Source organism: Phacochoerus africanus, chromosome 6, assembly GCF_016906955.1.
Source record: "Phacochoerus africanus isolate WHEZ1 chromosome 6, ROS_Pafr_v1, whole genome shotgun sequence".
Classification (NCBI taxonomy): domain Eukaryota; kingdom Metazoa; phylum Chordata; class Mammalia; order Artiodactyla; family Suidae; genus Phacochoerus; species Phacochoerus africanus.
In genome coordinates, this window is record NC_062549.1 from 84,434,202 (window position 1) to 84,543,928 (window position 109,727).

Sequence of the window (109,727 nt, forward strand, 5' to 3'; positions counted from 1 at the left end):
GCACACGTTCCTGTGCTCATTTGCATGAACCGATGCTTTGCACTTGCTTGGACGAGCACTTGGCAGTCTAGCCATGCTTCAGGCAGTTCATTAGGAAGAGTAGACCAGCAAAGGGGTGGTGGGGGTTGAGGACGGGTCTGGGATCTTTCAGGAAGCGTGCTCATATTCTAGCAGGCATGTTAGAACTTTGTACCTAATATACATATTAAAAGAACTTCCTGATTTTTGTAATTGTTGCCTGTTCAATCCCAAGTATGCTATATCTTGGAGGAAATAACTATGTAGAAGAATCTCAGAATATTCAGAGGATTCCTTTGCTTGCAGTTCTGGACAGTACAACAAAAGTGAGCAGAGAAGCCCTGAAGCCCTACTTATTCCGGAAAATGATCCTGGGTTTGGGTTTTGGCTAGGAACTCTTTAAAGACGTTATTCTGATGCTTGTTGAAAAAGTAACTTTATTGGAGATTATTGGGATAGTTGGCAAGATAACGCATTGGAGGAGAGCCATCCTGCTCAACTCTGAATACAGTAAAGGAGTTGGGAATTATAGCCCATAGCAGTTAGGGGGTCAGGGGATAGAAATTTATCAAGAGGAGACATCAAGGATAGAGGGATTCTTGCTGCTGGCGGGAGCCAAGTTGATGGGATGTCCAGGATGGGGGAGATTCTCTCAAAACTGACTTTGCAGGATTCTTGCTAAAACTGGGCCAGGAGGGCTGAGGACAGGAGGAGGTGTGTATATGTCCTAGGGAAGAAGAGGGCTAGAGGAGCCTGACTAAAATTTGGTCAGAGAGTTTTGACAAACTTTTCAGACTGTCCCTGAGACCTGAGTGTCTGCAGGGAATGATTTCTCTGAGGTTTTGTGGCCATTCCCACATTTATTTATATGTGATTTTGACTTATCTCTGCCATGGAGAGACTACTGTGGAGCTCTCAACATATAGACTATTGAATGACAATCACATCTTTGAAGTGTAATTATGGTGGACAATCCAGGACCAAAGCGGTCTATTTGATCGAGAACTTTCAACTCAAAAATTGGGAGAGAAGAGGATACTAGATTTTTTTGTTTGTTTTTATGAACCTATTCTTTTTGTGTATGAAGTTAGCATTTTTAGAGGGGGAGTAACATCTTGGGTCAAATTGATTTACATTCCCATCTTAAGTTATCTGAGAAAATGGCTGGTTCAAATGGAATGATGAAGAGGAAGTTGGGAAGAAGAAGGATTCTATGGGCACTTTTGGGGACTCACCTTCCTACAAGAAAGTATTAATGCAGATTATGAGATAACCAAAGAGGAGGGTTTTAGTCTCTGAGAGCCCAACTGTTCTCACGCAGCTTTTATTAGGTTTTCCCTGGGAAGAGGCCAACCAACAGTGACCCACCTGAATTCTTGACTTTGAACCCACAGCCCCATGATCTGAATTACTGTCATGAGACCTACCTGTGTACAAGTCCACAGTTGCTAAACAAGACTTACTCTTAGGAACAGAGTGTTGGAGTCAGCATAGTGCATTGCAGGTGTTCATGTTCAATTAGCTAAGTCACATCTTTTGTCTCTGCCTGGGTTTCCTCATATTCAGAAAGAGGGAGCTGAGCTAGTTATTGTCTGATCTTCCTCTCAGTTCTATCATTCAGTGATTCCTTTCTCCGTAAGACTTTGCCTTAGTCTAAATGTGGAGTGACTGAAGCTAGTCTTTGAGATGGTGGATGGCTTCGGTTCCTCCACTGGATGGATTTCTATTAGTAGGTGGTTAATAAATATGAGCAGAACACCTATGCAATCAAGACGATAGTTCTTTAATGATGTGATTGCTCTGATTTCATCTTTTCCTTGTTAAGTGTTTGCAATACATGAACCTTTGGGATTCCAAAGAGCCCACGTCCCAATGCTTACTAAACTGTAGTGTCTCCTGGTGAATACACATTTCTGAACTTTAGCAATGGCTGTGGCCCTCAGACAGCATAGCTACTGGCCCCCATTGCTCCATCCCTTAAGGACTGTGCTAAATTGAATGAAAGGTTTTGATTCTTTGTGGTAGTAGACTCTGCTGTTATGTACAGCACACCCTGCTGTGATCTCAATTGTGCAAAATGTACTTCAATGCCCTTCATTTGGCATGGCCACGTAACATACACTGGCCAATAGAATGTGGGTGGAAGTGACTACATGTGAGTCCTGAACATAGATCATAAAAGGTCTCACATGTTTCCATTTGTACCTCTGAGAGCTTTTGTCCTCTGCTGTGACCAAAACAGGCCTAGTTAGTCACTGTCCCTGCAGTCTGGGCTCTAGAATGAGACCTGTGCTACACAGCCATTCAGTAACCTGAGAAGAGATCAATGTTTTGTTTTAAGCTATTGAGTCCTGGGGTGGCTGGTTAGGTAGCATTTTTGTGGCAATAGCTATTTGAGACAGTGACAAGAGGCAACCTTGGACTTAGAGCTCCCATTGCTGGCTTCATGGGGATGCTCCAAGGTAGGGGAACAGAGAATTGCCATTTCAAGGTGGAAACCCTCAGATATGTGGACAGGGGAATCCTAGATTGAGAGTGTAGGAAGAGAACCAAAGTGGGGGAGGGCAGGTCACTGCTGACTGTATCTTTTGCTTCCCTTGGATTCTTGCACTTGGAGGAAGATCAAGATATGACCTCAGAATCCATATTTCCCAGTAAAGCCTCAAAATATTCCTGGGAGCTCTTGCTCGAACGGTAAGGGAAAACTTGCTCTAGACAGTTCTTAGAAGGCTTAGAAGGTTTCTGGAGAGGTGGTGTATTGTTAGAACAACTCAGACAGTTAAGGAACAGGTAGAAGTTTCTCCAGAAAAAGAGGAAAGAGAATTATAATACTGAGGATAGTACAGAAGTTCCCGCCTCCACCCCATTCTCAGGGGACATGACCCAAGACTCCCAGTGGATCATTGAAACCACTGCATTATAATACCAAACCGTTTTCTGTTCATGTCTTCCACCCACAAATTTAATACCTTTTCTATCTTAACTAAGGACTTATCCCACACTGGCTGTAGCTTTCGAGGTGCAACAGCAAAACCAACATGAGTTTCTTTTTCCTTTTTCACAGTTTCATGGATAGAAGATTCATTCTTACCATATCTTAGAGAAGTCAGCATTTAATTTTTTTTTCTTTCCTTTTTAAGTCAAGAACTTTCACCTTTTCACTCAATGGAAGCACTATGATTTTCTCTTTGGCATCTCCAAATTACCAGCATCACTGCTCTTGCACTTTGGAGCTGTTATTAAGTAAAATAAATATCACTTGAACACAAGCACTGCCAATACTGAAATGATCGTTCTGATCATTGAAGGCTACTAAGCGACCAATGGGAAGGATATGTTGGAAAAAGGGATGATTCCTGTCCCAGGTAAGACAGAAGGGGATGGTGCGAGAATTCATCATGCTTCTCGGAACAGGGCACAATTTAAAACTTCTGAGTTGTTTATTTCTGGAATTTTCCTTTTAATATTTTCAGACCGTGGCTGACTATGAGTAGCTGAAACTGTGGAAAGGGAAACTGCGGATAAGGGGGGACTACTGTACTAGGTACTGTAACAAATAGCTGCCTAATGTATAGAGAAATTTACCTTTCATTTATGTAACCGTCCTTTGTAGGTGTTCCACAGGTGACTCTCCTCCATGCTGTGATTTAGGGACCTAGGTTCCTTCCATTTTGTGGCTCTGCCACACTCTTGGGCCTTGTGATTTTCTATATCCATCAGAGTGAAGAGGAAAGTGAAGAATGTACCCGTGCCCCCCTTTTTGGATCTAAAGTGACACACCTCTCCTTTGCTTACATTCCATTGGTTAGGATCAGTTTCAAGGTGACATTTATATGAGAAGGGGTGGGAAGTGTAGAGTGTATCTAGGCAGTCACTTTCCGCTGACAACTCCACACATTGAAAAGGTGGACCTAGATTTTTGTCTCTGCCACAGGGATGCTTTTTCTTTCAACCCTTTTAATATTTCACTCCACTCTCTTCTTGCTTTTAAGGTTTCTAAAGAGAAATCCAATGTAGTTCTTTTTTTTTTTTTTGTCTTTTTGCCATTTCTTGGGCCACTCCCGCGGCATATGGAGGTTCCCAGGCTAGGGGTCGAATCGGAGCTGTAGCCGCCGGCCTACACCAGAGCCACAGCAACGCGGGATCCGAGCCGCGTCTGCGAACTACACCACAGCTCACGGCAACACCGGACCCTTAACCCACTGAGCAAGGGCAGGGACCGAACCCGCAACCTCATGGTTCCTAGTCGGATTCGTTAACCACTGCGCCACGACGGGAACTCCCAATGTAATTCTTATCCTTGTTTCTCTTTAGGAAAGATGCCCCCCCTTTGGCTTTTTTCAAGATTTTCTTTTTGTTTTTCTGCAGTTTGACTATATTTAGGTTTAGTTTGTGTGTGTGTGTGTGTGTGTGTGTGTGTGTGTGTGTGTGTGTGTGTGTTTCTTTTTACAGCCACACCTATGGCATATGGAAAGTCCCAGGCTAGGGGTGGAATCAGAGATGCAGCTGCCAGTCTATACCACAGCCACAGCAAAGCGGCATCTAAACTGCATCTGTGACCTTCACTGAGGCTTGTGGCAATGCCGGATCCTTAACTCACTGAGGGAGGCCAGGGATTGAACCCACATCCACACAGAGACAACGTCAGGTCCTTAACCGGCTGAGCCACAATAGGAACACCTAGGTTTAGTTTTTCTGCTTACTATTCTCTGAGCTTCTTTGATGTGATCCAGGACCTGTCTCCAGTGAGTCAATTGCCCTTTACGTGTTCCTACAGGCTCCAGCTGCAGCTTCTGTTCTTCATAAACTATGATTCTCTGTATTTGCCTGTCTCTCCAGTTTTGGGGGGTTGTAGTTTGTCCTGTAACCTCAATATTAAAACTCATTGATTTTCAGTTTGCTTAGCTTTTTTTCTTTTTTTGTGAGGATGGCAGTGATAACTTCCAAACTCTTTACATGGCAGACTGGACAAAGGTGCTTTAAACACAGAAAATACTTAACAAGTGTTAGGGATAAGGCCATGGCAAATCTGCTTCACCTTTCTGCTCAGAGGTGGCTCAACTCAAGAGCCAGTTTTTCCTTCACACTGGAGAGGTGGTGTATTGTTAGAACAACTCAGACAGTTAAGGAACAGGTAGAAGTTTGGAGTTGAGATTAGGACAGCCCATTCATACTGACTCCTCTTCTCTCAGTTTATGTGTTCTGCCTGCAACTCTCTCCCATTCTCTTGTATAATATGCATTTGTTCCTCTTAGTCTCAGTCTCTGAGGTGACACAAAACAAATCTAACATAACAGCCTGTCAATATGTAAAAACTTCTGTTCTGTTCCTTCAGATCTCCTCCAGATGTTTGTGTTTTCTTCAATAGTTCCTCATAGGGCATGGTTTCTAGTTTCCTGTCCTTTGTGATTACTTATGATCTATTGTAGTTTGGGATTTTCCTGAGATCCTAGTAATACCATAATCCTCAAAGGATTTTTCCCACATATATTTCTGTATGGATTTATTTCTTCTTTCTACAGACAGAGGAGTCTTTTTATGAGAAAGGAAAAAGCAAACGAGTTCTTCAGCAGAAAACAAAATCTTCCCTAGAAGACAGTGCCAGATTGATTTTTCATGTGTCTTGTATGAGGAACACTGAATGATATAATGCTGTCCTCAACAAAAAATGTAGTCTCAAAATTCAAATAACTTAGTTGTCAGCTTTTGCTGCACAACATCAGGATGTTAGTAGGTATAACGCGAGCAGAGAACTGACGTGTGCTTGCACCATGGGGCTGGCCTCTGATGCTCCAATGATTGGCAATGAAGCATTTCCCCTGGGTAGCTGATCCCTTGAGCCTGGTCTCCAGACAACATGTGGAGCTGACCTTAACTCACCTCACATTCTGGAACCAAGCCCAACTAGTCCACTGCCTGAAGCGAAGCTGCCGGTGGAGCCTAGCCTAGATCATCTGATCAGAGATTACCTAAAGACCAGTGGGCATGAAAATAAATGCTTTTTATGTAAAACACTGAGTTTAGGGGCATGAGACCTGACTGAAGAATCAATTCCCCAGAGGAAGATCTTCACTGTAGATCACTTGAGCATAAGAAGCAAGCCCTGCTGTCAATCTTTTGTTTGTATTATAACAAGCATGAGAGCTGTCCTCAGGGTGGACAGCGAGTATGTCTCTGGCTCTTGACCTTGGGCCTGGCCATGGCCGGAGACATACTCGCTGTCCACCCTGAGGCCATGGTAAAAATGTTGTCTCAGGCTGCTTAGGATACCTTCACAAAATACCATACCCTGGGTGGCTTAAACAATAGAAATACACTCATACCCATTCCAAGATCCGCCCCACCCAAGTCTCCCTGAATCACAACATCAGCTCAAAGTGGGATTCTCATGACTTAACATCAGTCTGCTTGATCAGGAGACCTATCAACTAAGAAGGCACATACTCTATATAGAATGATGGAACAGGGAGCCATTAGCAACAATGAACACTTTGATTTGAAAGGGGTAAGAATGAGAAAATGAGCAGGCATTTTCATAGCAATCCTTAATATCTAGTAGGCAAGTCAGGTCCCCCTGCCCTAGGGATAGGGAATGTCCCTTGGTTAGGGCTGGGGTTTGCACCTGGGAGTGACTCCAAAGCTCATGTTCTTCACCACCATGGCCCCACACTCTGGGAGGTCCTTCACTTTCCGCCTTCCTCCTTAGCCTCTTGTGAAGAGACTATAGGGAAACATGCCCTTCTTGGTGGCAGAGCAGCCTTCTCAATCTGTTCCCTGCCTTTAAAATATAGAAGCCCACAGAGCCTTCTACATCTTGAACAGACTCAGAGTTTTTTTCTTTTTAATGGTCTGGGTTTGTGAGGCACCTTTTGTTAGCACAGCTCTCCTAAAAACTTTGCAAGTTTTCTAAGTATTGGATTACAATCTGCCTCATGTGTCCAGAGGTACGTCTATGACTCTTTCAAGAATATGGCTCTCTCTCTAGAAATCTGGGGGGACTTCAGGCTTCTGGGCCAAGCTTTTTAATATTTCTAGTAGTCCTTTTGTGCAGCTGAAAGGATCTGCTTTCTGTTACCTTAGTCCTTTCCAAGGTCTTAAAAAGAGTCATACTTTTGAATTGGTCTTTTTCTTGACGCTGTGTTTTAATAGCCAGTCCTGTGATTTGATGAGAATTAGTTTCATTTCCCAACGCTTCACTTTCTGTGATCTCTATATTCCCTCTAAACACTGCTTGAAGTCTGGCCAGTTTTTGCCTCAGTTCATTTCTAAGCTCCCTTTGCTTTAGTGCTTTATCAAATGTAGGTAGTAGCAACTAGTCCACAGCCAACAGGCTATCTTAAAACTTTGTCCTCATCTCATTAGATACATTATCTGTCTTTTAAGTAACTATAGGTGAGAGCTTTTTTTTTTTTTTTAATCTTTTTGTCATTTCTAGGGCCGCATATGGAGGTTCCCAGGCTAGGGGTCTAATCGGAGCTACAGCTACTGGTCTACGCCACAGCCACAGCCACACGGGATCCAAGCCGCGTCTGCGACCTACACCACAGCTCACGGCAATGCCGGGTCCTTAACCCACTGAGCAAGGCCAGGGATCGAACCTGCAACCTTATGGTTCCTAGTCGGATTCATTAACCACTGAGCCACGACGGGAACTCCTAGGTGAAAGTTTTATCAAATATTTTACCATTACAGAACACAGGTCATCATTTTCCAGCTTATAACAGGGCCACCTGCTTCCCAGTCCCTAATCTATTTGTGTGATTTTATTATAGCAGCAACCCACCTCTAGTTACAAACTTCTGTATTAGTTAGCTTTTCCTGTATTACATATACTCCCCAACTCAGGGTCTTACAAACACACACACACACATATATACAATACATATATATGAATAAAATTAATATAAATATTAACACATGTATATTAAACATTAATATTAATATATGATTAATATTATTAATGTGTAATAAAATGTATATTTTTATTGAAGAATAGTTGATTTACAATGTTGCATTAGTTTCAAGTATGCAACAAAGTGGTTCAGTTATACATATACATGTATATATTCTTTTTCAGATTCTTTTCCCATATATGTTATTACAAAATATTGAGTATAGTCTCCTGTGCTATACAATAGGTTCTTGTTTTTTTATCTATTTTATATATAGTAGCATTATTCTCAAATTCCTAATTTATCTCTCTCCCCCATCTTTCCCTTTTGGTAACCATACGTTTTTTATGTTTGTGAAGCTGTTTCTGGTTTTTTTTTTTTTTTTTTTGGCTGTGCTCACAGCATATGGAAATTCCTGGGCCAGGGATCTAACCTATGCTACAGCAGCAACCTGAGCCGCTGCAGTGACAATGCTGGATCCTTAACCTGCTGCGCCACAGGGGAACTCCAGTTTCAATTTTGTAAATAACTTTGTATCACTTCATTAGATTCCACATACAAGGGATATCATATGATGTTTGTCTTTGATATTTTACTTCACTTAGTATGATAATCTCTAGGTCCATCCAGTTCTGCAAATGGCATTATTTCATTCCTTATTGTGACTGAATAATATTCCTTTATATATATATATATATATATATATATATATATATATATATATATATGCCACATCATCTTTATCCATTCATCTGTTGATGAATGGGTTGCTTTTATGTCTTGGCTATTATAAATAGCACAAGCATTTATTATTATTATGCTTATGGGCCTGCATGTCAATTATGGTTTAGTTGATCTCAGATGGGCTTACCTGGGTAGTAGCTGTGCTTCAGGCAGTGGGTTGGTTGCACGTGGGTCCAGCTTGTGGGCTGGGCTCAGATGTGCTCATGTGTTTGCTTTGGGTTCCAGACTGAAGGGGCAGCAGCTACTTGAAGAGGACTCTTCTCTTGGTGGATTACTGGGAAACAAGAGGTCAAGACCCTCCATATGAGAGCACACTTCAAGTCTTCACTTATTTACTAGTATCTTTTTGGCAAAATCAAGTCATGTGGCCAAGCTCAAAGTCAAGGGGCAGAGAAACATACACTCTGCTTATCTTGAGGACAGAGTAAAGGTATGGGATAACATACCACAGGAACATAAAGAATTGGGACCAATAACTCATAATGTTATCATAAATAGTTATTTTTTATTTGCTTTTCTGCTGACACCCTGTTATTAGGAGCCTGAATGATGAGGTGTAAAGATGTGGGAGGAGAAGAATTCTATAATCCTACGATTAGTCTCAGTCTCTTCATGAGCCTGTTGTTCCTGCTCTGACCTTCTTGGGTGCTTCTCGCTCAGCTTCCCTTCCCCCTTAAGTGATACAGGAAGAGGGAAGTGGAGTTGGCTATTACCCTTTGCTTGCATCACTTGGGCTCTGGTAAAACCCGAGTTGATTAGGCTCTGACAAAATAGTTTCCCTTAAGGGCAGGATTTTGTTAAAAAGAACAGAATGCTATGGACTTATTTCAAAATGCCTGCTTGTCCTCTCCTCTTGCCAGCAACATGAGGGGAATTTTTTTTTTTTTTTTTTGACCTATGCTCTGAGGACCTGATGGGGCTCCTGAAGGTAAAACATAAATGTTAAGGGCTCTACTAAAGACTTGATTCCTGGAATTTTAACTTGTAGCTGGTGTACACTTAGCCTCTAGTAAGTGTTTCCATTCAAACTGCTCTGCCAGTGGGCTTCTGCTCTCGGGAAGCTGTGATTCTCTGTATTATACCTGTCTCTCGAATTTTCAGTGTGACGACTTGCTTTGTGACCTCAGTTTTCTCAGCGATCTTACAAGAGTTGTTGATTTTCAGATTGTTCAGTTTTCTTTCTTGGGAGGATGGGAATAACCACTTCCAAGCCTGTTACATGTCAGGTAGAAACTGCTTTTCTTATTAGGAAAAAAGACAACTTTACTCATGGAAAAGAAAAAAAAAATCACTGAAATTCTCATGACACACATGTAACTGCTGAATATGATTATTTCTTAGGAAAAGTTGAGGGAATAACATCAAAATATAACTCAGTAAAGATGATCCGGTCAAGTGATAATTGGATGACATGTACACTTATCCCGTAGGTGTCCAAATCTTTTTTTTTTTTTTTTTTGTCTTTCTAGGGCCACACCTAGCTAGTGGTCAAATCAGAGCTGTAGCTGCTGGCCTATGCCAGAGCCACAACAATGCCAGATTCGAGCCACATCTTTGACCTACACCACAGCTCACGGCAATGCCAGATCCTTAACCCACTGAGAGAGGACAAGGATCGAACCTGCATCCTCATGGATGCTAGTCAGATTCGTTTCCATTGAGCCACGATGGGAATTCCCTGTCTAAATCTTAATATAAGGAGTGAATTTAGAACTTTTAGAGGGGGAGATGAAGGCTAATTTGTTGGTCAGTCTTCTCTGAACATCACGGCTACCAGCCCAGCTTTTGCTGGGAGCTTGAAAGAAGACAGTTTGCTAAGGAGAGACAGGAAAGCTGGTGTTTTATATTGTCCACAGAAAGAGTCCATATGCTTTGGAATCCACTCAGTGGGGGGAGAGTTGACATCAACTGACAAAATTACAAAAAAAAAGTGGCTTAGATAAAGGGCACCTGCAGGAAAACCAGACTTTTTTTTTAATGAAGTAATTTGAGATCCATTTCAGCTCATATTGGTGGAATCCTTAAAGTTCTAAACTTCAAGTATGGTGAAGTAGTTTAGCCTTGAACATTTTTTTTTAAAGTCTTTTTGGAGCCGTACTTGGGGCATATGGAGGTTCCCAGGCTAGGGGTCACATTGGAGCTGTAGCCGCCAGCCTATGCTACGACCACAGCGACAGGGTACCCGAGACGTCTGTGACCTACACCACAGCTCATGGCAAGGCCGGATCCTCAGCCCACTGAGCGAGGCCAGGGATTGAACCCGCATCTTCATAGATTCTAGTCATGTTCATTAACCACTGAGCCATGATGAGAACTCCTAGCCTTGAACAGAGGTTAATAGTTGTCCTGCAGAGGTTATAGAAAAACAATGATCTCATGAATCATCTCTTGATCTTTTCTATCACCATAAAAGCATGTTACAATATTTCTCATTAAAAGAAAACACCCTCTCTTTACCCCTTGTCTTTCTCCATGTAGCTTTTTCTTTCTTTCTTTCTTTTTTTTTTTGGCTCTCTTTTACCACAAACCCCTTTTAGTTGTCTACTCATACTAGCATCTTCATCTGTCTCCCATATTCCTCTCGAACACTCCCCAATCCTTTTTTCTCTCCTCCCCAGTACTCTCTTACAATAGAACTTGTCAAGGTCATCAGTAAAGGCTATGCTGCTATGATTAAATCAGTCTTCTAATGAGCTTGTGTTCCTGGGCTCTGACCTTCACAAGTGATTTTCAGTTTACCCCTCTTTTCCCTCTTAAGTAAGACAGGAAGACAGGGCTGGAGCTGGTTACTTCCATCCCCAGTGCTTATTCTTACTTGGCTATGGTAATTGTTACAATACTGGCACCCATAGAGTCATGCCTCTTAGGATCCACTCCATGTGCCTCCTTCCTCATCACTTCTGGACTTGGCGATGGGGCTTGTGTTGACCGATGGGACATTAGCAAGTCTGAAGTAAGCAGAGTCTCAGGAAGCATATGTGCATTGATACTGGCTCTCTTAGAGCCCAGATGCCAAGAAAACAATTCTGTGCTACCTGCTGGAGAGGTGATGTGGAGGCAAATCAAGATGTGGCAGCCCAAACTGACCACCGGATCTGCAAATGAGGCCATAGGGAAAGAGATAGCTCCTAGGCAACCTGTGGTCTGACTGTAGCTGCTTAAGTGCCCCTAAAGAAGACCATCAGCAGCACTGCCTAGGACTGGCATCAGAATCATGATGGTGTAAGACATTTTTTCTTTTTATCCCCTTTTAAACAATGAAATAGATATCTGACCAACAACAAAAACACCTTTGAGGGTGTTCTGGGATCTAGCACCATATTCCAAGGAAGCCAGGAGGAATCTTGCCCACCTGTGCATCTAGTAATAGGCAGACAGACCTTGGCATGAGCTGTGGAACCAGGAGAGCCAGCAAACCCTCCCAGACCTCTCTCAGCACAGGAGAAAACCAAGAGACTGCTGCCCTGGTTAGTTACCTGTGCATGAAAGAGAATTTGCAGAAGTTCAACTTTCCTGAGGAGAGATTCCAGCACACCATTCTGGGGGGTGGGGGGAGAGTTTGCTTGCAGTGGAGGTGGTGGTTGAGAGAAACTTTCCCATTCCCTCCCACTGTGGAGGGGTGAGGGGCAGTATGGTGACTTCTTCCTTGGGGAAAAGGATAGCAGCAAGTGTGAGTGCCTGGTTATTCCAGCTGTGCAGGGAGTGACTGGAGAAATCCATTTCTCTCCAGCAGCAACCAGTTTACTGAAGTGGGACCTCCACGACTGGGGAGAGGGAGGAGATTGGGGAAGAGGCAGAGAAGGGACTTCATTCTTGCTGAATGCACTCAGCAGGAAGTTCACTCAGAAGCCTCAGAGACTACTGCACCAGGAATCTCTCTATCAGTTCCCTGGGTGCCTTCAAAGCCCCAAGGGCTACCGCCCCCCCCTCCCGCCTTGGTTCCTAGTGTGTACTTCCACAAAAAGCAGGTATAGAGAGCTCCAGTAGACAGGGAGGTTTCAGAACACAGGCCGCTATCTGTGGGCAAACAAACTTGACTTATAGCGCCATCTTCTGGAAAACAAAAGAGGACATTCCAGTAGCCAACCTAGCAACTGGTATTAATCACAGAACACGTAAAAGCTTAAGAATCCTGCCACAAGAGGAAGCAAGAAGAGTGCCCCAGGTGTACCAAGACAGATTAAACCCTAGATAATAACCCTCAAATAAAATCAGAAATGAAGGAGGAGACATTACAACTAATAATACATCAATACAAAGTATCATAAGAGACTTTTATGGACAACTATATGCAAACAAACTGGATAACCTAGAAGAAATGGATAAATTCCTAGAAACACAGAACCTATCAGAACTGAATGAGGAAGAAATACAATTTTTTTTTTTTTCTGCGCCTACATCATGTGGACGTTCCTGGGGCAGGAACTGAGCTACTGCAGTGACAACGCTGGATCCTTAACCTGCTGCACCACAAGGGAACTCCAAGAAGTACAAAATCTTAATAGAACAATGATGAGTAAGGAAATTGAATAAGTAATCAAAGCCTTCCCAGCACAGAAAATCCCAGTACCAGTTGGATTAACTGGTGCATTCTACCAAACATTTAAAGAAGAATTAATACCAAGACTTCTCAAACTCTTCCAAAAAAATGAACAGGAGGGAACACTTCCTAACCTACTTTATGGTACCAGAATTACCTTGATACCAAAACCAGATAAGGACTCTATAAGAAAAGAAAACTATAGGAGTTCCCGTCGTGGCGCAGTGGTTAACGAATCCGACTAGGAACCATGAGGTTGCGGGTTCGGTCCCGGCCCTTGCTCAGTGGGTTAACGATTCGGCGTTGCCATGAGCTGTGGTGTAGGTTGCAGACATGGCTCGGATCCCGCGTTGCTGTGGCTCTGGCGTAGGCCGGTGGCTGCGGCTCCGATTTGACCCCTAGCCTGGTAACCTCCATATGCCGAGGGAACGGCCCAAGAAATAGCAACAACAACAACAACAACAACAACAACAACAACAACAAAAAGACAAAAAAAAAGAAAAGAAAAGAAAACTATAGATCAATACCCCTGATGTAAAAATTCTCATCAAAATATTAGCAAACTGAAAATTAAAGGGTTCATGCATAATTACGAAGTAGGATTTATCCCTGGAATGCAAGGGCATTTCAACATAGGCAAATTTAGAAATATGATACACCATGTTAATAGAATGAAAGATAGAAATATTATGATTATCTTAATAGACGAGGAAAATCATTTGACAAAATACAACATGATTTTATGATTAAAACATTCAAAAAATTGGGTATAGCGGGAACATACTTCAATATAATAAAGGGTATATATGACAAAACCACAGCTAACATTATACTCAATTGAAAGCTTTCCCTTTGAGACCGGGAACAAGATAAGGGTGCTTATTCTCACCACTCTTATTCACCATAGTACTGGAAGTCTTAGCTAGAGCAATTAGGCAAGACAAAGAAAAATACACAAATAAGAAAGGAAGAAATAAAACTGTCTTTGTTTACAAATGATAGGATTTTATATGTAGAAAATCCTAAAAACTCAACCAAAAAACTCTTGGAACTGGTGAATGAATTCAGGAAAGTTGCAGGATATGAAACTAACATTCAGAAGTCAGTTGCGTTTCTATACACTAACTATGAAACACTTGAAAAAGAAATGAAGTAAACTATCTCATTCATAATTGCACCAAAAATAAAATACTTAGAAATAAATTTAGCCAAGAAGCTGAAAGATCTGTACAATGAACACTACAAGGTGTAATGAAAGAAATTGAAGAAGACACAAACAAATGGAAAGATATCCCATATTCATGAATTGGAAGAACAAATATTGTTAAAATGTCCATACACCTAAAGTTATCTGTAGATTCAATGCAATTCCTATCAAAATTCCAATGGCATTTTTCACAGCAATAAAAAAAAAACCCCTCAAATGTATATGGAGCTACAAAGAACAAAAGGAATCATGAGAAAGAACAAAGCCAGAGGCATCACACTCCCTGATTTCAAATGATACTACAAAGCTATAGTAGTTTTTTTTCCTTAGAAGTGAGGCAAATAAGTGTTTATTGAGAGATATAACAGAGAGAAGATAGGTGCGGAGAAAGCGCAGGAAAACTGAGGGCAGGGAGGGATTTAAAAAGTATTGTACATGGAGTTTCTGTTGTGGCTCAGCAGTAACGAGCCCCACTGGTATCCATGAGAATGTGGCTTTGATCCCTGGCTTCACTCAGTGGGTTAAGGATCTGACTTTGCCATGAGCTGTGGTGTAGGTCGCAGATACGTCTTGGATTCCTGAGTTGCTGTGGCTGTGGTGTGGGCTGGCAGCTGTAGCTCTGATTGTACCCCTAGCCTGGGAACTTCCATATGCTTTGGGTGAAAACCTAAAAAGACACACACAAAAGTATGGTACTGGCATAAAAATAGACATGTAGACCAATGGAACACAATACAGAGTACAGAAATAAACCCTCATATATGCGGTCAACTAATGTTTGGCAAGGGAGCCAAGAACTCTTAATGAGGAAAGGATAGTCTCTTCAATAAATGATGTTTGAAAAACCAGATAACCATATGCAGGGCAATGGGATTGGATCCTGATCTTATACCACTCACAAAAATTAACTCAAAATGGATTAAAGACTTGAACATAAAACTCTGAGAAGAAAACATAGGGAAGAAACTCCTGGCCATTGATTTGGGCCATGATTTTTTTGGATATGACACCAAAAGCACAAGTAGGAAAGGAAAAAAAAAATCAACAAGCAGGACTACATCAAACTGAAAAAGCTTATGCACAGCAAAAGAAACAAGGAAAATAAAAAGGCAACCTTCAGAACAGGGGGAAATATGTGCAAATCATACATCAAAGAAGGTGTTAATACTATCCTTAAGTTACTTTGCTGTACAGCATAAATTGAAGAAACACTGTAAATCAACTATACTTTAATAAAAAATAGGTGTTAATATCGAAGATATATTAAAAAACAGCCATAACTCATAAGAACAACAACAACAACAAAACCCTCAAACACCCTGATTAAAGGTAAGCAGAGGAACTGAATAGACATTTTTTCTAAGGAATACATACAAATAGCCAACAGGTACCTGGAAGGGTGCTTAATTTAACATCACTAATCATCAGCGAAATGTAAATCAAAACTAGTCTGAGATATCACCTCACATCTATTAGAACGCCTATCATTAAAAAGACGAAAAATAACAAGTGCTGCTGGGTAGGTGGACAAAAGGGAATTTTTGTTCACTGTTGGTAGAAATGTAAGTTAGTTTGGCCTCTATGGAAAACAGTATGGAGGTTCCTTTAAAAAATTAAAATAGAACTCTCATAGGATCCAGCAATCCCCTTTGGGGTATATACTCAAAAGAAATGAAGACAGAAGTTTGAAGAGATATACGCACACTTGTGTTTATTATAGCATCACTCATAGAAGCCAAGATAAGGAAAAAACCTAACTGTCCATCAGTGGATGAATGGACATATAAACAAAGACATCTTATACAACCATGAAAAAGAAGGAAATCCTGCCATTTGCATGCACACACACAGACACACACAATAGATGGATAAGTCAGACAAAGACATATACTTCATAATATCACTTATGTGGAATTTTTAAAAGCCCAGCTTATAGAAACAGAGATGAAACTGATGGTGTGAAGGTTACTAGGGATATAGAGTGAGGGGGGGAAAGGGGAGCTATTGATCAAAGTACAAACTTCCAAAACCATAAAAAACTTAAAAAAAAAATACAACTACCAGTTCTAAGATGAATACATTCTGGGAATCTAATGTACAACATGATGATTATAGTTAATAATACTGTATTATATGCTTGAAAGTTGCTAAAAGAGTAGATCTTAATTGTTCTCACTACAGAAAAGAGATCGTCATTATGTGATGTGATGGAGATGTTAGCTAAGAGTATAGTGGGAATCATTCTGCAAGATAAAAGTGTATCAGATCAACACATTGTATGCCTTAAACTTGCACAGTATTATATGTTAATTATTTCTTGATGAACCTGAGGGGGAAAAAATCCAAAATAATACCCACCTAGCCTAGTCCAAATCACTGACTCACAGAATCATAAGTAGAAAATGATTCAATCACTAAGTTTTGGGGTTTTTAAATGCACAATAGACAGCTGATATACTCAATGAATTAGCAGCATTTAACAAAGATGATCATGCATATTATATGTATATGCACATATATGTATTTTAAATTATGGTAAAGCAAATGTAACAAAATTTGCCATTTGAACCATTTAAAGTGCATAATTCAGTTATTAAAAACACTCACATGTTGTAAAACCATCACCACTATTCAATTCCAGAACTTTTTCACCATCCCAAACAAAAATTCTGTACCCATTAAAAAGAATTTTCCATTTCCCCCTCCTCTGTCCCCTGACAACCACCATTTTACTTTCTGTCTGTATGAATTTGCCTATTTTAGGTCTTCATATAAGTAGAGTCATATAATATATATTTTCCTTTTGCTCCTGGCTTATTTCACTTAGCATAAAGTCTTTCAAATTTCATCCATATTTTAGCATGTATCAGAGCTTCCTTGCTTTTTAAGGCTGAATAGTAGTCCACTCTATTAATAGATGAGGAAAATCATTTGACAAAATACATGATTTTATAATTAAAACATTCAAAACACTCTATGTATATATCAAATTTTGTTATGTTTTGTCCTCAGGTAATGAAGATTTGAGTTGCATTTACATTTTGGCTATTATAAAAATGCTGGTATGAAGCCTGGTAAACAGGTATTTCTTTGGGTCCCTATACGTCTTTTTTTAATAAACTCCTTCTTCCAAGATATTGTTTTTCTTTTATTTCACTAACTGTTTCTTCTCAGCTTTCTTTATTGTTCTTATCTTCCACACCTTTGAACATTTGGATGTCTCAGAGCTCATTTCTTAGACTTCTCTGTCTAAACTCATATCCTTATTCAATATGGTCCCCTGGCTTTATATCCACATTTGAGATGAGACCCACATTTATGTTCCAGCTTGGAACATAACTGCAGATTCACATTCAACTCTCTACCAAAAATCCTTATTTTTATATCTGTTAGGTATCTTAAATTAAATTAGTCCAAACCTAAAATCCTGATATTACTTTCAAATTATTCTTCTATAGTCTTCCCATCTTGTTAAATAACAGTTCCATTCTTTCATCTTCTCTGGCCAAGTTATTCTTGACTCCTGTCTTTTTCTTTTAATCCATCTGGTAATCCTGTAGACTCTACATTCAAAATACATACAGAATTGGTCCTTCTCCACTATTATATTCCTGGAATAAACCACCAGCCTCTGTTACCTGGGTTACTGCTGATAACCTCATAGCTGATCGCCATGGTTCCACCTTTCTCCCCTGCAGTCTGTTCTCAATACAGCATCTAGAGGCAAGGCTCCTCTTCTGCTCAAACTCCTCCAATCAGCTTTGTAATATCCAAAGTCATTGCTGTGTCTTTTAAGGCTCATGCCATACTTTAAAAAATCTTATCTCTTAATACTCTCCCCCTGTTCATGCCACTTTGGTCTCTTTGCCATTCCTCAAACACACTGCACACATTCCTTCTTCAGAGTCTTAGCACTTCTTGCTCTTTTCCCTGGAAAATTCTTTTTTACTTCCTCAGGTGTCTATTCAAATATCAGCATCTAAACACAGCCCTCCTTGACAATCATTTATGAAATAGCCACTTCCCCATGTCCTACATCCCCTATCTCTTGTATTCTGCTTTATCTTCTTCATCATACTAATCTAACATCCTTTACAGTAACTTATTTATCATCTGCCTTCCCCTCTGAAATGTAGGTTCTGTGTGTGCATGGACTTAGTCTATTTTGTTAATAGCTGCTTCACAGGCAGCCAGTCCTTGGCAAGTAGTATGCACTCAACCAACTAACATTGAATGGACAGAGACAGCATGAGCAAATCTGCCTCGTAGTATATACACTGTAGCACTGCAGAATATACCCTCAGCTGGCAGAAGGAGCTGACCTTGAGAAAGCAGTTATTTGTTGTACTTCTATTATATTGTGGTAATTGTTTGCTCCAAAAATATAGCATTCATTTCAGTATAGGACAGTTATTTTTTCCTGGCAGTGGTTAGTAAGACCATTTGTATTTTGCAGCCACTTCTGGCTTGTTGTATACAATTAAGAATTGTACTAACTTACCTTTCACTGATGCAGTAGAAGAGAATAGGGAAGGGAGAGGGGTGTCAAAGAATATGTAAAAATTCAAAGATATATTTCTATACAAATATAGAATGAACATGTATCAGAGATTTATTAAACCCATTAAAAGAATTAGGAGTTCCTGCAGTGGCTTAGCAGGTTAAGAACCTGACTAGTATCCATGAGGATGCGAGTTCAATCCCTGGCCTTGTTCAGTGGGTTAAGGATCTGGTGTTGCTGTGAGCTGTGGTGTAGGTCGCAGACGCGGCTCGGATCTGCCGTTGCTGTGGCTGTGGTGTAGGCTGGTGGCTGTAGCTCCGATTGGACCCCTAGCCTGGGAACTTCCATGTGTGGCCCTAAAATTAAAAAAAAAAAATCAATAAATAAATAAAGAGGGAAAGAATCAGTAGTAAACCTGGTGTCAAGAGCAATTGAAGAAATTTAGGCACTTCATGACTTTTAGAGTATCGAATGCCAGGTTAGATGCAAACCTGGTTAGTATCATACTGGCCAATAAAATCATAGCTTTGTGGTTAACTATCTTTTAGTAGAGAAAATGTTTACAACTTTACCTGTTGAAAATCTGCAAGTTATCTTCTAACCTCAAAGAGGCTTGGACCCAATCACAAATAAACAGCAAGTCAAACAAAGGTATATCTGCCAAAGAATTAGATACTTTTTGAGTAGGCCCAGGAGACAAAGCCCCAATATGACATTGAAAGGGCCCAGAGTTCTCCTTTTGCCTTATTTCCAAGTTTTGGTTAATTTTTTCTTAACAGCAACATAGACCCAATTAATCTGAAAGTGATTTCTACATATTAATTTAGAATTTTTTAAAGGTAGGGATTTCCAATTATAAAATATTAGTGTGATCTTATTTTTCAGTCTCCAAATCAGAACTCCAACATGACAAGTGGGGAGATGAAGATGGACAAATGATAAGGCAGCTTATTTTAAATCGAGACATTCAGGCAATTGCGAATGATGCTTACTGTAAGAATATAGATTGTTTTTCTTTTTTAGGGCCACACTTACAGTATATTGATGTTCCCAGGTTAGGAGTTGAATTGGAGTTGCACTTGCCAGCCTGCATATGCCACAGCCGGATCCAAGCCGCATCTGTGATCTGTGCTGCAGCTGCAACGCCAGATCCTTACCCCACTGAGTGAGGCCAGGGATTGAACCAGGTTAAGAACCCCAGTAGTTAAGAACTAGTGGGGTTCTTAAACTGCTGAGCCACAGTGGGAACTCCAGAATATAGACTTTTTGAATCTAATCTTTAGTTTTTCTTTTAAAACAATTTCTTGGTTAAGAAGTTTTTGTTTTGGGGTGTGTATAATACTTGGGGATTCATATAAACAGGGACATGAATGTGGTGATGAGCTAGTTCTACGTGTTAGACCCCACAGGGGGTTGTGGACCAGTGGTTGTGAACCACCCCCGTGGTTCCTCCCAGGGTGGGCTTGTAGGGCTTGAAGCTGCACTTTAGAGACTGGAGCTGTGTTCTTCCCCTGCCCTGCCCCCACCCCTTTTTGGCACTCCCATGGCATATAGAGTTCCCAGGGCCAGGGATCAGATCCAAGAGGCAATTGCAACCTACGACATAGCTGTAGAACTGCCAGATCCTTTAACCCACTGTGCCAGGCTGGGGGTGGAACCTGTGCCCCAGCGCTCCAGAGGCATAGCCGATCCGGATCCCATTGCGCCACATCAGGAACTCTATGGAGCTGGGCTCTTAGTTCCATCAATGTGTGTCTAAGAACTTACTGGAGCCAAAAGAAGATGAGGGAAATGAGGAAGGAATTAGATTATCTCTCATAGTCTGTGAATCACAGTAGGTATTGTTATTCCCATTTTACTGAAAGGAAAATGAGACTTAGAGATATGAAGGAACATTCATGCAGTTAAGGGCAGGACCGAGTTTACTCATCTCCACAGATGGTTATTTTTACTTTTTCTCTTTTATTAAAAATGGTACCTCCCTCCTTTCATCTGGGGTGACTCAGCGCAGCAGGTGGTGGCAAATCCTCCCTGTCTCTGGCCTTTGTGTTATCATCTTAGGTGTGTTCCTACATGTAAAGCTCTTACCTAGCTCAGGCTAAGCACTTGGTGTACATTGAATATTACCTTAATTACCTCTCCTGCATGCCTTTTGCACACCGCCCCCCACTCCTTAAAATCTTATTTAATCTATCTTATTTAATCTTTGTAACAATCCTATGAAATTGGCAGGGCAGATATTATTGCTGTCTTTTTGGGTTTTTTTTTTAGGGCGCATCCGAGGCGTATGGAAGTTCCCAGGCTATGGGTCGAATCAGAGCTATAGCTGCCAGCCTACTCCACAGCTGCAGCAACACCTGATTTACACTGTCTTCAACCCACACTACAGCTCATGGCAACGCCAGATCCTTAACCCACTGAGTGAGGCCAGGGATTGATTCCCAGTCCTTATGGACACTAGTCGGATTCATTTCTGCTGCATCACAATGGGAATGCCCTATTATTGCTGTCTTAACAGATGAGAAAATGGAGGTTCCATAGATTAAGCTTCTTTCCCATGAAAACTCAGGCAGTAAGAGGCAGATGTGGTTAAAATAGGCATCATGATTGGAGACTGCAGACACTGTTGTTTTTCCACATGCTTCTTCCCTGCTTCCCACACCAAGGCCAGTGACCACGGCACTTTCCTCTCTGGAGCATCCACTTAGTCTCTTCCTCTACCCCCTCCCTCCCTGTCTCCTCAAATATTCTGTATTTGAGGAAGTTGCTTTCGAAATTGAACAGAAGGATAGCATGCAACTCACAGCCACCTGCCTTGCAGTGAGCGAGGGCTGACGGCTCCCTCTGCTGTCCATTCCAGTAGGGCATGCTCTGGACATAAACTGGGTGTCCTAGTGAAGGGACACAGTCCCTAAATTACTCCCAGAAATAGATACTGTGGTAAAATTCCAACAATAAGCTAGGAAGCAAGGTCTGAAAGAATTTATACTCATTTATTTGTTGCGTCATTAGAAAAAATATATGGAGATCTTGGAAATTCACATGGAATTATGAGAAGTATAAACAGTCTTATTTGTTAAAATATATATTATTCATATCAACACCAAGAGTCTAATCCTAACTCTGCTATTTTTTATTTTTTGGCAGCTCCCGAGGCATGTGGATGTTCCCAGGCCAGGGATTGAACCAGTGCCACAGCAGTGATCTGAGCCACTGCAGTGACAATGCCAGATCCTTAACTCACTGTGCCACAAAGGAACTCCCTAACTCTGCTTTTGATCAGTTTTTTGATCATAGGGAAATTACTCGTCGCTTCTCTAACCACACTTTCTTCTTTATTGGAAAGTAAATGAGCCAGTGTTGCCAAGTGCCTCCCATAATGGCCATTCAGTGGAAAAATAAAAAAGGAAATAGGGGAGTTCCCTTTGTGGCTCAGTGGTTAATGAACCCTACTATGATCCATGAGGATGCAGGTTCGATCCCTGGCCTCGATCAGTGGGTTAAGGATCCGGTATTGCCATGAACTGTGGTGTAGGTGGCAGACGAGGCTCAGATCCTGCGTTGCTGTGGCTGTGCTGTAGGCCGGCAGCTGTAGCTCCAGTTTGACCCCTAGCCTGGGAACTTCCATATGTCGTGGGTACAGCCCTTAAAAAAGGAAATAGGGTAGAGACAAAGACATGTGGGCATTAAAAATGCCTAAGTGGTAGACTGCCTTAATGGAAAGATGTAGTCAGTTTACAACATTTTAGTTTTATCAACTATTTTATATACATATTCTAGAATTGTGCTATTTTCATCTTTTTAGGTACATGTCAGTTATGGAAATGAATGAATTTGTCCTTAAAATTAGTTGCCCACTTAATACGATAGCCACCAAGAGTAAAGGCACCTTTGCTACACAAAGGGAAATCTTTCTGTTCCTGGGATATGAACCCAAACCCAACCAACCAAAGACCAAAACCCTTATTTAAACTCTTTATCACCTGTTTTCCACAGAGAGCTTAAGGCAAGATGGGTGATGAATATACCCCAGCCATCCTTCGAAGGCCTGGAACTTTACAAAAGGGATTGAAGCCTCGTGGTGCCAAAAGGGAAACTAATATAGAAGAGACTGAAAGGATATTTCAAAAGAAGCCTAGAGAAAGAGGCCGTTTGGTATGATAATTACATTTATAATTCATGGAAAACGTCAGAGCATCTACAATTTGATGAAAACTTAATGACCCTTTCATTCACCAGTAAAAATATCTAAGCAATGATATCACAGATCTGTGGTCCATTATTGTATCTATTAGAATGACTGAATTGGTGAAAGAAACAAGTGGAAGTTGGGGAGATGGTACTGGAGCTCAATCTCAGTGCAGAGAACAGCTGATGGATGAACAGTTTCCATCCACAAGAGGAGTCCAGCAGATTCTTACAGGCTGCATAACACTGCTGATATCTTTGGATGTGGAAATTAAAAATGAGGCCAGGAGTTTCCATCGTGGCTCAGAAGTTAACGAACCCAGCTAGTATCCATGAGGACACGGGTTCGATCCCTGGCCTTGCTCAGTGGGTTAAGGATCCAGTGTTGCCGTGAGCTATGGTGTAGGTTGTAGATGCGGCTTGGATCTGGCATTATTGTGGCTGTGGTGTAGGCCAGCAGCTGCAGCTCTGATTTGAACCCTAGCCTGAGAACTTCCATATGCTTCATGTGGGGCCCTAAAAAAAAAGTAAGAAAGAAAAGAAAAAATGAAGCCCAAACTATGGAACAGAAATGCGTTTTTGTGGGGGTTCTGAGCCTCTTGTGACTGAGTTTCCTTGGGTCATTGTGCACATGATCTTTTGAGGTGAACTTTTAGAGGGGTGCTAACTGCTAACACCCAATGTGTAACCTAAACAATACAGTGGGGTTTTTTTTGGCCATGCCCACAGCTTGTGGATATCCCAGGACCAGGGATTGAACCCCCACCACAGGAGCACCCTGAGCCACTGCAGAGAAAATGCCAGATCCTAACCCACTGGGCTACCAGGGAACTCTAGCGATAAACTATTTTTTTTTTTTTGGTCTTTTTGCTATTTCGTGGGCCACTCTCACGGCATATGGAGGTTCCCAGGCTAGGGGTCGAATCAGAGCTATAGCAGCCAGCCTATGCCAGAGCCACAGCAACGCTGGATCCGAGCCATGTCTGTGACCTACACCACAGCTCACAGCAACGCCGGATCGCCAACCCACTGAGCAAGGGCAGGGACCGAACCCGCAACCTCATGGTTCCTAGTCGGATTTGTTAACCACTGCGCCACGACGGGAACTCCTGATAAACTATTTTTAAATTAAGGTATGCACATTTTTTTTTTTGTCTTTATAGGGCGGCACCCTCAGCATATGGAGGTTCCCAGGTTAGGGATCAAATTGGAGCTACAGCTGCCAGCCTATGCCACAACCACAGCAACACCAGATCTGCGACCTACACCACAGCTCATGGCAATGCAGGATCCTTAGCCCACTGATCCAGGCCAGGAATCGAACCTGCAACCTCATGGTTCCTAGTCAGATTCGCTTCCACTGCCCCACGAGGGGAACTCCAAGGTATGCACATATTTTAAGACATAAGCCTATTGCACATTTAATATATTAGTGTAAACATAACTTTTACGTGTACTTGGAAACCAAAAAAATTGTGTGACTTGCTTTATTGTGATACTCTTTCCTGCAATGCTCTGGAACTGGACTGCAGTATCTTGGGTGTACATCATAGCAGTGTGAACGAAGCGCCTCCCTTCTTTCTATTTCTTGCGATTCTTCTGACTCTTTCACAGGATTGTTTTATTCTAACAGGAATAATCTTAAGAGCATAGAAAATAAAAGTAGTAAAACAATTAGTAGGGGATGAGTTTGGAGTATTTATCACTTGTTTTTAACATACTTTATGTAATTTCAAGTTTTATGATTTAATTGTTTTGTATTTATGTCTGTTTTGAGATATAATTCACATAGCATAAAAGTTAGTCCTTTAAAGTTACATTGCAGTATTTTTAGTGTATTGGAAAAATTAAGCAACAATGAATGTTCGTGCATAAAATGTCTCTGCATTTACCACTTATGGACATTTTACATAAAAGGAATCATAAAATATGTGGGCTTTTATGATTGGCTTCTTTATCTTCGCATATTGTCTTCAAGATTCATAGCAAGGAATGAAATACTAATATAATCTACAGCATAAGCTAATTTTGAAAACATGGCATAGTTTAATTTTTCATAGCTGTGTTTAGCAACTGCTTACCAAAATTCCCTAAAATTTAACACTTGCCTCTTATGAGCTGGTTTGAGCCAGCTCCAGCCCATCACTGGGAGACAACTCAAAACAGGTACTGGATACTTATGAAAAATGGGTTTTGGAGCTGTCCAATGTGAAAAGGTTTCCTAGGAAAGGAAGAAAATATGACTATTATTTAGTAGTTCAAAACTGAAGTGAGAAGTGTAAATTGTATGATTTAATTCCATTAAAATTGCTAATTTAATGGTAATCTAGAGATATTTCTTACGATCTGCCATTGTCTTCCTTTTCCCCTCCTGCTACCCCCTCTAACAAGACTTTCTGAATAGGTTTTTTGAAAAACAGCTTTATGGAGGTATCATTTATATATCATAAAATCCACCCATGATCAGTGTACAACTAAATGGATTTTCATAGCTGCTTTCACTGGCAGGCCTCAGAAGATTCCCTCATCTTTTTCTCTCCACAGTGAGAAAACTAAGCAGAGTGCTGTGCTGATTTCCTATATGTTTTCTTCTCTTTTCTTTTTTGGCTGCACCCATGGCATTTAGAAGTTCCCTGGCCAGGGATCAAATCTGAGCCACCGCTGTGACCTATGCCACAGCTGTGGCAATACACTGGATTCTGAACCCACTGGACCAGGCCAGGGGTCAAACCAGTGCTGCCACAGAGAAAACACCACAGCAGGAACTCCTGATTTCCTGTCTTAAAGGTACAACTTTGAATTTTGTCGAATGGTTTTTCTGCCTCTATTAAGATGATCATGTGATTTTTATCCTTCCTTTGGTTAATGTGGTATATCATATTGATTGATTTGGGAAGAGTGAGCCATACTTGCATCTCAGGAACAAACCCTACTTGATCATGGTGTGCAATCTTTTTATATATCCTTGAATTTGTTTTGCTCATATTTTGTTAAGGATTTTTGTACCTACTTTTATCAGAGTTATTGGCCTTTAATTTTCTTTCTTTCTTTCTTTTTTTTTTTTTTTTTGTCTATTTAGGGCTGCACCCACGGGCATATGGAGGTTCCCAGGCTAGGGATCCAATCGGAGCTGAAGCTGCTGGCCTACGCCACAGCCACAGTAATGTGGCATGTGAGCCGCATCTGTGACCTACACAGGAGCTCACGGCAACACTGGACCCTTAACTCACTGAGCAAAGCAGGAACGTGCATCCTCCTGGATCCTAGTTGAGTTTGTTAACCACTGGGCCATGACAAGAACTCCTAATTTTCTTTTATTTTGTGGTGTCTTTGTCCGGTTTTGGTATTAGTGTAATGATGGCCTTGTAGAATGAATTTTGGAGTGTTCCCTCTTCTTTCATTTTTTGGAATAGTTTGAGAAGGATAGACATTTCTTCCAGGCTGTCCATTTTGTTGGTATATAATTGTTTGTAGTATTCTCTTGTGATTTTTAAAAAATCTCAGTGGTATTGATTGTAATTTTGTTTCTTTCATTGCTTATTTTGTTTATTTGAGTCCTTTCTCTTTTTTCTTTCTGTGTCCCACTGAAGGCTTATCAGTTGTGTTTATCTTTTCAAAAAGACAGCTCTTGGTTTCACTGATCTTTTCAATTGTATTTTTGGGTCTCCATTTTATGCATTTTTCTCTCAAATCAAAGTTTACAACACTGAAAGCTATTTTATTTTATTTTCAATTAAAAATTTTAATATAGCATTTTTATTACTCAATTACACGTATAGTTGTGCAGTGATCATCACAACCAAATTTTATAGCATTTCCAACCCAAATCCACAGTGCATTCTCCTACCCCCCAAACTGTCTCATTTGGAAACCATAATTTTTTTCAAAGTCTGTGAGTCAGTATCTGTTCTGCAAAGAAGTTCATTGTGACCTTTTTTTAAATTCCACATGTAAGTGATAGCCTTTGATGTTGGTGTCTCACTGTCTGACTGACTCACTTAGAATGATAATTTCTAGGTCCATCCATGTTGCTGCAAATGCCGTTATTTCTTGCCTTTTAATGGTTGAGTACTATTCCATTGTGTATATGTACCATATCTTTATCCACTCCTCTGTCAATGGACATTTAAGTTGTTTCCATGTCTTGGCTATTGTATATAGTGCTGCAATGAACATTGGAGTACATGTGTCTTTTCGGGTTGTGGTTTTCTCTGGATAGATGCCCAGGAGTGGGATTGCTGGATCAAATGGTAGTTCCATTTTTAGTTTTCTGAGGAATCTCCATACTGTTTTCCACAGTGGTTGCACCAATTTATATTCCACCAACACTGTAATAGGGTTCTTTTTTCTCCACACCCTCTGCAGCACTTATTTTTGTAGACATTTTGATGATGGCCGTTCTGGCCAGTGTAAGGTGATACCTCATAGTGGTTTTGATTTGCATTTCTCTAATAATGAGTGATGTTGAACATCCTTTCGTGTGTGTTTTGGCCATGTGTATGTCTTTTTTGGAGAATTGTCTGTTTAGATCTTCTGCCCATTTTTTGATGGGGTTGTTTGTTTTTTTTTGGTATTGAGCTGCAGAAGGTATATTTTATTACATAATCTTATATGCAACAGTGGCTTTCTTTTGGGGACAAACAATTAAAACAAATATTTTCAGTAAAGTGGATTTCTCCCACATTAGCCTCAAGCTGAAGGAAGAGCATCCTTGATGGTGGAATGCCAGACATCAGTCAGCAGGTGAAGCTGTGTTGGTATTAGTCTTCGTGGAAGTCATACCTTCTAGTGTAACAGCTAACATTTATTGGGTTTCAGGCTCTGCCCTCTACTGCCACCCACAGCTCATGGTGAGCAGAGCAAAGAGAAAACAAAGAGAAGACATAGAACTAAATTTCACTATAGACATATATTAATGCCTTTATGTGCATTATAATCAATATAATCATTATTAAGTCCCTCATCTTCTAGATAGGCCACTGAGACTCAGCTGGTTAGTGGTAATAGATTACCTAGGTCTGCAGTGACACCATGAAAGACTCCATGTTGGTACATCAGGCATCCTTTAAGCCCGTGAGAGGCACTGTGGGCAGAGAAAGCAAATCCCATCCAGAATAGGCTTCAGTTCAGTAAGGACAAAGCGATGTTTCTTTTGTGGTGGAAGAGGTCTGATGCCATCAGCATGCCACCAAGTGGCTGGCCAGCCTCCTCAGGTGCCAGGGAACACTGTTAGGCTCTGCTACTGGCACAATGAACATTCAGCAATGGCAGGAGCCTCAGTGAGAAGGAGCCCATGTTGTTGGTCTCTCCAGGGCGCCCACCCCTGGCACCAGGGCCATCCTGGACCCATGGCATAAGCTCAGAGGTGGCTGAGAAAAGAGCCTGGCCAAGGAGAGAGGACCTCTGCTAGGTTATTGAGGTCTTTCTCTCTCCAGGGTGTCCATATGAGAAGCAGAAATCCACACACTGGTGCTCATGCCCATGGATCTCACCACATGCCTCCATGCCTCTCCAGTCTTTCAATTTTGCTTCTTCTAGGATGCTGCTCAACCAGTGAATCTATTGTCACTGTGCAGGAGTCCAAGTATAACCCATCTCTCACTCCATTCGAGGTAAGTCAGCAGGCACGCTGCTCACTGTTCTGCCTGCTAGGAGGATTTCGCTTCATCGCTGCCTTCCAGATCAACAACATATCTAGGTAATCAGCTACATGCCAAGGCCAGAGATTTTCTTCCTCCATCAGCTGTTTATAGGCCACCACCTTCCCCAGAAGTCAGCTGGAGAAAGGTCCATGCATCAGAAAGAGATGACTTAGGGACCCGAACCCGCTCTTCATGCAACTTATTTATGCTCTCTTTACCTGCTCAGGCTAGATCACAAATGTTTTATTTCCATCATCTGATGATTTGCTTCTGTTCTCTGTTAACCTTATGACTTAGTGGATTTGGTAATTCCTGGCTCATTAAGGGCAGCTTCTGTGGGATATCTAGGACATACACTTCTCCTGGCGGAAGGCAGGGACCCAAGAGGCCAAAAGAGCCCTGTATGAGCATTTGGAATTTCTGGTCTGTCATGGTGTAGACACATGCACTCATACCCCATTGTCACCTAGCCAAGCATGACAACGGGGTGTGGAAATATATTTCACCCATGAGGGTGGCAGGGCAAGAGGGGGACTGTATGATGCTCTTACAGGAGAAAACAGACAACTGGGGATAAAATACCATCTGCCACACTCTTTTTTTTTGTTTTTTGTTTTTTTGATCTTTTATCTTTTTAGGGCTGCACCTGTGGCATTGGAGGTTTCCAGGCTAGGGGTTGAATCAGAGCTACAGCTGCTGGCCACAGCCACAGCCACAGCCACAGCAATGCCAGACCTGAGCTTCGTCTGTGGCCTATACCACAGCTCATGGCAATGTCAGATTTTTAACCCACTGAGCAAGGGCAGGGATTGAACCCACGTCCTCATGGATACTAGTCTGGTTCATTAACCATAATGGGAACTCCCTGACACACTCCTGAATCCTTCTTTGACCACTCCTGCCTGTCAGGTTCCCTTCTGTAGTCTTTCTATAATATCTGTTGTCCATATCACTCACATTTTTCTCCTCAGTTGTGTCGAGTTTTTGTTATTCTTTTGTTTAGGTTTATTTTTCTTCCCAGTAAGCTTGAAAATAGGAACCAGGGATTACATTTTCCTTAAATCTTTTAACACAGTTCTAAGAGCATCTTAGTTTCTCAACATGATATAATGTAATTAATCTACATCATTTTTTTTTAATCTGGTAGCTTGAAGATCCTTGAAGATACACTCAGGAGACATTTGCTGACTATTATTTTATAGGTATGAAAAGCTACTTCTTCTAAAGCCAGTTCAGGAAAGAGCAAGATCAGAGAAGGAAAAGAAGGCTTGACAAATATTTGTTACATGCCTATAGATATACACCTCCTTTGTAGAGCTTACAGTTTAGAAGGTACAAATCCTGGGGTATCTTCTGATCATCACAGAGAAAAGACTGATTTGACCTTCATTTTAAAAAATGATTTGGGGGAGTTCCCTTTGTGGCTCAGCAGTTAACGAACTCAAGTAGGATCCACAAGGATGCAGGTTCGATCCCTGGCCTTGCTCAGTGGGTTAAGGATCCCGTGTTGTTGTGAACTGTGGTGTAGGCTGCAGACTCGGGCTCAGATCCTGTGTTCTGTGGCTGTGGACTAGGCCAGAAGCTGTAGCTCCAATGTGGCCCCAGCCTGGGAACTTCCATATGCCACAGATGCGACCCTAAAAAGAAAAAAAAAAGATTTGTGTATTACATTATTCCCTCATAACATTAATTTAGAATGTCATTTTTTTCTTTTGAGCTCTTTTATAAAGGTACAACTTATATATCATGAAATCACCCACAATATGTGCAGTTAGACAAATTTAGTAGTCAAATTTACCCATGCAACCATCACTGTGGAAAGTCATTATTTATTTATTTATTTTTATACTTTATAATGATTTTTATTTTTTCCATTTTAGCTGATTTACACTGTTCTGTCAATTTTCTTCTGCACAGCAAGGTGACCCAGTCACACATACATGTATATATTCTTTTATCTCATATTATCTTGCTCCATCACAAGTGGCCAGACATAGTTCCCAGTGCTATACAGCAGGATCCCATTGCTTATCCATTCCAAAGGCAATAGTTTGCATCTTTTAACCCCAAATTCCCAGTCCCTCCCACTCCCTTACCCTCCCCCTTGGCAACAACAAGTCTGTTCTCCATGTCCATGATTTTCTTTTCTGTAGAAAGTTTCATTTGTGCCATATATTAGATTTGTCTTTCTCTTTCTGACTTATTTCACTTAGTATGAGAGTCTCTAGCTCCATCCATCCATGTTGCTGCAAATGGCATTATTTTGTTCTTTTTTATGGCTGAGTTGTATTCCATTGTGTATATATACCACATCTTCTTAGTCCAATCATCTGTCGATGGACATTTAGGTTGTTTCCATGTCTTGGCTATTGTGAATAGTGATGCAATGAACATGAGGGTGCATGTTTCTCTTTTAAGTAGAGTTTTGTCTGGATATATGCCCAAGAGTGGGATTGCTGGGTCATGTGGTAGTTCTATGCATAGTTTTCTAAGGTACCTCCATACTGTTTTCCACAGTGATTGCACCAATTTACATTCCCACCAACAGTGCAGGAGGGCTCCCTTTTCTCCACACCCTCTCCAGAATTTGTTATTAGTGGACTTATTAATGATTGTCATTCTGACTGGTGTGAGGTGGTACCTCATAGTAGTTTTGATTTACATGTCTCTAATAACCAATGATGTTGAACATTTTTTCATGTGCTTGTTGGCCATCTGCATTTCTTCTTTGGAGAAATGTCTATTCAAGTCTTTTGTCCATTTGTCAATTGGGTTGTTGGCTTTTTTGCTGTTGAGTTGTATAAGTTGTTTGCGTATTTTAGAGATTAAGCCTTTGTCAGTTGCATGGTTTGAAACTATTTTCTTCCATTCTGTAAGTTGTCTTTTTTTTTTTATGGTTTCCTTTGCTGTGCAAAAACTCGTCAATTTGATTAGTTCCCATTGGTTTATTGTTACTCTTATTTCTGTTCCTTTAGGGGACTGACCTGAGAAAACATTTGTAAGGTTGATATCAGAGAATGTTCGCCTCCAGGATTTTGATGGTGTCTTGTCTTACATTTAAGTCTTTAACCCATTTTGAGTTCATTTTTGTGCATGGTGTGAGGGTGTGTTCCAGTTTCATTGATTTACATGTGGTTGTCTAGTTTTCCCAGCACCACTTGCTGAAAATGCTCTCTTTTTCCCATTTTATGTTTTGCCTCCTCTATCAGAGAATAATTGACCATAGGTGTCTTGGTTTATTTCTGGGTTTTCTATTCTGTTCCATTGGTCTGTGTGTCTTGATGACTGTGGCTCTGTAATATTGCCTAAAGTCTGAGAGAGTTATGCCTCCTGCTTGGTTTTTGTTCCTCAGAATTTCTTTGGCAATTCTGGGTCTTTTGTGGTTCCATATAAATTTTTGGATAGTTTTTTGTAGTTCTGTGAAAAATGTCATGTGTAATTTAATAGGGATTACACTGAATCTGTAGATTGCTTTGGGTAATATGGCCATTTTTATAATATTAATTTTCCAACCCAGGAGCATATAATATCTTTCCATTTCTTTCATTCCTCTTTAATTTCCATGATTAAAGTATTATAGTTCTCAAAATATAAGTCTTTCACTTTCTTGGTCAGGTTTATTCCCAGGTATTTGATTTTTGGGGCATGCAATTTTAAAAGGTATTGTATTTTTGTATTCTTTTTCTAATATTTCATTGTTAGTATACAGAAATGCGACTGATTTCTGAATGTTAGAATTGTATCCTGCTACTTTGCTGAATTTGTTGATCAGTTTGAGTCCTTAGGGTTTTCTATATATACTATATATATAGTATCATGTCATCTGCATAGAGTGACGATTTTACCTCTTCTTTTCCAGTTTGGATAGTTTTTTTTAATTTCTTTTGTTTGTCTGATTGCTGTGGCTAGGACTTCTAATACTATGTTGAGTAACAGTGGTGAGAGTGGGCATCCTTGTCTTGTTCCAGATTTTAGTGGGAAAAAATTGAGTTTTTCTCCCACTCTCCATTTTATATACTCTCCATTGAGTATTATATTTGCTGTGGGTTTGCTGTAAATGGCTTTTATTATATTAAGGTATGTTACCTCTGTACCCACTTTGGTAAGAGTTTTGATCTTGAATGGATGTTGGATATTGTCAAATTCTTTTTCTGCATCTATTGAGATGAACATGTGGTTTTTGACTTTTCTTTTGTTAATACAGTGTATGACGTTGGTTGATTTGTGTACATTAAACCATCCTTGTGCACCTGGGATGAATCCCACTTGGTCATGGTATATGATCTTTTTAATATGTTGTTAGATTCAGTTAGCTAAGATTTTGTTGAGAATTTTTGCATATATATTCTTCAGAGATTTTGGCCTATAATTTTCTTTTTTGTAGTATCTTTGTCTGGTTTTGGTATTAGGGTGATTGTGGCATCCTAAAATGTCTTTGGGGGTGTTCCTTCTTCAACCTTTTGAAAAAGGAGGATGGGTATAATTTCCTCTTTGTATGTTTGGTAGAATTTGCCTGTGAAGCCATCTGGTCCTGGACTTTTATTTGTAGGGAATGTTTTTATGACACATTCAATTTCATTTCTAATGATCGGTCTGTTCAGTTGATATATTTCTTCTTGATTCAGTTTTGGCAGCATCTAAATTTCTAGAAAGTTGTCCATTTCTTCCAGGTTGTCAAATTTGTTGGCATACAATAGTGTCATTTTATATTTAACCACTAGGTGGTAACATTATGTGTAGTTAGACATAATGTATTCAGATTCTTTACTTGCCAACAAATTCTAGTCTGTTATCACCAACAGCTGTTAGGCAAAAGTCACAACTAGTCCATTAAGCCAAATGTTTTTGGTCATCAGATGCTCTGGGTTGTTTTTTTTTCTTCTGTAAAGTGGATTAAGGCAAGAATCTTGTTTTTTCATATAGTTATTAGACTTCAGCTCTTTATTATGTCATCTTACAGTCTTGTGACTAAATGCTAATCCCTGGCTGGCCTCTGTCTTAGCCAAGATATCCAAGGTCAGGAGTTTCTGAGTGGCTCTGTGCATCCTTCTGACCACAAGGAGTGCTTTCTGTGAAATGATGGGCCTCTCTGAGCATCAGAAAGGAGACTGATGATTTGCTTGCTCACTGCTCCAGAGTTATGATGGAGATAAAACTGTAATTTCTAAGGCTCAGGCTGGTCTCGCCTTACATACCTATCTAAGCCTTATGTTACAGGTAATTTTACAGTCAGAAGGACCTGGGTTTGAATCTTAATCCCCTCACCACTTTTTAGCTACATGACTTTAGGCAAGTTATAGTTTCCTACTTGCAAAGTGTGGGCAATACCAATTTTACTATCAATGGCTTCTGAAGGCCTTAGCGTGAATTATAACTTTGTCTCTATCCACATTCATATTTATATCTACATTCATATTTATATCTACTAATAATACTGCCTTACCACTAGACAATTATTATTATCAATAATTAATAATAACTATTTATTATTAATGTACTTCCTGATCCCTTTACTTCTCACATTAATTCTTTTCTAGATGGGGCAGTCTACTCACTGACCCCAAATATGTTTCTCTCATTCTCACCTTCAGATGGTGATGAACTAGGAACAAACAGAAAGATGAATGTCCTTTCCTCAATCATCACTTATCAAAATTCTATCCTTCCTTTGAGATTCACTTAAAACACAGTTCTCTCTCCATCACAATTATCATGTCTTAACATTTTATGGTCTTGTTTTTTCTCCATTTTGGGAATGGGTATTTTGATTTCCTAAGGAGAGGATAAATTCCTTAGGACCAGAGCTATGCCACGGACTTCAGTTGTGTCTCCTAATGAAGGTTGCACAGTGCTGGGCACATGGAAGACTCAAACCACTTAGGTTAGGGACGTGACCTGGAGGAGCTGCTGACTGTTTAAGGTTCACCCAGAAGGAGAATGTGCCCATGGTTTGAGGTATAGAAGCTCACACCAAAATTTCATTTTAGTTATTCAGAATTTGAATTATTCTTTACCCCAGGCTTTGATGAATTTTTTTCAAGGATCTTGAAACATGTATTAATGAAACATATGATATATAATTATATATATGTTTTTTCCTTTTTATGGCCATGCCTATGGCATATAGAAGTTTCCAGGACTAGGGGTCAAATCGGAGCTGCAGCTGTCAGCCTATGCCACAGCCACAGCAGCACTGAATCCGAGCTGCCCTCTGCTCCTGCACTGCAATTTGCAGCAACACCAGATCCTTAACCCACTGGGTGAGGCCAGGGATTGAACTTGCATCCTCACAGAGACAACTTTGGGTCCTTAACCTGATGAGCCACAATGGGAACTCCTTTTAAAAAATATTTTTTTGGGGGTCATTTTTTATTTAGAGTATATACTCTGTCTCTCTCTCTCTCTCTTTTTTTTTTTTTTCTGGCCACACCTGCAACATGTGGAAGTTCCTAGGCCAGGGATCAAACCCACACCACAGCAGGGACGATGCCAGATCCTTAATTGCTAGACCACCAGGGAACTCAACATATAATATTGATAAACATTTTGTAAAAAAAAAATATTTATAAAAATAAATATTTCCATGAAGTGTTTAGCACAGGGCCTGGCACCTCAGTGATTACCAATGCTATTATTGTAACATATCTTTGTCTTTTCTTTCTGATAACATGTTCTACCATTTTGTGATTTTTCCATTTGTCCCATTTGTTCTTTTTAGCTTTTTAAAAAAATTTATTTTATTTTATTTTATTTTGTGGTCTTTTGCCTTTTCTTGAGCCGTTCCCTCGGCATATGGAAGTTCCCAGGCTAGGGATCTAATCCGAGTTGTAGCCACCGGCCTATGCCAGAGCCACAACAAAGCGAGATTCGAGCTGCATCTGCAACCTACACCACATCTCACAGCAATGCCAGATCTTTAACCCACTGAGCGAGGCTAGGGATCGAACCCTCAACCTCATGGTTCCTAAGCGGATTGTTAACCACTGAGCCACAACGGGAACTCCTCATTTGTTCTTTTTTCCTAACTTTTTTCTTTTTTCCTCACTTTCCTGACTATTTTTCATTAAGCAAGTTTTAAAAATTATTTCATTTTATCACCTCTACTATATTTTGGCTAAACAGCTTTGCATTATTATTTTAGTAATTACAGTTCAGATGACAATATACACCCTTGACTTACTACAATCTACCTTAAATTAGTCTTTTTCACTTTCCAAGTAATGCAATAATCCTACAAGAGTTTAAGTCCTTTGTTTCCCTCCCACATTTTGTGCTACTGTTGTCATATATCTTTTTCTGCACGTGTTATAAATACTCTCCTCTATGAGTCCCAGGATTATGTTTTTTGTTGTTGTTGTTTATTTGTTTGTTTTTGCTTCTTAGGGCAGAACCTATGGCATATAGAAGTTCCCAGACTAGGGGTCTAATCAGAGCTACAACTGCCAGCCTATGCCACAGTCACAGCAACTGGAGATCTGACCCGTGTATGTGGCCTACACCACAGCTCATGGCAATGCCAGATCCTTGACCCACTGATCAAGGACAGGGATCAAACCCACATCCTCATGGATACTAGTCAGGTTTGTTACTGCTGAGCCACAACGGGAACTCCAAGTCCTAGGACTATGAAGATTATGGTTTGAAAATCATTACTTTATATATCTCCATTCTAATAATAATTATTTGTAAAATAGTTAAGATCATTAAAATAAAATCATTTTAATTGGCTTGAGAAATTATGTCTATCTTTGCCTTTTGAGAACCCTGAAGATGAAGTCATTCAAGCTTTAAATCTCTACCATTCCTAGTTTCAGGGCCAAGGAGTGAGGTTTTTTATTATTAGCCTCACTCAGATGCCAGCTGGTGTGGTCCAGTATTAATCTTGCTTCTATAGATCTAAAACTTGATATGCTTGCTTGTCTGCCTTTGGAATCTGTTTACTATATGGTTTGTATTTGTTTACCCTCTTCTCTCTTCCAGATCAACCTCTCTCCTCAGTTGGTTCTATCCGTAGTGGTTAGGTATCAGCCTCAGTTTACTTATTAGCATTTTTCATCTACTGCTGGGAATGAATGCTGTATTTGACTTCAACCCACCTGGTCAGAGACTCACTATCCTGCTTAAATCTTGTCAGATGGCATCTCTTGGAGATCCTTCTTAGCTCTATAACCTAGCTAGTAGCTGGGATTCTTTGAAAAACAAACAGACTGATACTTCAAAGGACACTGATGCCTCTCTTACCACCAATCTGACTTTGAATTTCACTTGACACTGGAATTCACTTATTTGAAGGGGTAGTCTTCTATCCAACTGGGTCAATTCTTCTCGTTCCTTTAACCCAGTCAGTTTGGGCTTCTTTTCTCTATCTTTCCTAGACCATGTTGCTGAGGTTTTAGCACTTTTCAAACCTGAACCTCAGAAGTGGAGACTAATGAGCATTATGTAGAGAGTAGTAGTTCTCAAAGTCTAGTCCCTTGACCCTAGTAGGTCCCTGAGATCCTTTAAGAGAGTCTGTAGGGAGAAGATTTTCATAATTATATCGACTATAGAAGTTCCCCTTGTGGCTCAGTAGAAATGAATCTGACTAGCATCCATGAGGACACACAGGTTCGATCCCTGGCCTCAGTCAGTGGGTTAAGGATCTGGTGTTGCCATGAGCTGTGGTGTAGGTCACAGATGAGGCTCAGATCCGGTGCTGAGCTGTAGGCTGTGGCTGTAGGCCAGTGGCTATAGTTCCGATTCAGCCCCTAGCCTGGGAACCTCCATATGCTGCGGGCGAGGCCCTAAAAAGACACACACACAAAAAATTATATCGACTTTGTTTTTTTCACCGTGTTGGCTTTTGCACTGGTGGCATGAAGGCAATGGTGAGTAAAAGGGCTGCTTCCTCAGGACAAATCAAAGCAGTGGCACCAGACCACACTAGCAGTCATTGCATTCTTCCTTGTCATGCATTTACAGTTGCTGTTTTTTTTTTTTTTTTTTAAAGAGCCTGTTTCACTGAACAACATCCTTGGTGAATCATGAATTTTATTAAATCTCAATCCTTGAGCTGTTATAATATCTGTGTAATAGAATGAGATGTGTAAAAAGCACTCCTATTGCATCCTACAATATGACGGTTATCTTTAGGGAAAAAAAGACAAACAAACTTGTGCCTTTGTTTAATCTGTGAACTTTTCTCATGAAACACCAATTTTATTTGAAAGAATGATTGACACATAAACTTGGTTGTTTTGACTTGGGTATTTGGCAGACATTTTCTGAAAAATGGATGAAGTGAGCCCTGTCACTTCAAGGAAAACAATTGACAGCATTGGTGTCAATGATAAAATTAGAGCATGCAAGCAAAGATTCAAACATTGGAAAACTCATATTTTCTATTAAAGCCTTTTATGATGAGAAATGTGATTCTTTGGTATTGTATAATGATATAATGTCAATATTTGGAAAATATGCCAACACAGGGAAACCAATATTTTCTAAATAATCAATAGATGATGCTACAAAATCATGCCTGGTTAAAAAATGTATTCAAGGTGCAAGATAGACCCAAGGATTTTAATGTAATAAGACTACAAACAGTTCATTGAGGCAGTTTCAGATTTAATACTGCAAATAATCTGTAAGAAGCTATCATTTGTAGAGTTTTGTTTTAATATCAAAGAGGAATAGCCTCAGTTATCTGCAAAGTTTATTAAAATATGCTTCCTTTTTCTAACTATATCTGAATTAGACTGTATTTCCTTCATAAACTCCAATGAAAACAACATACTGGAGGAGACTGAATACAGAATCAGATATGAGATCCAGCTGTCTGCTGTCAAGCAGATATTGAAGAGATTTGCAAAATGAAAAAATAATGCCACTTTTTACACTAAACCGTCACACAGATCCCTTTCTACCTACTTACTGGCACCTCAAATTCCGTTAAAATGAAGAGTTGCCATTCAACAAGTGCAAAGAAGTTTACAGTGCTCAAAGTGAAAGACAGGGGGCAGAGAATTTGACTAAAAAAGAGAGGAATTGATTCCCAACACTGTCACCATATGTATTTGGGGAAATTACCTACATTTTTGGCCCCTAAATTCCTTGACTCTAAAATGGGCTAAACTTTCTCTCTGTGAGGCCACTTCAAGCTCTAAGGAACCTGTAATTATAAGAAAATAATGACAAAATAATCCATTATAGCTCAAGGTTTTCAAAATCACAATTACCCTATTTAACAAGAATAATATCTTATGTTATATGTAAATTTAAAACTAAAGTTTATAAAAAGTGGCTGTCAAAAAATTTCAGCAAAATCATAGAAATGGCATGCTAAAACTTTTCCCATTAAAGGCAACAGAAGACATAGATGCCCAATATTCCTTCAATTCAGCATTTTAAAGATCCTAATTAATGTAGTAAACCAGAAAAATAAATGAGATATATATCTTTGAAGAGGTCTGGGTGTGGGGGGCCTACTCTTCTCCAATTGTTATTAGTTGAGGGGACACTGGTGAGACACTGAGACATTGGGAGAGCTATTGGCATTTTTTGTCATTTCTATGGTATCTCATTTTTGAAATTGTATTTGCTTGGTTTCATCATTTTTCTATACATTTATTGGGTGTTGTATTTCCTCTTCTGTCAATTTTTTTTTTTGTTGTTGTCGTTGTTGCTATTTCTTGGGCTGCTCCCACGGCATATGGAGGTTCCCAGGCTAGGGGTTGAATCGGAGCTGTAGCCACCGGCCTATGCCAGAGCCACAGCAACGCGGGATCCAGCCGCGTCTGCAACCTACACCACAGCTCACGGCAACGCCGGATCGTTAACCCACTGAGCAAGGGCAGGGACCGAACCCGCAACCTCATGGTTCCTAGTCGGATTCGTTAACCACTGCGCCATGACGGGAACTCCTGTCAATTTCTAATTCGTATTTTTTGCCCATTTTTTAACATCATCCTTTGCTTTTTCTTACTAATCTCTAGGAGAGTTTACATACTTTGAGCATCGAGTGCTTATTGGTTATATTTACCCAAATATTTTTCAAGTCTACTTTTGACTTAACTTTGCTTATGATTTCTCTGTCATAAAATTAAAAAAGCCTATTTCTTTTTACAACCACACTTATGGCAAATGGAATTTCCTGGGCCAGGGGTCAAATCAGAGCTGCATTTGTGGCCTATGCCATAGCCACAGCAATGCTGGATCCAACCTATGCCACAGCTTATAGCAATGCAGGATCCTTGACCCACTGAGTGAGGCCAGGTATCAAACCCACATCCTCAGCAGACTATGTCAAATTCTTAACCCACTGAGGCACAACAGGAACTCCTAAAATATTTTTATGCTGTCAATTTACTAATTCTTTCTCTTGTGACTTTAATTTTGGTATTTTGTTTAAGAAGGCCACTCTTACTCTCAAAACAAATATATGTTTTTTATATTTATCTTGTATTTTATATTTTCATCTAACTCTCAAAGTTTAATTGTTATAATTATTTTCTGTGGATTGTTTTTGTGTGTGAGGTGCAAATCTCATTGCAGTCTATTTTCCAAATGGATAATAAATACCTTACACTTTTAATGAATAGTTGATATGTTCTTACTGATTTAAAATGCTACTTCTCTGATAATTTAAATTTCCTTACTTTCACAGAATCATTTCTAGGCACTTTACTATTATTAATAGTAAAGTTAATAGTAAAAAATTACTATTAATAATAATAATAATAATAATTTATTATTATTTATTATTCATGCATACTTGTTTAAGAAACACATGTGTACATAATACAAAATACTATGCTATATATTCTAGGTGTTTGAAACACTTGAATGTAAATGTTTATCACAAGATGTGGAAGAATCCACAAAAGGAGGTATCTTTGGGAAAGTTTGGAGATTAGTTCTAGTAAACAATGGCCTCTGCCTCTTCTAATATTTTAGTATTTCACATGGGGAAACTATTCATATATTATATTCTTGCATGAAAATAAATTCAATGATCAATACTATTAAAATTAGAAAAAAATAACGCCATTGTTTACACTAAAATTTGTTTCTTATGAAAAAGATAGTTATTTTCATTAAATATATCTATGTTAACAGGTATTTGGTTTATTATTATCATTATTAAATCAACAGGTAAATATTTTTAAAATATCAGATTTAATCTCTAGTATGATAAATATCAGCAGATGCAACTCACTTGAAGAATTCTTTTGGAGTCTCAATGGGTTTAAGGATGTAAAGGGAGTTAAGAACCACTAATATTACTTAGAATAGGGTGGAAATATTATTATTTACTAGATGGATAAAGGTTTATATTTTTCATATCATTCAAGATAATTTGCATAATTTATATTTTCTTTATGCAAAAAATAGCCAAGGGATAATTTGTTTTGTAAAAAGTATTACTCATTAGGGATAGCCTGTTAAGAATATGTTTAAATGTTAATAGCAAATGACTACACAACAAAAAAAATTAGGGCTAGAAAGAAAAAAGTAATCTCTTAAATTAAAAAAAAAAGTCAAATAGACACAGAACATCCATTACCAAATTCCCAAGGGCAGAAACTTGGATTTAGATGATAATAAAGAAGGAAATTCTAAAATGGAATGTCTTTAGTACAAAAACAAGCCTTTATTCTCATCTAAAAGAAATCTGAGATCATTGACAATACTTTCACTGACTATATTTGTTGCAGATATTTAGAATGAATTAAAGTTTTTTATTGTAAATATTCATCCTGTAGGGTATTGCAATTAGCTTGAATTTGTTAAACTGTTCACCTCTGAAGTGTAGAACTCTGAAGTTCAAGTTGTAGATTTATTGTTATTAAAGTAACAGCTAGAATTGGAGCAAAAAGGGCCCCTTTCCAGTGGTCCAGATACTTTTGCAATTGTCTTTACTTGTCATTGAATTATAGCTATAGATGTCAGGAAGTTTTCATTCTTTCTTCAGTTCTGTGAAACCATAAAATATTAATACATTTATGATGCAAAATTTAAGTTCCATACTTAAAAAGACAAGACATTCCTCATGATATGCAGATGATATGATACTATATTTAGAAAACTCTAAAGATTCCACAGAGAATCTACTAGAATTGATAAACAAATTCAACAAAGTAACAGGATACAAGATAAACTATAGAAATCTGTTGAATTTCCTTAAACTAACCATGAAATATCAGTAAGGGAAAGTTAAAACAAACAAACAAACAAACAATTCCTTTGCAAATTGCATCCAAAAAAAAATACTTAGGAATACACCTGACCAGGAGGTGAAAGACTTATACACTGAGAAGTATAAAAACATTGATAAAGGAAATTGAAGGTGATTTAAAGAAATGGGAAGATATTCCATGCTCTTGGATTGGAAGAATTAATATTGTTAAAATGGCCATACTACCCAAAGCAATCTACAGATATAATGCAAGCTTTATCAAATTACCCATGGCATTTTTCACAGAACAAGAACAAATAATCCTAATATTTGTATAGACTCACAAAAGACCAAGAATTTCCAAAGCAATCCTGGAGAAAAAGAACAAAGCTGGAGGCATAACCCTCTCAGACTTCAGACAATCCTACAAATCTACAGTAATCAAAACAGTGTGGTATTGGCAAAAACAAAAAAAGAGAGAGAGAGAGAGAGACATATGGATCAATGAAACAAAAGAGAGAGCCCAGAAATAAACCCTCACACCTATGATCAATTAGTCTTTGACAAAGGAAGCAAGAATATACAATGGAGAAAAGAGTCTCCAGCAAGGAGTATTGGAGAAGCTGGACAGATGTTTGTAAATGAATGAAGTTAGAATATTTCCTCACACTAAACACAAAAATAGACTCAAAATATCTCAGACACTTATAAGACATGACACCATAAAACTCCTAGAAGAGATCATAGGCAAAACATTCTCAGATGTAAATTGTAGCAATGTTTTCTTAAGTCAGTTTCCCAAAGCAATAGAAATACAAGCCAAAATAAACAAATGGGACCTAATCAAACTTAGAAGACATTTGCAAATGATGTGACAGACAAGGACTTTATTTCCAAAATATAAAAATAGCTCGCCAAACTCAATAACAACAACAAAGACAACAACAAAACCCAATTGAAAAATGGGCAGAAGATCTAAATAGACATTTTTCCAAAGAAGACATCCAGATGGCCAAAATGCACATGAAAAGATGCTCAACATCACTATTAGAGAAATACAAATCAAAACTACTATGAGGTATCACCTCAGACTGGTCAGAATGGCCATCACCAAAAAGTCAGATAAATACTGGAGAGGATGTGGAGAAAAATGAACCTTCCTATATTGTTGGTGGGAATGTAAGTTTGTGTAGCCTCTATGGAAAGCAGTAGGGATGGTCCTTAAAAAACTAAAAATAGAATCACCATGTGATCCAAAAATCCCACTTTTGGGTATATATCTGGACAAAATGCTAATTCAAAAAGATACAAGTACTCCATTGGTCATAGAAGCATTATTTACAGTAGCCAAGACATGTCTATTGATAGATGAATAGATAAAGATGTGGAATATATATAGAACACACACACAGTGGAATATCACTCAGCCATAACAAGTATGAAATAATGCCATCTGTAACAACATGGATGGACCTAAAGATTATCATACTAAATAAAGTCAGACAGAGAAGTATAACTATCATATTATATCATTTATACATATCTAAGAAAAAGATCCAAATGAATTTATTTACAAAACAGAAACAGACTCACAGACATAGAAAACAAACTTATGGTTACTTGAAGGGGAGGGTGGTGGAGAGATAAAATAGGAATTTTGGATTATCAGATATAAACTACTATATACAAAATAGAAAAACAGCAAAGTCCTATTGCATAGCACAGGGAAGTATATTCAGTATCTTGTAATAAATCATAATGAAAATAATCTGAAAAAGAATATATAAAATACATACATATATGTGTATAAAATGAATTACTTTGCTGTACACCAGAAACTAACAGAACATTGTAAAACAACTATACTTCAATGAAAAAATAAAATAAAAAAAACTTAGCCATAGGTTTTTCTCATGTATGTTTAGTTTTTGGTGAAAGATATTTTCTTTTATTTAGGTTGCTAAGTTTTTTTTTTAAAGGGCCACACTCATGGAATATGGAAGGTCTCAGGCTAGGGGTTGAATTGAAGCTGCAGTTGCTGGCCTACACCACAGCTATAGCAACACCAGGTTTGAGCCATGTCTGTGACCTACACTGCAGCTCCTGGCAATGCTGGATCCTTAAACCACTGAGCGAGGCCAGGGTTTGAACCCACATCCTCATGGGTACTATTTGGGTTCATTACCACTGAGCCACAATGGGAACTCCTTAATTTGTTAAGTTTTAAAAAATCATATGTAAACGTTGAATTTTAGCAAATCATTCTTCTGGCATCTGTTGAAATAATCATAAAGTTTTTTAAAGTTTTCCTGTTTCCTTCTGATAACATGATGTATTACATGGATTTAATATTTTTGCTTGGGAGCATGTGGTTTGGCTATAAGAATGCATACCATTTACCAAGACTGAAAGATTCTCAGCCATTTTCTTTTCAAGTATTTTTATTCCCTTTTTCTCAATTTTTCTTCTCTGGGACTCAATTAGGCATATGTTGGACCTTTTCACTCTATCCTTCCTGTCTTTTAATTTCTCTTTTCTGTTTTTCCAAACTTTATCTTTCCATGATACATTCTGAATAATATCCTCAGACATATCTTTTAATTTTCTAATACAGCCTTCATTGTGTCAAAACTTCTATTTGAGGTAATTTCTTAAACAATTTCAATTATCATAATTTTTTGAGGATGTTTCATATCCATAGCCTCTTGTTCTTTTATACATTCATGTTAAAAATACATTAAAAAGATTTATGTCTTCTTTTCTTCTCTTTAATCATTTTAAGTATACTTATTTTAGAGTCTCTATCTGATTGATTTTCCACTTTGTCCATTCTCTATATTGCAACTAGGATGATCGTTGTAAAATGAGAGTCAGGTTATATCGCTCCCATGTTCAAATCTCTTTACAGGTTTTCCGTGATAATTACAAACATCCCTGTGTTCCTTCTGCCTGGTTTATTCTTCTCCCAGGTATTTATGAAGCTCCCTCCCTCCATTCCTTTAAGTCTCTACTCAAATGTCACATACTCAAAGGGCCTCTTTTAGCAGATTCCTCTAGCGGTCCAATTTATATCTTCTCTGCCTCATCTCTATTTCCAGCTATGGCTGTGGTGAATAGTAGGTATGGGCTTCAAGCTAATCCATTAAGTCATTCCACTTATGCCCAGGGAGTCCTTCAGTGCTCAGATCTCTGGTGTTACATCAGTAGGCCCAAGTATGCATCTTGGAAGTAATAGGATTAATATGCCCATGGGCAACCCTCAGTCAGTGATAGATGAGAGCTAATGGATAAATTTTCTTGCCTCCTGCCCTTTGTGCAGATGATTCTGGGAAGAATAAAAACCTTGTTGCCCTTGGCATTAATAATACACACTTACACTGGCATTTTTCTCCTTCCTTGTCTACTTTTTCTGTTTCATCACTCCTCTTCCTCAGAATCAACTCCCAGATAAGTCACCCATATGCAAGTCTCTCAGACTCTGTTTTATGAGTAAACTCAATGTAAGACATCTTCCCTAACCACCCCATTTAAAATTGCATCTCAGAGTTCCCATCTCAGCTCAGTAGAAACGAATCTGACTAGCGTCCATGAGGACGGGGGTTCGATCCCTGGCCTTGCTCAGTGGGTTAAGGATCTGCTATTGCCGTGTGGTGAAGGTGGTGGATGCATCTCATATCCTGTGTTGCTGTGGCTGTGGTGTAGGCCAGCAGCTACACCTCTGATTCAGTCCCTAGCCTGGGAACCTCCATATGCTGCAGGTGCAGCCCTAAGAAGACAAAAAATAAAATAAAAGTACATTTCATTCTGTTTGTTCTTCCATTGCTTTGCCTCTATCCTTAGCATATATTACTGTCTAACATCAGAGTATATATTTACATGTTTATTTATAGACTACCTCATTTGAATGTTTTGTATTGTTTTTTCACTGTAGGGTCCCCAGTGCCTATAACAATGCCTAGCATGTCATACACACTGAGTATACATTTATCAAATGTGAAAGATGGATGAATGGGCAGTTAATCATGCTGCTTGCTCTATCTTCTGACTCTTCCTCTTGATGGAATCTTTTGACATGTGTTTTATAATTTATTGATTGTCAGATCATCTTATGAGAAACTTATAACATTTTAAAAAGGGTCCTATGTATCCCAGACTGTTGATGTTTTCACCATATTGGTTTTATGTTTTATTTTGTCAGACTCTCTAGGGACATTATTACTTGTAGACCATGACATAGTGAACAGCAGCCACTTGTAATGCATGTTAGATTTTCCTTGATTTCTAATATATTTTACCTGATATACTCAAATGAATATCTTGAGCATTAAGGTTCATGACTATTATAAATCCATTTGAATTTTATGACTTAATCAATAGCAACTACTTAATTTTTTGCCCTTAAATCTTTTAAAATATGATTTTAATAAAAGTAAATTCTGCTTGGGGATTAAGATGGTGGAATAGAAGGACTGGAGCTCACCTTATCTCATAAAAACAACACAATTACAAGCAAATGCTGAACAACCTTCAACCAAACAGACTGGAAACTTTCAAAAAAGATATCCTACTTCAGAATACAAAGAAGAGGCCACATCAAGATGGTAAGAGGGGAGATTACACTATATAAGCAACCCTTACCTGCTGAGTGGGCAGTCCACAGACTTGAAAGTAAATGTATCACAGAGACTCACCTACAGGAGTGAGTGTTCTGAGCCCCACATCAGGTCCCCATGCCTGGGGATCTGGTATTGAGAGAAAAAGCCCCCAGAGCATCTGGCATTAAAGGCCAGTTGGGCTTGTGCACAGGAGCTTCACTGGACTGGAGAAAACAGAAACCCCATTCTTGAAAGGCACACACAGACATTTGTATGCAATGGGTCCCACAGCAAAGCAGAGACTCCATAGGAATCTGAGTCAGACCTGACTGCAGTTCTCCTGGGAAAACAGGGGGTGACTATGGCTCATTGTGGGGGAAGGACATTGGAGGCAAAGGTCTCAGGAATATTCATCAGCATGTGTTCTTCTATAGGTGGCCATTTTGGGAAAATCTGGCCCCACCCATCAGCACTGAGAAGCCCTGGGCCAAACAATAATCCAGGTGGGATCACAGCCCCACTCATTGGTTAATAGGCTGCCTAAAGACCCTCCAGGTACACAGATGCCTCTAATCTCCCCTGATACAAAGCCCCACCCACTGGAGGGATAAGAATCAGCCCCACCTACCAATGGCCAGGAACTAGCCCCTCCCATCAGGAAGTCTACAGCAAACCCCCCATACCAACTTCAGCCACAAGGCCAGCAGACATCAGAAGTAAGAGAGGCTATAAATCTACTGTCTGTAAAAAGGAGACCACACCAAAAACCTATAATAATGAAAAGGCAGAGAACTATAACTCAGATAAGGGAGAAAGAAAAAAAACCCAGAAAAACAGTTAAGTGATCTGGAGATAATCAGCCTCCAGGAAAAAGAGTTTAGGCTGAAAATAGTGAAGATGATGAAAGACACTGGAAATAGACTGGCAGCAAAGATTGATAATTTACAGAAAACATTGAGCAAAGAAATACAAAATTTAAAACTTATTCAAGCAGAGATGCAAAGTACATAACTGAAAAAAATTCATTAGAAGCATCCAACAGCAGAATACAGAAGACAGAAGAACGAATAAGTGAGAGAGAGGACAGACTAGTGGAAATCACTGATGCAGAACAGAAAAGAGAAAAAAGATTGAAAAGAAAGAAAGACAATCTAACAGAACTATGGGACAACTTTAAATGCACCAACATCCATGTTATAGGGGTGCCAGAAGGAGAAGAGAAAGAGATAAAGGGACAGTAAAAATATTCAAAGAGATAATAGCCAAAAACTTCCCTACAGTGGGAAAGGAACCACCCACTCAGATCCAGGAAGCACAATGAGTACCATATAAAATAAACCTAAGGAAGAATACCCTGAGACACATATTAATCAAACTGACTGAAATTAAAGACAAAGAGAAAATCTTGAAAGCAGCTAGGGAAAAGGAACAAATAACATACAAGGGAACCCTGATAAGGTTATCAGCAGATTTCTCAGCAGAAACTCTGCAAGCCAGAAGGAAGTGGCATGATATAATTACAGTGATGAAAGGAAAAGAACCTCCAACCAAGATTACTTTACCCAGCAAGGCTCTCATTCATATTTGAAGGAGAAATAAAAAGCTTTTTTTTTTTAAGCAAAAGCTAAGAGAATTTAGCACCACTAAGCCAGATCTACAACAAATACCAAAGAAAATTCTACAGGCAGAAAAGAAAAGGCCACAACTAGAAACAAAAATTCTACAAATGGCAAGGATCACCAGTAAAGGCATATATACAGTAAAGGTAGGAAATCATCCACATACAAATATGCTACTAAATTCAGAAATCATGAGAAGAGGAGGGTACAAATGCAGGACACTGGAGATGCACTTGCAATTAAGAGATCAACAACTTAAAACAATCTCATATATATACATATATATGTGTGTGTGTATATATATATATATATATATATATATATATAGACTCCTACATCAAAACTTCAGAGTAAATGCAAACCAAAAATCTACAATAGATGCACACACAAATGAGAAAAAGCAACTCAAACACAACACTAAAGATAGTCATCAAACCACAAGAGGAGAGAACAAGAGAAGAAGGGAAGAAAAAAGAGTAACAAAACCAAATCCAAAACAGTTAATAAAATGGCAATAAGAACATACATATCAATAATTACCTTAAATGTAAATGGACTAAATGTCCCAACCAAAATACATAGACTGGCTGAATGGATAAAAAAATAAGATCCATATATATGCTGTCTTCAAGAGACCCAATTCACTTCTAGGGTTTTCACATATAAATTGAAAGTGAGAGGATGGAAGAAAATATTCCATGCAAATGGGAATCAAAAGAAAGCTGGAGTAGCAATACCCATATCAGACAAATAGACTTAAAATAAAGAATATTATAAGAGACAAAGGACATTACATAATGATCAAAGGATCAATCAGACAAAAAGATATAACAGTTGTAAATATATATGCACCCAACATAGAATCACCACAATACATAAGAAAACTGATAACAACCTTAAAAGGAGAAATTGATGATAACACAATAATAGTGGAGGACTTTAACACCCCACTTACAGCAATGGACAGAACATCCAGACAGAAAATCAACAAGGAAACACAGGCCCTGAATGGAGCATTAGACCAGATGGACTTAATAGATATTTATAGGACATTCCATCCAAAAGTAGCAGAATACACATTCTTCTCAAGTGCACATGGAACATTCTCTAGGATTACTCACATTCTGGGCCACAAATCAAGCCTCGGTAACTTTAAGAACATTGAAATCACATCTAACATCTTGTCTGACCACAGTGCCATACGACTGGAAATCAACAACAATAAAAAAATGCAAAAAACACAAGCACATGGAGACTAAACAACATGCTACTAAACAACCAATGGATCACTGAAGAAATAAAAGAGGAAATTAAAAAATACCTAGAAGCAAATGACAACAAAGATACAACACTCCAAAACCTATGGGATGCAGCAAGAGCAGTTTTAAGAGGGAAGTTTATAGCAATACAAGCCTACCTCAGGAAACAACAAAAAACTCAAATAAACAACCTGACTTTACATCTATAGCAGCTAGAGAGAGAAGAACAGACAAGACCTAAAGTTAGCAGAAGGAAAGAAACCATAAAAATCAGAGCAGAAATCAATGAAATAGAAACAAAGAGAACCACAGAAAAGATCAATGAAACGAAAAGCTGGTTCTTTGAAAATATCAACAAAATTGATAAACACTTAGCCAGACTTATCAAGAAAAAAAGAGAGAGGACTCAAATCAATAAAAGTAGAAATGAAAAAGGATAAGTTACAATGGACATCTCAGAAATACAAAGGATCATAAGAGACTACTACATGCAACTATAGACCAACAAAATGGACAACCTAGAAGAAATGGACAAACTCTTAGAAAAGTACAATCTTTCAAGACTAAACCAAGATTATACAGAAAAGATGAATGGATCAATCACAAGTACTGAAATTTAAACTGTGATTAAAAAAATTTCCAACAACCAAAGTCCAGGACCAGATGGCTTCACAGGCGAATTTGATCAAACATTTAGAGAAGAGCTAACACCTGCCGTTCTGAAACTATTCCAAAAAATTGCAGAGGAAGGAATATTTTCAAACTCACTCTATGAGGCCACCATGCAAAAATCCTAAACAAAATACTAGAAAATTGCATCCAACAATACATTAAAAAATTGTACATCATGATCAAGTGGGACTTACCCAAGGGATGCAAGGATTCTTTAATATCCTAAAATCAATCAGTGTGATACACCACTTTAACAAACTGAAGAATAAAAACCATATGATCTCATAGATGCAGAAGAAGACTTTGACAAAATCCAACACCCATTTCTGATAAAAACCCTTCAGAAAGTGGGCATAGAAGGAACCTATCTCAACATAACAAAGGCCATATATGACAAACCCAGAGCTAATATCATTCTCAATGGTGAAATGCTGGAAGAATTCCCACTGAGATCAGGAACAAGACAGGGATGTCTGCTCTCGCCACTACTCTTCAACATAGTTTTGGAAGTCTTAGTGACAGCAATCAGAGAAGAAAAATAAATAAAAGGAATCCAAATTGGAAAGGAAGAAGTAAAACTGTCACTATTCGTAGATGACATGATATTATACCTAGAAAACCCTGAAGCTGCTACCAGAAAACTGTTAGAGCTCATCAATGAATTTGGCATAATTGCAGAATACAAAATTAATACACAGAAACCAACTGCATTTCTATATACTAACAATGAAAGAGCAGAAGGAGAAATCAGAGAAACAAATTCCATTCATGGCCACATGAAAAAGAATAAAATACTTAGGAATAAACCTACCTAAAGAGACAAAAGACCTGTACTCTGAAAACTATAAGACACTCATGAAAGAGACTGAAGAGGATGCAAACAGATGGAAAGATATACAATGTTCCTGGATTAGAAGAATCAATATTATCAAAATGACTATACTACCCAAAGCAATCTACAGATTCAATGCAATCCCTATAAAATTACCAAGGACATTTTTCACAGAACTAGAATAAAATATCTTAAAGTTTGTTTGGAAGCACAAAAGTCCCAGAATAGTCAAAGCCATACTGAGAAAGAAAAATAGAGTTGGAGGAATCAGGCTCCCTGACTTCAGACTGTACTACAAAGCTATAATCATCAAATCTGTATGGTACTGGCACAAAGACAGAAATATAGATCAGTGGAACAGGATAGAAAGCCCAGAATTCAACCCACACACCTACAGCCAACTAATCTATGACAAAGGAGGCAAGAATATACAATGGAGAAAAGACAGTCCGTTCAATAAGTGGTGCTGGGAAAACTGGACAGCCACATGTAAAAGAATGAAATTAGAACACTCCCTAACACCATACACAAAAATAAAATCAAAATGGATTAAAGACCTAAATATAAGGCTGGATACTATAAAACTCTTAGAGGAAAACAGAGGACACTCTCCAACTTAAACCACAGCAATATCTTCTCAGATCCACCTCCTAGAGTAATGACAATAAAAACAAAAATAAACAAATAGGACTTAATTGAACTTAAAAGTTTCTGCACAGAACAAAAAGACAACCCACAGAATGGGAGAAAATATTTGCAAATGAAGGAACTGACAAGGGGTTAATCCCCCAAATTTGTAAACACCTTCTGCGTCTCAATACCAAAAAAACAAACAGCCCCATCAAAAAACAGGCAGAAGATCTAAACAGAGTTCTACAAAGAAGACATACAGATGGCCAAAAGACACATGAAATGATGTTCAACATCACTAATTGTTAGAGAAGTGCAAATCAAAACCACTCTGAGGTACCATCTTACACCAGCCAGAATAAGCATCATCAAAAAGTCTACAAACAATAAGTGCTGGACAGAGTGTGGGGAAGAGGGAACCCTATTACACTGTGGGTGGGAATATAAATTGGTGCAACCACTGTGGAAAACAGTATGGAGATTCCTCAGAAAACTAAAAATAGAACTACTATTTGATCCAGCAATCCCACTCCTGGGCACCTATCCAGAGAAAACCATGATTCAAAAAGATACATGTACTCCAATGTTCATTGCAGTACTATATAAAATAGCCAAAACATGGAAACAACCTAAATGTCCATTGACAGAGGAGTGGATAAAGCAGAAGTGGTACATATACACAATGGAACATTATTCAGCCATTAAAAGGCAAGAAATAATGGCATTTACAGCAATATGGATGGACGTAGAAATTATCACGCTAAGTGAAGTCAGTCAGTGAGTGAGACACCAACACCATATGCTATCACTTACATGTGGAATCTAAAAAAAGGTCACAGTGAACTTCTTTGCAGAAGAGATGCGGAGTCACAGATTTTGAAAAACGTATGGTTTTCAAAGGAGACTGGTTGGGCGGTGGGAGGATAGGCTAGGGGTTTGAGACGGAAATGCTATAAAATTGGGTTGTGATGATAGTTGTAAAACCATAAATGTAATAAAATTCATTGAGTAATTTTTAAAAAAGTAAATGCTGCTCTTTTCCAATTTGCTTGATATAATATGGACAATTATGTTCATCTTAATCTTCAGGTAATTTTGTTTTAGATATGTTTCCTTTAAACAACCTAGAGTTGGATTTGCTTTTAAGCCCAATACAAGGGGGTTTAATCTTTTGATGTGGAAGTTTACTTCATTTACCTTAATTTATATAATTTGTACTTGTGTTATCTTGTTATGTTTTCTTTTCCTTGTTCTTGTAAATTTTTCCTTATTTTGCTTTATATGCTTTTTTTCCAGAGGAAGTCATAGATTTTCCATCGAGGGCCACACTGAAGTTATTTGGTTTTTTTTTTTTTTTTTTTTGGCCAATACTCAGGGCATGTGGAAGTTCCCTAGTCAGGGACTGAACCAGTGGCACAGCAGTTGTGGCAATGCTGGATCCTTAACCTGCTGTGTGGGTGTTTAACTACATATTTAAAGTTTCTTAGAGTCAAGTGAAATTGCTGTTTTAAGACTTTACCTCACTTTGTAATCTTCATACTGTCACTTACCTCACAATTACCTCTGTTAGGGAAAGCCAGGACTTGGGAAGAAGAGAAATGCTAGAAACAAAAATGGAAACTCTGTTTCGATAGTGCCATTTTGATTTGCCTGCACATAGTTGCCAAAGACACAGAACTACTCATACCCTGCTGTATTGAGACAAATGCTTGAAATATGAGCCTCTAGCTTTGCACTATTACCAAAATTCTTTTTTGTCTTTTTGGGGAGTATTTTTGCTCTGAGAGTAAGAAAAAAACAACGATGGCCTAAAAATCAACTGTAATCCATTAACGTTTCTTGGAGACTTTCATTAGGCAGTGGGGACACTGTGGTTAGTAGAGAAACTAAGAACTAGTCATTTTTATGTGTCTGTGACATTTAAATATGGCTGTAGACATGAAAAGCCTGCTAAGGAAAATGGACCTCATATTTTAAATCATCCTACTATGATGGAATATGGATAGAGTTCAAAGATCCCCTAGCTTTCTGTGAGCTGTCTGAAAAAAATTTTAAAGGAAATTTGTAATTTGGTTACTAATACATCAGCTTTAAATCATTGACATTAGACTGATGAATTTTTGATCATGTTTACATTCACCATCTACTAGATGTTGCTTTTATTTTATTGACTACTAAAGACACGTGTTAGTAATAATACCAAGTAGACATTTACTGTGGTTTTCACAGCTTTTGCCAAGGGAAACAAATATACACAGACACATAGAATGGTCTAAATGAACTCTGTAAGAGGCTAGGGAATAAACTTCTGGAGGTCTATGATATTCCAAGGTTCTTCAATTTTGAATACTTATTATAAAAAATAGAATCATAAGCTCATTTGTCTTAAATAGTAAGCTTCTTGAAAGCCGAGATCATGTCTTCAATTTTGTATCCCAGTGCCAAAGACAGTGTCTGGAATATTGTAGACCTATAATCATAAACATTGAAAGAATTCAATGCTTCAAAGGTAAACATACTCTAATCTTTTTTTTTTTTTTTTTTTGCTTCTTTAGGGTCGCACCTGTGGCATATGGAAATTTCCAGGCTAGGGGTCGAACTGGTGCTGCCACGGAGACCTACACCACAGCTATAGCAACACAGGATCCGAGTCTCTTCAGTGAGATATACCGTAGCTCAAGGCAATGCTGGATTGCTGACCCCCTGAGCAGGGCCAGGGATTAAACCCGCATCCTCATGGATACTAGTGGGATTTGTTTCCACTCTGCCACTACAGGAACTACCTCCTGATCATATTTTCATGCCAGCTTTTGAAAAATTATGAAAACCTAGAAATAAGGCTACTGAGCTGTAACTGACATTAATTACTTTCAGTGGGTTGAAGCTTAAATTTATTTTTAGCTTATTTTTGAAAGGGCCCAGGAACCAATTATCTCTATTATTTAATCTCTGGATTTAAGTCCTACCTTTGTGGTTAGGAAACCAAGCTAAAGGAAGAATTTTTGTCTGCTTCAGAAAATCCGCTCTCTCTTAATTACTTCTTTGTGAGCTACCCCTTGAGCTATTAAATATTATGTTACTCAGTCAAAACTGTCAAGCTGTCTTTATGTCTGTAGTGGAGAGAAAATGACAACGTACAAGATTAGGTTAACCTCACAGTGGAAAAATGTAAACAGTTGTCAGCAGTGAAAAGAAATATTCTTGCACCGTTATAACATCTACATCACTCAGTTATTTCAAGCAGTTGCATAGCCCTTCTTACCTGTCAGAGAGCACTCAAAATTCACAAATTATGTATGGCTGAGAGTGTATTTTAAAAAAAGTGCCCCAAACATGACCTTACTCAGTGGGGTTTACCTTACTTCATCTGTTTAGTAATTGTAATCCTGCTTCTAATAAAGCCCTTTTGTAGTTGTATTTTTTTTTTCATTCACCAAGTAAATATTTATACACCTGCTACGTGCTGCTTACTTTTCTAGGTGGTGGGGATAAAAAGAGGAAAAGACATGGTCTCGTCTATCTGCACAGCAGAAAATAGCCTGACAAGACATTATGAAATATTATATAACGAGGGGCATAGTGGAGAGGCACCTGTTCTAAGTGGGGGATATTGCACATGTAGTCATTTTATATAAAGCTGACCACTGCTACTTGGACAAAACCAATCTTATCACAATTCAAATTGGAAAATTTGGTAAAATATTCTGAAATGGCTCTCTGTATAAAACATCACACTGCCGCTTTTCTAGTTTTTAAGTTTCCTGCATCTGTGGCATAGAAATAGCCATGTCTGCAACCTACACCACAGCTCACGGCAATGCCAGATCCTTTAACCCACTGATCAAGGCCAGGGATCGAACTCGCATTTTCATGGATACTAGTCGATTCCTTTCTGCTGAGCCATGATGGGAACTCCTCACTGGAAGTTTAGAACAGGAATTGAGAAACACATTCCCCTCATGTGGCTGGGCCTGTTAACTCAACCTGGGAAGCTGTGGACAGTCATATTCCACACTACAGGAAGGGACCCGAGGAAGATGCTCTGGGAATAGAGAAGAGAAGGAATCAGTGGTCAGAGCAGACACCTGGGAAGGGGAGGGTCCTGTCTGAGTTTCAAGCCATTTTCCAGTTTCTTATCTTTTTCCTTTTTTTTTTTTTTGGTTGTTTTGCTTTTTAGGGCCACACTAGCAGCATTGAGGAAGTTCCCAGGCTAGGGGTTAAATCAGAGCTAAAGCAGCTGGCCTACACCACAGCCACACAACACAGGATCTGAGCCGTGTCTGTAACCTACACCACAGCTCACCGCAATGCCAGATCCTCAACCCACTGAGTGATGCCAGGGACAGAACCCGCATTCTCACGGATACTCGTCGGATTCATTTCTACTGCTGCAACGGGAACTCCAGCCAGTTCTCCTTGAAGCCAAACCATGTGTTTGTCTTGTGTTAGGTAGTTTTGCACATTTATCAAAATGTCCTCTCTTTTGCTTAATTTAGCCTCATACTCCAGAGGACTTGAAAAATAGGGCATACATGATTGACTTATCTGTATGACAAACCATGTATTAGTTCTTATTCCAAAGGCTTCAGTAGGAACTTGGTATAAACCACTACAGTTCTTTAGGCATCAGTATGACTTCATCACTACTTGCTGTGCCATGTGACAAGTTAAGTTTCTCTAACTTTACTTGTCTCTTTTTACCTCAGAAACTCTGATTAGCCGTCACTTAGTTTTTTTAATCACTTAAGTGTTACCTTCTCTGCAGTTGCTCTGAGACAATTAAAGCCTCTTCCTTTCAGTACCAGGGCAGCCATGACCACAATCAAATTTGGTCATTGGTCATCCAAATGATCTCAAATACACTTCTATTGATTTTTGAAAGAGTAATTTGTAAATTCTTTTGGAGAAATAGCATCCATCCTTTTAGAGAAGAACTAACTAATGGATTGTGTGGTGAGAGTAAGGGCAGTGCCCGTGTAAGCCCTTTAATATGTTCCTGGGCAAGGACTTTCTTCAGCGTTGCTTTTTTTGGGGGGGGGTCTTTTTAGGGCTACACCCATGGTATATGAAGGTTCCCAGGCTAGGGGTCCAATCAGACCTGTAGCTGCTGGCCTGTGGCACAGCCACAGCAATGCAGGATCTGAGCCGTGTCTGTGACCTATACCACAGCTCACAGCAACACCAGATTCTTAACCCACTGAGTGAGGCCAGGGATTAAATGTGCAACCTCATGGTTACTAGTCGGGCTCGTTAACCACTGAGCCACAACAAGAACTCCAACACTGCTTTTTGATAACAGTTATACCAGATTGTGACAACTGGTAAGGCTAGAGGTGTCAATGCTGTTAGCTTCCAGAAATCCGTGTCTTCCAGGCTGACTTGACCCTTTAGCTACCTTCTATTTGCAGAAGCCCTTTTGTTCTCTGAGGTCCTCCTATAGTTTACCTACTACCTTGAGGTGGGCGAGCCCAATATCGAATACCACACCACCATTTTGGCCTGGCAGGATCTCCAAAAGTTGCTAGTGTTGAGCCAGTAAAATCCGGGCACGGAGTCTTAGCCAAAATCTCATTTGGTCAGTTTGTTCCTACAAAAAAATGAGACTAAGAATAGCTGGTGAATATTAATTGGCATTCCTTGGAAATTATGTAACTTATTTATTTAAGTACAGTCCATGTAATCAGCTGTCTCTAGTAAGGATTTTATTGGAGATACCCAAAGGATTGTTTGCTTTGCCTAACATATTGCTTTAATCCTGATATTAGGTTGGGTCATTCAGGGAGCTTCCTTAGAGGTCTGCCTCTGCATTGAACTGAACACAGTGGAAAAGGCCGATGTTCATAATCCGGAGAATGAGTTTTTAACATTCTTTCGTCTCAGAAAATTCTAAGTCTGCTCTCTCTTGTCTCAGATTTTGCCCATAGGGTTTGTCATTATCATCTGCCCTAGCTTTGTCTTGAAAGATCAAATTAAATGGCATTAATTGTGTTTCATAATTTAATTTTGCAAAAACAGCTACTGAAAGGCACTTTGTAACCTTGTAAAACTGAAACTGCCTTTATGAGTCAGAATCCTGCCAGCAGGTGGAAGTGGTGTGCTCATTTTAGCAATGGAAACAAATTTCCAGAGAGATTCCTACAACAGTGCTTCTTCCATCCACCTGCTGCCTTTCCAATTTGGAACAAATTCTGCAGTTTTACAATCCACAGACATCCCCATTCTGGGAAAAGAAGGAAAAAAATCTTTTATCCAAATTATTTGAATGTGAAAATTCACAGTCAGCGCGCCTACGGAGATAGTTACTTGGATACATTTAAATCAAATATTTATACTCTGGTTTATATTATTTATATGTTTTCGACTTTGAAAAGGTTTGTATTTTTTGTTGAAGTTGCAGATGTCCATCTTTGTCTAAAAAGACTCCAGGTAGTTATATTTTATGAGGCTTCACTTTTTTTTTCGTAGGGGGAGAAGTGAACAAAATAACCTTTGCTAGAAAGCTAAGTTCTGAAATAACTAAGGGAATTCTGAAGGCTGCCCAGATGAAAGGGCACTAAAGGCAACCACAGAGATGGGCTGGGGGCTATAAATAAGGGCCAAGGAATAAGTACAGTAAGTAATAAGGACTGGTGGCTGGGAACAAAAGGGGTGGAGCGATTTGGATGATAGCCAGTGAATTAGAGAGATGGGCAGGAGTTCCCTCTTCCTTAGGCTCTGTGTCACAGGTGCAGCAGAGCCTGGCTTCCTTGATAAGTCCAGATTTATTAAGGGAGGATGCAGTGGCTAAGCTCCTATGACTCTTCTTTCAGCTCATGCCCTCCCATTGTCCTAAGTGACAGAATGGATTGTGTCCCATGGGAATTCAGTATTGCTGGTGAGTCTGGGTCACCTTCTCCAGTTTTCAAGGCTAGGGTCTAGATGAGCAGTACAAGGTATGGCAGAGACTGGATGGATGAGGGGGGAGGTTGAAGTAGAATTTCCAGAGCATTAAGAAGAGTCCAGGTGTATTTTGTTATCAGTAATGGACTTGTGTGTTTAAGGAGGGGGGCAGACAATGTTTCTTGCTCAGATGATCTGTCTTGATTCCCGGTGCCACAGATAGTAGTGAGTTACTTGAAGGTTGAAGTGGCTCATAGTGTCTCCAGGTAGTGATTGATTATAAAGGTAATGGGAGAGCTTACAGGTGTGGGGAAATAGTATTGTAAAGGAGGTTCTGGGTGCAGAGCAGTGATTGGCTAAGGTCAACACGGCAATGATCTTTGGGTGTAAGGTCAACACGTTTTCCAGCCTTTAGGCATTTTAGTTAAAGTCTTCATTATCTACTATTTTATAATTGATACTTAATTTTATAAATTCCAATATGTTGAAAAAAGTAAATTCCAACAATCAGTGGGTTACAGAAATAAAATATGGAAGTTTACAACAAAGGAGGTGTGTTTCAATTTTTTATCTGTTGAGTATCAGTCTCCCTCTAGATTATGTAGCTCTGCACTGCAAAGGGACTTTTTCTTGTTTTCTGCTGTCTCCCTAGTGCTGAGGTCAGTGCCTGGAGCTCAGAAATATTTGTTTTACTGATGAATGAATATAAATGAATGAAACTGCACAAATGGGAGTTCCCATTATGGCTCAGGGGAAACAAATCTGACTAGCATCCACAAGGATGCAGGTTTGATCCCTGGCCTCACTCAGTGGGTTAAGGATCTGGTGTTGCTGTGAGCTGTGGTGTAGGTCACAGACGTGGTTCGGATCCTGTGTTGCTGTGGCTGTGGCGTAGGCCACTGGCTACAGCTCAAATTTGAACCCTAGCCTGGGAATCTCCATATGCTGCAGGTGTGGCCCTAATACGATAAAAAAAAAAAAAAAAGAAAAGAAACTGCATAGATGAAACATACTGCTAACACAGTGTTAGAACAATGGTTCTTTCTTTAGTTTCAGCATAGGATCATGCTTTAATTGGCCTTGTGTTCTAATTAAACAAGATGCTTAAGCCAGCTAAGGGAAGGATTCCCTAGTCATGCTTTGAATTGTATCCAGCTAGGGTACCAAGCTATGAGCCACACACTGTGATACTCACTGAAATCCCAATAAACTAGGAAAACTGGGACCTGTGAGTCCATGTCATTGAGGTATCATTGCAGGAGTATGACATTGTCTTATGCTGTACAAGACAAGGCAGCTGGTGCCCCTACCTCCTGCAGCATAGGGGATTGACTGGAGTTGCTCATTCCCTGATTGGCTAGGATTTCATTCAAGCCTTTGGAAACAGTGACAGCGCAGCTGTATGATTCAAACCACGGGATCCACTTTAGGTGTTCCTGGCTCTTAATCCCTACTCACTATTGTGCCTTAGGGCAGCCAACTGTATGTACTTGTTTCATTATTTCAAACATGAAGGGATATTAATGCTTCCTGGCATCTACAGAACATTATATAAAGTAATTAGTTCATGTTTCATATTGTTTCACATTTATAAGTATCATTATTTTGAAATAGATTCCTTCTAAGAGTCAGGGGAAACTGCATGTCAAAAATACTAAGCTTATAACAGGTCTTCTTACTTATTTGCCTTCCCTCAGGCATGGGCCTGCCCAGTGGGAATCAAAACTGTTTGCTGACGCTTTCACTGGATGGACGCCCTCATTGGGTATTACCCGTGTCATTGCAGTAGGATTCTTAACTCAATCTGACACAGATGGAACTCTGCAAATATTACTTTTTTAGATGAATAAAGAAATTTTAAAAAGACATACACAATATCAGACAAAATAGACTTTAAAACAAAAGACATAAATAAAGACAAAGAAGGACACTACTTAATGATTAAGGGATCCACCCAAAGAGAGGATGTTACTATCGTCAACATATATGCCCCAAATACAGGAGCACCCAGATACATACAGCAAATACTAAGAGACATAAAGGGAGAAATTGATGGGAATACAATCGTAGTAGGAGACTTTAATACCCCACTCACACTAATGGACAGATCCTCTAGACAGAAAACCAATAAAGCAACAGAGATCCTAAAGGAAACAATAGAAAAGTTAGACTTAATTGATATCTTCAGGACACTACATCCAAAAAAATCAGAACACACATTCTTCTCAAATGCACATGGAACATTCTCAAGAATCAACCACATATTGGGACACAAAGAGAATCTCAATAAATTTAGGAGCATAGAAATTATCTCAAGTATCTTCTCTGACCACAATGCCATGAAATTAGAAATCAACCATGGGAAAAGAAATGAGAAAAAACCTACTACATGGAGACTAAACAACATGCTACTAAAAAACCAATGGGTCAATGAGGAAATCAAGAAGGAAATTAAACAATACCTTGAAACAAATGATAATGAAGACACAACCTCTCAAAATCTATGGGATGCTGCAAAAGCAGTGCTCAGAGGGAAATGTATAGCAATACAGGCCTTTCTCAAAAAAGAAGAAAGATCCCAAATTGACAACTTAACCCTCCACCTAAATGAATTAGAAAAAGAAGAACAAAAAAGTCCTAAAGTCAGCAGAAGGAAGGAAATTATAAAGATCAAAGAAGAAATCAATAAAATAGAGACTCAAAAAACAATAGAGAAAATTAATAAAACCAAGAGCTGGTTCTTTGAAAAGGTAAACAAAATTGACAAACCCCTGGCCAGACTCACTAAAAAGAGGAGAGAAAATTAGAAATGAAAAAGGAGAAATCACAACGGATACAGCAGAAATACAAAAAACCATAAGAGAATACTATGAACAACTATATGCCAACAAATTTGACAATCTGGAAAAAATGGAAAGTTTTCTAGAATCTTACTGAATCAAGAAGAAAACTGAATCAAGAAGAAACAGACCAACTGAACAGACCGATCACTAGAAATGAGATTGAAGAGGTCATAAAAACTCTCCCTACAAATAAAAGTCCAGGACCAGATGGCTTCACAGGCGAAGTCTATCAAACATATAAAGAGGAACTGGTGCCCATCCTCCTTAAACTCTTTCAAAAGGTTGAAGAAGAAGGAATACTCCCAAAGACATTCTGTGATGCCACCATCACCCTCATTCCAAAACCAGACAGAGATACCACCAAAAAAGAAAACTATCGCCCAATATCATTGATGAATATAGATGCAAAAATTCTCAACAAAACCTTAGCCAACTGAATCCAACAACATATCAAAAAAATTATACACAATGACCAGGTTGGGTTCATCCCAGGTTCACAAGAATGGTTCAACATACACAAATCAATCAGCATCATACACCACATTAACAAAAAAAAAGTCAAAAATCATATGATCATCTCAATAGACGCAGAAAAAGCATTTGACAAAGTCCACCATCCATTCATGATCAAGACCCTCGCCAAAGTGGGTATAGAGGGAACATTCTTGAACATAATCAAAGCCATTTACGATAAACCCACAGCAAATATAATACTCAATGGGGAAAAACTGAAAGCCTTCTCACTCAAATCTGAAACAAGACAGGGATGCCCACTCTCACCACTGCTCTTCAACATAGTTTTGGAAGTCCTAGCCACAGCAATTAGACAAACAAAAGAAATAAAAGGCATCCATATAGGAAGAGAAGAGATCAAACTGTCATTGTATGCAGATGACATGATACTATACATAGAAAACCCTAAGGACTCAACCCCAAAACTCCTTGAACTGATTCATAAATTCAGCAAAGTAGCAGGATATAAGATTAACATTCAGAAATCAGTTGCATTTCTGTATACCAGCAATGAAATATTAGAAAAGGATTACAAAAATACGATACCTTTTAAAATTGCACCTCACAAAATCAAATACCTCGGAATACACCTGACCAAGGAGGTAAAGGACCTATATGCCGAGAACTATAAAACTATAATCAAAGAACTCAAAGAAGATGTAAAGAAATGGAAAGATATTCCATGTTCCTGGATTGGAAAAATCAACATTGTAAAAATGGCCATACTACTCAAAGCAATCTACAGATTCAATGCAATCTCTATCACGTTACCCATGAAATTTTTCACAGAACTAGAACAAACAATCCAAACATTTATATGGAACCACAAAAGACCCAGAATCGCCAAAGCAATCCTGAGAAACAAAAACCAAGCAGGAGGCATAACTCTCCCAGACTTCAAGAAATACTACAAAGCCACAGTCATCAAAACAGTGTGGTCCTGGTATCAAAACAGACAGACAGACCAATGGAACAGAATAGAGAATCTGGAAATAAACCCTGACACCTATGGTCAATTAATCTTTGACAAGGAAGGCAAGAACATAAAATGGGAAAAAGAAAGTCTATTCAGCAAGCATTGCTGGGAAACCTGGACAGCTGCATGCAAAGCGATGAAACTAGAATACACCCTCACACCATGCACAAAAATAAACTCAAAATGGCTGAAAGACTTAAATATAAGATAAGACACCATCAAACTCCTAGAAGAGAATATAGACAAAACACTCTCTGACATCAACATCATGAATATTTTCTCAGGTCAGTCTCCCAAAGCAATAGAAATTAGAGCAAAAATAAACCCATGGGACCTCATCAAACTGAAAAGCTTTTGCACAGCAAAGGAAACCAAAAAGAAAACAAAAAGACAACTTTCAGAATGGGAGAAAATAGTTTCAAATGATGCAACCGACAAGGGCTTAATCTCTAGAATATATAAGCAACTTATACAGCTCAATAGCAAAAAAGCCAATCACCCAATGGAAAAATGGGCAAAAGACTTGAATAGACTGTTCTCCAAGGAAGATATACAGATGGCCAGCAAACACATGAAAAAATGCTCAACATCACTGATTATAAGAGAAATGCAAATCAAAACTACCATGAGATACCACCTCACACCAGTCAGAATGGCCATCATTAATAAGAAGCCCACAAATAGCAAGTGCTGGAGGGGATGTGGAGAAAAGGGAACCCTCCTACACTGTTGGTGGGAATGTAAACTGGTACAGCCACTATGGAGAACAGTTTGGAGATACCTTAAAAATCTATACATAGAACTTCCATGTGACCCCGCAATCCTACTCTTGGGCATCTATCCGGACAAAACTCTACTTAAAAGAGACACGTGCACCCGCATGTTCATTGCAGCACTATTCACAATAGCCAAGACATGGAAACAACCCAAATGTCCATCAACAGATGACTGGATTCGGAAGAAGTGGTATATATACACAATGGAATACTACTCAGCCATAAAAAGAACGACATAATGCCATTTGTAGCAACATGGATGGAACTAGAGACTCTCATACTGAGTGAAATGATCCAGAAAGACAAAGACAAATACCATATGATATCACTTATAACTGGAATCTAATATCCAGCACAAATGAACATCTCCTCAGAAAAGAAACTCATGGACTTGGAGAAGAGACTTGTGGCTGCTTGATGGGAGGGGGAGGGAGTGGGAGGGATCGGGAGCTTGGGCTTATCAGACACAACTTAGAATAGATTTACAAGGAGATCCCGCTGAGTAGCATTGAGAACTATGTCTAGATACTCACATTGCAACAAAACAAAGGGTGGGTGAAAAATGTATACATGTAAGGATAACTTGATCCGCTTGCTGTACTTCGGGAAAAAAAATAAATTAATAATAAAAAAAGGCATACACAATGGAATGTTACTCATTCATAAAAAGAAGGAAGTCTTGCCATTTGCAACAGTATGAATGGACCTCAAGGACATGACTAATGAAATAAGTCATTGAGAGAAAGACAAATACTGCATGATTTCACTTATAGGCGGAATTTAAAAAGAGGTGAGGGGTAGAACTTCCTCATGGTTTAGCAGATTAAGGATCTACCATTGTTGCTGCTATGGCTCTGGTTACTGCTGTGGCGAGGGTTCAATCCCTGGTCTGGGAACTTCTGCATGCCATGGGCGTGGCCAAAAAAAAGAAAGAGTCTAAGGGTGAAGAGAATAGGTGAAGGTGATCAAAAGGTACAAATCTCCAGCTATAAAATAAATCCTAGGGGTATGTAATGTATAGCAGTGACTTTTTAGTTAATAATACTGTATTGTGTATTTGAAAGTTGCTAAGAGAGTAGATCTTAAAAGTTCTTATCACAAGAAAAAAATTGTAAAAATAACTGATATTTAAAAATTTTTCAAAACCATATCTTTCTGGAACTAATAACCAAAGCCCTTTATAAAATATTCCAAAGGTAGGTATTTTCCTTTCTATCTTTATCAGGTTAAATCTTGCATTTGATTTATTCTCTGCTTGTCTGTTGATCATGAATGTGGGAGAGAATTCTTGGACTGTTACATTATAACAGGTAAAGAGTGTGGTACTGGAGTTCTCACCATGGTGCAATGGGTTAAGAATCCAATGGCAACAGCTAGGGTTGCTGCAGAGGCACAGGTTTCACCCCTGGCCTGGTGCACTGGGTTAAAGAATCTGGTGTTGGCTGCAGCTGCAGTGTAGGTTGAAGCTGAGGCTTGGATTCAGTCCCTGGCCTGGGAACTTCCAAAGGCTGTTGGTGTGGCCATAAAATTAACAAAAAAAAAAAAAAGAAAAGAAAAAAGTGTGGTTTTAGGGGGATTCCCTTTATCCCAATCCAAGTTCCATATCCACGCTCCTTGTCTTATGCTGAGGAAAACCTAGAAGAGAGGAGTTGTTATCAAATAATTTTATTTATCACACTTATGTCAGAGCTTTAGATGTGTTTTTTTTTATAAATTTGTAAGAACATGGGATTAACTTCTCATATCATCTTACCTGCAATGTCTGATCCACTTCCTCTTCTCACATTCTATGCACATTTCTCAGGTCTTGTTGCTTAAAGTTTTTTTTTTTAATTCCCTACTCTTTTTCATGATCTGTTTCTATTCCAACACTTATTATAGCTGTGCTAGATGTCTAGAATCTCTTAGGTTTCAGAATCTGCAAAAAAAAAAAAAAAAGGTTAAAACAAATAGGTTATGTTGGGAGCTTCAAGTTAGTTCCCTCCTAGCTCTGTCATTTTGCAATTCAGGCTGACAGAGAACTATCTGGATGCAGTCTGGGAGAACAACAAAAAGATGAGGTAGAAATTTACATTGGGAAATTTTAAATATTTACAAACGGAAAATTTAAGTACAAAGTCCATGAAAATTTGGATAATTTCTGAATTATAATTCTGAATCATTTAACAGAGAGCACAAAAAGGCTACAGCTTTGACACTATCCCTTGTTCTGACATGTCACCTCATGTCACCTAGCACATTGTAACCTTCTGATTTTAATATATTTCTAGTATTCCTTTTGTCCAAAAATCATCTCTTTTCCATATATACCCAGTTACAGCTCTTCTTTAAGACTCAACTCTGGGAGTTCCCATTGTGGTTCAGTGGTAAGGAACCTGGCCAGTATCCATGAGGATGCAAGTTCAATCCCTGGCCTGGCTCAATGGGTTAAAGATCGAGCATTGTGGTGAGCTGTGGTGCAGGTCACAGACATGGCTTGGATCTGGCATTGCTGTGGCTGTGGCATAGGCCAGCGGCTACAGCTCCAATTAGACCTCTAGGCTGGGAACGTCCATATAGCGTGGCCCTAAAAAAAAGAAAAAAAGAAGAAAAAATAAAAATAAAAAAGAAGACTGAGCTCTATTAGTTGAGAAAAACATGGTTGAAACTAAGATTTTTGTCTCCTTTTTCAAGTCTGTCTTGACTCCTTTAATTCTCTTTGATGTTCTTTTCTATACCTATAGTTTGTAATACGGAATTTAAGACAATTATATAATTTTCTAGTTTTCTCTTATTCATTATTTCATTTGCTTCCTATTCCTCCTCCAATGAGATAGTGAGATTGTTAGGGTAGGGATATGACCATTCTCTTTGAGCCCCAGCACAGGTGCTCAGTAAAGGAAGGAATAGGCTCAGTAGTCTTAGGGCCAAGCCATTTGCATCTCAACTTTGTCTTCTTTTCTGGTCATGCCCATGACATGCAGAAGTTCCTGGGTCCAGGGATCTAACTTGCACCACAGCAGTGACAATGGTGAATCCTTAACCACTAGACTACCAGGGAACTCCTCAGCCTTGTCTCAATGGTGGAATTCCTGGAGGAATTCTCTCCCAGGAAGGGAGCATTTTTTAGGATATTAGTTTTGCTTTTTCCTTCCTCTGTATCCTCACTCACTTCTCTTGGTGGGAGGAGAAATCGCTTTTCCAAAGGGTGAAGTGACAGACGGTCTGTTGAAGGACATGAAGCAGACCCGGAGCCCTGCCTATCTCAAGTAGGTTTTTCTTCTGCCCTTCCAGGGTGGGAAGAAGACTCTGGTCCTCCATGCCTCTGGTTAGAGATGAGCTCTCTGAAGAACTCACTGTCCTAGGCACTTCCCCAAGTCTGGACATGAGGGAAAAGAAATAGGATTGTGGGTTGAGCAAAATTTTCTAATTCATTTTGAACTGGAAGACATTATACTTTGAGTGATAAAAGCAATGCTATATTTTAATCCAAATTTTTTTCTTCTATGTCTTTTTTTCACTTGCTTTAGAACCAGCAAGGTGTATGTGTATGTATGTGTGTGTGTATATATATGCATATGTATATATATATGTATATGTGTGCATATATATATATATATATATCACTTCCAAATTTGTAACAATTATATATGAATTTTCTTCAAGGAAGTTTTCTTTTTTCTTTTCTTTTTTTCTTTTTATGGCTTCACCTGCAGCATATGGAGGTTCCCAGGGGTTGAATGGGAGCTACAGTTGGCTGCCTATAGCACAGCTATAGCAATATGGGATCGGAGCTGCATCCATGACCTACACCATAGCTCACGGAAATGCTGGATTCTTAACCCACTCACTGAGCGAGGTCAGGGATTGAACCGGTATCCTCATGGATTCTAGTCAAGTTCATTAACTGCTGAGCCACGAAGGGAACTCCTAAAGATTCTATATTTACTTCAAAATGTAGTTCATAACTCATTAATCTTAGAATTAAAAAAAAACTCATACTGTCTTAAATTTCATATTCATTTAATATCTAGAACATCACCTACTCGTGTAGAGCTATTATAGTTTATGAACTGTTAAAAAGGGCCTAATATTAATTTTCATTCTTAAGTCATAGAATATACAAACCAAAAAAGAAAAAAATAAAAATTGCTTATGACATCAACCCAGATGTCACTACACATTGTACAAAGTTTTGGACTTCATATTTCTTAATTATATATATACAAAATTTAAGTATACCATTTGTAGTTGTAACCTAATTTATTATTTAACTATTTTGTGAACATATTTCTCTCTCTCTCTCTCTCTCTATATATATATATGGAAACTCAAGAAATGTTTGTTAAATGAATTGATGAATTTTAATGTTTTCAGACTTTTCTATTATGTAATTTATTATCGTACATTTTATTTTTATTTTTATTTTTTTGGTTTTTTTAGAGCTGCACCCACAGCATATGGAGGTTCCCAGGCTAGGGGTCCGATCTGAGCTACAGCTGCCAGCTTACGCCACAGCCACAGCCACAGCAACACCCGATCCAAGCTGCGTCTGTGACCTACACCACAGCTCATGGTAATGCTGATACTTAACCCACTGAGTGAGGCCTGGGATCGAACCTACAGCCTCATAGTTCCTAGTCGGATTTGTTTCCACTGTGCCACAGTGGGAACTCCATGTTATGGTACATTTTAGATTTTTCCAGATTTTCACCATTATCAAGAAAGAAATTTTTTTTTTTTTTACTTTTCAAGAAAGTGGTAGAACCACGGAAGTTGTACCGCTTCATTCCCTTTTCAGTCAGCTGGCTCTTCATCAATTATTCTCATTATTCTTGGGCAATAAGCACACAACCATGTTCACCCAGGAGAAATCATCCAGGTACACTGTGTTCTGGCAGGGCTTGTCCTATTAAAAAATTAATTCAATAATTAGAATTCATCTGAAAACATCTTGTTACAAAATAAATTAGAATTCATGAATCGAGTCATTTGACCACACCTTGTTCTTGAAACATACTATTTATAGAAGTAGTCAATGTTCATGCCTTGCTTTTGTGTAACTTATCTTTAGACACGTGTACTATTGAGTGAGAGTTGCATAAATCCACAGGTTTTGTACAGTAAAGGAAGCAACCACTAAAAAGTAACTATACTACTATGGAAAATGATAATTTTTAAAATAAAACACTCAATCATTTGCATGACAATTTCAGAGCTATTTAGTAGACTGTGGAAGAGCAGACAAATGAAAGTCCTGCACAGAGTACAAAATCCCACCAGTTCAGCGTGGTTGGGAGATTGTGTGATGAACCATTTATAGAGAGACAGGGGTCAGCAGAAAAAGCCCAAGATCCCACCTTTGGCTATGCTTTTTAATTGCCTTTTCCATGCAAATTTGTTTTTCTTTTGTTTATTCAAAAGGTTGACTAACACTAAAAAAACAAACAAAATACCCACCCCATTCTTTATCCACTTACTAATAATGATCAAGCTGGATAAAGTGTTAAAAAATTCTTTGTAATTTGCCGTAGTAAATTTGGCTATCTACTTTTAATTCTGGAGAAAAAGTACTATGCATATTACTTTAACATGAGCTTTACTGATCAGTGAGTTGATTATGAAATTTAGTGGAAAGAAAAAGAGATAAGAAAGGATAAAGGAAAACCCACAACTTGAAGAAATAAGGTTTTTTTATTTTTGAAATTAAGGAACATTCTTCGAGTTCCCATTGTGGCTCAGCAGTAACAAACCTGACTACTATCCATGAAGACTTGGGTTCAATCCCTGGCCCTGCTCAGTGGGTTAAGGATCCCGTGTTGCTGTGAGCTACAGTGTAGGTTACAGACTTGGCTCAGATCTGGCTTTGCTGTGGCTGTGGTGGAGGCTGGCAGCTGCAGCTCCAATTCAACCCCTAGCCTTGAAATTTCAATATGCCATGGGTGCAGCCCTAAAAAAATTTAAAAAATGAAAAATAAATAAAAATAAAATTAAGTCACATTCTTTAGTCATTAAAAGACAATAATTTTAAATGTAACAGATCATTTATTTGTTATATGTATCATTTATATAACATTTGTTTGTTATATATTTTATTTATATAACAAATATATCCACTACCTGAATATATTTTTCTCTTTTTAACTAATGTCTTTAACTAATGTCTTTCTAAGAAGGATAGGGTATTAGTTTCCTATCACTGCTGTAACAAATTAGTACAGATTTAGTTACCTAACTAATACAAATTCATTACTTTGTAGCTCTGGAGGTTAGAAGTCTCTCTGTTTAAAACCAAGGTGTTGACAGTTCTGTATTTCTTCTGGAATTTCTAGGGGAGATCCTTTTCCTTGCTTCTTCCAGCTTCTAGAGGCTGCCTACATTCCTTGACCAGTGGCCCTCTAACCTCTTCGAAGCCAGCAATTGCATCACATGACGTCTGTTGTCTCCTCACAAGTCCTCTGATTCTTATGCCTCCCTCTTTCCCTCATCAGGACTTTTGATTACACTGGGCCCACCTGGGTGATCCAGGACACTCTCCTCAAGAGCTTTATCTTAACCACACCTGCACAGTCCCTTTTTCCATGGGAAGTAATACATTCACAGGCTCCGAGGGTCAATTTTTAAAACAGTGCTCAGTAATTATGAGGTTGGTCCTAGGAGTGGTCTTCGGAGGTGGTCGTGTATATATTGTGGAACACAGCAGCTGCTGTGTTATTTAAGCCACTGTGGGAAATATGGAAAGAGCTTAAATTTTGCTGTAAATAAAATTCAGTGTGTCTTCAAGAGACTTTAGTGAATATTTGCACTGCTTTGCGATGCTTTTAGTATATAAGACTGATGTTCCTTCTTAACTACTACAGCCACACAGGCTTCACCCCGCTCAACTGTCTCCCTCTTATTCCATTGGATTTGAACAGGGAGACAGGTAGAGTGCACTTTAGCTAAGTAACAGAGGCAGAATCTTGGGAGGGTTTCATGTAGTCAATCAGAAGGAGAAGAAGGCACTGGGGGGCAGAGTACTCTTCTGGCACCCCCAAAATGACACCAATAAGGAAGTTACCTATCTAATGTATGGAGAGGGCTGCTCTGAAAGCTGAACCAAAGGACCAGATCAGCCACCTTGTAGTTGTGTTCAGTACTTAGGTATCAGTATAGCTTTTGTCTTAATACTTATATTATGATTATTATGGTTATATTATAATTACATATTATTACATCCTAATTATAAGTATTATAGTCATTATAATAACATATTTTATCATTATAATTATATTAGTATTAATAATTATATTGTTATATTATATTATGACTATATTATGATTATATATATATTATGTTATAACTATATTATAGTTGCTAATATAGTCACTTATTAAAAGTTTAGAGTGCTGTATTGAAACATCTGAAATATATTGTACTTTTTTCTTTAGTTTTTTCTTCAAAATAAAAAGGTTGTTTGCAAATGAACTCAAAAGCATTTTTAGTTTCTAATAAGCTAAAGCCCAACATAATTTTCCTTGTGACTTTTAGTTTCTATGCTGTAAACATAAGCTTGAAAAAAAGCCTAATAAAAATTTCATCTTTCATTCTGGATGAGAATGTGGCAAAATTACTCAGAAGTAAGAAAAGAATCACATTGAAAATAAAACGATAAAGTAAAATTTTATTTATAGATTCCTAAGAGGAGAATCTAGCTTTGTGAAACCAATTTGGTTACACATTATGTTGTAAAACATTCTTAAGGTTTGAACAGGATTCCTTTTAATGGAAAGCTTTTCTTGGGCTTTCATACTACTTCTAGAAGTAGGATGTGTTCCTATTTTTAAAGAAATAAATCTATTTGTAAAGTGTATCTAGATGACATCTTCTTTAGTTATAGTCATACTAAATACTGGGCATACTAAATGGGCATACATTACTGACTTAAAATTAAACATACTGATCCAGGATGAGTAGAAACCATTACATGCTTTTTCTACTCAGTGTTCACTCATTCATTTCCATTTTCTATGATGAATGTATCTAAAGTATGCTAAGCCAGCAGCCAGAAATGCCAGGCAAGCTGGTGCCATCTTTATCCAGGAATGCTGTGAGGATGAGTGACTGTCCTCATTAGTAACCCGCGTCCCCAGGGGCTTGATGGATGATCCGCTCTTTCTGGGTCAGGATGGCTCTTCGAGCCCCAGCCCACTTCCCTGGCCCCTGGTATGGAGTGCATGGGCCAAAGAAAACTTCCACGGCCAGCTTTGGATCTGAGAGGAAGGGGATGAGCAGGTTGGGTTTCACGCCCATCAGGGAGGCGATCTCATCCATGTACTCAACGTGATCCACGTGCATTGTGTGGTGAGGTGTCCTCACGTATCTGAAACAAGTGGGGGGACAGGGTTTTGCATCATCTGAAAGCTACCAGTTTACTTCTGCTTCCTTTAGAGGTGACAAAACCAGAGAACTAGAAAGCTAAATGACAAACCCATCTCCCCTCAGACATTGAAGGGGAGAGTGTCCATGGAACCAGAGTCTTCATGCTCTTGTCCCTTCATTTTTGTCTGCACCAGGGTGACGGAACTGCATATTGGTTTTAGCAGAGATTCCTACCCTCTAAGGTATTCATTTTGTAAATGAAGGATTGCAATCCAATTAAGTACTTCCTTGTGTGTTGTGTAGGTAGAATGGAAAACCCTTAACTTCTAGCCCCCTGCATGTAGGGGCTGGATAGTCAATCAGTCACTGAGCACCTGACCCCAGGTGCTTGGTGGCTGTAGTGGGATAGGGATGCATTGGGTGTGGCTGTCTCTGTGGAGCACGGTGACTGCAGCACTGTTGGGGAATGGCAACTGTCTGGTGGCTCTGCCTTAATCCAGATGCTTTAGCACGATGCACAGCCAGGGACATGAAACAGTAGAGGCCCCACTCACATTGCAGGTTTGATTTTCATTGTAACAGTTTTACTTCTCACATCTAGAAGTAAAGCGTTTCTAGGAAGGAGTGACTTTTTAAAATATGTGTAAATATGATTTACGGAATATCAGCAGCCCTGTTGTGTGGCTGCTATACAATGTGGGGCAAGGGTATAGTATATTTCCTGATGCAAGAACCCACAGTCATTTTCTTGTCCTTTTTTTATTTTAGGGTTGCACCTGAGGCATATGGAGGTCGAAAACGAGCTGCAGCTGCCGGCCCATGCCACAGCCACTGCAACACCAGATCTGAGCCACGTCTGAGACCTACACCACAGCTCACGGCAACACCAGGTCCTTAACTCACTGAGTGAGGCCAGAGATCGAACCCGAATCCTCATGGATACTAGTTGGGTTCGTTACCACTAAGCCACAATGGGAACTCCCAGAATATCATTTTGGAGATGTGAGAGCTGGCACCTCTCTTGCATGACCTAAACATTTGTTCCATGGTGTAGGACTTCCTTCATTATATAAAGTTTGTAGCCTTCATATCTGAGAACAGAAGGCTTGTTTTAGGTACTGTTGTATAAGAAGGAACAACAGTGTTGCTATTTCAAACCGCTCTCTATTGTCATATTGGAAGTCCTTAGCAATTGGCTTGCCATAATAAGTACAAAATAGACTTTTAATGAATGAATTAGAGACATTTCACCTCTTCTTCCAAATATTGATGAGAATGGAACTTGAATACTTTATCCACCAATGGTTTTCTTTGTGTTGCCACTTTTATAAAACTACTTATAAAGTGGAGTGGGCTAATAAGAATGCATTTTGTTTATTTTGTTTACACATTCAGTCTTAAAAATCCTAAAATGATGTAGCAAGGTAATTAATATATTAATCTGTATATTTTCTATCTGTATCACCCTTCTCCACCATTCTATCAAAGTAGTCAAGCCTTTTGCATTTCCATGTCTCAGACTTTTTTTTTTTTTTGTTAGTGGCCAAAGAAATAGCTTCCTTGCAAAGTATTTCCACTTCTAGCTTTTGTTTGCTTAAATTCTAGACTCATGGAAGAAAATGCAATATATTTGAAGGCAATAAGAGGGAAGGGGAAGAGATTTCACACAGTTTGTCAGCTAGAAGTGTGGTGCAAAATAGTCTAGGAATCCATGGCAAGATTTCAGCAGGAATATCTGTGTTGGGTTCCTGGGGAGATTGGACTCTGAGCTCATCTTAGCTGAAGACCTCATTCTCAGCAAAGATCCCTTCACCCTATCATGCCAGGGAAACCAAACAGCCTCCAGACTTTAAGAGTGTACTTTAGACTTAGGCAGTAAGGATGCCAGGAAGGGATGTGATGTGGTGAAAAATCAGAGGCTATGCCCATGTTTGTGTAATCTAGTAAGTCCCCTGGATTCTACTGAGACCCAGGAAGAAGTACCAACAATGACTGAGGTTAGAGGCTGAAATTCAGATTAAATCTTACTTTAAATAATCATTTATGATTATTTGTTGCATAACTGAGTTAGGTGACTGAGATTCTTACTTGGTTTTGTGCTGCATCATTAGTTAGGATGTGGAGGAAAAAATCCACATAACTGATTGAGATGAAGCATGGATTTTGATTCCAGATTAGGAATTCCATGATCCCTATGAGAGTTCCCAACTCATTGTTACTAATTATTTATTTGCTGTTTTTTTTTCATAGCACTTTCCCTCTGGGCAATATCTGCCATCACGTTCTTCTTCACTGAAGGTAACTGGCTCAGCCCTAGAAGAGACAATTAAAAATCTGTCAGGATTCCGAGTGTTCAAAGGAGAAAACTAGTGGCAAGAAGAAACTAAGGATTAGATTTACCTGAAATATTAGGACTTTCTCCAATATTTATTCACATACCTTTGAACACTTATATGGCCCAGAGAGACTGGAGTTCTGCAATAGGCAGGATGATGCCCAGTGGCTGGATAAGGCCAATGACAGCCAGCGTTGGCTTCCCCAGGTCAGGAGGGAACATAAATTTATAGAGGGACACTTTATTATTAGTAACATTGATCAAGACACCCAGGAAAGGAAAAGAGAAAGTGTATCTTGTAGCAAAGATGACAACATCAATATTCTCCTCTATGCTACCATCATCAAAGATGGCATCTGTTTCCGTGAACTCCTTCACGTTGGATTTCACTTGGAGTTTTCCAGAAATTATGTGATTTGGCAGGTCATCATTGACAGCTGGATGCTGACTTAAAGGTCTAGATATAAGAAACCAAAAATTCCAATTAAACAATTTTGCAAATAAAGCCATGCATATGAGAAGAGATTGAAGGCAACAATTTGCATGTTCCCCTCAGATCTGTGCTTATCCAACTTTCTGCCTGTAGTAGAAGAGAATAATTTTGTACTCTGAGTGCTTCAGTGGCTTCCTCAGTTCTACCTTTTTTTGTAGACAGATTTTATTTTGAAAACTTGTGTAGTCTTGCATTGTAATTTTTTTTAGTGTTAAACTATTTTGGACTACTTAGAATTGAGGAAAAATCCAGTATGTTATAAAGAATTGAGGAAAAATCCAGTATATTATAATGGATCCCAGTTTGAAAAGCATAGTCATTGAGATTATCATTAGCCTTCCCTCCACCTCACTTCCTACTCAATTCTTTTTTTTTTTTTAATCTTTTGTCTTTTTAGGGCCACACCCACGGCATATGGAGGTTCCCAGGCTAGGGGTCCAATTGGAGTTACCGCTGCCGGCCTATGCCATAGTCACAGCAATGCCAGATCCGAGCTGCATCTGTGACCTACACCACAGCTCCTGGCAACACTAAATCCTTAACCCACTGAGTGAGACCAGGGATAGAACCCTCAACCTCATGGTTCCTAGTCAGAGTCTCTTCCACTGAGCCACGATCGGAACTCCCCTACTCAATTCTTATCATTTGCAGGCAAAAATCAATCTCCAAGGTAGATTTAGAACACATTTGCTATTTTTTAAAAAAAGACATCTGACCACAAGTACTCATTCAAAATTTGTTAATGATTAAACTCTTGTCTTAAATAATTCTGCCTCTAGGCATTGAATCCACACTCGAGAGAGAAAGAAGGAGAGGGGAAGAGCAAAGATTTTGTCGCTAGAGAGCATGAATCTTTCTCTAGGCAAACGTTAGCCTTCTCAGAAAGCCCATTCAGGAATTCCCATTGTGGCGCAGTGGTTAACGAGTTCGACTAGGAACCATGAGGTTGCGGGTTCGATCCCTGGCCTTGCTCAGTGGGTTAAGGATCCGGCGTTGCTGTGAGCTGTGATGTGGGTCCCAGACGCGGCTCGGATCTTGCATTGTTGTGGCTCTGGCATAGGCCAGTGACTACAGCTCCGATTAGACCCCTAGCCTGGGAACCTCCATATGCCATGGGAGCGGCTCAGGAAAATACAAAAAAAAAAAAAAAAGCCCATTCAGTGATCTTCCCTTTACTCTTCTTGTAGAAAACTAGATCACATGACCACCCTGACCAAGCAATCCTCAGGTGCAAGGAAGGAGCAACCCCATAAATAACCAGGAGGCGCTATTACAGACAAGATCTGAACTGCAAATGGGATAGAGGGAAAGATGTGAACCAAGATACAGGCTAGAAAAGCCAAATATATATAGAAATATGTGTGGCTTAAGCAACTTGAAGGGGAGGAGTGGAGAATAAAAGTGCAAGGCTACTGAAGGCAAAGGGAAAATTTCTATAAGTATATAAATAAGATTAGATGCTGCTCTTATAGTTACCATGTCGAAAATAAATTAAAATTGCTAACAGACTGAAGAATAAAAAAGATTAAAAAGTAAGACTCTTGCAAGTAAATCTTGGAGACTCCTTTTGCCATCCTAGGGCAGAGAAGACCTTCTTAATCAGCTTTAAACTCAGAAATTAAAACAGCAAAGATGGACACATATGAGTATTGAAAATTTAAGACATTTGTATTTTTAAGCACCACAAACTAAACTTATGGAAAAAGAATATGATTGGAAAAAAATGTAATACATATGATATAAAATAGATTTCTTTCTAAGATAAACATGAAAACTCATAACAATCAAGAGACATCATTGGCCTTTGGTTTTTATCATAACCAGATGGATTAATTTTCTAAAGTGCAGTTACAGCCAACTCACTCATCTGCTTTTTCTCTCTTCCCTCCTTGTTGAGACAGTTTGGCACATTTATTAGAATTTCACTTTGCTAGGGATCCATTTTTTTTTTCTCTTTCGCCTTTTTAGGGCCGCACCCACGGCCTATGGAGGTTCCCAGGCTAGGGGTCAAATTGGAACTGTTGCTGCCTGCCCACACCGCAGCCACAGCAATGCCAAATTTGAGCCGCCTCTATGACCTACACCACAGCTCACAGAAACGTCTTATCCTTAACCCACTGAGCAAGACCAGGGATCAAACCGGCAACCTTATAGTTCCTAGTTGGATTAGTTTCCACTGCACCATATTGGGAACTCCAAGGGATCCCTTTTTTTATAAAATGTTCATTTAGAAGTTATGTTATACAGTCCTGGATAGTTCATCTTTGTTTATTTGGGTTTAATTGTGGAGAGATTGCTCACTATCTTTTCCTTCTTTTTTTCATTTTCTTCCGTGTCGAAGTATCTGTTCTGATTTATTTGTTGAGGATAGACCCTCAATTAAACCTCTTTCCTTATTACAGATGACTCATTATGTCAGGATTTAGAATTCTTAGGTTTGAAGAAATTTTCACTCAGAACCTGATTATATTCCATTGTATTCTGGGTTTCAGTGTTGCAAATGTGAAGTCTGATAGAAATCTAGTGTTTTTCCTTTTTAGATAAACTGTTCTTTCTGATTAGAAGTATATTCATAGAATTCACCTAATGGTGTGTGTGGGTTTTCAATAATCCACTCTGGACTCAGTAGTCTCTTTTTAATCTGAAATTTTTCTATTATTAATTTAAATATTATGTCTCCTCCATTTGTTCTCATTTCCCTCAACCTATCCAGTGACCACTTTCTGCTTTAATCTATCTACTGTCATCTTTAGTTTAGAAATAATACTTTTATGCTTTGATAAAAGAATATGTTTTGTCCCATGCTTGAATTTCCTTAATATTTTTATGCAAATTGACCTCTCTCTCTCTCTCTTTTTTTTCTATTTTCCTAGGCCAGTGTTCTGATTTTCTGACTCCTCTTCCTCTCTTTGGATGCTGACTTCATTATATGGGATAACATTTTTCTTTGACAGCTTCCTGAGGGTAAGGTCTGGTTATTGGAGTATCGCTTGTGGCAGCTGTTTTGCAGGTGGCAAAAAGGGAAGAGGACCACCTCTTTGGGCCCAAGATACAAAATAAACAAGCAGTCTTTCTGTTGTTGAGGTACCTGGAGAAAAATTTTTTGTCCTACATCCTGGGGACTTTCCTGGCCTCAGGAAGGACTCAGCTCATTTATTTATTTATTTATTTATTTATTTATTTATTTATTTATTTATTTTTTAATCATCATCAGTGCTAGGGCAAGGCATTCTTCAGGAAGGGCTGATGGTGACTTTCACCAAAGAGTTCCATACCAAGTTTTGCCCAGGATCTGATGATTTCTTGTTCTTACCTTGGAGCTCTCTGAAACTGATCTCTAGACACTTGCCTTTTCATGAGGGAGAAAGACTTGTAGAGCTTAAATACTTAATGGATTCCTATTGCCCTTAGACTACACCACCTGTCTGGTTCGGAGGACATAGTCAATACAGCTGAGATAGATAGGAGGGAAAGGGACTCATGTACACACTCTGTTTGCAGAATCTTCCTGTCTGATTTCTCCTTATAATCCAAGACTTTAAAGAAGTGACTGCAATTGTTATTCTGAAGATTCTGCTTCAGAACTTAATAGTTATTCAGTTAAATGATTTTTCTCCTTTTTGATTTATATCTCTGACTCAGATCTCTCCTCTGAGTTCCAATCTCATCTAGTTAACCACGTTCTGGTTACTTATCTCTATTTGACTGTCTCATAGGAATATCAGACTTAACATAGACAAAGAAGAACTCTTAATTTTCACTTTCAAACTTGTTGCTTCTCTGGATTGCTTTCCATCCTACTTGCAGTAAATGGCCCAATTGTCAACCCAAATTATCAAGTGAAAAACCTGGGAGTTCTTGATTCTTCCCTTTCTTTCATTCCCCTTCTGTATTCAACCAATCAGCAAGTTTTACTTCCAAATCCTGTCATGAATCTATCCACCTCCTCCCAACTCCTATTAGAGGAATCCAAGACATTTTATCACTCTCCTCAGCCTCTCCTTTTCCTTTGATTCCACAGGTAACCCCTAGGTTTTCCATTTCCTACATAGCAGTCTGAGGGGTCCTTTAAAAATGGGCATCAAGTCATGACCATTCCATGCTTAAAATACTAAAACATTTCTCAGTCTTAGAATAAAATTCAAACTTTGCACCATGGCCAAGGAAATACATAATCTGGCTTCTGCCTCCCTTTCTAGGCTTCTCTCATACAATTCTCTCCTGAGTGACTTTGCTTTCATCACCCTGGTTTCCTTTGCGCTCCTCAGTTTGTACTGAACTACCTAGTTCAATAATCTTGTACTTTTTTTTTTGTCTTTTTGCCATTTTCTTGGGCTGCTCTGGCAGCATGTGGAGGTTCCCAGGCTAGGGGTCCAATCGAAGCTGTAGCCACCGGCCTATGACAGAGCCACAGAAACGTGAGATCTGAGCCGCATCTGCAACCTACACCACAGCTCATGGATCATTAACCCACTGAGCAAGGGCAGGGATCGAACCTGCAACCTCATGGTTCCTAGTTGAATTCGTTAACCACTGCGCCATGATGGGAACTCCCAATCTTGTACTTTTTTATCCTTCCATTTGAATCCTTTTCTCCCAAGGTTCTTCGTTGGTTGCTCCTTCTTATCCTTTAAGTCTTAGTTTAAACATACCCTCGAGAAATGCCTTCTTGATCATTCCATTGCTTTACCTGCTTGCCCCTACGCATTGCTTTTTATCACATGATCCTTTGTGGCTCTTATAACATTGTATTTTTTTAAACCATTCATCTCTCTCAAGTAGAGTTATGTTTTGCTTTGCATCCAAGCATAGGAGATGCTCATTATATATTTTTAATGAATGAATCGATAATCACCCATATTCCTTTGTCTTATTTGCTAAAACATTTCAGGAATTTCTCTTTTAGGATTGCTCTTAGAGATAACTAAGTAGTCATATGAGAAAAACTGTTGGTTTATAATCCCTGACCATTATTCCTTAGATTGATACTTTGGATGATACTTTTATTTTACTCTTTAAATCTCATTTTCTTCATTCCATTATTTCTCTTTTCTTCAGCTCGGTACTGATCCCCACTTCTCTCTTTTGCCTTTTCACCAGAAGCTGCAGCCTCCATAGGATAGACCTTGAATCATAGTGTTACTCAAGCTGAGAAAGGGATCCTTAGGTATCTGCCCTTCTATGTGGTCTTCTGACATTTGTACCCCAGTCTCAGTTAAACTGATTATTTCTTACTTTGAGCTTCACTGTACCCTAGAAATCCTACCCTGACATCTGTCACAGCATCAATTATACTTCCTTGCTAACTTGTTTTCATGTCCATCTCTCTCTTCTAGACTTAAAGCCTAGTTTAAAGGATGGGCAGTATATTATTTATTTTTGGTTTTGGCACATCACAGTTGAATATAAATGATTGCTGAATGAGAGTGAATAAATGGTATCAAGACAAAATCACATTTATGCACAATGTATATTATATATGCATCATAACATGTGATTATATTAACACATGCATGAGATTAATTGACCACGATAAATGTTAATTGCTAGAAACTGAATTATCTTCAAGGCAAATTCACTTTTACATATATACACAATCAAAAATTAAGATACTTCAACTATCCCCTGAGCTGAGGTTGAAGGCCATAGTGTGCATGATTGAATATTGAATTCATTATCTTCTCTAAGCGGTTATTTACCATTGCCGTACTTGTCATTTTCTGAAGAAATGATTGAACTGAGTGAAGAATGAACTGTCCATGGGATACCCATTTTCCCAAACACAGTGTAAAATCCATGCTCCTCGTCAAGTACTGAGGAATATCTGAGGGAGACAGAGAGCAAGCCCGAGGAGAAAGAACCCTTTACATGATTCTTCTATTAGTATCCTACCCATTACCCAGTTGAAGAAACGTTGACTACTGAGACTTAGGTAAAATACTCTTCAGCAGTCACCATTTGTACTTTTCCAGAGTTATGTATTGATTTCCAGAAAAAGGCTGCTCTATGATACCAAATTTCTGAACAAAACCCAGAAAATTTCATTTAATACTCTGTATGTTTCTGAATTACTGTTTTTACTGGATTACTGTTTTTCTGAATTACTGTTTTACTGGATAGTGATGCAGCAGTGCTTCATGTAAATAAGAGTTTGAATTAAGAAGTGAGTGAATGAGCATCTTAACTACTACATAATTCTACAATATTGTTTACATTAAAACAAAAATGTACATTAAAAATTTAATCAACGGAATCATTTAGGACTAGTATCTTGCTTAATAGAATGTAACCGAATCACTTTCAAATCTTTCTGTAATGTTTTGTTAACTTTTCTACATTCAGATGCAATTAGAAGATGTATTGAATTATTTGTTTAATTTTGGTGCTTTTGCAACCTTGAAATGATTACACTGAATCTCAATACTTGTTGATCAAATCTATGACATAGAAGATACATTAGACTGGTGCTAGTGAATAACATTTACCTCTTGAAATGTTTATTTAATAATCTTTAACTATACCCTTAGTAGGTGACTTAGTAATACTTTCTCCTAAAACTTAAATGGTAAAAAAGATAAATATGTAAACTTAACCAAGGTAGCTGAACATTCTAGGAGGTTGGGCTTTCCATTAATTAAGATGTAATTATTAAGGTTAATAATACTGAATTCAAATTTTTTCTCATTTTCTTTTAAACTCAGGGTGTTGTTAATTTTTCAAGGGAAGAAAGAATAGAGAATCATAAATGAAGTTCTTGGATAACTTGCTTTTATGTGAAATTAAATACTCCTAAAAGAGAATTCATTATTTCTTCCTATCTTCTTCCATCACTGTAGATATAATGATCCTAGTTAAAGAGGATCATATGTTTGTCATCTTCATTGATTTTCCTCTTTTTCCTGTTCTTTAGTTGTACTACCAAAATCTACTGATTCCAGATGGACTCCCAGTTTCTTGTCTTTGCCACTATTTGAAATCATTTCAGGACCCAGCAGCTGCTATGATAGTAAGAAAAGTCAGATTCGTTATCTAAATTTTTGTTTTATCTACGCTAATGTTTTACCTCATTAGCTCAGTTAATTGTCATTTTTCTACATGTGTTTTCCATTGCGAATATGAAGTACTTGTTTTGCATTGATCATCTGCTTCCCAGAAATTTAGACATCTTGAGGCCAGGGCCCATGGATTTTGCGTTTTTAGGGCTGCACCAGCGGCATATGGAAGTTTCCAAGCTAGGGGTTGAACTGGAGCTATAGCCGCAGGCCACAGCCACAGCAATCCCGGATACGAGCTGAGTCTTTGACCTACACCACAGCTGGTGGCAATGCCGCATCCTTAAGCCACTGAGCGAGGTCAGGGATGGAACCCCAATCTCATGGTTACTAGTTGGATTTGTTTTCACTGAGCCACTATGGGAACTCCTGCTTTCTTGTTTTTGTTCCTCATGGATCAAACCTTCATTCTGAATGGCACTCATATATGCAGAGGCTTTTACTGGTGAAAGTTGTAGTTTTCTCACAAACAGACCTGTTTTGCTACATGACTGAACTCCACTGCAATATCCACTCCAGAATTCCCAATGCCAACTACTATAATTCTCTTTCCTGTAAAGTTCTCAGGAGTTTTATATTCCTGACTGTGGAAATAACAGCCTTCAAACTTCTCAATGCCTGTGGTGGAAGAAGAGGATTTCTCATTATAATGAGAATTTTTCACATTGCTGATTCAGCAAAGAGAGGAAAGTTGTGTTCTACATAATTTGAAAGAGCAAAATTTTGAATCTGAGTCAGTAAACATCCCCCTTGCCTTAAAAATTTAATTTTGTATTTCGAAGAATTCAAGAAAACAGGTAGTAAACTCAGAATCAGTACCTGTGGATACTAAATAAAGACTGGTAAACTTATTATGTAATAAATGGTAGAATTGTCTTAGCGCTGTCTAAAATGAAATTTTTACAACAATCTCACTACGAAATACTTTTATTCATTATGACATTGTTTCATGCAATCTTAAACAAAACGATGAAGCAGGAAATTGGCTGTTATTGTTTTGTCTTGTTTTATTACTTTCTAAGGACATGTAAGGCCTTTCTCCATCAATTTGACATTTCCTTTTATGTCCAAGTGTTAGACTGCTCTCATACTGCCCCTTGCTCTGTTGATGGCTTTGTAACTGTCCCCCAATGTGCATCTACCATTTTCAGAGACTGTCACACCCCGAACATGGGTAGTTCTTTGAACATACTGGATATTAACTTTATCAAGTAGTAATGTAAAACTCAGCCTTCCACTCTTGCAAGCATCTAACTGAGTGCTTTCATTTAGTATATTTCTTCTCTGTGCTTCAGGAGGTAGAGGACATCACAAATTTATTAAATTTACTGAAAATTTTAATACAATTTTTTTTTGTTCCTCTGAATTTCTTATTTTCTGTTTTGTTTCCCTCCTTCTAAAAAGAATCATGGATCAAACTTTCTCTACGTCTTTGATGGGCCATAGCCAAGCTTAACGTCTAAGTTACATAAATGTACAAGATTTCTGGAGTTGCCTTATGGCATTGTGGGTTAAGAATCCAGCTGCAGTAGCTTGGATAATAGGGTGTGGTCATAAAAAACAATGAGATTTCTATTTCCCTGGGCTTCCCTCTCTCCCACATCCTATTTGAGACACATATCATCTTATATCTGATGTTCTCATCCTGATGATTGACACTTATTCCTTTGAATATAGATATGAAAAAAGATAACCACACATTTACAACCAATAAACATGTCTTCATAAAGCATTCACAAAACCCTTGTCTGAATATATAAAATACAGTAACACTAATCCTAATTAAAAAGAAGATTCAAATTTGACAAAGTGCTTGGTGTGGCCGAGAAATGCCCTTCTATATTTCTGAAATATGAAGCATGAATGTCTACTGTGCTCTCTCTTGGCTTAAGTTTATTTTTTTTGTGTGATGGTTCACATACAAGGAACACTCCTGTTTATTTCTCTTCTTTGCTTGGATTGCATAAGTTTGATATAGTTGTAGAAATTAGCATTCTGTCCACATTTTCTAAACCCAGTATCATGGTTTACTTCACAGAGTGGAATAGACCTAAATGTTGTTACTGAAAAAAAAGCATCTACTAATGAAGTGTTTAATCTCATTGGAAGTTTTCAAGGAAATATTAATTTGATAGTGTAGATTTCAGTTGAGAACTATTGGCACACCTGCTGCACTATCCTGATTTCCTCTCTGTGGTCCAAGTTTACCTCCAAGAATGATGACTATCATCACCACTACCAGTGCCTCCCTAGCTTTAGGAAAGTTTCCTCCAAGACCACTTTCTCAGCTCCCCTCCTCTGTGCTATCACTGTACCTGGGGCATATTTTATTTTGCTGCATTAAAAAAATGTCTCTGTATTGTTACATTTTTACATGTCTGTCTCCTCTCCTAAGGAATGAAGTCCTTACATATAAAGCCCATGTCATTTATCTATGTTATAAGGATAGGGAACAAATTAGAACAGAGGAAAAGGATTCTAAACAGTTATGTGATGTGATGGGATGATTTCTGATGTCTAAAAGGAGTAGGTCAGAATTTAGTGCCTAGGCTTTCTACTCAAATTTCCCAATGTCATTAGTGTGTTGTACCCCTTAACGTCTACTTAATGGGAAATAAATTCCATTTAAGAAGTTAATTAAAATTCATTAAACAGCAGATCATGCTCCAAGTCTTTTTAGTCAAGAGACTGGGCATTTCTTTATGGTTCCCACCAGTAGAGTACACCCCTTCCCTCTCACCAAGGTCCTACTCTGGCTTCTTTTCCTGTAGCACCTATACTGTCATATATTACCATGGCAACATGTTTCCATGCAGACTCAATCTACCTGAATAGCCCTCCAACACTTCTGTTGTGAAGACTTAAAGATTTAATCACCGATTTAATTCTAGTTTTATCCTGATGGAAGACATTTTTTTTACTGTAACACCTTTTCTCTCTAATGAATTTTGTTGGGAATCTTCTACTGAGTTCCCTGAGAAGTGTATCTTCTCTTCCAATCAGGGCTTTTCATAGCAGAAAAGTGTAGAAAATAATATAAATTGGGGATTCCCTACTATATGTAGAGTGGTACAGGGGCATGGCAAATGGGTATGGGTATGCTGGATTTTATGAATCCCCTCAGGCTTCAATGGTAGCAAGAATGTCCTGGGGCTGCTGGCTCTCCTAGGCATATCAAACAGCCAGAAGCCCTATATGTTTATTCATTTTTCCATAAATAGTTCATTATATTTGACATTATGCTATAAAATAAAAATGGGAAGTATTGATAAAAGATGTATGTATACATATAAGCTAGATATTGTCATTTTGCTATGTTTGTTTTAGAATATCTTTGAGGGGATAAGACATTACAGAAGCAGCTGAAGTTCCATATCCTCCCCCCATGCCCTTATTTTCCCACTCTTCCTAAAAGTAACCACTACCCTGCAAATAGTGTGTATCCTTCCTGTGCATGTATAAAGCTAGAATTATACATGCATGTTTACTTAGCAATCTACATTATCATGTCCTTGTGAATTTTGCCTAAGTGACCTCACACTGTATGTAAGCATTCTTTCATAATTAAGTTTTAGTTGGGCCATATATATATATTTGGCAGATTTATCTTTACTTAAGTATTTTATTTTATTTATTTTATTTTTTTAATTTATTTTTTTATTGTTACTTCCCCAAACACACTTTTTTTTTTCCCCCACTGTACAGCATGGGGACCCAGTTACACATACATGTATACCTAATTTTTTCTCCCATTGTCATGCTCCGTTGTAAGTATCCAGACATAGTTCTCAGTGCTACACAGCAGGATCTCATTGTTAATCCATTCCAAAAGCAATAGTTTGCATCCATTAACCCAAGCTCCCAATCCCTCCCACTTCCTCCCCCTCCCCCTGGGCAACCACAAGTCTATTCTCTAAGTCCATGATTTTCGTTTCTGTGGAAAGGTTCATTTGTGCTGTATATTAGATACCAGATATGAATGATACCATATGGTATTTGTCTTTCTCTTTCTGACTTACTTCACTCAGTATGAGAGTCTCTAGTTCCATCCATGTTGCTGCAAATGGCATTATTTTGTTCTTTTTTATGGCTGAGTAGTATTCCATTTTGCATATATACAAAAAGACAGTCTATTCAGCAAGAATTGCTGGGAGACCTGGACAGCTGCATGCAAATCAATGAGCTAGAACACACCCTCACACCATGCATGAAAGTAAACTGAAAATGGCTTAAAGACCTAAGTATAAGACAAGACACCATCAAATTCCTGGAAGAGAACATAGGCAAAACACTCTCTGACATCAACATCATGAATATTTTTTCAGGTCAGTCTCCCAAAGCAACAGAAATAAATGCAAAAATAAACCAGTGTGACCTAATCAAACTGACAAGATTTTACACAGCAAAGGAAACCAAAAAGAAAATAAAAAGACAACTTACAGAATGGGAGAAAATAGTTTCAAACCATGCAACTGACAAGGGCTTAATCTCTAGGCCTTATATTTTTATAATTCCTTTTTTTTTTTTTTTTTGGTCTCTTGTCATTTTAGCACCACACCTGTGGCATATGGAGGTTCCAGGCTAGGGGTCTAATAGGAGTTATAGCTGCCGGCCTATGCCACAGCCACAGCAATGCCAGATCTGAGCATGTCTGTGACCTACACCACAGCTCACGGCAATGCCAGATCCTTAACACACTGAGCGAGGCCAGGGATGGAACACACAACCTCATGGTTCCTAGTCAGATTCACTTCCACTGCTCCATGACAGGAACTCCAATAATTCCTTTTGTTATTGCTGTTTCATTATAATGTGGTTGGAAAAGATTCTTTTTTCTTTTTTTCTCTTTTTTGGGTCCCCTACAGCATATGGAGTTACTAGGCCAGGGATCAGATCTGAACTGTAGTTGTGAACTAAGCTGCAGCTGTAGCAATGCCAGATCTTTAACCCACTGTGCAGGGCAAGGGATTGAACCGGTATCCCAGCACTCCCAGGATGCCACTGATCCTATTGTGCCACAGTGGGAACTCCAAAAGATTCTCGATATGATTTCATCCTTCTTAAATTTGTTAAAGATGATTTTGTGGCCTAACATGCTATCATTGAGAATGATCTATATGCACTTGGGAAAAATGTATTTTCTGTTGTCATGGGATGGAATGGTCTCTGTGTCTCTATTAGATTTATTTGGTCTATGGTATTGTTCATATCCACTATTTCTGTATTGATGAGCTCTTCATTGTTGAGATGGGATACTGTGGTCCCCTACTATAAATAGTATAATAATAGCATTACTATTTCTTCCTTCAATTCTGTTAACATATGCTTTATACATTTAGATTCTTTGATATTGGGTACATATATGTTTATAATTGTTATATCTTCCTGATGAATTGATACTTTTATCATTATATAATGACCTTTTTCTCTTGTGACGGTTTTTGCCTTCAAATTTTTTTTTTATCTCTATAAGTAGACCTATCATGACCTTTTGCATGGAATATATCTTTCCATCCTTTCACTTCCAGCCTATGTGTGTCCTTAAAGCTAAATTGAATCTCTTGTAGACTGCATCTGGTTGGCTTTTTTTTTTAAATTCATGTCTTTCGATTGGGGAAATTTAATCCATTTACATTTAATGTAATTATTGTTATGTAAGGACTTACTATTGCATTTGTTAATTATTTTCCATCTGTGTTATAGTTCTTTTGTTTCCTTCTTCCTATCTTGTTGTTTTCCTTTTTGATGTAATGATTTTCTATAGTAGTATCCTTTGATTCCTTTATTTTTCGTGTATCTACTAAAGATTTTCCTTTGCAACTATAATAGGCCTTATATAAGCCATTTTATATTTATAACAATTTATTAAGCTCATAGTAACTTTACTTACAAGTGTCTATACTTTTACCTCCTCCCAAGTTATTGATATCACAATTTATTTTTTTTACTTAGTGTATCCTTCAAGTTTGTGCAGTTATAGTTATTCTTTTTTTCCAGCACTTTTCAAAACTCTTTTATTCCATCATATATGTACTACATTACACTCACTTTTTTGGTTTATTTATTTATTTATTTTTTAGGGTCACACGCATGGAATGTGGAGGTTCCCAGGCTAGGGGTCGAATTGGAACTATAGCCGCTGGCCTACACCAGATGCATAGCAATGCTGGATCCAAGCCATGTCTGTGACCTACACCACAGCTCATTGCAATGCTGGATCCTTTACCCACTGATCAAGGCCAGGGATCAAACCCGCAACCTCATGGCTCCTGGTTGGATTCATTTCCACTGCACCACTATGGGAACTCCTTTGTTTAAAAATTTTTACGGAAGTATAGTTGATTTACAACATTGTGTTAGTTTCAGGTATACAATAAAGTGATTCAGATCAGATATATATATATACAATATATATATATACAATATATACAATAAAGTGATTCAGATCAGATAATATATATATTCTTTCTTTTAACATTCCCTCTCATTGTAGGTTATTAGAAGATATTGGATATAGTTCCCTGTGCTATATAGTAGGTCCTTGTTGGTTATCTATTTTATACATAGTAACATGTATATTTTAATCCCAGTGTCCTTATTTATCCCTCTCCACCTCTATCCTTCATAATCATAGGTTTATTTTCTATGTCTGTGTGTCTATTTCTGTTCTGTAAATAAGTTCATTTGTATCCTTTTTTAGATTCCTCATATAAGTGATATCATGATATTTGCCTTTCTCTATCTGACTTACTTCACTTAGTATGATAATCCCTAGTTCCATCTGTGTTCCTGCAAATGACATTGTTTTGTTCTTTTCAATGACTGAGTAGTATTTGCATTTTTTAAGAACAAAAAGCCTTTATTTTGAATTACAGTCAATAAAAAAAATGAAAAAAACTAAATTAAAACTTATGAAATCTTTTTAAAATTCTTTGTTACTAATGTAAACATACATATGCTGAAAGCACTTTTAAAAACTTTTAAATTGTAATTTTTACCAGAACTTCTATAATACCTACTATAAGCTATTAGGCAAATTCTAATTTTCTGGTAACCAACATACTAGGAATTAATAGATATTAAATCTGAAACTTAGGAAATTAAATACATGAAAAGTAAGAGTAAAGAATAGGAGTTGCTAGGAAACTATCACCACTGAAGCTTTTCCTTAGAGATGTTTTAAACTTACAGTGAAGATAAACAAGGTGGGTCTCCTGAAACTCTGTCCTTTTCTTTCCATATGCACAGCTACAATACAAATGCCTTGATGAGTTAACAGAAGAAGAATGGAATGCATTTTGTAATCCACAGGATCAGATTTGTGGCAACTACCAGTAAATACTTGAGAGTCTTTCCTATTATCTCAACTTTAAAATTTAAACTGAATTATAGCCACTTCACTTATAAAGTTAATATCTGGCAAGGCAAATTAGAACTCTAAAATTAGTCTTTTTTAAAATGGATGTGATTTACTTCATCAAAACCCATCCACTTCCCCATCCTTAGAACCAAAATAATGTGGATATTGGCCTGTTTTTAATACTTTTCTAGTTCAGATGGAAGTTTTACTATACTCAGTCTTTGCTTTTAGGAACTAGCCTGAAGAAAACTCCTAAAAAAAAAAAAGACTCAAAAAAGAAAGAAAGTTCTAGGAATTAATTCAGCCACAAGTCATTTCAATCTTCCTATTAATGTAAAATCCATTCACGAATTGGCCAAATCATGAATGAATTCCCCAAACTCCTTCAAAAATTATGTTTCAATTTCAAATCAAAGAACTAGAAGAATTTTCAAAGAACCCTATATAATTTATAAAAGGTAGCTATTTACCAGTTCATATTCCATCATATTTTGTATTAAACAATAGGCTTACTGATTATTTCATTGTGGCACATATTTCAGAACATAATTTTTCCGAAGGGCTCACTGACAATCCAACCACTTTAAAGAATTTATCATTTATCTACAAGCTAGATGTGGCTGGTAAGTATATCTAGGACACAGCAAGATGACATATTCTAACCTCAAACACAGGAAGCAATCAGAGGGAAAACTGAAACAAGACTGCAATGTACAAAGTACTAAGGTAAGTCATTCTTCACCTGGGTCAGCAGTCGCCAGTAAAATCATGTGCACAAATTTAATAAATGAATCTGCTCTAGTTTAACTAATGAAAGTGCCACTGAACTGAGAAAGGGAGATAAGAATTACCCTTGCAATTCTAGCTGATGAATTCATTAGATTTTTATAAGGCAAATAATGTGGAGCATTAGAACACAATTTCTAGAACTATTTATCCTGTATTATTGTGAAATCAAAGTACTGTGTTATTAAATGAATTATTTTACGCAATATGACTATCAGTTTACTTACAATTAAAAACATTTTTATAACAAGGATGGACTTATTTTCAAATTTCTAAATGAGGCAACTGTTCATTTACACAGAATTGTCTTTCCTTGAAGCTGAAGAGGGAACAGCATAAAAATGAGTGTTTCTGTAGACCCTTTATTTTTGATGATCAACAATTTTTTAGAAAGGCCGCTTCAGTTTTGTTACATAAGGTCTGAGACAGTACAAGAATCAAAGGTGTCATGAATTCACCTGCAAACAACTTTATGCCTGAACATCAGCTAATTCTGGAGGAAGCAAAGTCAAAGAGCTGCTTGAAGGTCTTAGGGTCTGGCATTTGTGTCCTACAAACAGTGCAGGTATATATTAAGGTAGCTTTGGCAACAGTCTTTTTGTCATGTCCTTTTTTCTTCTTTTGTCCAGTTTGCTTTTTGGCCTTTTTTTTCTGATGAGACTGAATCTTCTGCAGTCTACGAGCCATATCCATACTGGGACAGTCCTGTGTGGGAGAAACTAAGCATCAGGAGCGGGCAAGGGGAGGCAGCAGAAGAGGAAGGGGAACAAGTCCAGAACTGCTTAGGCAACCTCCACTCACCAAGGAGGGGAAAGGGGAGGGCCTGGAACATAACAGCCCCTGGCTCACACTGCAGCCGTCCTGTACTGCATCTTTATCTATTCATTTGTTGATGGACATTTAGGTTTTTTCCATCTTTTAACATATGCAAATAGGCCTCTTTCAAGGAAATACTAGAAAATGCTTGTTTTTTAACCTCATTCCTCTGCACTGAGGAAGGGGGTAGCTCTGGAGGGTCCTGTGAACCCATAAGGACCTATTTTTTTTGGTTTCCATAGTTTTGTGGATCTCAGGGGATGCAAGCTCTTTGGAGTCTTTGGAGCTAAGCTCCCATCTCAGGTAGGAGCCCTAGAAGTTGCAGTGGGTCCAAAGGTTTTTCTCCTCAGGGAGAATTTGGGATTGGAAATTCTCTTGTTTTTATGATGCTGTGCCATGGATGGGGAGTGTGCTTTAGCCTTTTCTACCCATTTCAGTGTGGGTGATGTATGCCTTTGCTCATTTCCCTGATGTGTAGGAGTTATTCAGCTAGTTTCTGGGTTTCTTTCTTAAGAAATTCCTCCATGTTTAGCTATGGAGTTAATGTATCCATGTGAAGAAGTGAATTCAAAGGCTCCTATGTCATCTTCTTGGACCAGAACTGCACTAATTTCTTGATTAGTGTTTTGTACACTGTTTCATCTTGCACCTCATTGTTTCCTTTTATGTTAAATTTCCTTTACTTTGAAGAATATGCTTCAGAATTCTTTAATTAAGTGTTAATGAATAGTAAATTCTCAGTCTCTGGGGAAAAAACTTAGCTTTATTTTGCCTTCCTGAATTATAGTCTTGCTGGGTATATAATTTTAAACTTGGAGTTGTTTTTCCTTTAGCCTTTTGAATTGTTTTCTCTCTTTTCTTTCTGATAAAAAAGTTGTTAATATAATTTTGTTCCTTTGATGGTAATGATGTCCAGATAGTTTTCTTCCTCTTTATGCATGTATTTCAGGTATTTTTTTTGTCTTTAGCATTATGTAGCTTCATAACAATATTTCTGAGTTGGAATTTATTTTAAAGCTTAGCCTGCTCAAAACTATTCAATAGGAGGGTTAATGCTAATAATGAATTCTAAAAAATCTCAGTCATTGCCTCTTTGATTATTGTCTATCTTCCATTTTCTTGATTCCTTCCTTCTAGACTTCTGATTAGCCATATAATCAGCTTTCTCACACTGGTCCAATGTGTCCTAATTTTGTCTTTATTTTTATTCTACTACTTTATTTCTCACATTGTATGCTGGATAATTCCTTGAATATATCTTCTCGTTCTCTGATTCCTCCTTCAGCTATGTCTAGTCTAATTTCTATGATTATATATATATACATATATATATTAAATTCTATGTTTTTTCATAGCTCCTTTTTGTGAGTTATATTCATTCTTTTGTCTCCTTTATAATTTTAAACTCATTTATATGTCTTTGATATCATGATATTGTTCTGAGATTGTTTCATTTTCTCGCATTTGAACTTGTCATCTCAAATGTCCTATTATCTCAAATATTTCAGAGACTAATTATCCTATTTTTATGTGTGTAGGGAGACACAGAAAAATGTGTGGGACAGTATCAACTGGGACAATTTCTATTTATGTCATTGAAATTTTTTGTGGATGACATCCATGGCATGTGGAAGTTCCTGGGCCAGAGGCCAAACCCATGCCACAGCAGCAGCCTGGGCTGCTGCAATGACAATGATGGGTCCTTAACCTTCTACACCACAGGAGAACTGCTGCCATTGAAATTTTTGATTTCACCTTCAGTGGAGATTTTCTTTTCTTCTGGGAATCCCATGCAACTTGATGTAAGAGCAATTTTACAACTGCTTTTGTGGTGTACTCTAGCTATATTATGGTCTGTCAATTTCTTATTTTGGGAATCCAAACATTGTACTTAGTGTAAGTTTGGACACCACACTTGTATATGTAATAGGCCTGAAGTTTCTATTTCTCATTGGAACATATTTTCCCATTCCAAAAACCCATACAAAATAAACCTCCTTAATTCTTCCCTGTGATAAAGGTTAAAATTCTTCTTGACTATTTTATTCAGAGGGTAGCTCTCTAAACTTATTCTATGCAGGAGTCATCCTTTGAAATGTCTAAGTCATGTATTCCTTATACTTAGTCAAGTTTTCAAATTCTAGCCCATAAACCTTAATGTCCCTTTAGCCCAGTATTTCCTCTGGCCATCATGATATCAGCCCGTTTCCAGACAGCAGTGGTATATAGGGATCTAAAGCCATGCTGTGAAACCATTGGAGTTAGCAGATGTTGCAGGAGAGGAGGATGCAAGGGTGTGAAAGCATTCAGGAAATAATTTGTCTTAGGCAGGCTATGGGTATAAATGGGACCAGGAAGCATGCAGATGGTGGAAGGTCAACTCAGTCCAATATTCACAAACAACACATTCCAGACACCACTCATTGCTGGCACTAGGGTTTAATGTACTTTATCCCTTCAAGGGCCTGGGAAGGGCTGCACCTTAAAATGAAGGCCTTTAATGACTACCACTAAGCAAGGAAGGCTGACAAGAGGCAGGAAAGTACATGTTCAAGTACTTAGTGTAGTCTTATGTATGCTCAATTAAAACTTCAAATGCAAGTTTAAAAAAAAGTCATATGCCAGTTTAGTGGTATTCAAAGAGAAGTCAGTGAGTGAAACCATCCACTGGGGACCAAGAAAAACATATTAGACTTTTACTGTACTTTTATTCTAAATGTAAGAACTGCATTAAGCCTTGTTTAATGTATGCATTGATATTGACATATATCTGTGTCAAAAGGTGGTGGCACATGCCATTTTTAGTGACTCTGAGGGATCTGGAGGGGCTGGCCATGGTGCCCTCACTTGGTCTGATGTTCTCAGCATCTTGTGGCCTGTGGCAGTTTATGTGGGGTTATAGATTTTATCATTTCAGTTCAACCAAACTAACCTACAGAAAGGAACATGTAGCTTAAAAAAGATTACTGCTAAGAACACTTGATTGAAGATAATATTAATAATATTATTAGTGTAGTAATAATTGTTAATAATCATTTAACAAGAATGTCTGAGCTGATGTTTCTCCTATTCCAAGTATAAGCTCTTCATCTGCCCCATTAGAGCTAAAAAATAATGATGATATCATCAGATTTATCAACTTCTTTTGTTTAGTCAGTGTGGAAAAGTACTCAAGTGCCATATACCAGAATTTCCTACCCTTAATATACTTCTCCTAAAATCCATTAGTGACTCACCTTTTTCATTTACAATATGATTTGATTTGTGAAGGGTAATTTATAACAGAGACTGTCGAACTATGGCCCCATGGGCCAACTTCGGCCCACAAGAATGGTCTTTACATTTTAAATAGGAGAAAAAAAGGATATTTCATGAGATGTGAAAATTACATGAAATTCAAATTTCAACACCCATGGATAAAGTTGTATTGGGACACAACCTATTATTATTATTATCATTATTATTATATTATATAATATCTATGGCTGCTTTGCACTACAATATCTGAGTTGAATAGTTGCAACAGAAACTGTATAGCTTGCAAAACTGAGAATATTTATTATCTGGTCCTTTACAGAAAAAGTTTGACATATCTTGTCTTATATACACAGATTGTAGAACTCATGATATGTGAAATAAAAATCTCAATATAAATTTTTAAAAAGTCTCATTGCAGGATTGTTATATGAAATTGATCTCATCCATTAGTAAGTGACAGACACTGTTCTAGTTGCGTGGAATGCATGAGTCAGGAAAATGAAGTTGCCTGTCCTTGCACAACTTAACCTCCTGCAGGAAGAACCTGCCAAAAACCAATCAACATGATAAATAAGTAAAATATAGGGCATGTTAGAAGATGGTAAGTGCTAAAGAAAAAGAAAGGTAGAGAGGATTGGGAATATAGCTGGTAGAGTAGGGGGAGGAAGTGACTTATTCTTTAGTTTGTTTCTCTAAACTTAGTAACTTATTATCATTTTACCCTCCAACTTCTTTTGTAAATACAGGACCAATCACCAACTTTAAGTATTTTCTGAATCAAAATAAGTGATGGGATGCAAAATGAATTAATGGGCTATAAGTCTTATGTGTTTCTCTGAGTTGCTGGAAAAAAGAAATACAGATAAAATGTTGTCTTCCTTGGAACTAATATTTCCAGAAACAGAAACCCAGTTCCAAAGATGGGGAAACTCCTTGGCAGATAATGTACATAATCCTCTAAGTTGGACCCTGGGCACAAGTCAGTACTTTTCCAATGAGATTAAGTAGAAATAAGTATTGTTTTCCACACCATTCTGTTGTACCATCATCTCCATAATAGTAGCTGACCTACCAGCTAAGCTACTCTGCTGGCTCTCACTCACTAGTCATGTTCTTCGCTTTATTTTAATCACATATAATTGTGTTTAAGACCATTCTTTAAGAGTCATTCTAATGTCAATGGCAAACATGGAAACAGGTGATGATGATGTTGCTGTGGTCATCTGTGTCCAATCTGGAAAAGTTTTCTCCACTCCGCTTTGTCTTCTCAGAGTACCTCTCTCTCCTTATTTGTCACCCCCTCATTCAAAACTTACTGAGTACATTCTAAGTATGGAAATCTGCTATCTGCTAAGTATCAACAAGGATACAATAACAGATGAAGAAAATAAAAGAGCAGGAAGGAAAATAAAAGCAGAAGATATAATTCCAATATTTGAAGTATTTCATGTGGGAAGACATACTCATAAAATTTGATGTTCTCACCATTTCTTTTTGTTTGTTTGTTTTTTGTCTTTTTTGTCTTTTCTGGGCCGCACCCACGGCATTTGGAGGTTCCCAGACTAGGGGCCTAATCAGAGCTGTAGTAACCATGGGCCTATGCCAGAGCTCACGGCAACATCGTATCCTTAACCCACTGAGTGAGGTCAGGGTTCGAACCCGCAACCTCATGGTTCCTAGTCGTATTCGTTTCCACTGCACCATGAAAGGAACTCCCCATGTTCTCCCATTTATGTTCCAGCAATCTTCCTTTAAATTTTTATTTGTTTCATTAAATGGTGTAAATAAATGCTATTTATCTTGCCAAGGAAAAATGTGCTGGAACTCTCCACTAAAAAGATCTTTCACTAGCATGGTTCTTGGAAAAAAACTAGCAACTTCTTGCTAGTTTTTCTTTCTTTCTTTCTTTCTTTTTTTTTTTTTTAGGGCCTCACCCATGGCATATGGAAATTCCTGGGCTAGGAGTTGAATTGGAGCTGTTGCTGCCAGCCTATGCCACAGCCACAACAACGTGGGATCTGAGTCACATCTACGACAGACACCACAGGTCACAGCAATGTCAGATCCTTAACACACTGAGTGAAGCCAGGGATTGAACCTGGGTGCTCATGGATTCTAGTCAGAGGCATTTCTGCTGAGCCACAACGGGGACTCCCTCTTGCTGGTATTTTTATTTTTATTTTTATTTTATTTTATTTTTACAGCCGCATCTGCAGCATATGGATGTTCCCAGGCCAAGCAATGCATCAGAGCTGCAGCTGGGGCCTATGCCACAGCCAAGGCAACACCTGATCTCTGAGCTGTATCTGTGACCTACACTACAGCTTGTGGCAACGTGAGATCTTTAACCCACTGAGTGAGGCCAGGGATTGAACACCCATCCTCACAGAGACAACACCAGGTTCTTAACTTGCTGAGCCACAACGGAACTCTGTTAACCTCAGTATTTTTAGGTTAAATTTTTTAAAAATTGCGTTATAACTGGCATAAAACATTATATTAGTTTCAGGTGTACAACATATGATTCAATATTTGGATATATTGCAAAATGATCACTGCAATATGTCTAGTTAACATTTATCACCACCATACATAGTTATAAAATTTTTTTTCTTGTGATGAAGACTTTTAAGATCTACTCTCTTAACTTTCAAATATGCAATAGAGTATTATTATTATAATCACCATGCTGTGCATTATATCCTCAGGACTTACTTATTTTATGACTGGATTTTTGTACATTTTCACTTCTTTCACCCATTTCACTGACCTCCCACCCCCTGCCTCTGGCAACCACCAATCTGTTCTTTAAATCTATGAGCTTTTTTTTTTTTCTTCCTTGTTTTTTAGGGCCACACCTGCAGCATATGGAAGTTCCTGAGCTAGGGGTTGAATGGGACCTGCAGCTGCTGGCCTATGCCACAGCCACAGCAATGCAGGTTCTGAGCTGCATCTGCAACCTACAGAAACACCAGATCCTTAGCCCACTGAGTGAGGCCAGGGATTGAACCCACATTCTCATGGATCCTAGTTGGATCATTAACCATTGAGCCATGAAGGCAACTCCCTGAGCTTTTTTTTTTTAATTTTATTTTTTATAGATTCCACATAGAAATTAGATCACACCTTATTTGTCATTCTTTGTCTGACCTGTTTCTCTTAGTATAATGCCTTCAAGATCCTTTATATTTAACCCAATAGTGTTTAATTTATCCTTTTAAAAGCATCTCTGTAGACTGAGTAATGCATTGGTTCAAGGCCTGTACCATAGTCACCTATGATTTGATGTGAGTCACTTCAGGAACTCCTGGACAATTTTCTTCCTGCTGACTTTCCCTCTGACTGCTTTATTACTTGGATCTAATATACAATACCTAAATTTACAGAGGTGCCAAGTCATCATAGTAATTAAATATTTTAAGGTAATGGTAATATGAAGAGGAAGAAAATTTTCAAAATTAAGCACATAAAATAATTTTATGATTTAAAGAGGGTTTACCTACTATAACAATAAGCATATTGTGTGGGGCAGAATAAGATATTTTATTTAAAAATCAATACAAAATGTATTTCTTCTTTCTTTTTTGTACAAGTTTCAGTATTTTGTCCTTAAGATATTTGTTTGGAGGAAAAGCTTGTGTTTTTTTGTTTGTGGTGGTTTTTGATTTTTGGTTTTGTTTTTTGTCTTTTTTGTTTTTGTTTTTTTGCTTTCTAGGGTCAAACCCATGGCATATGGAAATTCCCAGGCTATGGGTAGAATGGGCGCTGCAGCGCTGGCTTCACACCGCAGTCACAGCAATGCGAGAGCCGAGTGGTATCTGTGACCTACACCACAGCTCATGGCAATGTCGAATTCTTAACCCACTGAGCAAGGCCAGGGATTGAACCCGCATCCTCATAGATACTAGCTGGATTTGCTTCTGCTGCACCACAGTGGGAACTCCAAAAGCTTGGGGTTTTTTTGTATTGAATTACTGTGTTTAAGCAAGTCAGATACAATCCGTTTTGAACAGAAAATTGAAACACAAAAGCTATTAGGAAATCAGAAGGAATTTACCAGGTTGAGAGACTAGAGGATGGTATCGAGAAGCAGCAGACAAAACCAGTAAGAAATAAGGATGAGAACTCAGGTGCTTAACACTAGGAGAAGAGGAACTATAGGGTCATAAGAGAAACAAAAGACAGAAAGCAAATCCCAGATTAAAGTGCTCAGGATTTAAAATAGCTGGACCCACATGGTGGAATTACCTCTTAGCTGTGGGACTTGCAGGGTCTTGACAAGATCAGATTATTTTGACAAACCCTTTTCCCTCTCAAAACTAATGGTTGCCAGTTCCTCTTGACTCTTGCATTATTTGTTAACTTTCACTCAACTGTTGGTTAATATAGCCCTTCTGTCTCTTTCCAGATCATAAATGAATGATGACATATCTAGGAAAAGACCTGAGGAGATTATGCAATTACAAAAACCACTTTCATGTCATATGAGACTAACATCCTTTGTAAAAGGGAATGGCAGTAATGCAAAACATCACATAAGACTCCAGCGAAGCCAAAGAGACAACATGCAACTCAGGACAATGTTTGGAATTTATAAGACCTGTCACCATAGGGAATACTGGTCAAGTCTTGATGGCTGAGCTGAATGCTACTTCCCCAAAGTGTGCATTTTGTCCTGTTTTCTCATAGATTCCTGAAAAAAAATGGAAGCGGAAGGAAAGTGGAGACACAGTAGGGAAAGGCAGAAAAAGCACAGCAGCCACTATTCTGAGCATTTTCCCCACATACATGTACAGTGTGTGAAAGTCAACTTTCAGTAACCCAGGAGCAGTGCAAGCAATAAAGATGACCCTAGAAAAATGTTTAAGGGGCCTACAGTGATGGACTTACTGGGGAAGATGTAATAATTGACTCTCAGAACAGCACACCTGTCCCACCTCAGTGATCATAAGGCCAAGTTTACCTTACTAAACTCACCAAGTCTTTCTGGTATCTCCATGTGAAATGTCTGGACATACTTTTTTTTCTCTATATGTTTTGTGTTAATTCAGTTTTGTTCTGGTATCCTGTGTTTGTTTTACATGTGCTTTAAATCATTTGTTAGCCTTATTCATCTCTGGATTTTTGTTTGTTTGTTTGTTTTTGTCTTTTTTAGGACCTCACCCACAACATATGGAAATTACCAGACCAGGGGTTGAATTGGAGCTGTAGCCACAGGCCTACACCACAGCCACAGCAACACCAGACTGGAGCTACATCTGCAACCTACACTACTGCTCATGGCAACACCAGATCTTTAACCCACTGAGTAAGGCCAGGGATCAAACCTGTGTCCTCATGGATATTAGTCAAGTTCATTACCTCTGAGTCACAATGGGAACTCCTGAAGGTATTTTTAGATGTGATTAGTGTTTAAATCAACAGACTTTGAGTAAAGCAGATTACTCTTCATCGTATAGGTGGGCCTCATCTAATCAGTTGGAAGCCTTAAGAGAAAAGACAGATCCCTAGAGAAGAAGGTATTCTGCCTACAGTCTCAAGACTGCAACATTAACTCTTCTCTCAATTTCCAGGCTGCTGGCTTGTCCTGCAAATTGCAGACTTGCTAACTTCCATAATCACAGAGCCAGTTCCTTACAAAAAGTTTCTCTCTCTTTCTTTCCCTTTCTCCCTCTCCCCTTTCTCCCTCTCTCTTTCTCTATATCTGGTTCTTTCAATGTATAGATATCTAACTCTCTCTATCTATAAACTTATTTCTTTGTATTTATCTGATTGGTTCTGTTTCTCTGGAGAATGCTGGCTAATACGCCCAGTGGACATTCAATAAATATTTGTGAGATGAATAAATAAGAGGGAGAGTGGGGATGTGACACAGCTATGCTTGTTCCAAATAAACATATTGCCCAGGAGTGTTAGAGCAGGGTATTCCATATGAAGACACTATTTCATAGGAATTCCCACTATGGCTCAGTGGTAATGAACCCGACTAGTATCCATGAGGACATAGGTTTGATCCCTAGCCCCACTAAGTGGGTTAAGGATCTGGTGTTTGTGAGCTATGGTGTAGGTCACAGATGCAGCTTGGATCCCATGTGGCTGTGGCTGTGGAGTAGGCTGGCAGTTGCAGCTCCAATTCTCCCCTAGCCTGGGAACTTCCATATGCTCCAGATATGACCCTAAAAAGCAAAAACAAAAACAAAATCAAAAGACACTATTTCATGGGAGTTCTCTTGTGGTGCAGTGGGATCTGTTGTTGGCACTGCAGTAGCTCCAGTCACTACTATGGTGCAGGTTCCATCCTTGGCCTGGGAAATTTCACATGCTGTGGTTGTGGCTAGAAAAAGACACTGTCTCGTGAGTTATTACCTGAAGAACACTTTGATATATACACTGCCTTTCATTGATGCTCAAAAACTAATCAGTGTATTAAAATATACATAATGGATATGTGGGTTCTCTGCTTTGATGACTCAAAAATGTTTAAGGAACTGGTTTCTTCTAGAGTGGGACTGTCTTGGATCTTGGCATGTAAGCCCACGCCAGCTCTAGTGGAGAATTCTTTTTAAACTAGGACAGAGCCCTCCAAGCTATTAAAAGAGAGGATCATATATTTCATAGAAGTGAGCTATGGTGTATACAGATTGCAGTTTAGAAAATGTCATCCAATGTAAGAATAAAGATAGAGAAACATTACATTTATCTAATTTAAAAAACTGTTTTATCCAAGGCATCTTGATTTAATGAATTTCTAAAGTTTGTGCGTATGTTATAAATGCATGCTATGCATAATTTCCTATAATTCTTCATATATTTAACCAAAAGTCATTCTCTATCATCAAACACAGTGCTCACAGTCTTGTGTTACTGGGTTCACCAAATACCATTCTCTGAGAGAGGTATATTAGAAACTGAAGAATTGATTTAGATAGAAAGATAGACTATTATTTAACCTTTATTGATTATAAAGGAAGAACTATGATTTGGGAAATTAAATAAGTCTCTACTAAAGGAAATTATAGTGCAGTTCAAAATGAAATTGAAAAGTAAAGGTTGTTCTACTCTGAGCTCCTTTTCCCCTTTAACACTCAGGGATTTTTTTAGACACTTAATAAAGATTGACATTTTATTCTACTTTATTATTAATATTATAACCATCGATTCATTCCTATTTGTTTATTTTATTTTATTATTATTTTTTAATATTTTTTATTCCTATTTGTAATACATATCTTAGTCTGTCTTTTACTGTCTAACCTAGTGTCAGTAAACTGTTTTTGTAAAGAGGCAAATAAATATTTTAGGCTTTGTGGGCCATATGGTCTCTGTGGTAACTACTCAACAGAAAACAGGCGGGAACAGTATATAAACAGATGGGCATGGCTGTGTTCCAATAAAACTTTATTTACAAAAATAGGCAGTGGAAGACTTCCCTGTGGCTCACAACAAAAATAGGCTGTAGACTGGCCAAGATTTGGCCTGTGGGTCATAATTTTCTGTCTCTTGTTCTAACCTTTGGTGCTAACTTTCTTGTATCTTATAGAAGATAAGACTTTGTCTTATTCAATCAATTTGAGAGTTTAACCTGTTTGCATGTACATATTTTCAAAAGTGATCCCTTTCTTTCTTTTTTTTTGTCTTTTTGCCTTTCTAGGGCCGCTCCTGCGCACATGGAGGTTCCCAGGCTAGGGGTGTAATTGGAGCTGTAGCCACCGGCCTACGCCAGAGCCACAGCAACTCGGGATCCGAGCCTCATCTTCGATCTACACCACAGCTCATGGCAACGCTGGATGCTTAATCCACTGAGCAAGGCCAGGGATTGAACCCACAACCTCATGGTTCCTAGTTGGATTCGTTAACCACTGTGCCATGACAGGAACTCCTGTGATACCTTTATTTCTAGCATTGTGTTTTATGGCTTTGATTTTTTTTTCTTTTTACAGCTGCACTTCTGGCATATGAAGTTCCCAGACCAGGGGTCAAATTGGAGCTGTAGCTGCCAGCCTATGCCACAGCCACAGCAACACTTTGAGGAGGTGATTGAAGGGTGAGTACATAATTTATCATGTTTGCTTTTTCATTTCTTAACAATTTTGGAAGCCTGAATAGAGATGGGGCTTCCACCTGGGGTCCTGATTGACTATGACATGTGGAGCCCTCCTGCTGACTTATAGAAATAAACACTTGTGATTCTGAGCTATGAGGCTTGGGGGCTGTTTAAAGCACAACAAAATCTACCTTATCATGAGTGATAGAGAAACCGACATTCTGAAGTGGGAAGCTGCCAAAAAAAAAAAAAAATCCAGAGAAAGGAATACTGAGAATCCAAAATTTGAGGGCTTGCTTGCAGGACTGGAAGAGAGTAATTGATACTTTTTTTAAATTATCATTTTTTTTGCTTTTTAGGGCCGCACCTGAGGCTAGGGGTTGAATAGGAGCTACAGCTGCTGGCCTACGCCACAGCCACAGCAATGCCAGATCTGAGCTGTGTCTGTGACCTACACCACAGCTCATGGCAATGCTGGATTCTTAACCCACTGAGCAACCTCATGGTGCCTAGTCCGCTTCGTTTCTGCTGCACTGCAATGGGAACTCCAAGGCAACTGATTCTTAACCCAATAAATAAAATATGAAACTGGGAAATCTTTTGAGTGACAAAGTTTGATTAAAACTCAGCCTTCAAATCAGCATCAAAATAAGGGTTGCAGCACCACACCTATTGTTATAGTCCCTAAGTGGATTAAGGCGCCAAGGTCCAGCCAGGGCACTGGTGCCCAATATATCTATTCAATTGGGCAAAAAACCCTCTGGGTTTGTTCTCCCATTGATATATGACAGGGCCAAAGAATTTGCAGTTCACTCAAGACAGGGGTGGGGAAGAGAGAGAAAAAGAAGAGGTCGGAGTGTGTAGGTGTCAGTGGAGGCAGGAGGAGAAGCATAGTTGGGAGAAGGAAGAAATGCAGCAATATGGAAAGTACATATAGGGAAGGTTGTGGTCCTTGCTATTGATATTTGAAGCTGATTGAAACTGAATAGACAGGAAGCTAAGTTTTTGAGAGAGCTGTACTGTCACAAGAACCATCGGCCAAGACTAAAATAGACATAACCTTTTGAGACTGAAAATGATCCTTGAGCTCCCAGACATCCATGAATATAGACAATAGACAGGAATAGCTGCTTAGGAAGGAGGGCCGAGTCCATAAAATCTACTTCAGGGGTGGCCAAGGAGGATAACTGAACAAGCAGAATTGCCAGGGAGTGGAGCTAGGGGCACAGAGAATACTGAACTTCCAGAAAGTGGAATTAGGACCGAATCAGACACATTACCCAACCCCAGTACAGTATCTCAGCATTACTATAGTGTGGGCACGGGTAAATGGCATATTTTCAGTAACCCTTGTAAGACTGGGAACGTAACACAAGTTTAACCTCCCTTCATCTCCATCCCAACTTGTGTTCACATAATTTGAGATTTTTTTTTCTCTTTTTTTAGGGCCATACCAGAGGCATATGGAGGTTCCCAGCTGGGGGTTGACGTGGAGCTGCAGCTGCCAGCCTACACCACAGCTACAGCAAAGCGGGATCCGAGCAGCACTGGTGACCTACGCCACAGCTCACAGCAACCACAGATCCTTAAGCCACTGAGCCAGGCCAGGGAATAAACCCATATCATCATGGATACTAGTCATATTCGTTACCACTGAGCCACAAGCGGAACTACTCATTTGAGATTTTTAGATCTAGGTTTCCATTGCTATTTATTTATTTAAAAAAAAAACCAAAAACTAAGGGTCATTATGTAATTTGTTTTTCCAGAAAATAACATTGGCATTTGTGTTCAGTATTGTATTCAGAACTGAAATAATTCTTGGACATTTCCATGTTTAGTTGGTTTCAGCGAATAATTCCAATCTTGTGATTTCTCTATTTTTGCACTCTTAACTGTCTTCTGTTCTTTGAATAATTTCTTCAAGAAAAGTGAAGGAACTGTGACTGGGCAGCTGTATTATTTCAGGCACTACATGTAGCTCTAAAGATTTCCTAGGTTTTTCATCTCTAAACTGGCAGTGACCCAGTGAGCAGCCTCAGGCCAGATGGCTTAATATATGTGTTTCTTTTGTAGAGGATGAAAGGATACTAAAGCTTTCTGACCTCTGAGGGATTTTGTACAAAATATTACCTGATGTCAAACATTATAATATACATGCAATTTTTGTTTCTTTGAAATAGACACCATCAAAGATCCAGGACAAGTCTATAGCAAGAAACACCTTTCAAAACCACTTTCCACTTGCACTGAATCCCTTCAGCGTATTTGGGTTCAATGGAACTTGATCATTCAGGTCTAAGTATTTCTTGTGTGCTCCCGCTGATGTGAGTTCTGTGGTAGGTGTTGTGTGTGCGTAGAAGCTGACAGAGTTGGGGGTTTTTTCCATTCGTGGACCCATGGGCAGGGCCAGGCGCAGGCAGAACTGGCTGTGACAGAGGGAGACCCTCTCTAGTCTTTCTGATGGAGAAGACCTCTTGCTCACTTACATAGGGTGCTCAGCTGGCTCTTCATGGTGCCAGAGGGTCTGCTATCTAACGTCTGTGCATTTGCTCCAGAGTGAGAGCAGAATCTGTCATTTTTCTAAAACCTCTGTGCGGTGACATTCTCTGCTGAATTCACTTCCCATGGACATTTAAAATAAGTTCATAAGTAATCTCGGCCGCATGGTTACAACTGTGATAGGACAATAGTTCTCAAAGCGTGATTCCCCATAGGGCAGCAGCAACATCACCTTGGAACTTGCTTGAGATGCCAATTCTTGGGTCCCACTCCAGACCTATGAAATTATAATCTCTAGGAATAAAGTGCGACAATCCATGTTTTAACTTCTCTAAAGGATTCAGCTGCACACTGAAATTTGAGAACCATTGTTGAAGAGGATCATTTGTCAGTAAGAGGTCAGATCAAAGCTATTAAAAAATGAAAACAAACATGAAAAACTTCTATGCTATCAATTACCCTTACTTGATGATGTTTATATGATGAATCTCCTAAGATGCATGGTCAGGGACATATACTAATGTGGGGACAATTGAAATAGGTATCAGATGTAAAGCTGAATTTCAATATTGCATTTCTGGATTAAAAAAGTAAAGAGAGGAGTTCCCGTCATGGCTCAGTGGTAAAGAGTCTGACTAGCATCCGTGAGGATGTGGGTTTGATCTCTGGCCTCGCGCAGTAGGTTAAGGATTCAGCGTCACTGTGAGCTGTGGTGTAGGTTGCAGACACGGCTCAGATCCCGCGTTGCTGTGGCTCTGGCATGGGCTGGCAGCTACAGTTCCGATTCAACTCCTACCCTAGGAACTTCCATATGGCACCTGTGCGGCCCTAAAAAGCAATAAGTAAATAAATAACTAAAGTAAACAGAGAATTGAATCCTAACTAAACCACCAAGGAGCATCTAAAGTAAAGAAAACCTAATAAAAGTGGAAATTTTCACTTTACTTGAAACCTATTAAAAAAAAAAAAAACCTTTATATGTAAGCCAGGGGGTTTTAGCTTTGTTCCACAGAAAATAAAGAGTCAAACTGGTTTTAAGCAGGAGAGCAATATGTCTAGATTTGGCTTTTAGAAATCCAACTCTGGTGGCAGTTTAAGAGATGATATGATGAGGGAGAGAGTCTGAATGCAGGGAGAAGGAAGGTGGAGATGTAGGAGGCTCTGGTTCTGGTTCTGATTCAAATATACTCAGGGAGTGGGTATAGGTGGGGAGGGTAGGAATTCTTCCAAGTCTGTCCTCAGACCACCTCTGCAGGTTCACCTCTGTCACTCGTTCCCACATACGTGTGCTATGGTCACTCCCTGAATATTCTATAATTCCAGGCTGGTCTGCTCACCCACACATTGCATATTTGATGTCCTTCTGTTTTTCCAAGGAAAACTTCCAAACTTCTTTAAAAGATCTATTTTCCTTATCGCTATAATTCCTTCCTCACTTCCCCTTTTGCAAGTCCTTTGCTCTCTCCTCTGTGTTGCAATAGAGCTTATTGATATATTTGCTATAGACAGATGTGCCAATGTTCAATATTTATATATCTGCTTATGTGGCTACTTTTTCTTGCTAAATTTTGAGCTCTTTGAGAAGAGGGTCAATATCTACTTGTTTGTTTGTGCAACAAATATTTTTTAAGAACCTAATTGTGTCAGGAACTATTATAGACAAAACAGTAAATGTCTCTGCTACTTTGAAGATGGAGATAGAAAACCAAATAAATAACAGAATAACAGTTAATATGTATTATTAAAGTGAAAAGATACATAAGGGTGAGAAGTGCTATTTAATATGGTCAAGAAAGATCTCACTTAAAAATGTAACATTTGAGCAAAGACTTGAAGGGATGACAGAGTGAGCTTGGTGGCTATGCAGAAAGCAGAGTTTTCCAGCAAGTGCAATGGCCCTGAAGTGGGAATAGGCTTGGCTTGTTCCAGGAATGAACACAGAATAAAGCAGTAGTAGATGAAGTCAGTGGAATAGTGGGAAAATTAATCATGAAAGGACTGGCAAGGCATTGTTAGGATTAGCTTTTACTCTAAGTGAAATGAGAACCAATGTCAGTTTTGGACATAACCTGTCATAATATGATTTATATTTAAAAAAGTGTTATTTGTCTGCTATAATGAGAATAGACCACATAGATTAAGAGTGAAGCAAGGAGTCTTGGGAGGAGACTATTACAATAATACAAATGAAAATGGTGGCAGGAAGTAAGTTAGGTGGTAGCAGGGGAGGCCATGGGAAGTGGTGAGATTCTGGACTTAATTTGAAAGTGATGAGATCTGTCATTAGAATGGACATGGGATATGAAAGAGAGGACTCAAGAGACTTGAAACTTTGGGGTTTAAGACTGCAAAGATGGAGTTTCCACTTGTTGAGATGAGGAAGACTATTTTGAGGGTTAAACTGCCTAAGTTTTGTTTAGTTAAGTTTGAATAGGCTGAAGAGGTATGTGGTAAGGAGAGTCCAAGGTTTAGGGAGAAATCAGAGCTGGAGACATGTGATTGGGCACCATCAGTGCATTAATGGCATTACATCCATGTGACTGGATGCTCTACAATGCATCAGCTTATTTCCAGTGCTTAGCACAATGTCTGACACAGAATATGCTCAATAAATATCTTTTTTGAGTAAATGAAAGAATGAATAGTTCAGACAAAATAAACAGCTGAAGTGATGTTAGCAAGGTGGTGGGATAGGAAGTCCCCAGCTTGCACTCTCCCACGTAATGGTCTGGCAGCTATGCACAGACAAAATTGCATTTGTGGGAGCTTTGGGATCCATGTAGGATGTTGCAAGACCCTAGTGAAGCCCAAGACAGAGGAGAACAGCTTTGAGAAGGTATGTCTGTACCCTGGTGGCAGGCTCTCCAAAGGTGGTTCCATCTACAGAACCAGAAGAGCCTTGTCCTTCTATGGATCTGGTTTCAGCCCCAATTGGCCATGGCCTGGAAAACAGCTCCTCTGCCAAGTTACCTGGGAGGAACCATGCCTGTAACAGGACCACAAGCTGCAGACCCAATTTCAGATCCTGGAGGGCTCTGTGACCTAGAAGTCCCACTCTATTACCAGTCTGCAGTCAGTCCTGCCAGCACAGGGACTGGTGGGAGACACGGCCATCTGTGCCTCAGTTACGTGTCCACTGACCTCAGTCCCAAATACAGATCCTGAAGTGGGCCTGTGACCCAGCTCTAGTCCTGCTCTCCATCCTGCCTGCTTAAGGACTCTATTAACTCCCATCTATTCCCCTGGTAGTAGGCCTTCTGCTGTCAGTCCTGGCTATAGAACTTGAAGCAGCCCTAAAACTTGGTTCCACCATCACCTGCCATGGTTCAGAGGCCTGTCCTGACCAGGGAACTTGTGGGAGGCATCCTATCCAAGCCCAAAGCGGCAAGCCTGCTGATCTCAGTTCTGACTGTATGTAATATCCAAAACAAAAATGTCAATTGTAATATTAAAAACAAAATGAGGGTGGAGTTCCCATGTTGGCTTAGCAGTAATGAATCCAACTAGTATCCATGAGAACATGGGTTCAATCCCTGGCCTTGCTCAGTGGGGTAAAGATGGAGCATTGCCATGAGCTGTGATGTAGGTTGCAGATGTGGCTTGGATTCAGCATTGCTGTAGGCTGGCAGCTACAGCTCCAATCCAACCCCTCGCCTGAGAACTTCCATACGTTAAGGGTGAGGCTCTAAAAAAGACCTAACTTTTAGGGGCAAGAAGGGGGGGAGGCAAGAAAATGTAACTTTCGTATGCAATCAAAGTTAAGTTGCTAAAAACTTAAAATAGACTTGTTATTATAAGATATTATATGTGAGCCACATAGTAACCAAAAAGTAAAAACACCTAGAGTCACAAAGGGTAAAGAGAAAAGGATCAAAGCATACCACTACAGAAAATTATCCAATCACAAAGGAAAACAGCAAAAGAGGAAAAAAAGAACAAAGGAATAACAAAATGAGCTGCCATACTTCCTAATTTCAAAATATATCATAAAGCTATCATAATCAAAATAGTATGGTACTGCCATAAAAACAAGCACATTACCAATGGGACAGAATACATAGCTTAGAAATAAACTGGAGTATATACGGTCAACTAATCTTTGACAAAGATACTAGGATCTCACAAACGGAAAAGGATAATATTTTTTTAATAAATCATACTGGGAAAACTGGCTATCCATATGCAAAAAGATGAAATTGAACTATTACCCCATGCCATATGCAAAAGTCAACTCAAATGTGTTAAAGACTTAAATGTGAGATCTTAAACCATAAAAGTCCTAGAAGAAGACATAGTGGAAAAGCTCCTCAACATTGGTACTGGCAATTATTTTTTGCATATGACAAAAAAGCAGGCAATAAAAGCATAAATAAACACAAGCAACTGTATCAAAGTAAACATTTTCTGTGGAGCAAAGGAAAAAATCAACAAATTGAAGAGGGAGCATATGGTACAGAAGAAAACATTTGCATACCATATATTTAATAAGTAATTAATGTCCAAAATACATTAGGAACCCATACACATCAATAGAAAAAAAAGTTAAAAGTGGGCAAAATGTTGAATAGGCATTTTCCCAAAGAAGATATAAATGGTCAACAGGTACATGAAAAGATCCTCAACATCACTAGTCATTAGCGAAAAATGCAAACTTAAAATGAAATATCACTTCACACATGTTAAGAAGGCTATTATAAAAAAGTCACGGAGTTCCCGTCATGGAGCAGTGGTTAACGAATCCGATTAGGAACCATGTGGTTTCAGGTTTGATCCCTGGCCTTGTTCAGTGGGTTAAGGATCTGGCATTGCCATGAGCTGTGGTGTAGTTTGCAGACATGGCTTGGATCCCTTGTTGTTGTGGCTCTGGCGTAGGCTGGTGGCTACAGCTCCGATTAGACCCCTAGCCTGGGAACCTCCACATGCCACAGGTGTGGCCCAAGAAAAGGAAAAAAAAAGATAAAAAAAAGTCAAAATATAAGTATTGGTGAAGACATTTTCCTGTACACTGTTGGTGAAAATGTAAACTGGTATATCTATTAAGGGATATAGTACGGTAGCTCCTCAAAAAATTAAAAACATAATTATCATAGGGTACAGCAATCCCACTTCTGGGCATATATCCAAAGGAAATAAGAACAGGAACTGGAACAGATATCTGCATGTCCATGTTCAATGCAGTGTTAATCACATAGCTAAGGTATGGAAGCAACCTAAGTGTCCATCAAGGGATGAAGGGATAAAGAAAATGTGCCATACACG

At 38.6% G+C, this 109,727-nt stretch overlaps 1 protein-coding gene and 1 pseudogene across 1 annotated transcript; both read right to left on the reverse strand.

Moving 5' to 3' along the window:
- Positions 1–3,414: 3,414 nt before the first annotated feature.
- LOC125128693 (flavin-containing monooxygenase 5-like) lies at positions 3,415–83,932 on the reverse strand (annotated as a pseudogene).
- Positions 83,933–90,331: 6,399 nt separating this feature from the next.
- Positions 90,332–90,535, reverse strand: LOC125129075 (zinc finger protein 706-like). Its single transcript, XM_047783371.1, has one exon. The coding sequence runs from the start codon at positions 90,533–90,535 to the stop codon at positions 90,332–90,334; it is 204 nt and encodes a 67-aa protein (XP_047639327.1).
- Positions 90,536–109,727: the final 19,192 nt, after the last annotated feature.

What these genes read in the sequence shown, in the direction of transcription:
- LOC125129075 (XM_047783371.1), bottom strand. Translation starts at nt 90,535, where the DNA reads ATGGCTCGTAGACTGCAGAAGATTCAGTCTCATCAGAAAAAAAAGGCC.